Source organism: Eucyclogobius newberryi, unplaced genomic scaffold (genome assembly GCF_026437365.1).
Source record: "Eucyclogobius newberryi isolate DKJ021-1_F unplaced genomic scaffold, fEucNew1.0.hap1 SCAF_7, whole genome shotgun sequence".
NCBI classification, from domain to species: domain Eukaryota; kingdom Metazoa; phylum Chordata; class Actinopteri; order Gobiiformes; family Gobiidae; genus Eucyclogobius; species Eucyclogobius newberryi.
Genome location: NW_027316389.1, coordinates 17,300,185 through 17,444,363, shown reverse-complemented (window position 1 = coordinate 17,444,363; position 144,179 = coordinate 17,300,185). Strand labels below are relative to the sequence as shown.

The window sequence follows — 144,179 nt, the reverse complement described above, 5'->3', positions numbered from 1 at the left end:
CAACGTGCAAAACCTGACAAATACCAGCTTAATTCTACGATCGTCTTTCCCAGCGACCCATAAAACGAGGTGACTGACGGTCCAAACAAAGCACAATTACACAGTTTAATAGCACGCCTTTTATATGAGTCAACGTTACGGCCAGCTGGAGACGTGAAGCATGAGAAACGTGACACTTTCCACGCCGGTCTGTCCTATAAAACCAATTGGACAAGAACCGGCACACATTCTGACAAAAATATGCTTCAAATTATTCCATACACAGACCAACTCTTCTCATAATAGCCTTGCTGTTTTCACTCTGACGGATATAGATCTGGTGGCACTTGCTATAAGGAGCCGGTTGGGGTTATTCTTTGGCTTTCAGCATAATTTTAGTGTCATAGGAAATGGCTGGACTACTGTTCTCTACTGGGGAAGCGTCCAAGGTGCACCCGGTCCCCTCTCTCAGTCAAGGACGAATACATTAGCATCATTTTTCCAGATAGCTGTGGAATGATTGGATCTTCCTGAACCTCCTACAGGAGAATTCCGATGGCGAGGGAAGAAAAGCAAGAGGAGCTTTTGTTGGTGGTGAAATATTAGGGATTTAATATCAAGAAACAGTCAAAGAAATGCAATGAAGTAAAGGCAATTCAACAATACAATCCTGATCAAGAATATCTGATTTAGAAAGTGCAGTCATATATAGAAGTTGTAGATCAAATAATAATAATATTTTAAAAGAATATAGCCGCAAGCGGCAATGATCGGCCCTCGCCACGCCGCCGCCACACCGCCGCCACGCCGCAAGAGGAGGGGGCGCTAACGCGCCCCAATTGTCCTTTTATCACGCCTACTGCTGAATCTGTGACGCTGTCACATGTTCTGCCCTTTGTTTTACCATCAAAAAGCAATTTTATTTTGAATTCTTGGCAAAATGTGCGGCTTTGCCGCACAGACACCGTGACTCTTTGAATGAAAATGTGGATAACTTTTGATGGTCCTGAAGATGAGTCTCACCAAATTTCAGGTTAATAGGGCTGACGCCCTGGGAGGAGTTTGTGAAAGTCTAAAGTGTAAACATGTTCTGGCCCCATTGGAATAACATGGGAGGTTTCGGTCATCGTTACGGCAACGCCATAACAATTATGACATGGGTCTCATTGACTTTTTTGATGGGGATGCTAAAATTGAGTTGTGTGTCAAATTTCATATAATTTCGCAAAACTAAACATTTAACCTCCATATAAAATCTGTAGGGGGCGCTGTGGCGCCAAATGAATTTATTTCACTTCAAGTAGGTTTAGAGCAAAGAGTTTAACAACTGATTCTAATTTGACGCAATTCGGACTTTATCTGCGCAAACGGCAGAAATTTTAAATATGGGAGATTTCTGAAATTTTAGTTACAGTTTGCGGCTTCGCCGCACAGAGACCGTGACAGGTATCAATGTAATTTGGATAACTTTTGATGTCCCACTCCTCAGTAGCATTTTCACCAAATTTCAGCTTTTTAGGGCCAACGCCCTGGGAGGAGTTCGTAAAAGTACGACGTTTGGAAAAACTCCGAAGTCATGTTTAGCCATTTTTGAAGCAATATGGCCGACATTTGGTTCGGGGGACGGCGTTGCCGTAATAATATTTTTTACTTCTCTTGTCACCATCTACCTCTGCGCCAAATTTCATGATTCTACGATCAGATTTTTTTTGGGTCATTTCCCATCTCTCAATGCATTTTTGGTACATTTGGTGGCGCTGACGCGCCAATTTTTTTTATTTTAGAAAAGGGAAATAGCCAGAATGTAGAGAGGCACGATTTTTAGAGGTGTGCAAATTTTTGTGACTTTTCGTCAATGTTCACTGGGTGAAAAATAGGGGGGTTGGTCCCGAGAAGAAGAAGAAGAAGAAGAAAGAAAGAAAGAAAGAATAATATTCCGATGCGAAAACAATGTTTCCCATTTTTCAAATATCATAAACTATACATTTTCGGAAAGCGCTCGCGCTTTCCTACCTCATGGTGTGGGTCCCTGGTCACTGACGGGTACTTTCGATAATTTTGAGTGGGCTCCGCCCACTTTGTGTTTTTGGCCCTCTATACAGTAATAATGTTCAATTTTTGCATTACATGCTTATATGCACGGAACATGCAAGAGATGGGGAACGTATTCGTGAGCTACTTAGCGCAAATGAGTGCTTTATATGGGGATGACGACCGCGAAGCGGTCGTCATCCCAATGTAAAGTGCTCGTTTAGTGCGAACTTTTGCACGGGCTTCGCCCGTTTACAACGGTAATGTTCCATTTTCCTACAACTAATTAGTATGCACGGGGCGTGCATGAGTGGAGGAGTGCGTTAGTGAGTGTTTGGAAGTGGGCGAGCGCTTCGCGCTCGATTTCGTGCGCACTACGTGCGCACTTTCGCAGCCGTGCTTCGCACGGCCTTACGAGATTAATAGGCCTCTCGCCAGCTTGTGGCGCTCGGGCCTAATTATATTGCAAAGAGGCAAATTTAGACTATCAAGTACGGTATATTGGCCACAAAAGCTGCAATTTGGTAGAAAAAAAATCAAGTATTATTTCTGCACTCAATCTATTCCATTTTTGTGCAGCTTGAACCTTAAATAAGACCTATAATACGTTTGTCTTTCATATACTCCAGATGGATCATTATGTTGTTCAATATTGATCTTGACAAGTTAAAGCGGACAGAGGAATTTGTGCCAAAATGTCTATGCAATGCTGCCAAATCCTGTGTGTGTGTCACCGTTTTCAAAAAATAAACGGTGATACACAAATAAAATGTGGGGAGCGGTGAAGACCTGGACTGACGGAGCAATGCGGTCATGTCCACAGGAGAATAAAGATTACTCAACCGTGCATGAATCACTCGAAATACAACTTTGAGTGGTTTAACGACAAGGGGGAACAATTGTAACATGATTAAAAGCTCTTAAAAGTCACTTCTGCATAATAGTCATAAGACATTTACAGACATATTTAGCACATTTCTGATGGATAGTTTACTTTTTTATGTCAATATTGCCCACCGCTAGTTATAGAAAGATTGACTGCAAAGCTGCAAGCTGCAAAGGTCGGCTCTATGCAATATTAGCATAGCAGTCGGATTGGCTAATGAATCTAATTATGTATTTTTTATTCCTGCAGCTAACAGCAGAGGGTGCGCTAAAGGCTAAATACTGCATTGGAACTGAGGAGTAGCTTTTAAAATGTACTTTCCAACCGTATACAATAGTTTAAGACATATATATTATTAGATGTATTGTCATTGATGTGTGGGTGCAAAGAATGATGCTAATTGACAGTGAGAGTTTGACAGGGCGTCGGCTCGGGGAAAGACTGGGGTGTCGTGCAGAGCCTTTAAGGTGATATTGTAAGAATATACTGGTGGAATCAATCTAGCATAAAAAGATGTGTAGTTTAAACTTTGACTCTCTGAAGTTACCATACTGCACTTTCAGGATTTTGGAACTGCAGGAGTTTTGGCCAAATAAACACTTTGAACGGGATAACAAAAAGGACTGTCAGACTCTTCTTTTGCATCTTTGTTACAGGCAGTGAATGAAGCTTTGAGTTAAATCAAGTATTATTTGTACTCGCTTCAAAACCCCTGCCTAATCAGTTTTAACAATGCCACTTGCATACATTTGCACACTTCACATAGTTAAAAAGGACGACACTTTTCCATGACAAATGATCTGTTGCTGTTGATCTCGCTGAACTCATCTGCTCGGCCGATCCAAACATCAAAAAGCGTGGAACGGAGCCAAGTCTAATTGACATCAGTTTTTCCACCGCGGGGCTCGTTTTGGATCGCACTCTGCTTTTACAACTTAATCTCATTTGAATGCACAAATATTGAATGTTGGTTCGACGCTCTGGCATGGCTCCCACGCATTCTGAAAATCCAAACAAAACTGGAATTTAGATGGTAATTATCAAGAGTTTGGTTTATTAATAGGTTCACCTGTGTTCCCTTTTAATCTGTGGTTGTTTTTATTGGATTAAGCCTTCATTTTGAGTTGACTATAATATTTTTATAAACATGGTTTAGATCTGGTGTTTGTTTGTTTTTTTGTCTCATGAAGCATATTAGACATGTGTAAGCATGAAACACGATGAAGGAAGGGTGGAGACATTCAGCAAATTGTTGGAGCTGGGAATTGATCTCACTGCGCTGAGGCTGATAAAGACATGCACTGCAGCCTCGAACACTAGACTATCATGCAGCAGAGGTCAAATCTTGACCTCTGCTGGGGATCCTTATGTAGTGTAAAGGATGGAAGAATGCAGTTCGAGTGAAACATTCAATTTAAAAGAACTTTATTTATCCCTACAGGCAATTCAGAAGGCGTACAGAGCAGACACATAATGCTGCTGATCACAAATGTGCTAAATGCTAAAATAAGTTGAATAAGTTAACCAGTCCCTTGTGGAGGCAAATGTTTTGTTTATTTTTTAATCTATGAATCATCAGGTGTGTGGGCTGAGGGTGGGGAAGGTCAGGAAGGTGTAAGGATGCTTGTGAGTGGAGGTGGACAGCATGGTTTCAGGCCTCCGACATCAGTCTAACAATCTCAAAACTCAAAATTGATTCAGCATAATTTTGAAGCTTTAATGACCCATATGAGCCACATCACACCCACATTATAGTCCAAATCTAAACTAAATTTAAACAGGTGATTCTATTCCCAATCCCAATTCCCAATTCCTTAATTCAAGTTTGGATTTTCAGAATACGTGGGAGCTATGGCTAGGCAGTATGGAACAAATATTGATTTTACATCAGATTTTATTTGGTCTTTATTATAGTATACAGACTTTTAATCTGTGCCATCCAACACAAATAATGTTCAAATTTCTTCCTCCAAATCTGACCTCTGCTTTTACTGACAGAGGGTCCACCGTGGTCCTCTCAATTAAAAAAAAAAACTTACAAGATAACATTCTGTACACAAACTGCTGCACCTCCAGCCATAACTCTGTAAAACTGATCAAGTTTGCGGACGGCATCGACCTCATCAGGCTCATCTTGGATGAGGATGAGTCTGTCAGGAGGGAGGTGGACCGACTGGTGTCCTAGTGCAGTGGTAACAACCTGGAGTTCAATGCCCAGAAGACAGTGGATATGATCGTGGACTTCAGGAAAGTCACAGCAGGTGCTGAGAAGGTGATCGGCTGCAGACTTCCATCTCTGCAGGACCTGTACGTCTCCAGGGCTCTGGGACGAGCAGGTCGGATCACAGCTGACCCTTTTCACCCTGGACACGGACTATTCGAGCCACTCCCCTCAGACAGGAGGCCACTCCCCTCAGGCAGGAGGCCACTCCCCTCAGACAGGAGGCCACTCCCCTCAGGCAGGAGGCTACGGTCCATCCAGACCAGAATCTATCGCCATAAGAACAGTTTCTTTCCCTCCGCAGTTGGACTCATGAACACTTCACAGCTGCCACTTTAAACAGTTATTCAAACCAATAACCATTCATTGCTCATTTTTTGCACTGTTCTGACCAATTGTAAATTGTGCAGATATTCAGACCAAGCCTATTTGATTTTATTTGTAAATTCTATATTTAATGCATGCTCTTTTTGATATATTTTGCTACTATTATTATTTATTGTTGTATGTTGCACCTTAATGCCAAACCAAGCTCCTAGTTTGTGAATTCTGTTCACTGACATGGCAATAAACCCATTTTGATTTGTGCATTTGAATGAGAATACGTTGTAAAGCAAAGTGTGATCTAAAAGGAGCCCCGTGGTGGAAAAACTGATGTCAATTTGACTTGGCACAGCTCCACGCCTTCTGGTGATTGAATCAGCCGAGCATGAATGTGGAGATGAGTTCAGCGAGTCCAATCTCCACACTTCAGTCTGCAAACATACCAGGGTGTCTTCCAAAAGCCAGGCAAGTACAGTCAATGGTAACGGATCATCTGTCATATTAAAGAGACGTTGAATTCAAAGATAGCTGTGAGCTGATCTGACTGGGCAGCACTCCTTCCAAACATAGTGATGTTGTTAAGCAGATGTTAAGTATCATTCAATAACAAGGAAGAAAAGATTTGTTTTGGGTGTGGATCTGGATCACTGGAACCACTATTATGAATCAGAGTGGTACATGGCAGGCTTTGGCTAAAGGGGCAAGTTATTCAAAGCAGGCTTTAGTTTTTTTGGTGCCCCGGGCAAGGTTTCAAATAGCGCCCCTATAGTCTCATATTAGATTATATTGTCTTGCCTTTTAAATGTATAAAGCCATAACAAAAAGTATATCTGGACTGAATTCTAGCTAGTGATAATGGAGGGGTGCACTTTTGTGTTATGTTAAATGTAACTTGGGGGATGACTGTGCTAATATGTAGTTACACAGACCCTTTTCAATGTGCATAAAATACTCAAAACTACGCAAATATGAGATCTATGCCACACGGAATGCCTCTGTGGGTTTAAAACATTCCAAGTGTAAAGTCTTAATTCGGAGTCCTGGCTGCCTCACAGCACAGGGACTGGTGCTCCTGTGTCCCGCTCTGCCCTGTTGGCTGGTCATGAACAGGCTGAATTATGATAAGTTAGATGTTTGGAATAAGTAGGCTACATGAAGCCTACCTATTGTGCTCTTTTGTGCGCTCCTGCCGGCACCCCAAGGACATGCATCACGGCTGTAATGGAAAGTAATGACTGCAATTTGGCACCCTAGACGACCGCCTTGCCCTGGTGTGATTCAACATTGACCTCTTTTTCGTGTTCTTACAAGTTATAAAATTGGTCTTCGTCAGTAACATATAACTGGAGTTAAAGGTGTATTAACAAAAATAGTTTGTTGTGTTTGCATTATCCTAATGGCAATGATCAGACAAAATTATGTCAATCTATCAGAAAGGTGAAAAAACGTGCCTCTATAATGTCATGGGAATGTAAAAATATACATATTTTTAAATTTAAATTGAATTAAAGTAAAAATGTTTTGTCTGTGTTTATCTATGAAAGAACACTGAACGTGTTGCCCATTCAATACATTTGTAAGGTTGCTAAGATTGAAAACAAAAATTATTATCAACAAAAACACATGTAAATGTTTCCTGCGTTGTTTTAATGAAATGACTGCTCTGTCTAACTTACACACTTCTTTTCAGAGCACACAGCACGGTATAGTCCAGATCATTATTTGATCATTAAGCTAGTTGACTTTCAGCCTACAGTGTATATTTGGGTATAATAGAATTTACTGCGAATGATGTGCATAAAATTTTAAGGATTTGACTTAACAATTCTAGAATATGGAGCGCAGCGGCAATGTACTACTTCCCACTCAAAATCCAATTTCTATTTGATTGCAATTAATCTTGAAGCCCCACAGTTCATCACAGCTCATGCGACGAGTTCAGCTCAGGTCACTGTCATCCTTGATTACACAACGCCCAATACCGCGACTTCACAGGCTTTTCCTTAGCACTTAGCCCAGCACATAGACAGGGATTCAGGGGCTCGTCCAAAATAAATGAAAGATAAGTGTGTCTTTGTGAAGGCATGTCTGGGGGGCTTTGTTATCTGCCTGCAGCCCTGTCTGATTCATGGGCTCTTGTGGGGATGTTTTTGTTGGCCTAGAGACAGGTTCAAATCACAATCTCCACATAAATGCCCTCAAATAACTCTTTCCCTCTCACATGCACCTGACAGTTCATTCTCCTGGACATGTTGGCTATTCCAGGACGGCTCAAGAAGGAGGAAGAACCCAGGCGTTCCGTTAAATGCCAAGAGGTTGTCCATCATTTTAACTGACTAGGTTATCCCCGATGTCTACTGTAAGTGAGTGATAAAAACAAATAGCTTGAATTTATGACTGTGAATTGGTGGATAAAAAATAATGTCCATAACTGGAACACACGTCGTATATCAGAGGAGGCAGGAGAGAACTGGCAATAAATGGTTGAGGGAAGGTCATATGATCGATCAATATGGTATGTGGAGAGCCGTTTATTAAACTAAAATCACCTCTCAAGCTGTTGTCTTATTGTCTAAAAAAGGCGGCAAACGTTTTGTGTCATCTTTCAAAATTTGGGCATTTTTGGGGTTGATTTTACAGTCTATTACAATTGTTTGTGATATTTGAACATCAACTAATACATTTTAATATACTGGATATCATCATTGAGGTCATTAAAAAAGAATTAAAAGAAGCATATTGAGATATTTGTCAGATTTGCCTTACCTGTCGTATGAGCACTCTTTCTCTTCTGTCTCTACCGCAGCAGCAGAACCATCAGCCCCTTCAGCCTCTGCCTCGCCTTCCCTTCACCACCATCTGTGTCAAAGTAGATTAGTGAAGTGTATTAGTAATATTGTGAATTTTGCTTTGAAGTAGGAGTGTGCATACAGTTGTAGGACATGTACGTTCCAAAAGACCTTTAAAAGACATTATCTTTTCATAATTCAAAAACAACTGTGATACTGACTATTGCAGGTCAAAGCAAAAGGAATTGTGAACATCACATGACACAACAGTCCTCAGTTTTATGACCCCCCTTCTCCCTTTGGGTCAGCACCTTCGATAAAGAACACAGAGGACACCAAATGGTTCCGAGGACCTGACCCCTGAAGAGAAGTGGAATCGTCCACTGTAAGAAAATAGTCTTTGACTTAATGCTTACATGTGATCTAAACTCATAACTAAATCATGCTTTAGTTTAGTTTGCCATAAGAACTGTGTTCTTCGTGTACTTCCTCGATAACTGCTAATGATCTGTGTTCATTGGCAATGTTGCAGTATTTTGTTAGTATGGTTACAAGCCTCGAAATAACGGGCCGGACACGGTCAATGACCGGCGCAATAATCAGTTTTGACCGACTTCAAAATACAGGCTCCGGACACAATGACCGACGCACATTTTTCGCCGTAATAAATATTTTTAATAGGCAAAAACAGCGCGGTGAACATGCCCAAAGCGCTTCCTATGCACAAACTCGGGTGCGCTGTACTACAGTCCACGATTATTGCTGTAGTTCTACAGCGGAGGAAGGCAGCGGAGCGACCGTGCGCGGGCATTTCCATCGCTTAACCTTCGTTTTGACAGACATGCCACTTCACAGTCTTCTCTCTTCTCATTGGCCGAGCGGTGTCCGTGATCTAATGTCGATGAAAGCGGGCATCTGATTGGCCGCTGCGTTCGGTTGTACTCGGAAATGCCCGGTCTAATTTTGCGCCACAAGTGATATCGAGGTTGGCGGGCGTCAATCTCTCCTCAGTTCGCAATTCAGTCTTTTTAAAGTTGTTTGCAACAAAAGCTGTAATTTTGCACATTAGGGACAGTGTCAATGTGGAATTATCCAAGGGCCCCAAAGGCCCCGTCCCCTTTGGAGTTGTTAGCATCGGGGCAATGTATATATCTTAGTAGTTTATTTTGTAGGCTGTGATTTTATATAAGATCTCCTTGTGTCAAATGCTGTAAACAGTATTTATTTTGTATCTAAGAAACATTATTATATTAAATTAAACAGTATTAAACATGATCTCTGGTTTATAGGAATTCAGTATTTGTGCTCTTCATATCAAATAACAGATAAAAGTACTTTAAATTGTTTTACATGCTAATAACCAGGTTTAAAACAACGCATTTATCTTGTTCTTATGACGCAGCGATGCCGCGCGCGCTTGTGGGCCCCTGAAATTGCTGGGGGGCCCCAAACTTTTTTAGGTAGGGGCCCCCCTGGCCCCTAACTTTGAAAATCTATTTCTCAGCCTGTAAATCATAAAGAGACATGTTAATAAAAGTTCATTTTTTTATTAATTATGTTATTCCGTTTTCCTTTCCTTGTGACCGATTCAGAATTAGCCATGACAGGTACCAAATGATCGGTACCTGTCATATTTGACAGGGACGTAAAAATAATTATTTCAAGGCTTGATGGTTACATGTCATTTTGCTGGTTTAAGTTGAAATCGTACATATTAAAACAATAAGATTAAGGGGTAAGGCCAGTTTAAAAGTCACTCACACTCTAAGCCCCATCTCTGAGGTCAGATACAAAGACCACTGAGCCGCTCTCACTCGCTCTCTTGCTCGGGACACTTGGACACAGGACACATCAAGCAGAGGCTTGATCCACATCTGAGCCTTCCCTCGGACACATAGAGTGGCATTAAAGTGAGGTTCCCCTTAGATTATTCTAGAATTAATAATACTTCAATACCAGCGTTTCTTTTAACGAAGTTGAGCCCAGGCATAGCCTGTGTAACTTAATGTGTAGCTAATTTTTATTAAACCACACAAAATCATTCTGGTTCATAAAGACCCTTATTATTGATCTTTTTGAGATTTAATTGTCAGTCAATGAATCGAGTGCACCCCTTTCAGAAAATGAGACTGAGAAGGTACTTACCCAATAATGCTAATCCTAATAATACATGGTTTATTTAACTTGGATCTCAGGTTAATGAAGAAATGTGTTGAATATTATAGTGTGGTTTCAGACTAGATTAAGGCCTTTCTAAAACTATTTAGGAAAAAATTGATTTTATCAAAATGTTTTTTTGGGTTTGTGTTTTTTTTCAGTAAAGTAGGTAAAGTTTCAGCATCAATAATTAGAATCTGCATATAGATTTTTTTGACTACCACGGTCGACCTCTCTAGGTAAGTTGTGAGCGCTGCTTGTCTTTTGGCAGTGCTACAAAGCCATGTGTTTACAGCGTCTAGACTGGGGGCCTGGCAGCTATTGGCATCTCTGCAGAACAGCAACCACAGATAGTTCCCCACTGTCATTTAGCCCATAAATCAGTCCCATTCACATAAGCGGCATCTACACGTCTGCAGCTCACAGCCAATTCACAGCATCGTCTGGATGCAGCGCTTTAAGGCACAGGGAGAATGCCAGTGGAATCCTCTTAATGTGTACAAAGCTTGTTTCCTTAGACATGAAATTCTATACATCAGCTAACATTGGTATGGAAATTATACTTGTCACATTTTGACACACGGGATCTAAACAGAGCGTGATAGAATTGGCAGCGGTTCGAATGAGATGAATTGGTATGAAAAAAATGAAGAACCAATATAATGAGTAAGCGCTGTATTATGATTGCATTGTGTCTACTTGAGTTTAAAGGGCTGCAGTCTTTTGAGTAATCCATTGGGGGGGTTTCTCATGTGAATATGAGATTTTTACTCAATTTGACCCAGATTTAGGGCAAGTGAAGCCGTTTGAGGACATCTTCATGGAGTATATACGGATGAAATAAGTGAAGATAAAACTTGCCTGTTTTAACCTCTAAGACCACAAACATCTTACAGCGATGCTCTCTACATAAATGCAACTGCAAAATGTTTGAACTGTATACGACTCATCCACCACTGTGACAAGGCCTTCTTTGGGTGTCAGGAGGTTCACACACTGGATGTTATTAGTGTATAAGGTTATATGTAATGGTCCCGGTCCTCCCTGTGTGCCCTGGTGCAGAGAGTGGAGGGTCTTTATGCCCTGCACTCACGTCATACTTGTATGTTTGGCTTGTGTGCCTCACGTGTGTGAAAGCAATTTTTTTCCTGCGCTGTTTCTACAGATTAAAACTCTCTTCAGTCGGAGTAGAGGCTGCTAGAAATGGTCTCGATTAGCGGATTTCGCTTGAAAACAAAAACAGAGGGACTCAAAATTCAAATTATGGTCAGTGTTTTAAATGGTAGATTTTGTCATAATTTCTTAAAAGTATTTTAAATGTGTTTAATGGTTTAATATTTGTGAGCTGTTATACTTTCACTTTAGCCCAGATCCTTGGAAAAGAGGTCTTGATCTCTACAGGTTCTTACATGGTTAATAAAGGTTCATAAATAAATAAGATGTAAGGATGAAAGGAGTGTTTTCATCAAGAACACTACATTGTCTTTTTCATGTAATCGCTGCTCAATCTGAGTCATAAAACCTGAGAACAAAGCATGTTTTGGAGCCTATGTATTGACCAGTTAAAGATTATTTGATTACTGAATTAGTTCAGCTTATTTCAATTAACTTTTTGCACCCCGACTTTCCGTCTTTTGATGTCTTAACTAAATGTTGCTGCCATCAATCTTTTGTGTGTCCCAATCTTTTTTGTTTTGTATTCTGTTTGATGTCGATAATTTGTCCATTGAGGCATTGCTTTTATCTGGTAGCAATTTATGGCATTGAAGTGATTTTATCGTCTAACAAATGAAATAAGAACAGAGCTTGTTTAAATTATGAACAAGAACTATTATCCCAAAACTAGCCACGCAGAGCGACAGCCTGTACCTTCTTTGGTTTCTAACCAAAAGCCTGTGTTCAGCATGGCTCACGGGGCATGGAAATCTGTGCCGCGCATTGGATAATATTAATGCCAGCAGAGTCTTTGTGCTGACAGAGACCAGATATAATCCACAAACAAACTTAAAAGTGCTCCTACACCACAGGAATTTGTTCTTGCAAAAGATAATCTCTACCATTGACAGCGTGTTATTAAGAACCTTAACAAAACTGGATGCTATTGGAAATTGCTATTTATCTGACAATGCTCAAGTTAACCACTTTAATTTACAGACCTGTACGTTACAACTCCTCTAAATGCTTACTTTTGTTTTCTCTGATCGGTGTGTTTTCTAAATTCTACTCTCACCTGTGGTCCAGAGCTTTGGGTCATGAGCGAAAGGACAAGATCGCGGATACAAGCGGTGGAAGAGCATATCCTCCACGGGGTGTCTGGATCCTTTAGAGATAAGACGTGTAGCTCAGTCACACAGCAGGAGCTCGGAGTACGCTCTTCCACGGGAAAAGGAGCCAGGAGTGTTCCGGGCAAGTCCCACCGGGAGAAGGCCCTGGGGAAGATCCAGGACACAGGAGGAAATGTCATCATCTTGTGATCCTCCAGGAAGAGCTGCAGGAAGTGTTTGGCCTCCCTGCTCGATGGTTTTCTTGTGTAAGCAGACTTTTAGGGTTTAGGGCCATATGTGGTTCCATTGCATTAAAAGGAAGTGCTTCAATTCAATTTATGCTCTTGGGCAAGACACCTCACACTTCTCGCCACATTGCTGTAATGCCAGGTGCCCCGGGGGGCGGCAGTGCACACACATGCCTCCAGTGTCCAAGTATGCTGGCGTATGAAAGAGAGCGTGTCTGTGAGAGTGAAATTAGCCCATGGCAGCAACCCGGCATGTTTACAGCATCATGTGTTTATTATGCACTGTCCCCATCAAATAAACTGTAATATTATACGTAGTAATAATAATAATATTGTGCTAGCCTATTTTGACAGCTAATAGAAATAAATGCAGATAACTGGGTGTGCAGCTGTGCATTTAACTAATGTAATTTAGGGCTGTGCAATCAATAACATTTGAATTCAGATCAATGATATCCTTGAGTCTGTGGTTTTGTTCAAACTTAGATGAAGAAATTTGACTACTTTAGTTTTAAATGGCACTGTTTTAATATGCTCTATGGTTTATAGTTAGGAAAGCAATATTCAAAAATATTTTATTTGTGACCGTTCAAAATTAGACAGAAAAACCATGCTCAATTTGTTTATCACGTAGCCCTGATGTGATGTAGTATTGTACTGCAGCTGCGGCTATGATGCGCACGGGTTATATCCAGTGTCTTGGACCCAGGACTGAGACAAACTGTTTCGTGGAGCTGGGATGTTAGTGTTATGAGCTCAAAAGTTTGGGGTGGTCCACATAAACACTGATATGATTAAAGTGAAACAGACAAGAGTCACAAACACAACTAAACAGATAAAAATGCACCTGCACCTGAGATTAATCGTTCAGCCCTTGTAAATAAAACAAAGCCAAGGAATTCGATTTTTGCTTCACTTTAACAATGTCCATCCATCCATCCATCCATCTTCTGCCGCTTTATCCGGGGCCGGGTCGCGGGGGCAGCAGTCTGAGCAGGGACTCCCAGACTTCCTTCTCCCCAGACACTTCCTCTAACTCCTCCGGGGGGATCCCGAGGCGTTCCCAGGCCAGCCGAGAGACAGTCTCTCCAGCGTGTCCTGGGTCTTCCCCGGGGCCTCTTCCCGGTGGGACATGCCTGAAACACCTCCCGAGGGAGGCGCCCAGGAGGCATCCGGAACAGATGCCCGAGCCACCTCAGCTGGCTCCTCTCGACGTGGAGGAGCAGCGGCTCTACTCCGAGCTCCCCCCGTGTGGCCGAGCTCCTCACCTTATCTCTAAGGGAGCGCCCAGCCACCCGGCGGAGGAAACTCATTTCGACCGCTTGTATCCGCGATCTTGTTCTTTCGGTCACTACCCAAAGCTCATGACCATAGGTGAGGTCAGAGCGTAGACCGACCGGTAAATAGAGAGCTTTGCCTTTCGGCTCAGCTCCCTCTTTACCACAACGGTCCGATGCAGCGACTGCATCACTGCAGCCGCTGCACCGATCCGCCTGTCGATCTCACGCTCCATCCTTCCCTCACTCGTGAACAAGACCCCGAGATACTTGAACTCCTCCACTTGGGGCAAGGACTCCCCACCCACCTGGAGAGGGCAAGCCACCTTTTTCCGGTCGAGAACCATGGCCTCAGATTTGGAGGTGCTGATTCTCATCCCAGCCGCTTCACACTCAGCTGCAAACCGTCCCAGTGCATGTTGCAGGTCCGGGTTTGATGGAGCCATCAGGACAACATCGTCTGCAAACAGCAGAGATGAGATCCTGTGGTCCCCAAACCGGACCCCCTCCGACCCCTGACTGCGCCTAGAAATTCTGTCCATAAAAATTATGAACAGAACCGGTGACACAGGGCAGCCCTGGCGGAGTCCAACATGCACTGGGAACAGGTCTGACTTACTGCCGGCAATGCGAACACAGCTCCTGCTCCGGTCATACAGGGACCGGACAGCCCTGAGCAAAGGGCCCCGGACCCCGTACTCCCGGAGCACCCCCCAAAGGACACCCCGAGGGACACGGTCGAAAGCCTTCTCCAGATCCACAAAGCACATGTGGACTGGTTGGGCAAACTCCCATGAACCCTCGAGCACCCGATGGAGGGTATAGAGCTGGTCCAGTGTTCCATGACCAGGACGAAAACCACTCTGCTTCTCCTGAATCCGAGGTTCGACTATCGGTCGGATTCTCCTCTCCAGTACCTTGGAATAGACCTTACCCGGGAGGCTGAGGAGTGTGATCCCTCTGTAGTTGGAACACACCCTCCGGTCCCCCTTCTTGAACAGAGGGACCACCACCCCGGTCTGCCAGTCCAGAGGCACGGTCCCCGAACGCCACGCGATGTTGCAGAGACGTGTCAACCAAGACAGTCCTACAACATCCAGATACTTTAGGTACTCAGGGCGGATCTCATCCACCCCCGGAGCCCTGCCACCGAGGAGTTTGCGAACAACCTCAGTGACTTCAGCTTGGGTGATGGATGAGCCAGCCTCCGAGTCCCCGGTCTCTACTTCCTCTTCAGAAGACGTGACTGAGGGATTAAGGAGATCCTCAAAGTATTCCTTCCACCGTCCGACGACATCCCCAGTCGAGGTCAGCAGGCCTCCACCCGCACCGTAAACGGTGTTTTAACAATGTCTTTAAAAAAAAGTTCCCCCTTTTAGTTTGGATTGACCGTGGAGATTGTACAGTAGGGGTGCAGCAAACAATCATTTTTTGATTAGTCAACCAGTCAAGCGCTTATTTCTTTTGAAGATAAAAGATTTTTTAAACAATTTCAACCAAATAAAGGTTGAAATATGCCGACTGAAGGCTTCTACATCGAGAATATTTACGTGTATTATTGATGTCTTGGTTATTAAAGGTATTTTTGAATTTGTTTAAGACGCTGCATGGTCCAGATAATGTTGTATTGTCGACAAGTCATGATTAGATCATTAAATGTAGCAGCCCAGTTGCAAAGATAACTGAGGCTTTTTATAGATTGTGAATCATCGAGACACAAAGGTTTGCAGATACTGGCCTTACATGGATTAATATCTGTGCACATAAAACACAGCAAGTCAAGCTTATACAGCACTGTCCAAACACACTCAAGTTCAAACCTGGCCCAAGACGAGTGGGACAGCGTTAATCCTGCACAGAAGATGCTAATCCTTACATACTCTACAACCCTCCTAAGAAAACAGCAGGTTAACTTTACTGTATGTGAGACGGCGTGGAGACAGCACCAAAGCAGCTACCCAAACAAACAGACCTATTCTCCGTTAGCGCTCAGCCGCGTCGCGCGCAGAGAGAGGCACGTGCGCGCGGACAGACATGACGAGCGCACAAAGAAAAGACACGTGCACGGACGCAAACAGGGCAATCAGAGAGAGGATGCAGCACTGAAAGCAGGAAGTGCTCCCAGCCCTGGCAGCACAGCCCATAAATCATGCCATTAGTGAGCTAGTGACCCATTTAAAGAGGATAGGCCAGTGACCACACGGAAGCACGGAGGGAGTTAAGTAACATATTGTGAAACTGTTTCCTTAAAATATGCCTGTGGAGTTCACAGACAGGTTTACTCTAGGAGAAAAGAGTAGTTGTAGTTGCAGTGTGCCATGATCTACAGTATTTTGGCAATCTTATCAGAAATGTACTCAAATGTATGAGTTGAGTTTTTGAATTTGAAAGGATAGAGCTGAAGTCAACAAAAGATATTTTTGATCAACTCAAAGGGGTGTGGCGCTGGAAAAAGCTCTCAAAACTGTAAAGGTTTTCTATAATCTGACCCAACCTGCACTCGTAAAATCACACGCTCACAGAACTTCATCAAAAAATAACAATGGAAATACACTTTGTATTTACATAAACTCCCAAATCCGTATAAGCCCATTTTAATAATTAGTTGACAGATAAAGGTTTTGGTCGAATAAGACATCATCCATTTATTAATCTACTGACCTAAAGAATTACCCACAAAAGTGCAGAAATGTCATTTGTTTGAAAGATAACACAAATGTGTTGTCTAATCAGCTCTTTTGGCTCTATAACACAGCATACTTTGATATCAAATACTACTTTTCGTGTGTCCTTCGGCCGGACACTTCACCCATGTTACTCCAGGTCACTCTATGTCAGGGGTGGGCAATTATTTTCCTCCTAGGGCCATATTCGAATCCAGGCAAGTAGCGGAGGGCTGGCCCGCGATCATTGGTGTGAAAAAAAAAAAAACATTTGGTGTAAAATTGTATTTACAACATGAGGACGCAAATAAATATAAAATATTATTATACTGTATTAAGACATTTTGACAACACTACCAACTGATAAGTTCAACATTGCTTCAAACGCTTCTATTTATGTAATTTACACATTACCAGTATACAATTCATACAATTTAAACATTACCTTATTAGTTCCTTTTCATCCCACCCTTCATCCGGGATTCATAGAACCATAGTTACAATCGTAACTCTCGTTATTAGTATAAAAGTAGACATGTAATTGTAATGGAAGAGAGTGTGCTTAGTTCTGGATGTAAATGATACACAATACATGCATAATACATAATACTATAATCCATCTTTTTGAAAGTAGATTGTGGTTTGTTTTCTGCCCAAAAGGTGGCTGCCAGAAGAATGAAAATGAGCCATTATCTGATCTCTTTTTATAATACAGTGTGTTGTAACTTGTGCTCTTGTGTGAGTAGAAATGTAAACACGTAGGATTTCCTCACATCATTACAATCTATTAAGCATTTAGTTGTAATTTGTCAAAGAGGGTCTCGTTATCTGGCAATAATTTAGAGATTGTGGAGATGCAAACAGCTGGAAGGTCACATTACTGCACAATTTACAGAGTCAAGTGGTCAGCAAGTGTTTCCACATAATGGACTTCCACATACAAACCTCTACAATAACAGCTGCTATATTGATCCAGCTGGAGGCCTAACTAAAGCTTATGGCCACTAGAACACTGCCCTCCAGTGGACAACAGGATCATCACACTTCACTACAAGAACACAAGTATTTACTATAAATGTTGTGATTAAGTATTTTCCACAATCTCATTCAGTGTGGCAGAAGTAATTGTACCACCATATATTTTACTTCTATGAGTAATGTATTGAGGAATCACAGTTTAAAACTATCCACATCATAAACCTACATATCTCAAACACAAATTATCAAAAATGTCAAAATTTACAGCCATTCAGTACTTGAGTTTTTCCTCAAAATACTTCTTACTTTAGCTTGGCTAAGATTATTTGAATGATACTACTATTCCACCCCTGCTACTGCATTTTCAACCCCCAACTCCAGTATTAACTTATTTGAAGAAACTGTGCTCTGTGAGTAAATCTACAAGTAAAAAAACTTTATTGATGAAAGATTGAACATTTGTGTTTCTTGCGCCGCTCCTTAAGATATTATTTTTATGTTTTTGTTTATCTAGCCTTTTAAGATACCAGATTGTGAGCATTATTTATCATTTTGTCACTCAAATTACATAATGCTTATTGCCATAAAGGCCAAAAAGCAAAAAGCAAAAAGTCTGTTTGAAGAGTCAGCAGCTCTAAAGCAAAATTAAATCAGAAGAATCAGAAGAGAATCAGAATCACACTGTTGCACAATGATTGCACTCAACCAACCGCTTCCACTAAAACAAACAAATACTGAATGGGAATAGAACTGTAATCGTTTGTTTCCTTGTGGGGGGCTTTTGTCTTTCTGATGAAGCTTCTGGAAATCACTGGTTTATAATTGATCATCTGTGTCAATATAAACAGCAAAAAAACAATTAATCAGACTCATTATAAACAAGTCCTGCTATCAGAACAATGACTTATCAGAGATTGCAGCTGAGATGATCCCAGTCCAACTCAGAAAACAACACACAAGAACATATGGAAGAGATTGTAGGCAATTTGACTACAGTAGTTCAAACACTTGTATAGGCCATGCAATATGTACACTGGGAAAACCGCAGTGTGGACTTGGCTCGGGGAGGGGGAAGGCGGCTTGGCACAGACTGAGCCCTTTGGTACTGCCGCCTCTCTGTGCCCAAGATGGAATCAATTCGATTTTGAGATGGGAGGCACGTGAGAAGTCGGAAATGGAGTGCAATAAAACATAAGAGCGCTTCTGAAGACAGTTAGTGCAAAGTGCAAACCTTGTGGGCAGATAAATAATGCAAAACAAAAAGGGAAATAAACAATGAAATGTAATAAAATGTCAATTGAATGCCTCATAGCAAGAAGGTCCTTGTTTTGTCATCATAATTTGAGGCTCGATCATGGCACAAGAGCTGGAGAACGGCACTGGACAGCTGTTGAACAATGGGGCAAAAGACACATTTCCTGTCTTTTCAAAAGTATGACAAAATCACTGATGCATTTAACACTGATGACACATGGACAAGACACTAGTTAGCATGAAATTCTGATAAAAATGGCAAAAAGACCATCTGGAATTTATGTTTTATTTTTTTCAACCAAAGTTTTGACCAGGATTACATAATTTATACTGACTCACAATGGAAAAATAGGGGGCAAACACACACACACAATTAAGGGCAGATTTGTCAAGACAAAAGAGTGGGAGACTGCATGGTTTAAATGTGAATAAGAGGTGAGCAATATTGTTAAGGAGATAAGCAAAATGTGAATATTGATTTTATTGTCTATAGTAAAAATGCTTCAAAAGAGCTGAGGGTAAAAAAAGGTTTTGTTGAAAAACTTTCAAAAAAGGGCATAAGGCAAATTGATATGCATTTGTGAATAATTTTACAGACATTTCACCTTTATTCTGTGAAATTAAACCTCAACCAATACATTTAAAGACTATATAATATAATATCGACTGAATATCTTTATCAGGATACTCCCCCCCCCCCAAAAACTTAAATAACTGCCCCCCTCTACGTGTACATGGATGGATATTGGATGTATTTTTATTGTGTTTGTTGATCTGTCTGGAGACGGAAACTTGCTTTGTGTAAATCGGGTGTAAAACATCTCTTCTTTTATGAGATGATTGTGTACACATGTAAGAATATACATTTCCAACCACTGCACAGACTAAACACTATAACAGAGATCCAAATACTCTAGCTTCACGGTGCTTGAGTCTTGGCCCCTTCACCACTGACGCCTCTGGCCTGCCCCACAGGAGAGATGAGGCACACCAGCAGTTTGTGTGTTATTTGATCAGATGCAGCCCATCGAAGGACGTGGAAAACTGTGGCCAGACTGTTATTGTAATTTCACAACTACCCGCAGCTGTTTAAGCCATTTCCCCACATGACCATGTATGGGCATGCACTACCTGTGACTAAGACTGGCAGCCTAATCTGTTTTTATGCTACATTACAGGTCAGCTTTCATCACACAGCCACAACTGTTGAACCACGAGCAAAAGGCGAAATGTTGTCCCCTCGAGCTACATTAAATAATTCTTTATTATCAGCTTTCAAAGTATGGCCCGATATCAGTAGCGCACATGTTACAAGGGTCAAAGTTAAACATCTAACAAAGAGGTTAGCTTTGTTCTGCTTTAAAAGAAGAGAGGCGTGTGTGTGTGTGTGTGTGTGTGTGTGTGTGTGTGTGTGTGCGCAGATGAATAAAGACAGTAAAGTGCAATACAAGCATACAGTTTGGCATTATTAACTATCAAACTGCTTGTGATATTGTGATATAATCAATAAAACTATCAGTTGCAAGTGAAGGCAGACAGAGATTGGGATTAAGTGACTAACTAAGATTAAGTGACTTTGAAGAAACTGAATTTAAATCGATAAGAAGTGAAGAGTAGAACTTTTAGCTTAGGTATATATCGTTAATTACATCGTTATTGCAAGTTTTCTTTTTTATACCATGAGAAAACTTAAGGCTATATTGGCCTTCCCCTCATTACAACCGTCAACTAGTGACCAAGTGGGGCTCCAATTAATGTTGGTAGTATTGACGCCAAAGCTTACAAGTCCCCAACCCCATAGGTGTGAGGGGCCATTTTCCAAAACAAAAAGAAGAAGAAAACACTGAACAAGCACAATTACTGCTGCTTAAGAATGAATTGTCCTTTAGCATAAAATGAATAATGGGAACTTTAATGATTCCTAGTGTAGCGCAGGAGAATAGGGGCCCAGATTGTTTATACTCCTCTTCCCAGCAGGCCTTGAGCGGCTTGTGTCCCTTTGACAGATGGCTCCACACAAGCACCCTCAGACCATGCATGACCCACGCTCCATGTACATGTGGGGCCCCTCGCTCTGACATGTGGCAGCAATCAGCGCTCGCAGATGAAATTAGATAGAGAACTCATATCGGGACGGATCAGTAATGACCAGGATTTAATGTCTAATCAAAATAAATTCACTTCAAACGGCCAGCCACTTCAAATGACTATTCACGTGACGCTTAGGGCCCCTGAACCATATAATACATCTCACATAGAGAATCAACTCAACGACTGCTCTTATTCTCGTGCCCTTCACCTATATTGGCACCTTTGATTATTTTTTCAATTCCACTCAGCTTTATTCATGACTCTGGTAAAATAGACTAATACAGTGACTGTAAAAATAAAGAGTTTTGATGTAAATTGGGGCCTTTTTATCTCAAGAATCAACTACTGCAGATCCCTTGTTATTCATGCAGATTCCTGGACACTGGAACGACCCCTGGAGATACATGTTTTATTCAAGGTTAATTTAGAATTAATCTAGTTTATTTACATTGGAAAAATAGGGCTGTCAAACCAAGCCTGAATGTGATTGATAATATTTGACAAAATGTTGCATCATTATGAATAAACGCAAAAGATCTGCATGATCACGCTGGGAGGTTTCCCTGGCAGGAGAAGCACGGCGCTCAGGACCTGCACTAATATGTTAAATTTGCACATAAACTCCATCAGATCTCACAAGAGCAGATGATGTTTTGGAGCATGAAAATAAGAAGAGCTGTATGCGTTTGTACCACAAGTCACGATGGTGATGATGAGTTGAAGACAGTGAAGAAACTGGGTGCTACGGGCCAAATATTTCACCAAACGAGGCCAGGCAACTTAGCAACTTGTCTGAACATGTACATTTACCTCAAACATGTGTCCAAAATAATTATGTCATGAATGTCAAGACATTAATTACATCTATTACTATTCTATACATTTTTGACCTAATTTAACATAGAAATAATTGCTTGACAAGTCACCTAATCAACAAAACAAGAAAGCAGCTGAAACGCTCACCTGTGTAAACAGCCAAAGCAGTTGAGCTCAGGGTCAGTGGAGTCTTTGCAAAGAGGCCAATGAGAGGACCTATGAATCAACAGACAGATTTTAATTTCACAGTATTATTAAGATAAGCCTTTATTTGTCCACACAATAGGGAAATTAAATGGGGAATTATCATAACCAAAAATTCACGTCTAATTTAAATTGTACATTTGCTGTGTTTGAACTTAAAGTAATGAAACCTGACTCACAGATTGATCTGTGACTCACTCTGAATTGAGTTCTTCACGACAGCAGTCGGGACATTAAAAATCGGTCGAAGCGTCACAACAGCAAAAGAAGCAGAAAAATCTAAATTGTGTTAAATCCAGTGTTCAGAAAAGAATGGGATGTTTTGGGATGTTTTGACCTCCGCCCAAATCACAATACTGTGATTGGCTCCAGTCCCACCTGTGGGCCCTAAATGCCATGTGATTGGCCCGTTAAACCAATGGTGCGGAATGCAAACAGATCAGAGGGAGCCTAACAAGATGGATTCGCAAGAGTTTTGAACTCTTGAACTAGAGTTTTTGAATTGTGAGAATTCATCTTGCCTGCCAGGTTAAAAGTAATGGGGATGGCTGGCACACAAAAGGCTAGATTGGCAGTTGTATATTGGTTTTGATTTGGTTTAATTCTGGTTTAGCTCTACTAGTCTTGGTTCCAGTCCTTGCATGAGGTAATTATTCATGTTTTATTATTCCAATAAAAGTATGTTTTTGTCCCAGTAATACTGCCAAACTTTATTTATAGATATAAAAATGCATTTGAGGTAATTTTATGCCCAGCTTTCACCAGTCTAAACTTCCACAAAAATGAAACCAAATCAGAATCGAAGGAGAAATTGGTGCATATTTCAAAGTGCTTCAAAGAGAACTATAAAACACAGCTATAAAGACGAGAATATGTTTGGCTAGCTCATGCGCACTGCGAGAAATAACACGCTGTAAGGAACACAACAGGAAATGTTATGCGTGTGACCACTACAACGTGTGTGAATGAGTTTGCGTTGTAAGCGGACTCCTGGAGCAGCTGATCATGTGACCAGAGCGCGTCCAGATGTTTCTGAATGAGTCCTAATGAAGTGTGCCGCTCACTTCCCTCTCCCTTTCTTTACTCCGCCTGCCACTAAGAAACATCTTCATAATTGAGGAGAAGTTGCAGTTGATAATATTTTCATAGTCAGACTCAGCAATTGTATTTTTAATTTGTTTTAGAGTCTGTGTTGTCCAGATAGAAAGCACTGGTCTAATTGCGTCTACCTCTTCTCTCTCCTTGACCATCACCTCTTCACTCCTCTCTTCTGCGCCTGACAGTCCTGACCATTACAAATGTGGCTCTGCATTAGCATTAGCATGTCTGTGTTGACTGTTGGGCCTTCGTTACCGTGTAGTGTACATATGCACACTCACAGGCCCTGGACAGACTCACGCACCTCCTCATATGCAGCACCCATCCTCTTTAACATGAGTGGAGAAGTCTTCAGATGTTGGATCTCATGACGTTGCTAAGCTCGCTAAGCTACGGGGTTTGAAATTAAAGGCAGCAAATATCAGGAAATCATCATAGTACGTGATTAAACTTTATGTTTGGGACGTCACCGCATTACTGCCCGGACAGATCATTTACCAGAAATACGACAAAGATGTTTATCGTGGCAACTGTTGCTGCTATGGTTTGACAATAGCATTGGGCAGGCAAGTTCTCTAATGGTGAAGGCAAGGCAACCACATTTAAGCCTATTTTAGAAGAAACTAATCATGTATTTTATGTATTTCGGTACGAGCCAACATTTGTTTGGATTTTGTTGCGCGCAATTAGCCTGGCAAACTCAGCACTATTAAACTGAGCGGAGAGAAGTTCTGTACTCATGGATATTTGAGCGGAAATGTCTCCTTACATTTGAGACGCAACAATAAATTGATGTGACTGATTCATCACAACTTGTGGGAAAAGGGATTTGTTCTGTGCAAGGTTCAGTTCCAGACGCAACATTCGAACAGAAAGTAGTCACATACTCTGCATTTCTAATTGAGCCCCACACATTCAAGGGTAACAAACAGCTGCATGACGACTTTGTTTGGCCTCATGTCCCTGCAATCAAGTTGAGTGAGGATGCCATGAAGAATTGTCCTCATCATGAATAGCTTTTTGTTCGCCACTGATTGCACAGACTTCGTCACAGATGCCTTGTTCCAGTGGTACACACATTTTTGTTTGGAGAATACTGAGGCTCTGCAGGCTTGTTTTGGGTGGTACTTGGGCAGCTTTTGCGATATAGAGCACACACATTTAGGGCTTCTAGAAGTCGATGTATAGTATATCAGTTCAAGCTCAATATTTGTGGTTTAGATTTACTAGACCAAGTCCCAGTCCTGTCCTGTAGTTCTATCATTTGCACTGTGCCTCGTTTAGACTAGGAATTGTCCCAAAATAACCCTGGGCTCTTATAAGCTTGGTATCAGTAGATTTGGGTGATTTTATTCTATATTTTATCATAACTCTGGCCTACAACCCGGATTTCTCAGTTTCATCCTGTTTTAATTGAAAGTAAATCAGACAATAGAGCTGTAGTCGATCAAAGACACGATTGGTCGATTAAAGATATTCCCTGCATATTGATTAGTTGACTAAAGGGGCGTCGACTAATGCCTAGGGATGTCAAGATTATTATGGTCATTGATACGAAATATAATCGTAAGAACCAAAAAATAATAATCATGACACTGTTCGATGCAAAATTAAGCTTTTTTTCTTTTTTTAATATACAGCTCAAAAATACACCTAAATGTAAAGAATTTTAATTTATCTGGCTGTTTTTGTCACATTTAACTGTAATTTGTCTTTCAGTGAGTTCAGTTTTGTAAAGCTGGTCACAAACTTGAGGAATAATAACATGTAACATGTAACAAAGAAAATTCAAGACTTCACTGTTGTTTGGTCACAGTCTCAATAATTGTGAATAATCGTAGTAAAAAAAATATGAAGTATCTCATTAATCTGACCATGTATCCAACCTAAATTGACACACAGGCCACGCAATCACGCAATCACAAAGTTTAAAGAAAACTACTAGTAAACAGTGTCTTTATCTGTAAAAAGCCTGATTAAACTCGCTACCAAATCTCAAACAAATAACTAATCACTATAAAATAACTTGAACTTCGACAAATGCAAAATGTTGTTGACTAAAATACCATTGCCTTAACAATTAAAGGTCTATCCTCTATTTTAGGGGTTTCCAACCTTTTTAGGTACCAAATTACATTACTATTAAACTGTGAGTAACTATTTGATAAATGTGCATGTGTGGGGCATTTAACTGTATTCATCATGTAGTTTTGAATTTGAAAACCCAATCTTAATTCACATTTTTAAACCGGTGAGTGATAAGAACTGGTTAGACCTAGTTCAGTCCTGTGTGAGTCCTGGTTTGGGTTAGACCTGGTTCAGTCCTGTGTAAGTCCTGGTTTGGGTTAGACCTGGTTCAGTCCTGTGTGAGTCCTGGTTTGGGTTAGACCTGGTTCAGTCCTGTGTGAGTCCTGTTCTGGGTTAGACCTGGTTCAGTCCTGTGTGAGTCCTGGTTTGGGTTAGACCTGGTTCAGTCCTGTGTGAGTCCTGTTCTGGGTTAGACCTGGTTCAGTCCTGTGTAAGTCCTGGTTTGGGTTAGACCTGGTTCAGTCCTGTGTGAGTCCTGTTCTGGGTTAGACCTGGTTCAGTCCTGTGTGAGTCCTGTTCTGGGTTAGACCTGGTTCAGTCCTGTGTAAGTCCTGGTTTGGGTTAGACCTGGTTCAGTCCTGTGTGAGTCCTGGTTTGGGTTAGACCTGGTTCAGTCCTGTGTGAGTCCTGGTTTGGGTTAGACTTGTTAAAAACATGTTTAGATTGGATTTTGACCTGGGTGAGTCCAGATTTAAACTAAACATGAGTTAGACCTGGTTTAGTTCTGGGTTGGTCCTGGTCTGATAGTGGTACTGCTCTGCACTGACAGCTCCTCCTCTTCTATTACTCCTGACATTCTCAAAGTTGTTGTGCATTATCTGTGTCCCTTTTGCTTGTCTTTAAAGTAAAACATCACTGATATGATCTAAACATGTCTCCTCTTCCTCTCGAGGCGCCGCAGATCCAGTGCTGTCCATGCACACGTGTCATTGTAGCGGCTCCTAAAAGAACGTGATTACTTTGTGTATTCGGAAAAAATACAAAGTGACATGGAGCTGGTTATCATATCACGTCAGTTGCCGTCTCTACATGTCCTGCTCTCATATAAACAGGCCTTGCGCCGTTTTTGGCGAAACGTGAACACTTTGGCAGAGCTGTTAGAGCTGAGAGATGCCCAAACGGCGCCCAGGTGCCCGCGAGCGCCGCGTTGGTGACCTCTGCTCTATTTTCTCTGCACTGACTTCGTTTGCATCATGACAAAGGACTTACATTGCTAGATACAGCTCGAACCCTAACTGAACCCAGTCTCACATAAAAATGTTGTTTCTGATTTTAATGAGGATCTGCTTCGAATTCCCTGGGTGAGTCTTACTTTCTGTAGAACATGAAGGCGAATGAAAAGAATGAGGTGAGGAGCGGTGTAGGGCCTGGAGGTGCTGAGAAACAGACCAGTGTTGACAGCGACATCCGAGTCAATAACAGTCTCATCTCCCTGAAGTCTTTGATCATAAGCATGTACCATCACAAAACAGTCTGTTTAGTCAAAGCGCATTAGTCTACATCATAGTCTTGAGTCTTTCTCATAATGATGAACAAAACAAAGTTGGACATATTGAGCTAAAAAGCCCAGTATCAATATTGTAATTAGACATTTGGGCTGAAATTAGTAGCTTTGTCCCTATGTGTGAGTTATAGTTTTGAAATGCACCTGTGTTTGTAGTTAGCTTTAGCATCAACCACATTCAGTGCAGATAAAGTAACAGCACACTGTCCAACATCCTTCTTGTGGGTTTAAACCAATAATATAATAGATCCATGATTGAAGCTAATCAGAGCCTCATATTCTGTGATACAGTTTATAGACACTCAAACTAGAGCTTAACAATCAGCCAAAAGCCTAATAACATTCAACCAATATCACTATTCAGTCATTTAACTGCATTAAACCTAGAGAAGACAAGTCACTTAAAGGAGACATACTATGTTTTTTTCATGTACTATAACAATAAGTTATTGTGGATCATCATTTCACATTTTGACTCACTCAATGAAAGTATTGATACTTTGGTAATACAGGGCACATCCTGTTTCCAAAATGAATAAACCACTTGTCTTATAAATACATACATACATAAAGTGGTCATTTATACTTGGACAGAATGTGAGCTTAAAGGCTCAGCGCTGTCCTCTACAGTCTTGGCAGAATTGGCCAATCTTGGCCAGTTTTGACATGGAAATCAACTGAAATCCAGGCAATAATGCATCCTCATCAATATGCATGATGTCATCAAAATATTACAATAACAGTATCGCAATAAATAGGTGGATTGATTGATGAACACCCCTACGTCTTATTAATAGAAACATGTCCATGACTTCCTGTTCAAAACTACAGATCTGAAAAGCCCTCTCTTTATGGTGACAGTTCACCGTGACTAGCAGAAAATTGTCATTTACATGTTTTAATGTCATGTATTAAAGTGGATACATGGCATTTTAGAGCTCAATATGTATCCCTCAGATACAGGAATGTGGGCGGGGATAGGGGATAGGGGTTCTCAGTTACAGGATAATGGATTACTCAGACATGCACGAATCAATAAAAATACAATTTTGAGTTGTATATATAAGATAATGATGAGGAAACACTCTCGTAACGAGGGTAAAAGCTCATTAAGTTGATTTTGCATAATATGTCCCCTCAAAAAAAAGGCACCTGTTGACTGTAAATTCTTCCCTCTTTTTACAAAACAAGATTTATTTTATTACTATGATACACTTTTAATCAGAACAAGAAACACAAAAAATAGGCAAATTTATTTTTGACTTTTTCAAGTCAAAACTAGAGACAAGCAAAATTTGACAAAAAATAATATCTCAACCTCACCTGTCCTTGTCCCAAGTGGAGGAGTTCAAGTATCTCGGGGTCTTGTTCACGAGTGAGGGAAGGATGGAGTGTGAGATTGACAGGCGGATCGGTGCAGCGGCTGCAGTGATGCAGTCGCTGCATCGGACCGTTGTGGTAAAGAGGGAGCTGAGCCGAAAGGCAAAGCTCTCTATTTACCGGTCGGTCTACGTTCCTACCCTCACCTATGGTCATGAGCTTTGGGTAGTGACCGAAAGAACAAGATCGCGGATACAAGCGGTCGAAATGAGTTTCCTCCGGGGGGAGCTCGGAGTAGAGCCGCTGCTCCTCCACGTCGAGAGGAGCCAGCTGAGGTGGCTCGGGCATCTGTTTCGGATGCCTCCTGGGCGCCTCCCTCGGGAGGTGTTTCAGGCATGTCCCACCGGGAAGAGGCCCCGGGGAAGACCCAGGACACGCTGGAGAGACTATGTCTCTCGGCTGGCCTGGGAACGCGTCGGGATCCCCCCGGAGGAGTTAGAGGAAGTGTCTGGGGAGAGGAAGTCTGGGAGTCCATGCTCAGACTGCTGCCCCCGCGACCCGGCCCCGGATAAAGCGGCAGAAGATGGATGGATGGATGGATGGAATATCTCAAGAAAAAGATTTTGCACATTAAAACATGTCTATAAAACATATTAGTTGAGGTTTAATGTGAAGTGTCCGTAAAACTAACCACAAAAGAGCAGAAATATCCACATATACCCTTATTAATATCTGTTTACAACACTACTTTTAATCATCTCTTTTGTAATATATATTTTTTACTATAAACAATATACTCGTAATTACATTTTTGCATATCTTCAAAACAGCATTCACAATATTATCTACATTTCGATATATTGCTCATCTCTAGTCATAACTGTATTCCCAACCACATGCCACATGCTGGCAGAAGACAGGCTGTAGACCTCTCGATTGAAAAGTAGTAGTAACAAAAATACTATAGCTACTGTCACTGAAGTCATAATTAGCCATCCCTCAGTGCTTTATCACACATTCAGCAGTTGTTTTGAAATCCAGCACAAAGCGAGCGACCACACAATGTGCCGTCCAAGAAAACTGTTGGCAAAACAAACCCCAAACAGAGTGGACACTATCTCTGGACTGACCCGACAGGAACGACCAGAGCTCTCCTCCCTCTCCTTCTCCTTCCCTGGAAACGCAGAACTGTTTACTTTTTCAACAAGTGCATGCAGCTCTTTACGACACTTGATTGAGGCGTTAATGTTTGACTGTAAGCAGAAGAGTCGGTGCAATGCAGAGACAGACAGCGGTCTCCCAACTTGACTCTTTATGAGTACTTAACAAAAAGCTTATTCAAGTGTCAGTTCAACCAATCAGTCTAAAGAATAATGCGCCCATTTTTTCGTAACAAATCCATTATTCTCCACCTGCAGGGCTAGGGTTTATCCATTAAATTAACATATTGTTCTTTTGTCTGTGCGTGTTTACGGAGCAGGAGTAGTAATAGCATCTTTATTCTCAATGAAACTTTCACATGAGCTGAGGGGCATTTGCAAACACAGTATTCTCCCACGACAGAAGAGTTGGCCCCGGTTTACTTCACTAATGTGTCGGAAAACAAAAGAGCATTCTGTACTAACTGTGACACCAAAAATACATTCTGTGCTTCAAACATCCGGCCAAGAAATATGCTCAAGTGAAAAAGATATGAAAAAGGATGGTGCGTTTTAAAAAGCATTATGTAACTTTGCTGGAAACTCTTTTGATTATTCCTAACGTGCTCTTTTTAGGAATAATGCTAATGGCTGTGGGGGGGAAATAAAGGGGACTGGCGCCGGAGTTCTATGATGTTTCCAGACTAGACGAGTTGCCATGTGATCGAATGCTGCGTCTGCTAATTATATGTCTTTTGTCAATGCTATACTGCGGAACATTCCAGGCAAAGCTGTAACATCTTCATAGAGACGAGCAGGTGGCAAAACACGCCGCCTTTTTAATAAGAGTTCAAAATATTACAATAAGAAGTCATATTTGCACTACACACATACAAAAAGAGCAGTATAAAATAGTCAGTTGTGTTGTTAAGTCACAGTTAAGTCACAGCTCGGTTTTGATCTGATCATTTGCTGAATTTGCCACAAACAAATGAGAAAAGGCTTAAAACTGTGTTGTTGCTGGACAGTCGCAGATTTATTTAAAATATCATCTGTTTAACTGTCAAGACATTCCTCTCCATTGTTTCTTGTTAACTCTCCTACGTTGCTAAGACAGAAGCTCTGCGTCGACTGAAAACATTACAATGCATTGTGGGGGATGTACTTGGCTGCGTCTACATGGCTCCACACTTGCTTGAAGGGCGTAGAGAAGCCCGTAGTGAAGTGCAAATCAAAACATTTCTAAGAATTGAGACAACGTGCCTCCACTTCAGCGGTTCATCTTCAACGCGAATATGAAGTGCATCTTGTGGATTCATGGGTTGTAATGATTCCTTCCTGATTTGAAAGATTTGACATGGCAACAATCCTACATTGTACTTCTAATCAAAATATGATATGTTTTGAATAGGGAACGGTCCTCAGAAGATCCTTCAAATCGTGAAGGAATCGTTTGCCTGAAATCCATAAAGACAAAACAAATTCAAATTGCGCTGGAACATCAACCAAAGGGCAGCTGGATTAAACCTGGGTAAATACACTAACATTTACCATGTGTTTGTGGCAACAGGAAGGGCATCCAGCATAAAAAGGCATCGTGCAACTGACCTGTTTACAAGAAATGACATGCCCAATAAGTTGCCTAAAGGAGGGTGTGGCAGAAGCTATCAAAACTATTAAGTGTCTCCACGTATCTGACTCACTGCACACTAAAGACTAGAGCTGCACAGGAGCAAAGGAAATATGTATATACAAAAGTACTACCGTAGTAAAGACTGCATTTATATGTTAGAGACACATTAGCTAACTCACTGCTTATCTTCTCCATTTTGCTGTTGTCCCATAGAAACCCTTTTAATCTAAATAAAATAATGAATCGACTACCGTATTTTTCGGACTATAAGTCGCACCGAAGTATAAGTCGCCAAAAAATGTATAATAGAGGGGAAAAAAACATATATAAGTCACACTGGAGTATGAAATGCTGTTGCAAGTGTGACAATAACAAATAATATCACACATAAGTAGTAAGTATAAGTATATAAGATAATCCTTTATTGTCCCACATGGGGAAATTTCATTGGTGCAACACAGGTAGATACAGAGGCAGATACAGAAGAACAGAACAGATCACATCACTTACAGGAAGTCTGAAAAACACTTTCAGTAGAAGATCTCCTAAAAAACAAAAACTCCCATAGACAAATAAATAAATACATAAATACCATTGCATGTGATCACGACAGTAATTGCACATGAATATGTGTATAAATATAAGGATAAGTCGCACCCCGGCCAAAACTATGAAAAAAGGTGCGATTTATAGTCCGGAAAATACGGTAATAACACTGTTTGTCGACTGAGACACCAGCTACCAATTAATCGACCAAACAACTAAAAGGATTAGGAGACCTAATCTCCATGGAGACAAGGTGAATCTCAGGCTAAATTACAGGTCAGATCTGTGGAGAGGCAAGTCTGCTCACAGTTAAATTTCATGTTTTACGAGGAATTTTAGGAGTAGAATCACAGCCTGAAATTGAGTAAATACAAAACAGAAAATGTTAATGCCATTCTGTGGAAGATTTCAAAGCAATAACATTTCCGCAGACACAAGCCGAGAAAATTGAACTTTAAATAAGAACAAATTGAATGAATGAATAGAAATTAAGCTTTTGTGATTTCTGTCATGTCTTTGTGATTCTAATGCATTTTGTTGTGTGAAGCACTTTGAATCGCTTTGTGTACAAATTGTGCTCTACACGTAAACTTGCCTCGCCAAATTGATAAGATATTAGTACAAAAACACCTTCCTCTGTATCCTCGGAGTATAAAATTGCTGACATGAGCTACAAATGAATATTAACCAAAAACTCTACTAGGAATTCTGCTGCACTGCCCAAAAGGTTATTCACTTTCCTACCAGTCATCAATTAGCATTTGCTGCTAATTAAGTATGAAATGTGCAAACAGGCCACAGAGCCTTTTCATAAATCCTTCTTGTAAGTCACTCTGTCTAAAGTGGGCCTGCTCTGTCTAAAGTGGGCCTGCTCTGTCTAAAGTGGGCCTTCTCTGTGTAAAGTGGGCCTGCTCTGTCTAAAGTGGGCCTGCTCTGTCTAAAGTGGGCCTGCTCTGTCTAAAGTGGGCCTGCTCTGTCTAAAGTGGGCCTGCTCTGTCTAAAGTGGGCCTTCTCTGTGTAAAGTGGGCATGCTCTGTGTAAAGTGGGCATGCTCTGTCTAAAGTGGGCCTGCTCTGTGTAAAGTGGGCCTGCTCTGTCTAAAGTGGGCCTGCTCTGTGTAAAGTGGGCCTGCTCTGTGTAAAGTGGGCCTGCTCTGTCTAAAGTGGGCCTGCTCTGTGTAAAGTGGGCATGCTCTGTGTAAAGTGGGCATGCTCTGTCTAAAGTGGGCCTGCTCTGTCTAAAGTGGGCCTGCTCTGTGTAAAGTGGGACTGCTCTGTGTAAAGTGGGCATGCTCTGTGTAAAGTGGGCCTGCTCTGTGTAATGTGGGCCTGCTCTGTGTAAAGTGGGCCTGCTCTGTCTAAAGTGGGCCTGCTCTGTGTAAAGTGGGCCTGCTCTGTGTAAAGTGGGCATGCTCTGTGTAATGTGGGACTGCTCTGTGTAAAGTGGGCATGCTCTGTGTAAAGTGGGCATGCTCTGTGTTAAGTGGGCATGCTCTGTGTAAAGTGGGCCTGCTCTGTGTAAAGTGGGCCTGCTCTGTGTAAAGTGGGCCTGCTCTGTGTAAAGTGGGCATGCTCTGTGTAAAGTGGGCATGCTCTGTGTAATGTGGGCCTGCTCTGTGTAATGTGTAAAGTGGGCCTGCTCTGTCTAAAGTGGGCATGCTCTGTCTAAAGTGGGCATGCTCTGTCTAAAGTGGGCCCTGCTCTGTCTAAAGTGGGACTGCTCTGTGTAAAGTGGGCCTGCTCTGTGTAAAGTGGGCCTGCTCTGTCTAAAGTGGGCCTGCTCTGTCTAAAGTGGGCCTGCTCTGTCTAAAGTGGGCCTGCTCTGTGTAAAGTGGGCCTGCTCTGTCTAAAGTGGGCCTGCTCTGTGTAAAGTGGGCCTGCTCTGTGTAATGTGGGACTGCTCTGTGTAATGTGGGCCTGCTCTGTGTAATGTGGGACTGCTCTGTGTAAAGTGGGCCTGCTCTGTGTAATGTGGGCCTGCTCTGTGTAATGTGGGCCTGCTCTGTGTAATGTGGGACTGCTCTGTGTAAAGTGGGCCTGCTCTGTGTAAAGTGGGCATGCTCTGTGTAAAGTGGGCCTGCTCTGTGTAATGTGGGCCTTCTCTGTGTAAAGTGGGCCTGCTCTGTGTAAAGTGGGCATGCTCTGTGTAAAGTGGGCATGCTCTGTGTAAAGTGGGCATGCTCTGTGTAATGTGGGCCTGCTCTGTGTAATGTGTAAAGTGGGCCTGCTCTGTCTAAAGTGGGCATGCTCTGTCTAAAGTGGGCATGCTCTGTCTAAAGTGGGCCTGCTCTGTGTAAAGTGGGCCTGCTCTGTCTAAAGTGGGACTGCTCTGTGTAAAGTGGGACTGCTCTGTGTAAAGTGGGCCTGCTCTGTGTAAAGTGGGCATGCTCTGTGTAAAGTGGGCCTGCTCTGTGTAAAGTGGGCATGCTATGTGTAAAGTGGGCCTGCTCTGTGTAAAGTGGGCCTGCTCTGTCTAAAGTGGGCCTGCTCTGTGTAAAGTGGGCCTGCTCTGTGTAAAGTGGGCCTGCTCTGTGTAAAGTGGGCATGCTCTGTGTAAAGTGGGCCTGCTCTGTGTAATGTGTGCCTGCTCTGTGTAAAGTGGGCCTGCTCTGTGTAATGTGGGCCTGCTCTGTAAAGTGGGCCTGCTCTGTGTAAAGTGGGCCTGCTCTGTGTAAAGTGGGCCTGCTCTGTGTAAAGTGGGACTGCTCTGTGTAAAGTGGGACTGCTCTGTGTAAAGTGGGCCTGCTCTGTGTAAAGTGGGCCTGCTCTGTGTAATGTGGGACTGCTCTGTGTAAAGTGGGACTGCTCTGTGTAAAGTGGGCCTGCTCTGTGTAAAGTGGGCCTGCTCTGTGTAAAGTGGGCCTGCTCTGTGTAATGTGGGACTGCTCTGTGTAAAGTGGGACTGCTCTGTGTAAAGTGGGACTGCTCTGTGTAAAGTGGGCCTGCTCTGTGTAAAGTGGGCCTGCTCTGTGTAAAGTGGGCCTGCTCTGTGTAATGTGGGACTGCTCTGTGTAAAGTGGGACTGCTCTGTGTAAAGTGGGACTGCTCTGTGTAAAGTGGGCCTGCTCTGTGTAAAGTGGGCCTGCTCTGTGTAAAGTGGGCCTGCTCTGTGTAATGTGGGACTGCTCTGTGTAAAGTGGGACTGCTCTGTGTAAAGTGGGCATGCTCTGTGTAAAGTGGGCCTGCTCTGTGACTGGGGATGAGACATTTGCTGCATCCCGCCCTTCTGTAATATCTACAGAATTGCTTCATCATGAGAGATAGTGTCCTTGTTCACGGAAATAGAACAGAGATTTAAAGGGGATTTTCCACAGCTGTCTTATTATATTATATAGGCTTAAGTTTTTTGGTTGTTTTTGAAGGTGTTTACATCTTAATTGTTGTTTATGAGGCTTTGCTTTCGACCACAGAATTAGGAAAATGGGGTTTAAAACGGTATTTCAGCATTTAGTGTTTTACAAGCAGTCACCAGAGATTGACTTTGGAAGAGCATAAATGAGTAACACCATATTCACTATGGCACAGGCGGCACGGTGGCAGAGAGGTTAGCACTCTCGCCTCACAGCAAGGTCTGGACTCTCGGGCCAGACCGGGCATTACTGTGTGGAGTTTGTATGTTTCTCCCTGTGTCTGGGTGGGTTTCTTCCTGGTTTCTCCCATCAACCATAAACATACACAATACGTAAAATTCTCCAGCAAAGGTAGTCCTGACCAAGCCTAGCACAAAGATCTGGAGATGGTCCACGGGCGCTGCACGTTGTGATCACTGCTCCTGAGGAGATGCCAAGAAGCACTGAAGAATGGGTCAAATGCAGAGGACAAACTTCAATGAAGGCTAAATCTAATCTCATTTCAGAATAATGGACATTTCGTGTTTGTTTATAGCTGGCATTTTGTCCCTGTTGAACTAAACTAATAAAGTAAAAGTAAAAATGTTCAATGCAAGAAACAAAATGTGCCACGTGACTTTGATAATGAAACTAATACATTAAACAAATAGGACAAACACAGGCAAGTCCATACATTTCTGTCATTTTATTTATAAATGTGTAACATATTAGCATCTTTAGCCCGCTCGCTCGTGGCCAAACTTACCCTTTTGTCTGCAGACTTTTATGTCACTGCACTGTTGTAATTTGCAGTTATTCAAGCAGAAACAAATACTTCACTCCGGGTTTCCCACGTGACAATCGTTGCATCTGCAGGACACAATGGCTCGCGCCCCTCGTGTCAAAGCGGAGAGCAAATCAGTCCGCGTCAATCACGCACGCGACCCGATACAGAGCCAGCGCGTGTAAGCGTCATTACGTCATCACGTCACCCCTTTCCCCGTACGTAAAGGTACAGACAAACAGAGTGTGCCGCTTACCCGCTACGCCGCGGCTGGAGTCTGGCAAATCCGCTCCACGTGAAGTCCACAGCTCGTCAACAACATGATGTTCGGTAAAGTTGTTGACCAGGAAGTGATTTCGTTGCTGTTTGGTGGAGTTTGGTGGAGTTGCGCCCTCCTCTCCCTCTCCTCCTGTCTCGAGCGCTCGCATCTGGCGCACAAACTCATCGGAGGACCTCCCCATCCCCATCCCCGGCGCAGTTTCACCCCGGCTCTGCGCACCTTTTTTTTTTTTTTTCCCTTCTTCTTTTTTGGTTCACTTCCCACGCACGAGGGTTCAAAAGAGGATAGGGAGAGTTACGAGAATGAAAGGCTATACGCGTAAAATCACATCGATGAGCAGTGCAGTGACCATATGGATGCTGTCCCACTTGGTTTGGTCCTAATCCGTGGTGGGAGATGCAGGATACTCAGGAGCAGGGGAATTACTCAAGCAAAAGTTGGCTATTGCATATGACGATCTATTGGAGTAGTAAAAGTATTGAAGTGCCCCTTTGAAATGTACTTTTCAAGTAAGAAAGTAAAAGTAGTTCACCCTAGCAATTTGCAGAACTAAAGCATTAAATGTAGTCTGTATTCATTACTTTACATTTTTATATTATATTTTTTGGTCAAATTTATTTTTTGTCTCGTTTTGTCAGTTTTATTTTAGTTTGTGCAGAGCCGTAACTTGAACTCAAACTTTTGAGGCAGCGGCCCCCGGGAAGAACCGCGACCGCTCGACTGCGCCAATGGGGATTCACAATAAACATAACATAAAATAAATGTCACCACCGTGCTAACACTTCACGAAAAGCACTTTACTTTTCAGTCCAGTTAAAAAATAGAGTAGAAATATACATAGAAATATAAGTAAAAGTCAAAAGTAGCCGTTATATAAACTATACTAGCATTTTACTGATGTTCACATTTGTACTTGTACCACCACTGACCCAAATGCTTGCATAGATTGTATGATTACCATGATTATGCTTACGCCTACGAAATGTTGTGTTTATTGGTACTAATCATGTATTTTATTTATATAACGTCTACTGTTTTAAGGCGGTTGCACAGGTGAAGCACAAAAGTCTGGGCCCTGGATACAAACCGTGTCTACGCGTGGCCGCTCTCTCGATGTAAAATGCAGATCCTCCCTGCTGTGGGCCCTGGGTAAACAAATACCCTTCCACATTGATCTAACACGTTTTTATTTCTTATATATGCCATCAGATCGCCCCATAAGTCAGCATTTATGGCCCGCTTGAGGATTTGTCACGATTTCAAGTGTTTAAATCACTACGCAGCCGTTTCCATTTGCACTTACTTTCCAGGCTAATGGCAAGAACACTGGCGAGAGCAGACTACATCAACAGTCAAGGGCATTTACAGCTACAATTCCCTTCTTGGTCTGTGATTGGACTTGTTTTGAGGCTCTGCGGAGGACGAACGGGGGATTATTTTGATGTCTTGTGAAGGATGTGTGAAAGTGTTTTTGAAAGTTGCCAGGTGTGTTCTGGTTACATCACCAGTCCTTTCCTCTTGCATCTGCGAAGTGGAGCGCAGCGTGCAGCCCAGTGGACCTACTTCAAGGTTACATATTTGAATTATTCTGAGCGTACGTTTTGAGAGTAAAAACGTTCCACCGTTCAGCGCAGTGCTCCCCAATGATGGGTGGGAAGTGCGAGCGTTAAAGTGGGTCGTGGGGAGTTCGAATATATAAAGTTTTAAGGTTTTTTGTTTGAAGTCAAGACATAAAATATCCAGGCTCTAAAAGGAAATTCAACATTGGTTTTAACTCGTACTGTATGTGTGTGTGTACGTGTATTGGTGACTAGAGTGGGAAAGGCGGGAGGTTTGAACCACTGATCTGCAGGTCGTTGGGTGAATCCATCCTTATCGGCCTCCCAAAAACAGCAACAAAATAAATATTAAACTATTTGTACGTAATACTATTGTATGTAAGAATATGGCAAACGGTGAAACATAACTGCAATACCCTTTACTTTATTTTTAAAAAAAAAAGACAAAATCTGAAGAAACAAAATCAGACAAGACAGACCCAGAGGGAAGAAAGATGAAAGATATAAAAAAAAAAAAAAAAAAAAAAAAAAAAATAGGTTAGGTCAAACGTGCGTGTCCCATTCAGTCCATATATTTGTTATATTTGTCCATTTCTACGTCGAGTCCGCAAGGGATTTTTTGTCAGTTATGTCCAGTCCTTTATCTTTGGTGCGGTTTGTGTCATCCGTCTTTGTGCAGCGCAGTACAGTACCTTTTACACTTGCATTTTTGCTGCTGGCAGGAAAACAGTAGTCATAACACCTGACAAAAATAATGAACAAACCTTGGACAACTAACAGAGGTGTAAACTTCACGTCTTGGCTTTGCTTTTGCATTTTATGAAGTGTGTAAAGTGAGTTATGGTGCAGCTTTACCCAAAAACAAACTTCTGACTTCAGTACAGTACCAAGACAAACATGTAATCTACGTTTTTGACAACAGTGGCACGCTCACTCCCCGTTAGGCCCTATAAATCAGCTGCTGCCAAAATGATTTACGACAACTTCAGCATTTGGCATTCGTGGTGGTTTTTTGCCCCAACAAATAAAAGCTATAAAAGTTGAACTGTAATCTCACGTCAGTGCCCGGGTCCAACAAAAAAGAAAGAGACGTAGGCAGATTCCAGCGCGGATATCCAGTCATTTCACAAATACAACGAAATGCCGGCGAGAGACGCGAGGAATTCCGCCGTCTGTTCCCCGTCAATCACTCGACGTCTGCGCGCCTTCCAAACCATCTCATCTCTCCATCCGTCATTCATTGGCGTCTTCGGCGGGTTATCTCAGAGGCAAGCCGGAGAGAGGGCCCGTTGTTATGGCAACCACTCAACCCCTGGATGCGGCCCAATCTTGTAAAAGTAGAAAGCGAAACGGACGAGGATAGTGCATTCCTCCTCCAAGTTTAATGGAGGGGCTCGCTGGGGGGGCCAACATTTTGAACTCTGATGCGTCGCCGGTTTTAACGAGAAGATTATGATCATTTTACCATAAATTGCAGAGCGTGATCGCGTACGTGTTGTGCGTGTTAAAGTATAATAGGGGGAGACGGGGCTTAAGAAAGTTGGAGCCGTCGCAGACAGACTGAAAGGAAACAAAAAAGGAAGCAGCCAAGACGGTCAATGTTGTTTTATCAAGTTCATTTTGTCGTCTGGTTCGTTCCCCTTTCCAAAATACACTGACATCACACAAAGCTTGGGAAATTTCACTCGAGCTTATAAAGTTATTCTTATCTCTTATTTAGGTCTTCGGCTCATTAGCACATTTGCAAACACACTTGATATGCACTCTAGAGATCACAATAACTGTACACAACGGACTCGGTGAGATCTGATGAATCTCTTTATCCGATTGCTCTGCGAGAGAAAACCTTGTGTTGACCAGAAACATGTCCATTCAAATACTTTAAAATGAGCAAAACGTCAAAAAACAAAATATAAATTCCAGTTGTAACAAACAAATCTTTAGAAAAATAAACTGTCAAGGCAAAGAGAAAAGAAAAACTCAGAAAAGTGAAAAATCGTGTAACTGTAAAGCGGTTGTTAACAGGTTTTAACAATACAAATCTGGGCGACAAATACACGTTTTCCACTCACACAAACACACGAGAAAGAAAAAAAGATGGGCAATATATCAAATTGTTTATAATATTGTAAATGCTGTTTTGAAGAAAAGCCACCTTTTTATAGAAAACTGCTTCAAAAAAGGCTGATTAAACACAAAAAATGGAACAATCTCGCATTGTCATCGTCATGATTTTATAGTTCTTTCACATTATTCAACAGTCCAACCTCCTCTAGCACATTTAAAGACACATTTCTCCCGGATTGCTAAAGTATTTTCAGACTTTGCGTTTTCAGTACATAGAGATTTTCCTTTTTGCCAGCATCGCCCACCTCTCACCGCCCGTCACAGAGGCGTTCGGAGCGTGCGAACCCCTCCGTAAGGCTTTCGGGGTAAACCGCGGAGCCGAACTCGCTACTTCCCAGAGTTGAAGTAAACTAGCTAGTGACGCGATTAAGTGTCCGTTCTGGTGTCGACTCCACCAGAGAAACCACTCTTTCCTTAAGCATCATCGTCTTTTCTTAAGCATTAGTGTCAGGTCTTTTCCCCCTGACAATACCTGAATAACTCTTACTCGATCATTGTCCTCCAGTCATTTGAAACGCGGCAGCTTCTCGAACTACATTATTTAGACATCTACGAGTCCGTCGTTGCTCTTTTCAGGTAGCGACCGAGGCGACGATCTCCATTTTGACCTCTCCGTTCTCCCCTTGGATGGCTCCCTGGATGGCTTCTTTCACCTCCATGTCAGCGTGCAAGGCTAGTTCCGCTGCCTGGAAAAGATCAAAAATACGGTGTCAAGGTAAGGATGTCAAGGTTTTCCGCGCGTTATTGACAAGTGGGGGCTGAGGATTAGACGGCGGGTGAAGGGGAACGACAGGAGAAGGGGAACGACGTTCTTGAGGAGAAGAAACTTGACAGACAAAAGGAAAATCTTCAAACGGGCTGTAAATGCTTTTTGACAACGTCTGTGTCCGCTGTCAGCCGTATTACGTCTAAGAAAAGGCCTTTAAAAAGATCGGGATCACGCGTCAGGCTCGGGATGATGACCACAGAGCGTGAGTCACATCTTCCTTTAAAAGTTCACTCACTCGCACCTGCAGCGTTTAGGGCCCTGCATGCTGTCAGCGGGACAACAACAGCTCATTCAACAGCTGCGATGTAAACATGAGATGGAATAACACGATCAATCTCACCGGGGCGGAAAGATTAAACGCAATGGAATCAAAATAGCAAAGATGGGGTGTCAAATCAATACCCAGATTTGCAATTGATATTAAAACTGGTATCGAAACTAGATACTGGACAACCCTAATCCTATCGATACTGAAACATTTCCCATAAATAGGACATGATTGAACCTTTGAGAATGCCCTAGCTTAGACGTAGAATAGTCTTGGTTTAGACCTGCTTCGATCTAGTATCAAGACTACTAATTATTCGTGCAATATAATTTCCTCCTCAACGATCTATCGCATCTTTTCTATAAAACCTGCAGCAAGAACGTAGCAGTTCATATTTCATGTCTTCCCTCAAATGTTAAATGTTACTGGGTGTGCTTAAAAGGTGACACGGTGAAGCGTATGAATTTCCAATGGCAACTGAATATATTGCCAAAAATCATTCATCTGCATCACATTTCTTTGCGGGATTCTGTGAAATCCGAGCAGGCAAGCATGTATGATATCCGACCAAACTAATCATCGCCCAAACCCCCTTTTTGTAATGTTAGCTATGTAAATAACAGATGAACGCGGAGATAAATAAATAGTACAGCTGGAGTAATTTGTCAGAAATGTATAAGTGGTACCATCTGTTCAAAACCGGTTCTTTGATTAAGGGAAATAAAATCTAAAGAATTTACAGATAAGAGGATAATCATTCAACAACAATCACTCATAAAAAAAAGGTCCTCAAGAAGATCACTTTATACCCTTATTTGAAAGATTACAACATCATTTTTAATTGTCATTGCCTCTTTTTGTAGCACTGTTTACAATAAATGATGCACTCAATATTCAAATTTTGCATATCTTCAAAACACCATTCAATGTATTATCTCATATTTCAATATTTCGATATACTTATGTAAAAGGATGATAAACCTGTGACAGAGGAGCATAACATGAGTCATAACATTATGGACGCCATAACACATAAACCTATGGCTCTGCATCACCCACTGAATTCAGATTTTTACCAATCTGTTATTCATCCTCTGTGCAGATGACCTAATGAATCCAGCCTTCACTGACATTAAGTTGAATCCAAAATACCTCAGCTTTGTTGACATATGTCATGATCTGTGTACAATCAAACATTGGAACAAATGAGGCCTTTCAAATAAAAAGTTGAAGTGCTTTCTGCACTAAGCAACATACTGAACACATCAGGATTACAGTTCACGAGCTGGACTGGGCTAAAAGAAAATACAAGGAGTATTTTCCTGAGTCAAGCTTCATCGGTCTACCAATCTACACTTCCAAATACCTCATCAGGAAGCACCAAAGGTCTTCACCTAGACAACTATATAACAAATTGTCAACAAGAATCACTAAAAGACAAAAAAATCACTCAAAACATGGCTGGTCAGCACATTTCCTCAGAAGATCTTACAAAGGCAAATATGTTCAATCACAACAACATTCTCTAAGGAGATCTATATCAGAAAGGACTGTTACTTCACACAACCATAAATCATTTGAAGGCCATTTCTGTTTTCACTCACCACAAAGAACGTACTCACATGAGGATTGGCTTTAGCAGCAGGAGCAAAATGTGATATTATTCAACATTTGGGTGAAGGCAAAACCAGACACAACAATGGAGAAGAGTTGTTGTTTTATTTGGGAGTTCAAGTGACCACTTCAAAAGTCATGCATGCCATTCTCAATCCACATGTGGCCATTGTTCAACCAGCTCCATCATCAAGGAATTATCACTCATCACTTGCGTTAAACATACCAGTTTTCTGTTATTCAAAGAACGTGTAATTTGAAAAATAATGAAAGTAATCAGACAGTGACAGTGTTTGACTACTCAGTTAGGCGCAGTGCTGCTCTGAAATAACTGTGAGAGAGTATGTCTTACCTGCACAGCAGCGGCGTGCTCTGCCACCGGGGCGAGCTGGACGTACTGAACCTGGATGTCCGGAGGCAGGGCGGCTCCCTCGACCGCTGTGGCACTTCCATCAGCCGAAGCCACTGCGATGAGCTGAGCTCCACGCAGCACCTGGAGAAAAAGAGTCACGTAAACTTGAGACCGAAGGATATTACGGTCATGTTTCACAGAAATGTCTTTGGAAAATCAGCTCTGCATTCTCTTGTGTCTCAAAAGGATGTTGCCAGCACTCTAATGATTTACAGAGCAGGAAATGAGAACCGAATAAAGCCAAACAACTATTTCATGTGTTTGTGCTCATGTATTGTTGCAGTCATCGGGTGTATACCAAGTGTCAGAAACAGCAGAGTGGAGTTAAGACTTATGAGCCCTTATCTGAGAGATGTAAATAAAGATGGGATCATGTTGTTCCCACTTATTCTCACTGGGACCCTATTTATACATCAAGCAAATAACTTTGTGACTCATTAATTTAATAATACTTTAACGGTTGTTTTCTTAGACTCATTTGGGAGTGTATTTCCAATGCTCAGAGGAAACAAAAGAATGAACTATTCGTCTGAAACGCTGAAGAGAATCCTAATCTCCTCCAGCTCAGAATGAGTCAAGCGAAATTAGTTTTGGAGTTTTAACGTAGTAATTACAGAGCAGCTGTAGTGTTGTTGTTGTTCCTATAGATAGACCGTTAACCAGACACACTGGGGGACCCACTTAGCAGAGGCACAGACATGAATACACACTAATGCTCTGAGATTAGCACATTGTAGATGTGCATTTGCGGTAGCATAAGTCTTATGTGACATCAGACACACATCAACATACAATTATGTTGTCATCGCAGACAAGAGAACAAAACAAATGGTAGGAACCATTCACTTGCCAAGTGTCTAAGCACACTCTTTTTGATGAGAGGTCAAAGACCAGACAAGACAACGCTTTAAGTGTGGCACAGCGTTCTAACAATACTTCCCTGTGAATGGATTCTGAATTCAAAATTAGTGGTAACTTGCATAAAAGCAGGAGGAAACATTGACGCATAGACTTCCAATCTGTGAAAGTCACATCCCAACACCCAGTGACAACAGTATTATGGTAAATGGTTTGCTAAGGTCAATGCGGTGAATATACTTTTGTAACTGCCCTCATAGACAGAATATGATGTTGAGCAAAAATACTCTTCAACTGCATTGCATCAGTGTCTCCTAGCAGCATCCTCTGGATAGTGTGCTTCCATGTTACATTGAAGTGTGCTTTTCCACTTTAAACTCCTTACAGCTAGCCTTGGTAGAACCAGCTGGGACATGTATAAATGACCAAACTTTAAAGAGAATATGAAAGGCTGCGGAAAAGCCAAACCACAGAAACCCCAATGACACATCATGTTTGTTGCCCCTAAACCCTTTCCCAGCCGCTGGTATGACCCCGGCTTTTGAAGTGTTGAGCCTGGAGCCGTAAATTACCCCCAAAACATAGAGGAATTGCCCTGCGATGTCACGTGACTTTGCCAGATTGACGGCAACACGCATCACCGCAGTGTGCCAGAGACGCGCCGAGCCACTGATGGAAGTGATTAGCGCATGACTCACTCCATCAGACAAACGCCACGAAGCTTTGAGCGCAGATGCGAAATGAAGTTCAAGGCAGTAGACTGTTAAATCTGGATCAAATTAATCATTGTCTCATGATCCAGAACATTCCTGATCAATTTGCGCATTGCCCAGGAGATTCGCTGTAAACAATGAAGATGCACAACTTTTGAAAAGAAGTGTCTGCACAGCTGTTTCAAGATCTTAAAGCTGTAGTCGCCATGCGTATTCACATTTGACCAACTGGTGCATCGAAAGTTCAATGGTAAAGGTTTTAAAAGACTTAACACTTAGGGTTGTAAGCTCTCGTCTCACTCAATTTGATTATCAGGGTTCATTTGACAGATTTGCCATTAGCATTCTCAGCTGGGACGACGAGAGACTCACAGAAAATATTTACTGGCCTGGAACGTTGTGTGAGAGCTCCAGAAGATTAAACTAAAAAACTACTCCTCCGGTCGACATCCTGTCCCACAACTCCAACCAAGATAACTGACCACAATGTGTGGAACTGCCAAGCCCTGGAGTCAAAGCTGTCATATTTCTGGGAAAAACAGAGCTGGTAAGTGTGCATCTTCATCTAATTGTCACAAGAAGAATGTTGGAAACACAGCAGCTCAATAACGGATTACAACAATCAACATGTAAAACAGGAGTTTGAGTAAGAGTTATTACAATCAGCAAAACAAAACTCATTTAGCAATCAGAATAATCTGAAAGTTATGGCCTAACAATTATGCGTAGAGCCAATAACCTTTCTGTCTACGACTTCAAGCAGCTCTGCCAGAATTGTATCCTAATTAAAGGTGACCGTATGCTGCTCGTCTCCATGGAGATGTTATTGCTTCGCCTGGAATGCTCCACAGTATTAACAAAGCATAACAGTTTCAAAATATGGTGAAAATTTATGTGGTGTTTTTATAATACTGATGATGGTAACTTTGTAAAACGCACAATATATCTGTACAAAGTCTTGTGGTCTTAAAATCATTTACAAAGATCATGTGAATGGGAGTACAACGTATATACATATTTACTGAATTTATTACAAATACAATGCTGCTTCTCATCTCTTCTCCGGCCATGATAAGTTGAATAAAAAGTATCAGTAAGAAAAATGACGGATAAAATGTTAAATGTGGTGTGGCTGAGGTCCCCAGACTCACTGGAGGTCTTTATTATATTCAGCTGTGCCTTGGACGCTGCTCTCTGAGTCATCATCTCGCTTCCAGTACTTGTCTGTTTTAGCTTTTCTCGTAGCTCGGCTCAAAAAATTACTTAACAGCTTGGTTGGTTGTTTGACAATCTTTAAAGCACCATACGGTCTGTTTCAAAATGCTTGAAACAAGAATTGGGGGTGGTTAAGAACACAGCGGCAACAAGGCAGTGGCGACAACCACCACCACCTTATTTTGTGCAAAGAGCATTGCCTTAGAAATGCCTTGGAAACCAAGTCGATGGGATCAACCATACATATCCAAATCTTGTAGGTCTATCATGGCTTTATCTTTGCTATGCCCACGCAGTGTTGAATATATGTCATCCAAAAGAGGTGGACCTCAGGGCGCTGTACGGCAGCTGACCACTGCTCCCGACAGGTTACCCTAGCCAGATTGAAGGATGAGTCAAATGCTGAAGATGAAATTCCCCACTGGGAACAAGAAAGTATATCTTATAACCTCAAAACTATTGTTGATGATTTGCGTCTGGTTTTGGAACCATGTCTCACCAATTGGCTGCACAACAAAGATCATTGGTAATGCCCCCAAGAAATCCAACTCACTTCACTAATGTGTTGGTGTAGAAGAGCTATTAGTCATTAGCATTACAGTAAATTATATCTGGTTCACTTCTAAGTACATTGGTTACTGTGATTTTGTGAAAATAATTTTGAAAAGTCCATTCAAATCTACATCTGAGAACGATGCAGATAAAACATGAAAATAAGACTTTGGCAAGTCTTGAACTTTCTCTCAAGCTCAGAGCAGTCAACACCAATGGCTTTTGCCAGCCCTGGACAGATGTCCAAGACGAAACTTAATCCGAGAGGTTAAGAGGGAGACTTTAATTGCAACCAAGCAGTAAATTCCCATAGACACAGTGATTGGACTGTAGTAGTGCAGACTAGGAAAAATAGTAGCTAGAAACCAAGTTCTTCTCAGGAGTGATAATGTGCTTAAGCCTTTTATTCTACCCCCAAGTCTCATATCAGTTCAGCAACAGGACTGCAATGAAGCAACAGCCAATAAGTAGACATGCAAAACTACACCAACTAAAGGGTGTTGTGCCAAACTTTGTTTTATTGGTGAGAATTAAGATTTTGTTTGTCATTTGCTCAACTGGAAAGCTGAAATCTACTGTGGATTTCTCATTTGATGTTGTGTTATGTCGAGATTAGTAATACAAGATATTAATATTTATCTTGTATTAATATATACAAGAGGTTTCTGCCTTACTTTTGTTGAATGTCCCAATCACAATGGTAGGTCAAAAATAAACTGCCAATTGACTCCTCTTGTCTCTCTCTCGGCTCGGTGTCCTTTTTCTCCCATTATTCCCAGCTGAACCGTTACTGGACGCTATGCGTCGTCAGCCGACATCCAGAAGGGAATCGTTTAGAGCAAAATTCAGATGTTTCCTTTCCAAGCACAATGAGAGACCCGCATCCTCCACCAATTCTGTCGAAATTTAGTCTATACAGACTGCGAGAGGCAAAGATCGTTCTCAAAGTCTTTATTTGATGAAAACAGGGAAAAACAGGCAAAACAGTAGCATGTTGTTTGTCTTGCAGCTGAGATTCGACCCGTCACAAGCTTTAGCTGTGTTTTATATCGCTGTTGCTTGGGTCTGATAAAAAGGGCCTGACCTTCACTATGACGTCCGCTCTAAGATTGTTTAGAATAGTCCACAGATGATCAGAAAATACACAGAATAGTTAAAATACACAGAATAGTTCATTGTGACCCATATGCAGCAAGATCGTCTTGACTCATGATAAATAGGACACAGACATGACAATAATTTGAACAATATCCACAGTTACAAGATTGCGTTTCACATCTCGGTAGGCCATTCATGTTGGAGCGAGCACTTCCTATCCCCACCCACACTGTGACACTGTTTCCACGGCACCTGCATCCAATCAACCCCTCCCCGTCGGCCTTTTGCTCTTAACTCCCACCAGCGGACTGGGAGTTGGGTTGAAACAAGGCTCAAAGAAATTTTTATGACGAAACCATCTCAAATTCTAATCAAGAACCAGCAAAGCAAAAAAGGAACCGATGGCAAAAGACCAGCTATAATTTAGATCCAGGTCCCCACTCAAGGGTTCTAGGCCCGTCTAAGTGATAGGCATTTTTACTACGGCTGGAACTCAAAAGATTCAGAGTTATGCCTTTATCGTGCAGCCAATCAATCTGTTTGAATCATTAGAGATATAAGGGATGATACACACAGGTTGTAAATATGAGCTCCACATGACGCATGTTTTATTGAGTATTAAGTCATTTTTAACGATAAGTATAAATGCCAAGAGATAACTGAAGCAAATGTGTTTTCCTGACTCGGCTGCAACAACAATGGAATAGAGTTCAAGGAAATGAGGCTTGACACAGATAGTCCTTCTCCAAAACCAATAGTTAATGTCCAAAAACAGAAAAAGGCGCCACTTGGATTCAACTAAGCAAATGCAGTTAGTACGAGCCTCCTGTTGGATAATTGCTGCATGGGTGATGATCTTTCACACTATTTAAACCCAGTGGCTTCTCATTTCTGAAACGACCACGTGGAAAGACAAATCCCGTGGTCATGGAGAAGACGTCAGTGTGTTTGAAAAAGGGTCAAATCATTGGCATCGAGCAGAGCAAGGAGAAGTAGAAACTAATGTACTCCAGATCTGAACTCCGGTGAGAGTGTTTGAGCTGGAGAAGGCTTTGTGCAGTGGTCACTCTCTCACATCATCAATACAACATCTGTATGAAAAATAATGCAACACTGGATGAAAATAAATCATTTGATATTACAGAAGCTTATTGAAACTTTGAGATTAGAGCCCTTGTTTTTCTGTGGCTACTTTTTTTTGGACAGGCAGTGTATCTGCAAGTAACATGCTGGAGCCTGAGCCATTGACTTTGGGCCTTGGGTGGGACATTACACTATCAGGCCTGAAAAAGGGATGTGCAGAAAATAATTCCCTCTCAAAATATACAGGACTAGGGATGTAACACCTTATTAGATTGTTCAAGTATACATGACAAATTGCCTCCTGTGGCATTTATAAATACTTGTACAAATCCATTTTATGTTTTTAACACGTTGTTTCCGCTGGTTCAAATTTGTGGAAGGAGTTAACCTGCTTGGTTGATCAAAAATAATCAATAGTTCCAGCACCAACAAACAGTTATCTCTTGAATAGTCTTTGTAGCAGCCCCAATTGTCTTTATTTTGCCAGGAACTCCTTTTCATGATGGCACAACATCCAGATCCCAATTGTTTTACTAGAATATTATGTGTCACATTGTGTAATCTTCTTGGACCCATTTAACGGGTGATGGAACTACTGAAGCATGACTGTTCAGGACCAACGTGGATCACGAGTAACTGGCACTTCTTATCCACCCAAAAATCATCTCTGTCCGACAAAAGAAATTAGCAGTTGGGGATGGACTCCTCCGCACTCCTGAATCATAAACCCCTGAGAATTTGTCATGTCAGGATTCCCCTTTTCTGTTGACAAGTCTGTATGATCATCCCACGACGACACTAAACAGACCAGCCCTCCTTTGAAACCTGATGCACCACATTAAATCTCTGAATGCTTATGTTCATCCCACTTACACTAAACATTGTCCATAAAACATCTTGGTTGTATCTTTTCATCTCCTCCTTCCTCCCTCTGCCCTCTCCCTGTCCGCAGTAAATCACAACTTACTTCTGCATACCACACGAGCCAAAATGTGAGCAATGAACAGCAGCAAAACTGTGGATTGAACCGTGGATGGAGCAAGCATCTGTTACTAGTTAAATTATTGGAATAAAATGTACACTATTCTCAAAAATCCAGAATGACTATTGCAAGGTATAGACCCCTTTACATGATGACCTACTTCCCAGGAAACGTTTTAGTGTTCGTATAGTCCAGACAACTACCGGTAGTCATGATTATTCATTCAGAGTAAACGTTGAGCCCTAGTATTTTGGATAGTAAAAACTACAAAAATTATATTGTGGTATAACATTTTTTAGCCTTGGTGTCAAGATTCAAGCCTAGTTACCTTGTAGTTGTGTCTTTTTAAAACAGTCTAGTGAGATAACATGGCAAAAGAGCAATGAAACTTGAGGAGGCTGTATCATATGACATACAACTAAATATATTATACCCAGATATTATACTAATATGTTAAAATTAACAAAGTGAATTTGTAAACCTTTTTTCAATTTGTAAGCCTCACTAAAGATTTTAATTCCTGTGTATATATGCTGAACAACAAAACAATTATTGGATCACCATGAATATACTGTTACCTTCAACTATATCTAAAGGGCAAACTGGCACTGATCAATAAATTGTTCTTTTGTGTGTCAATTCACATGGTTCAGAAATACCCAAACAGTCTGTTCTCAATTTCTCCACCTGCACATCATCATTCACTGCTTTCATCTTGCCATCATCCATTTGGTCTGAATCAGAGCAGGCAGAGATCAGAGCCGAGGGGCACAAGATAAGACGACATGACAGACAAGGAGAGCAGTAAAACATCCGTCCCTCCATTGGCTCCGAATTCCCTTCCTTCAGCACCGAAGTTTTATTTATTTTTTACAAGGTACATATTCTGTGGATGGATCCAGTTTTGAGTAGATCTGTCACGATAACACATTTTGAAGTGTGATATATTGCTACAGAGAATATCATGGCAAACGATAATACTGAGACTACTTTATGACACTGACACAATCGTTCTAAAAGCAGAAAAGTGACATATACACCCCTCTACAGCTTAAATATATTAAACCCCCACTCGTGCAAAGAAAATGTACGCACAATAAATACTGATCCCCAAAAATATTGTTCCAGTAATAATTTTTTGAACAACACCTCCAAGTAATTATGTCGAGAGGCCTAGTTTTGAGTTTGTATTTCAAATGCATAAATCTTAAGAAGTAGCAAGAAGCAGCAACATAATTCCCAGACAACGCCTTTTACAAGGCTTGGCACCTTTAACTATAATAAAGTCCCATTCCAATAACAATAGTTGAAGGAATTTAGCAAAATGTATCAAAGATTAACAGTTTTTCAGACAGATATTATAGGAAATACAGAAAGATTACACTTTGCCTTGGTATAGTAAGTGACATATGTCTGTGGGATGCCAACCTAGGATAAAAATGTTACGATAGAGACCAAATTTTTATATTTGACCAATTTTATATTTCAAACCAGTTTGATCCTTACTAAATTTGTATAGTTAATTTTAAAACCGTCTGTAAATTTACCTACTATATAATAAATCATATAATCAAATGATTGTGATTAGAGATGCACTGATAAATATACTGAGATCGGATATCAGCGCAAATATTGAAACATTTTCTGGATTGGGTATTGATTCCATGATGTATCTGATAATACGGTTAGGCCAATAATTGGATTAACAAATTTTGGCCTAGAACAGGGCTGTCAAAACTTTTTCATTATATTGAAACACAAACTAAGTGGAGGGCCGATTGAGGGTCATAAACTGGTGGTCAATAAGTCAGTAATTCAAGTATGTGCATTTAGACATCTTTACCAGACCTGTATTAGGCTTAGATCCTCATTAGGACACAATAAATGTTTGATATTTGGTTTGTAAAAAGGTAGATTTGTTTGTAATTTGGGCCATATCACCTAGCTGTGTTTTAAGGAAGTAAATTATGTTCTGTGACCCTGGTATCAGTTAATATTAGCAGCAGATACTTAAACCTAAAGTATCAATACCAGAACTGAAAACGCTGGCAGAGCATTTCTAAAGGCGGCTCATTTTGAAAGCATTAGAGGTGATGGACATTGCAGCGACTGTTTTTGAGATTTGCAAAATTAGAATGTTGAGCATATAAGCCATTTCTGCACATTTGTGGTTCATATTACAGACAATTTGTGTTGGGTGCAATACTTGAACCTCAAATAAGACATTCACATTTTAGCACATTTTTGATGGATTCACCCTTACTATACATCTGCATAAAGCATAACGCTATATTTGAAACCTATTTTTCACATTTTGTCCTGGCTTTGTTACCAAACTGAAGCCTTCGAAACACATGTTTTGTCAATCTTGACTGACAGGCATCATGTGAGCTTTAGCATTGTTTAGCTTTAAAACCACATTATGGAAGAAAACTGCATAGAAGTACATTCCACCGACTGTTTTTCTACTCGGGGTAAAACCAGGTTGATTCTACAAACTGACAACCTGAGCTAACCTTTTAACAGCATGACATCATGACCTCGAGACTGTGTATACGAGATATGGATAAGGAACCGTAAAGTAGTACCAAACAAGATAAACAATTCCACTGAGGATAACTGCAATAAATCTCACTGACCATTATATATGCAATGGAGCTTTAAAGTACGACTTCCGCTTGTTTATTGACTTAAGTCTAAACGGAGCTAAATCCAATGTATAAAACCTGACAGTTAATAAGACCTTTGTGTTTTGACAGAACATGACGCAACCACGATAAAAATTGAAGTTAGCGAAGGTGAAAACAAATGCCTCGTAGACAGGTTGGATCAGATTAAACTAAGGTGGGCGAAAAACACAAGTCATTTGCAGCTATAATTGGAGCCAAGTTAGAAAATTATTTAGGTAAGCAAGAAGCCATTATTATTACAAATGATATGCTCTTATCTCACAGTCTTAACAATCTGTGGTCCAAAATCTACACCACATAGTAGATGAATGCCGCTTTCATGTAAGTATATCTAGTCATTAGGATTTATCTCTCCAAATATTACCAAATATTATCATGCTTTTTTCCCCTTTGGGTCTCCTTTGCCATTTTTGGCATATCCCAGACTTGACCCAATGAACTGGACAACTTTGTGCGTGTGAAATGCATGACCTGTGCCATTTTCTTATACTTGGGTTTCAAGTGATGTAAACTTTGCACTGTTGCCATAGCAAACAATTCAAAACAAAGCGGTTCTATGTTTTAAATAGTCTAGGCTAAGGTCCTCAGAATGGCATTCTAAAAGGGCTGCTTGTGTCTCATTTCTTTTCATAAAGCAGTCACTAACTTGTCCCAAAGCCCTAACCATAACCAAATTAACTGTTCCTAAACCTAACACCACCCCAATTGTAACATTGTAATTGTAAAATAAGAATCTTTCAGGTCAAACTGAATAGAGCCATGCAAACAGATGGTTTATAATATGTACAACAAAATCAGTCTTGTTTAGCCCTTTACTCATTTCATTCCGCAGACATCTGTGGACCATGATGTTTTTCATTCCCGTGTAATTTCCCCCTGCCCTCATATGCAGTCATGTTTGTATTGATATGCTCGGGCCACACGTGTCCCTGATTGGCTGCAAATTAGTCACAAGAAGCCTTAAGTACATGACATCAGTGACCTTTTGGGTGGCGATGTATTTGTTAGTACTGTACCAGTCACATAAATAAATCAAATCTGAACTTGGAGATGAAAACGGTGCTCAGACTACGCGACGGGCTGTTCGATCATGAGAAAAAGCATCACGATTATTTAGGTCATAACTGAAATCTCACTTCTTTTGGGACTGGCGCAATACTTGTAATTATAAAGTGTGAGCATTAAAAAACATTAAAAAGGAATACAAAAATCAACTTTTTATCCTCGTAAAAATTCCACCGCGGAGTTCTTGGCAGAGCTGATCATGTTGGACCAAAACAACTGCCCCACCTGGTAACGTGTTTACAGATCGATGTAACGCTTGTCAAATGTTGCGGATAATGTGGTGAAAATCCCCAGGGAGAATGAGAGAAGTGGGCCGGGTCATCTGAGTACACGGCTTCACATGTGTCGGAGCGGAAGAGCAGACGCACTCACGCACAGTCTTTCTAAACGAGCAATAAAACGATGCCAAAAAACAAAAATACGGCTCTCGTATGAAGCCGGGACTAAACACATGGCGAATGTTCAGCTGATTTACATCCTCGAACCACACCTTCTCCCAGTGTGCGGCCCGGGCCATGTTCCCGACATTAAAGCCTTCCGTTAACAACATAACACAATTTAATGAACGTTTATGTGCGTTAGGGGTTTGCTACCATTACTGCCACATTTCCGAGCATTATAATTTCAAACGCATAGGTCAGTGTGTGCAAACCTTTCCCTCTAAATATGACCCTCTGCTGTTCGGATCCAGCTGCTGATTAGACAAATATATAGGTTGCTACTTGCATTGAATTCTTAGGCCTCTTCAGTCACTTCCTTGGCAGAACCGATAGACAAAAGCCTTCAGCTCCTGCCAGAATATCTAAGTCATGAGAGCACCGACATGAGCCAAGAATATGTCATAAACACTGTATTTAATGAGCAGGACTCAATTTCCGATTTTTCACTACAAAGCTCGAAAGTGGAAACTAACAACCAACTTTTATAACGCAGACTTTTTGAGTTAGAATTTTACGGACTTTGCACAATAAAGGTTTCAGCTTTTAATGGCATTTTAAAGATCTGTCAGATACCATGCTGATTTTACCACCAGAACGGTCAGGGATCATTTGATGTTATTTAATTTTTACACGACATTTAGATTCACTGGCTATAATTAGTAACAGACGGGTGTATTTGGCCAATATTAGGTCGATGCCTTTACTTCAATAACTGCAAGCTGCCACCTGACAATAGGACAAATATGTGAGGCTCTATTTGAGGGTTTTAGTGCAACATTTGCTTCAATCCCAAGTATTAAAGGTATATAAAACCTACATTAGGCATTAGACGTTTTATCACAAAGACTGCAGCATTACTAAATCAAATTGGCTAAGACTAATCAACAAAAAATCAGTGGCAGCTCTGACAGACGGTGATGAAAAGTCAGTACTGTGTGAAATAAACTGGGATTTTATAGCAATAGATCAGTCTTCATTCCATAATATATTGCAATTTTGGTTAAAAACTGAATGACTCGCCACGTGCTTAATCCTAACCTTAAGGGTCATGGCTGCAAAAGTCTCTCCCTGTTTGCCATGAACAGTTGGCACTTAACGAAAGGCCCATTTAGAGTCTCAGTCGCTGATCATATGGATGTCTTGCAGGTTGAGAGGAAACCGTAGTCCCAGGATACAGAATGCATACATCACTTTTAATGAATGACAGACAAGGATGTAAGCGCTACTTGCCAAATGTACAACGCACTGAAGTGGGACTGCAATACAATAGAGTGTACATACATCTGTGATCAATTGTCATGCACAACCTGACGTCTGCCAGAGCAGTTGGCCCAGAAAACCATCAAGTGTAACGTCCTTCCCCAAAGTCTCAGTTTGAGACGACCCCGATGAAATCATGGATGTGAAACAATGTGTTGGTTCAGGAGTCCATATGTGGCATGTGCTGGTCAAACGGGGACGCCTCACTTTGATCCAGACTCACTTGGATTTCAGAGGAAAGAACAGAGAAACAGGAAGAGCCTATGGTCCAAAACATCAGACGCCCAAGCAGTGGGGGACACGCATGAGTTCGGGGATTCAAAAACATCCAAGGGTGCATGTATTTTATTCTTAAACACATGGAGGTTAATCAGATGCAGTTTGATATTTCATGTTTTATGGGATCACAATTTTTTTTAATAGCTTTTGGGCTGAAAGTATGCCCACATTTAAATTGGTCTTAAGACGCAGAATTTTTTTCCACAACACATAACACCGATTATGTAAACCATGGAAATGTTTTTGCGTAACCATTTAACTTAGTAGATAAGGGAAGGTTTATATTTATGCCAGATGCCCATCTTCCTGTTACAATCAGGCATATCCAGTGCAACGTCACTTGAATGTAGTTGCTGAATTAGTTCGAGCCTAGTACAGACGGCTGTGTGAGGTCTGCATTAAATTATAAAGTCTGTTATTGTCCGAGAATCAGAAAGTGTGCTGTTGGCATGCTAGTTTTAGTTAGCATCACTACGACTGCAAAACTGGCTAGGAAAGTTTTAAATAGGGTTGTCAAACGTTACAAAAAAATCAGATTAAATCGATACTAAAACTAGTATCAAAACTAAATACACATGTGAATAACTATCAATACTAATAAAATGATACTGAGCTTAATCAGAACTAGAATAAGACAGCAATGTTTGATAAAGAAAGTACCATTTGTGTTGAGAATGTTTAAACCCTTGGCCTAAAAAGAGCATCTACCCTCTATAATCTTTTTGGTATCGAGGTTCGAGTACATTTCTAAGCATCGAAATAGAGTTTGACATTTTAGTATCCAGTATAATATTTTTTGGAGAAGTGTGCGAGTCTGTGTTCCCATGTGTCATTGTCAGTTTGTTCACACTGCAGGTCAAATCGGATTTTTTTGCCCAAACGTGACAAAGATCATATTTTTTTACCCAAATCAGATTTTTTCAAATGTGGCCCAGGCCACTTTGACATGTGATACTAAATCTGATTCTGATCTAATATTTTGCAAAGTGACTGCAACTGATCACACATTTATCTTGGCCTCTGCGATGGAATAAAACAAATGCCACTTTTTTAATCTGAAAAGATGGTAATTAAACAGATACATCTTTCAAATACCTGCCAGAAAACAGCAGCAAAGGTAGAACATTTTACACCAAAATGGTTTTCAAAGTGTGACAAAGAAAATATCACATGAAGATGACTATAGGTTGAGTGGATAGTGCTTCCCTCTTTATATCTGTCTCATAATGTGACAAAAGAGGGTTCTCTGGTTTTGTCCAACTGCTGGTCCACATCACACACTTTAGGGCTGTTGCATTCTCACATGAAAACTGATTTGAGTCACATTGTATTTGCCTCCAAAAATATCTGATTGTTGAACAAATGTGAATTGATCGTCAAGACCTGCAGCGTGAACGTAGCCAGAGATGTCTTTTTAAAACAGACTTATACCGTATTTTCCTATATGACTATAAGTTGCACCTTTTTCATAGTTTTGGCCGGGGTGCAACTTATAGTTATATTTATACTTATATACTTATACTCCGGAGCGACTTGTAATATGTGATATTATTTGTTATTTTCACACTCACGCAACAACATTTCCTACACCAGTGCCACTCATATTATGATTTTTTCTTCTCTATTATGCATTTTCTGGCTGGTGCGACTTATTGTCCGGAAAATACGTTAAGTGAAAATGATGATATTTTTGTTATCTTGTAGGCCTTGTCATGTATTTTAAAACCCAAACAGTAGTATTGGCAAATTCCGGTTATCGGCCAGTGCTGCAAGCCAAAAACCCCTTATTGCACTTTCCCTACTAGAAATGCATTAGGAAAGCGAGGAGTAAGCTTGGGCCGCGGCAAACCTTTTTCAAGATCACTCAAGACCAAGAAAGTATGTGGCTTAAAAGAGCTGTTGCTGAATAAACTACACTTGATCGTAAAAGCGCGTCTGTTTTTTCTACTTCACACATTGTTCAGACTCATTTTGGTGAGTGGGAATGAGGCACAGGTCTTTGTTTCAACAGTCACACACGGCGCACAGTTGGAGCTCAGAAAATAACTTCCTTCTGACATGCTGTGGGAAAGACATGCCTAAAACCAATCACTTACCTTACTATAAGAGACATTGCATGGGATTTACAGATGACTCTAAATGCTGCTTCTCCACTATCGATACCTTTCACATTATCTCATCAATATTAGCCGAGAGTGTGAAGCTAACGAGAGTCATTCAGTCTGAAGTCTCGTTACTCGAGTTAGACTTTAATCTAAGCTTTGTTTTAAAGTACATTTTCAGGAGTCAGTGATGAATAAGAGCGTTCATGGCCCTGTTTAGTTGTTTGATTGTGTTAAATACATTTTTCAGAGCATCTAAGAACCTTTTTGGCTGTTTGCTAATGTGTCCTTGTGGTAATGGTAGAACTATCCTCTCTATAAATACATGCAGTTCACCCTCAGCGTGAGGTCGATGCAAAGTATACATTTTTACTGTAGTTTCTTACCTGTCCATCCTGACCCACGTGAACTTGGTGAATCTGTAGATTTCCCTGAAAAAAACAAAAGCCAACAGTTATGCTATATGTAGAGATGGGATGAACGCAGCTGTATTAGAACGCACCGATATCGATACTGTGAAGATTGACAAAGCCCGTTTATTTCACAGGGTCAGTGAAAAAAGAAGCACAGCCTCGAGTTCATGAAGGGATTATTTTTGGTCCTGCCATAAATAATGTAAATAAATGAACACGAGGGAATAGTCAGACATCTTTTTCAATCCCTAAATGAATGCTCAAGTTTATAGACCTAATGACGTTTTTGACCACACTTGCCTTGCCGTATTATTACCACATTATTATCACATTTACATTTGCCTCTTACATCTTACCATTTATGCCAGAAAACAAACAACAAAGACATTTTTTGTAATTGTCCTTTCTCTACCATGAAGTCACATTATTAACATCTGTGTCCTTAAAATTTAGCCGGGAGAGTTGATTAGTCATTGCTGGCTCTCTCTGATCAGATAAGGCTTCTGTAAAAACAATGGGAAAACGCTGGCACTCGCTCAAGTCATAATTACCATGTAAACTCTGCAATATTAGCTAAACCACAACGGAGCGTACTGTACATTAAGCCTTTGTAACCCTCAGCTGTTTCCTCTCACTAATTCCTGTATAGCTCAAGTGCCGGCGCTGCCATATGGCCACAGACCAGTGTAATCTATGCAGCAGCTCATTTCCTTTTCAAGCACTAGTGTCTTTGATGAGAGGGCCTTTTGTTAATGAAAACATATTCTGTGAGTGGCAGACTGGGGGAAGAGGGATTTTGTTGCTAAGCTTTGAACTTTAGAAAACAAACAATTTGATGGAATAGAAACAGGAGAGGAAAGTGGAGGAAAACTTGGGCCGAAACACAAAGAACAGGAAAAGGCAGCGGAGTGGTTCGGCCCCCACTTCGGCGCGTCACTCTCACTCGGGCCCTCGTTTCTTCATCGAAACTCTTTACCCGACAGGAAATGAGAAAAACACTTGCGCAAGGTGTCAATTACTTTAACCCAAATGCGGAGCGGTCTTGCATATGCGCCGCGGATCATATTCAGTGTGCGATTACACGTGTGTGTGTACACTGACATAAATCACTGTCCCGCCTGCACTGAAAACCATTAGGTATGATGCTGGTGTGGACATTCCTCTCCGGCAGACGTTGCGGTTTCGAAGAGAAATTCTGATTTCAACCGAGCGCGTTCAGAGCTCAGGGAGGTTTTTGATGTTTGCGTTGGAAAATGAATGACATGAGCTCAGTTTATAAGCAAAAACAGTGCATTTTATGATTTTCTACTGGTGGAACCCCAAAAATTCAAACCTCCAGATATTGACAAATAAAATAAATCAAGATGCAGGACTTTCTTCACTTATATTCAAAATCAAATCATTCAAACTTAATATGAAAGTTGACCGATGAGGTGTTTGACTCACCTCACTGTCTTGTGTGATCTGCACTTCTTCTCCTTGTGGCACTTGTGCAATATGTAGCTGTCCTTGAGGAATCTGAGAAATGAGATAACACCGTTCAATAAGTGAAATCATGTATGAACACTTTTGTTTAGTTTAACCTAGAGTACATTGTTCGAGAGGTTATTTTAGTCCGGAGCAGCAGTCATTAGCAGCAGCAGTAAACAGTAAAACCAAGTGTACTGGGTTTTACATGTTGTTTTAGCAGTGACCATAAATTGTGGGTTCAAAATTTAATGACGTGCACAAGGCCAAACAGGAAAATAAAATAAAAGAACACTTTTAACTATTGCCTACGTCCAACTTCCAAACAGCTCCTTCTTGTGAGTGACAGGGATCATTAGAAGTGCAAATCATGTTGCAGTTTTAATGCTTTGAGAGTCAACAATTATAGCTAAGACTTTGTAACAAAATAAATTGTGTAGACCTTTTATAAAAGGACATCAGAAATTATTTTCTTAATTGGCTTTAAAGCTTTGCAGCATTTCCATTTGCATTCATGCATGTCAAAAGTGAATCAAGCTTTGATTAAAGTAAACGGTTCTGTGCAGCTTGTGTCCATCTGTCACCAACAGCAGTTTTCTAGAATACTATTACTGATCATTTCCAGTTGCTTTAATGTTACATGTCTCTGGCTTTAAAAGGTCGACCAGCGGATCCTTTTACTGTGGAACAGTTTCTGAAAAGTAGTGTTTACATAATACACCTTATAAAAATACTCACCACCTGAACTTGTCCATCCTCACCAATCCGGTGGAACTGAACCTGCTGGTTGGCCAGAGTGTAATGCAGCGTCTGCTGAGTGGCTGTTTCTATCTGCGCTGTTTCCGTCTCTGAGGAAAAAAAACAACTCTTAGTCTATACAGGACACCTACAGTGCACTCGTGTAAAGCTGAGGGTCATTCCAATCCGACGCACACATTGTTGTAATTTAATCAGTTACAAAGCATCTGCTGAATAGCAGCATGAAACACACTTATTTAAACTACAACACACAACCATAGAATGCACTCTGGCTCCACTCTCTTCACACACAATCTGAGACTAAAGAGAATGACCCCAGATGTTGCTAAACAATGTCAAACACACAGTTAAATTCACTACACAAATAAAAATACAGGACTTAGACGTGAAACACAACTTTACAAAGTGTTTTCACGTCTCTGCTTTATGTTCTTATGCTTTGAAACACGGCACTATGTCGTCTCTTTCATCACTGCTGCGATAGAGTTCAAATACATTTCTATTCCGAATGCCTGGAACCCATGTGGCTTGAGGGACATCATAGTAAGCTCCATCAATTAACACACATCATCATTTTATACTGTATACGCAGGCTATAAGTTTATCATTGAATTGACATAGCAGTTGTTTTGCTGTGTGGCCCGAGTTAGAGCCCACAGGATATTTGGTTTCCTCGGCAGTTGAACTTTCCCTGGTCAGAGGTGACGGCACACAGGAACACCAGGACAGTGAACATTGTGCACAGATTACAAACATCTGTCCAAGGCCATCACAGTTAAGAGCCTAAAATAGCAGAAACCCCATTGAACAACCTGTGACAACAAGTCACACATTCACACCATCGCCAGATGTTATTTTATTAGCAACAATAACGGGTTGAAAATGGTCGTAGGGAATTTCTTTGGGCTAATATGGAAGCACATTCATCCAAGCGTGCATTTTTATTGGGATATAATCTTCATGAAACTCCATATGTAAAGCTGTATTATAAATGCAATATATTTAGTTGCACTGGCAATTCAGAGTACGCTCTTGAGCCAATGTTTAACAAATCTTATGTTGCATTAAATTGTGGGACTACTGTATATGCCCTACTTTCTTTGCCCAAACATTTCATTTGACAGAATAACTTTTTTGTTGACCTTACTACTTCACATTCGTCCGTTGTTTGATCAAAAATAAATCTCCGAAACATAGCAACATTATCTCCCAAAGATAAATGATGGGTTTGGAGCCAGACAGGTACCAGTTACATCTGACCATAAACACGCAGCTCACTCCCCAACCACTTTACCAAACACATCAGACGACAGCCGGTATGAAGGAAACCTTTTGGCTGCTCTCTCTCTGCACTTCGCTTTTGAAAGTGCCGTAAACATTCATCCACACTGAAATGGCCTTTACCGGAGACCGAGGAGCGAGGCGTACGTTTGGAGAAGCTCTTCACAGCCAGACTTTGGCCGCGCTGTTTGCGTCTCCAGGCCGTGCGACACTTCGAATCGATGCTTTGCTTGATGCGGTACCAATCTGACTCCGAGATGCCGAATTTGTAGAATAAGTGGCCTGGGAACATAAAATAAGATAAATAACATAGAAATATAACATTAACAACACAGCACATCTTAAAGTAGATATTGAAAACTCTAGCTCTCACAAACCCTTTGGCGCATTGTTAATATCTTAGAACCTTAGAACCGTTGTTATTTTCAGACGGCAAAGTGAAACTCAGAGTGCTGCTTTCAAATCTTACTTCTGGGTTGAAACCACTGCACACAGACAGCGTGCAGTGGTCTCATTTTGTCACAAAGTGCTGTTTTTACACTGTACTCTATAAGGGAAACTCAAGCTTCAATAGTTTGAATAAACATAAATATATTAGGTAGGAAATGGTTCTGTGAACGTAAATCCAAATATTTTAAATGGTCACAATTACCAAATGTTAAATGTCTCTAAGTGTGTAAATGTTTTTATGATTTGTGTGCCGATTCTTTTTCAAGTTGCCCCAGGTCAACCTTGAGGTTTCAATCTCAATGGGTTTTATTTGGTTAAATAAAGGTTAATAATGATAAATAACTCAACAAAAATGTAGTCTGTAGGGAGGATGTAGTAATAAACCTTCAGTGTTGATGCTCCTTGACACGCTTAGAATGTGAACTGAATGTTGGTCAAATAAAATAAACAGCTATTCACATTTACTTAAAACATTTTTTTTTTTTAAAAATCACATTTTCAAAGTCGCTCAGCTTAAGAAGGAAAGTCTGTCCCCCAAAACAACTACATCTGTACATACCTTGACTGCATAGCATGTAACAAATAGCGGTACATAAGATAAAAGAAATGTGGCTTCTCATCTGCAGAGAATCCGGGTTCCAAAGATTAGATCTAAATGTTTGACAGCGGCTTTTATAAATCAGTATTGTTTGGGCAAAGAGTAAGCATGCTTAATTAACGATGCACAGCGCTCGCCTGGAACGTAAAACTAATAGAAAAGGACACGGCTGCGTAGACCTCATCCCCTCGCCCTTTGTCAACACTAGCCTCGCATCCTTCGACCGACTGTGTATATAAAAAGGGAGTGAGCGCCTTGACAGCTCATTTCTACATAAATTAAGAGTGAAGCTACAGCCCGGGGCCACAGGATGAGATGTGGGCGGCTGTCTATGTGGATAATCAGTTGGCAGGTACAGCACCTCGTGGATCATGTATAGGCAAGCCGGACAGGTGCTGTGCCATTTTCTTTTTCCAAATAGAATGAGTCACTCAAAAGTCAATTCACACCTTCCACAGAGCAGTTGGGAGGCAAAAGTGCATGGAAAAATATAAGGCAACACCGCCAATATTGTTCATGGGAAACCTCGAAACAATACTCTCTGAAGACTTTTAAGAATATATTTTTTTCACTTTATCATCAATTGTGACTTTTGTGGGGATAATGTGTAGCTGCCGGTGGAATTTCAGTCTCCGAGTTTCTATGGCAACAGAGAAATCAGCCAAAATGTTTTTTTTTTTTTTTTTTTTTTAAATTGAAATGAATTAAGAAACTCACCAAATTGTGTCAAATATTATGGTCATTGTTTTGTTATTTTATGTCTTTTAGTTATGAAACGTATCGCTGTGAACTAGTTATGTGACTGGAAGTTATGATTTGTTCATGAGAAGGTTTTTTAAAGTAACAAAATGTACATGAAGCTCACACAAGTCGGCAAAAGAACTGGTGAACTCGGGTCAAAAGCTGATGCCCGACTTCAATACCTGGCGTCACCTGATGTGTTCATTTGTCTTAAACATTTGAGCTCTTTGACTAAACATAGTACACTTAGCGGTTTACTGTCAGATGAGAGCAACAAACTGTGTGCAAAAAGACCCGTCACACCTGTGAAGATGTAACAGCTAGTTAAAGCAAAAATAGTAGGATGTTTGCCAAGACAAATAACTAGCTGATGTTTAGCTTTGGGGAAAAACAGCAACAAAACTTACTGGTTAGATCTATTAAACACTGTTAAAGAGCGGACTTTACAGGTCACATCAAAATCCTGACTTTCCGAGATAAAAAGTACATGAAAGCGAAAGTCAGAACCTTGACTTCTCATGAACACAGAATTGTACGGGAGAGAGAAGAGCAAATGATGGCAAAGAGAAAGACTGGCAAAATGCAAAGAAAGATGAACGTATGCTACTCAAGCACCTCTGGTGATATAATGACAAACACGACTAAAATAAAAAAAAAAAAACTGTGTATTGTGTGGTGTCCTTTTATGGAGGTTAAACCAGGGTAGCGCAATAATGTTACTATATTAAGACTGATTTCATAACATTCATTTTGATACATAGTAAAAAGAACATCCCTTTAGTACTAACAGTGTGGTGTCATCAGATGTAAGTCAATTATAAACTAGTGAACTAAACGTAATATGTGGCATTGTAAATCATTTTGAAGACTCACAGCGAACGCCGTAGATCATGAGAGGGTCCAGCTGCTTTTTGCCATGTTTTCCTTGACCCGACAGGTTGGACATGGCTTGGACTTCTCGGTGAAACAGATAATCCAGTAGTGTCAGGGCCATTTTCTCTGCTGTGCGACAGTTTGTGGAGATGTGAAGCATATCGGCGGGCGACACTGGGCATCGAACCCTCATCTCAGGGTTGTTTTCATCGCCCAGCCAAGTGCCATTTGGATAATCCTCTGAGAAAGGGAAACGGGTGACATTTAAAGTAGGAATTCAACTGAGGAGTGGTACTGTAAAATAACCCAATAGCACCCCTGTGTGGCCGTTATGCAAAAGTACAACTTCATTTCTACACTATTATCATGTTGTGGTATTGAGAGTATTCAAAAATGTATGTTTTTCATCTGTTTAAGGAGGATTTGAAATAACAACTGGGCTGCCACGATAAATTAGAATATTCGACAAACAAAAGAAAATGGAATTATTGCATAAAACAATTCCAAAATATCATTAAGACGTATCATAAAATATGAATAAACAGCCATTATTTTTAACATTCATATGGTTGAAATATATTTTAAAATCCCAAATTTCCTATAGTAATAATCGTTTCACTAACCGCTTAATAGAAATAATTGTAAATTCACTGACTACCATAATAATTGTTAGTTGCAGCCTCAAGCGTCAAGCCTAAAATGGTTGTGTAACTTCACCTTCTGAATTGAGAGTGATGAGCGTGACATTTTGGCTGCTTTGCGCACAGCCATTAGAAACAGAGTCGCTGGCTTCTGAGCCACTCTCCTGCTCATCTTGGCTTTCATCAGGACCTGGTACTTTTACCAGGATGGTGTTTTGTCGCTTTTTAGCAACAGTACTGAAAGATAGAGAAATGACACTTAAGAAATAAAAACACCCGTTTGTAGCTTTGTTAATAAAATATAACTGTAACTAACTTGCTAAGTAGATTTTCCAGTGGAGTGTCTTCTGGGTTTAAACCTTTTGTTGGTTCACTGCTTACTATGACATTAGTTTGAGGAACAACACTAAACAAAGAAATAATGATTAAATGCTAGCTTTGCATTACATCTCAGAAAGTCCCATTTTGCTCATGTTCACCTTACCAACGAACTTTGTTCCAAGTTTGAGTGGCCCCTTGAGGCGATCCTGCAACCATGGGGACTTGAATAGGGCTTTTGGAACCAGGCACCAGGAAGTCCAGCTTGCGTCCCAGAGCTTTACATGTGGCATCTAGTGCCAGTAGTTTAGATTCGATTCCCTCTAGTCGCTGGTTGACTGATGAAGTAAATGAGATCAAATAATTCTGAAAAGATAATGAAACATTTGTGTGAGACATGAGTATGTTCCTTTCTGTTTTCACGCAGTTTCAAACACAGTTAGTACCTTCAGAAAACTAATGTCTGAATTTTCCTGGCCACTGCTGAATTTTTTCTTTTTCCTCTGAGGCCTTTCATCTTCATCTTCATCTTCATTTTCCAGTAGACCTGTCATTCACCCAAAACAGTCATAAAACTCAATTAATACAATATTTACTGTATGAAAGATCCATCATGTCAAGCCAATTTAGGCTTTGATAAAATAATAATTTAAAAAATCAGTTGAACGTATAGACCATAACTCTTACCTGCACGGCCATCAAAATCCTCCACGGTTATTTGAACTATCTGGTCCAACTCTTGCCCCGACATCGTTTGTACCTAAGGAAGTAAAGATTATTCGGTTAATCATTATCATGATCATTCAGGTCACAATAAATACATAATAATCACAAAAAAAATAATTGTGACTATTTTAGTAACAATCTTTTTAATTCAACCCGTAGTACTAAAATATATCTAAATGCAAAGAACCCTTTTATCTGTCTGTTTTTGTCACATGAACTTGATATTTTTATTCAGAAATTCCAATTTCCGAAAAGGTGCTCATAAATTTGAGGAATAGTTAGACAATGGGAATTAAATAAAATTAAAGATTTCTGTTATTTGGTCATGATTCCTGTAATTCTCCAATGGATACTAGTCCAATTTTATTTATAAAGCCACTTGGCATTTCAATAACATTTCATTTCTACTCTCTCTGCGGTCATTGCCTAACAGTTTTTCCTTGTAATGAGCAAACATGTGGGTAAAGATCACAATGTGTTTTTTGTTGGTTTTGGGGGAAATCAAGCTTGGGATTGGATGCTTTAAATGTTGTTTGTGGATAGACAAATGTAGAAATGCATTATTACAGAAAAATGTGAAGAAGTAAACTAGAGAGCAATGGCAGAGCCTGAGTATGATACATTAAGCAAACTTTAGTATTATCATATATCATTATTATTATTATATATTATACTATTGTGTAAAGTGTTAACATTAGACAACCTCATGGATTTATATTAAATGCAGCATTTGAGGACCCCCCCTTCAAATGATTTTATTTTATTATTGCTATGAAAACAGTCCCAAGCGGTCATCATTCTGAAACCCATGATTTGGCTACATATTTGAGAAAGGTACAATACAAAGTAACATAAATAGACATCTGCTCCCTACATTAATGAATTTACATTGTAGGCCATTTATTTCACTTTTTTGTTCACTTTTGACTAAATAATGAATGAAACCCCAGGGACAATATTGATTCGTGTTTATGCTTAATACTTCAGGAGGATAAGAGGTAAGAGGACCCTTTACGTTGAACATCTGAATCACACTGGGTCTGAGGTCACGTGATTGCTCATGATTATAGTCTTCATTACATCATCATTGATTAATCAAAGGACATACACAACTAAAGTGATTGTGACGGGTTTAGGCAAAAAGGCAATGCAAGACCTGCAGATACTTCTACGTCACTCATAATTCTACAACAAATGATCAGATAGTCTGGATTTGGCTAGAGTCACTCTAGTCACCAATCCTGACTCGCAATAGTTGATGTTGCTAAAACTTATAATAGTTTGCACATTAGCTTAGCCGTCGCCCTGGGTGTGCATGTGACTGTTCTATACATATACGTAAGGTAAATGTCTGCTTAGGCTTTGGCACAACCTCTGGACGTGTACAATTCACTCATATGCATCTGCTTTTAGTCAGATAAACATAAATAGTCACCAGTGTTGTGTGCCAGTGCTAGCTGTTAGCTATTAGCTGTTAGCTCTGACTGAACACATCAGCAAAGACTAGAGTCTGGCTAACGAATTGATTAGCCTGAAGCTAAGAGGCCTAAAGGCCGCCAAAAGTGAAGCAAAAACGAGGCATGGCCATTGTGGAATAAAACACGAGTCGAATAGCCAGAGGTCTTCTCGCTGGCACACAAGCCGCGCGCAGTGTAGATTGGGTTATATTACCGTGTGAATGATGAATTCTCGTGTTGTTTGAACAAATTCCGATAACGGCGTCGATCCTCGCGAGAGATGAGCACGGGCTGAGCTCGGGCCGCTCGCGCTCCTCTGCTTCTTCTTCTTGTGCTGTTCTCAACCATCTGCAGCCAAAGGCTGTCTGCTGCCGCCACTGGTGAATGACGAGTATTACACTACATAAATGTGCATGATTTGTACTCGCAGACATTGACACGTGGATATACAACCGGTGAATTAACTCTAAGAGACGACTTGTTTTTAGATTTGTGTGAAAGCCTGAGCTACTCAGTTGTTCCACTTAGTTGTTGTCCTCGGTGTGACGTCAGTCTTGTTGCAGTGTTGCTCCTGTGGAGGCGGTGCAGACCTGGTGCAACAGCCAAACTCCAGACGAAGAAGTGACGCATCATGAACCCGGAAAAGCGCTAACAAACAGGATCATATTTTTCGTGTTATTGAAAAGACGTTTTAAAACTGTCTTGAATCATTCTCGTCGCGAGATGGAAGGTACCATACGTTTTCCGATTGAAACCGTACACCATGTAATGTTTAGGATTAGGAATGATGTATTTATTTACAGTTGATGCTAAGAATAGCCCTATTTCTTGAAAAACTAGTTGCTTTACCATCAGCTAAAGGAAAATGTATACAATCAACACACTTAATACGAGAAAAAATGACATATTTAATGTGCAGTTATAAGTATTTCCGTTTTGATAAACATATGATATGAAATCAGACGATTCGTACCCGGAAGTCAGACTTAACCTTTATCTTCGTGTATTTTGCATCGATGCTTATTTATTCACGTATCTATAAATATAGTTACACAAGACACTCTAATGCGTTTTACTAAATGGAATTTATGTTGTCTCCCTTTTTCCATAGATACACTTTTCCAGTTAAAAGTAAGTATTTCTAAATCTGCCTTTACTAATTGAAGGTTATTGATCTGTATTGTAATTGTATTTGTCTTTGACAGTTCACATCAAAGCAACTCGAGCGACTGGCCAAAAAAGCAGAGAAAGAGTCTGATAAAGAACAAGCCAAAGTCAAGAAGGTTTGTATAGTGGCAATTTTAAGGTGTGACTGAAAGTGGCGAGTGGTAATGGATTATTAAAGACCTAACACATCCACACATTCGAAGTTGGTGTCTTGTCCTCGCGCTAAGATGATATTCTATTGCCATGCCATGTTTAAAATCAAACCACCAACCATAAAACTAAAAATGTTGAAGTTAAAACTAGGGGAAATACAAACATTCCAGGTATAAACTGTAAATAGTTGACAGGGCAGCCAAATGCCTGCACACAGGACATCAGCCCCCTTAGAAGGTTTAGGCGACTGTGCCCTACCTTCCTGTGTTGTGTAAATTATTTTTATGTTCCAGGCTCTGCAACAGAAAAATGTGGAGTGTGCCAGAGTGTATGCAGAGAATGCAATCCGCAAAAAGAATGAAGGCATTAACTGGCTGCGGATGGCATCTCGGGTGGATGCAGTGGCTTCCAAAGTTCAGACTGCTGTCACTATGAAGGGGGTCTGTGCTCCTTGCTATTTTCTTTTATTCTGTATGAACTATTGTGTTATGTATCCTCTCAATTATCTGTTTTAACTTTTAGGTCACAAAAAACATGGGACAAGTAACAAAAGCTCTGGACAAAGCTTTAAATACTATGGACCTCCAAAAGGTGTCTGCTGTCATGGATAAATTTGAAACCCAAGTGCAGAACCTGGATGTTCACACCTCGGTCAGTAGTGCTCAAATGTACAGTTACCTAGAAGTAATAATGTAGAACTTTTTTAGATTTTAATGCATTTCTTGACCTTCATCAAATTCTTGAATTATGCCATATTAGCTAGAAATGTAAATAAATGATCAATGTGCAGACTAGACATGAGATTTTATAGTTCACCCTTATTACCTTTGGAGTAGAGAATTTGGCAAACATTTCAATAAATTCTATGAAGTTGTAAAATATGACTTGTGTACCTGAACAAATCACCTATAAACAAAATTATATGTGACATTTTACTATATTTTCTATTTACGCTCAAAATAATTGAAGTCATATGAACTCCATAACCTTTTGTCCAGCTCTCATTCGGCCACAAGCTACTTGAGGTTTTGTAGAACCACTAAATCATTCTTGTGTTTAGGTCATGGATGACGCCATGAGCTCAGCAACCACACTGTCCACACCACTAAACCAGGTGGATGACCTCATCCAGAGAATTGCTGAGGAAAGTGGCCTGGAGGTGATGGACCAGCTGAGCCAGGTGCCTGCAGGGTCCTCCACTCTGGGGGCTGACAGTGTGCGCAGCCAGGAGGACAACCTATCTCGAAGGTAAGGCCAAGATAATATGTTCGAAACAATTATTAATCAACTATCATCATTTTAGCTAACCTGGAGAGAAAAACATTGTTCAGAATTTATTTTGAAGTAGAATGTTACATTTCCATAGTGACGGGTTGATTAACACTTTAAATTGAATGGAAACTTGTTTCTGAAAGAAATTCTGACAGTTTATCTTATTACTTCTTAATACCACTCAAGCCCTTGATTCTTTAAACATAGGAACATGTGTGATGTCAATGAATGTGTGAGTGTACTTATTAAGTGTTTGTCCTGAGTGCAGGCTGGCTTCTCTGAGGAACTGACCACTGGAGGGAGGAGACAGTAAGGAAGTGAGCAGGAGGTGTTTGGATCCACAGAATTTTATAACACTGTCATCCTGCTTTGTAAATACACTGCTTAAATTCCCTCAAACTAGCATGTCTCTTCCCATTTGTGTGTATTTTTTTTCCATAATCATCTGAGACATACAAAAATTTAACTGAAATGAATACATTGTGCAGTGAATGGATACTGGCAGCCATGGAACTGAGGTTCAGAGCAGTCAAGGTCTATATATAATATAACACGTGTAACTATATACAAATATATAAATATATCTTTCAAATGTTTGAAGCCCATGAGCAGCACCAAAGCACTGTGTTTCCTGGGTTTGGGAACATCTGGGTTATTTTCTTAATATATATTTTTTGTAACAACCTCTTGCAGTAACACCTAAGGCAAATCATATACAAAAAAGGCAAAACATGCATTCATTTACATTTTTTGTGTTTCTTCAATCTTTTTTTTTCCCTGAGTGAATTTTAATGTTGACATAGTTTACAGAACAATCACAAAGTCTGGACAAGCAATCTGTTAACACTAATGAGAAGAGTGCTGCTCCAGTTCACAGGGCAGTGGGGCCTTATTTATTACGCTGGAATATCCTCAAAACAAGTGCTGAATCTAGTATCAGAGATTACAGACATAAACCTTTCAGTAACAGTACCGAGACTAGGGATGAAGTGAGTCTTATCTCCTGTCATTTACTTTGATTTCTGCTGATGTTTACGTTGCCTTTCTATTTCCTTTTTGTTGCTTTTGGGGCCTTATTTTTGATGCAGCTTATTTGTTGTCCAGCCATAACAGTCATTTCAGGCTAATCTGCGCTGTATGGTTTTACACAGCTCTCCTCATACATTGAGCCTATAGAGTTTAGTTTGAATCCAATGCCATCTTCAGTGTAATCTAGTGAACACTATAGATCTGTTCTTCCTTCATTTTTTGTTATCGGTACTGTCTCATACATTTTAATTGCTTTCTAGAGAAGAAAGGACTCTGGATGCTTTGGTGTAATATATAAAACTGTTCATATTGACTACAGAAGCAAATGGGATGGACAAATTAAATGTCATGTGTTGGAATGGAGTTTTCATTTGTTAATGTCCTGGTTTCACCATGAATGTACAGTATGTTTATGAATGTGCTCCATTAAAGCTTTGTTAATTTTCAAATGATATGGCTATTTTTTCTGCAATTTTAACATATTTAATTCAAAACAAATGCAACAGTCTACTCCTTATCTCTGTCTTAAGATACATTATATATATTATATAAAATGACAATGCAATAATGTGTGTAATGGTGCAATAATTATTATGAATATTAAACATAGTCAATTAGACCTGTTAAACAGTTGTGTGTTTCGTTGTTGGCTCTTCAAGATCCTATAAAATGTGATTTAAAGACAACTGAAGAATTGTAAACTGAGAAAAAGTCTCTGACCTGAAAATAGGTAAAAAAATTGCCATATCTGACATTTTTGCAAGCTGTAGGTGCCCTGCCTGCTGAACAGTACCAATACACTCGCCACTGGGTAGCGCTAACGACATGTTGAGGCTAGCAATACCATATCCAGATAATATAGTAGATCCATAGTACATAGTGCTTCCTGGAGGATGGGCTGAAATGGGAGCCTGCTCATTGATCTGGATATCATCTGTCACTCACCAGGATGGCTCATGTACATTTATTTGTAACTTTGAACTCCGATGAATCAGAAATTATTCTATAAATTAAGGAATGTATTCATTTATTTATTGTTTTCTTTAATTATAATTATTAATACTATTACTGTTAACAACTTCGACAATCATTAATTATTTTGTGCTGCCTGCGTCAAACACAGTCATATACAGTTAATGATCAAACACTGGATCAATGATCAAACACTCGGGCAATGATCAAACACTGGATCAATGGTAGAAAAAGCTTCAGTTGTAGTCATCTGGACTCAGTTAGAAAAAATAGACGTTTCGACTCTCATCCAAGAGTCATTGTCAATAAAAGAATTTAGATCGAGAACTCCGATATTAATACTGTTCTGTGGTAAGACCCGCCCATTGGGCGGAGCCTTCCTGAAGTAGAAAGAGTTGTTTGTTTCAACAGAAACTACCCCCTTGTATCTACCGAGCTAGCCTATTCAGAATTTTAATGGGCTATTAGAATCCTCTTTGTCTTTGTGAGACCCTGGCTCAACCACCCTGAGTACCTGATTAGCATTTAAATGTCCTGGTCCTGGTCCTCTACCTTTCCAGGGGGTCAGTATACCATTATAGATACCAGGAAGATTGAATCTTAACCCTCCATTTCTGTTTAAAGAAGCTTTTTTAACAAAAATAGCTTCCTTAACTCCTCTTTCAAACCATCTTTTCTCCCTGCTTAAAACCTTCACCTCACCGTCTTCAAACGAGTGATTAGAGGCTTCAAGATGGAGATGCACGGCACTCTGAGGTCCTGAACTTGTATTTCTTCTGTGCTGATAAAGCCTCTTGTGTAGAGGCTGTTTCGTCTCACCTATGTACCGTTCTTTACAGCTTTCTTCACTGCATTGGATCGAATAAACTACATTGCTCTGTTTTTGAGTCGGCAACTTGTCCTTAGGGTGAACCAGTTTTTGTCTTAAAATGTTTCCTGGTTTAAAATAAACAGGGACTTCGTGTTGTCTAAAAATTCTCTGCAGTTTTTCCGACAGGCCAGACACATAAGGGATAGAAACACCCTTCCTTCTCTGTTCAGTTTCCCTTTTGTCCTGCTTCTTGGTTCTCTTCACTCTGTTGAGAGCCCAAGCGGGGTAACCACAGGCTGAGAGGGCATTTCGGACATGTTTTTCCTCTTTCTTCTTGCCCTCTGAGCTGGTGGGCACACCTTGAGCTCTGTGTTGTAAGGTTCTGATCACACCCAGCTTGTGCTGTAGTGGGTGGTTGGAACCAAAGAGCAGATACTGGTCTGGATATAGTTGTTAAATGCTTGGCCACATTGTAAGTGATGGAATCTGTGCTGCACACTATGGGTCTGAGTGGAACATCCTTTTTGTGTATTTTTGGAAGGCCATAAATGCCAGGATACAGTCTGTAATACAGAGGCCGGTCTATCACTTCCTCTTTTTCCAGCCTTTGTAAACAGTCTATCACTTTCTTCTTGTAGCCACTGGTCGGATCTCTTTTCAAGCGTTCGTATGTGGTCGTGTCCTCAAGGAGGGTGTGGACTTTGGCTTCGTAATCAGCTGCGTTGAGAATCACAGTGCAACGTCCCTTGTCTGCTGGGAGGATGTTGATGCTATGATCTTTTTCTAGTGCTGAAAGTGCTTTTCTCTCTTCAGATGTGATATTTGAAGGAGGTGGTTTGGCACTCTTCAGAGTCGCTGTGACCAGGGCCCAGCCTATAAGCGAACTAAGTTCCTGTTCTGTCTTTCAATTTATCAATTCTGACGTTGTTTTCCTGGATCCTTTCACTGAGCATCTGCAAAAGGCTCCTTCTCCAAATCTTCTCTGCTCTGTGTCCTCTGACCGGTGATTTGATCTGCAGGCTCTTCGGGATCATGTTGTTCTGTCTGCATCTAAGATTGAACCTCAAGTGATTCCTGTTGTCTGCTAGTTTCCTGGCTACAGATTCGAGTTCCCAAACTAAATCCAAGGTTTTAGGCCCAAAATTCTTGGAAATATGTCGGTGTAATCCCTCATTCGTCCAGGCGTGTTCCATAGTAGAAAAAGCTTCAGTTGTAGTCATCTGGACTCAGTTAGAAAAGAGAGAAGAGAGAAAAGCACTTTCAGCACTAGAAAAAGATCATAGCATATCCTGGTGAAGCCAGGATACAGCATTTATGGCCTTCCAAAAATACACAAAAAGGAGGTTCCACTCAGACCCATAGTGTGCAGCACAGATTCCATCACTTACAATGTGGCCAAGCATTTAACAACTATATTGGCTCCGCTTGTGGGGAATTCGGAACATCATGTGGAAAACACGCACAACTTTGTGGATAAAGTGAAACATCTCCAACTGGACCCAGATGACCTCATGGTTTCATATGATGTGGTGTCCCTGTTCACCTGCATCCCGACCTCTGAGGCAGTAGCAGCAGTGAGGATCAGACTGCAGGAAGACACCACCCTACAGGAAAGGACCAAACTGACACCTGAACACATATGTAAACTGTTGGACATCTGTCTGAACACCACTTACTTTCAATTCCGGGGACAATTTTACAGACAGATTCATGGCTGTGCCATGGGCTCGCCCGTCTCTCCCATAGTGGCCAACCTGTACATGGAGCATTTTGAGAAGAAGGCACTGTCCTCATTCTCAGGCATAGCTCCAAAACTGTGGCTCCGCTATGTCGATGATACTTTTGTAACAATCAAGAAACAAGAGCTGGAAACCTTCTCTGATCACATCAATGCTGTGGACCCACATATCAGGTTTACAAGAGAAGACGCTAAGGAGAATCGCTTGGCCTTTCTTGATTGTTCCACGATCAGAGGAGAGGACGGGAAACTCCAAATAGAAGTATATAGGAAACCTACACACACAGACCAGTATCTGCTCTTTGGTTCCAACCACCCACTACAGCACAAGCTGGGTGTGATCAGAACCTTACAACACAGAGCTCAAGGTGTGCCCACCAGCTCAGAGGGCAAGAAGAAAGAGGAAAAACATGTCCGAAATGCCCTCTCAGCCTGTGGTTACCCCGCTTGGGCTCTCAACAGAGTGAAGAGAACCAAGAAGCAGGACAAAAGGGAAACTGAACAGAGAAGGAAGGGTGTTTCTATCCCTTATGTGTCTGGCCTGTCGGAAAAAACTTCAGAGATTTCTTAGACAACACGAAGTCCCTGTTTATTTTAAACCAGGAAACACTTTAAGACAAAAACTGGTTCACCCTAAGGACAAGTTGCCGACTCAAAAACAGAGCAATGTAGTTTATTCGATCCAATGCAGTGAAGAAAGCTGTAAAGAACGGTACAAAGGTGAGACTAAACAGCCTCTACACAAGAGGCTTTATCAGCACAGAAGAAATACAAGTTCAGGACCTCAGAGTGCCGTGCATCTCCATCTTGAAGCCTCTAATCACTCGTTTGAAGACGGTGGGGTGAAGGTTTTAAGCAGGGAGAAAAGATGGTTTGAAAGAGGAGTTAAGGAAGCTATTTTTGTTAAAAAAGCTTCTTTAAACAGAAATGGAGGGTTAAGATTCAATCTTCCTGTTATCTATAATGGTATACTGAACCCCTGGAAAGGTAGAGGACCAGGACCAGGACATTTAAATGCTAATCAGGTACTCAGGGTGGTTGAGCCAGGGTCTCACAAAGACAAAGAGGATTCTAATAGCCCATTAAAATTCTGAATAGGCTAGCCCGGTAGATACAAGGGGGTAGTTTCTGTTGAAACAAACAACTCTTTCTACTTCAGGAAGGCTTACCACAGAACAGTATTAATATCGGAGTTCTCGATCTAAATTCTTTTATTGACAATGACTCTTGGATGAGAGTCGAAACGTCTATTTTTTCTAACTGAGTCCAGATGACTACAACTGAAGCTTTTTCTACTATGGAACACGCCTGGACGAATGAGGGATTACACCGACACTGGATCAATGATCAAACACTGGATCAATGATCAAACACTGGGGCAATGATTTGATTAAACGTATATATTCACAACAACACGCAAACACACACACAATTTAATAGCTCATCTTTTATTTATTTTATCTATTCGGAGCCCCATTATCTTCCACAAGTGGTTGCTAGTCTTCCTGGGGTCCATTCGGCATCAAATTTCCATTTTCATAAAACATTGAGCCTTTTACAATATATGACAAGAAAGTTTTGTTTTAAAAGCCTTTTTAAAAGAATATCTGTTACTAATTTGCCTTACACTCATAGACAACATATTGCAAGCTGCTGAGGATCTGAAAAATACGTATGCATGTAGCACAGAAGACTTATCTTAAATGTGTCCTGTACCTTCAGCCATAATAGAGTGGTGTGCTTCTCATTCACAATGGTCCTATAAGAGTAACTAAGAGCGACCCTAGCTGCTCTTTTCTGAGCGACCTGTAGTTTATTCTAGTGTTCCTGCCTAGCACTGGACCAAATGACTAAACAATACTCCAGAGGTGACAAGACCAAACACCTGTTCTCATGACCAAGGGTGGACAATATGGCACACACCTCTGTGATAAAGCAATGCCTCTGCCCATCCTGGACACAATATGATATATTTGATCAGTTCATAACAGCTAATTGTCTAACTTGACACCCAAGAGTTTAAATTTTGTCACCTGCTCTACCAAAGTTCATAAAGGTCACAAGGTTCCATCTACAGATATTTGGTACCAAAAACAATACATTTGGTTTTGGAAATATTTAGAACTTATTTATTCAACTTCACCCAAGTGGTAATTGTTATAATATTATATATAAAATATACTGTATTTAGCCTATTTTGAAGGTTCAAGCTTAGATTGTTGATTGAAAGAGATGCACAGAATGACGTTGCATCATCTGCATAAAGTACAACTTTTGCATTTCTAACAACATGGGACAAATTATTTACAAAAATGTAAAATAAAGTGAACCTAAACAGCTGTTTATCATCTTGTAGATTACCACATGATAAAAACTACCAGCTGAGTTGTAAATGTCAGAACTCAGAGAGATTTATTGTCCATTCTGTTTTGTAACTTTATTGTCAGCCTACAATAAAATGCTTTATCCATATCACATTTGGATTTGAAGGCCACTTCTTTGGCATTGTCCCTTTGCCTCATGAGGGACATTGACTCATCGTCTAACCAGGGAACGCTATTACTTTTCATGGACCTCTTCTGCAGTGGAGCATTCTTCGCAAAATATCTCTCCTAATGTATCAATAAACATTTTCAGAGAAGTATTTACATCCTCCTCCTGAAGAGCTGCAGACCAATGTGAACTTCCTCTCTCTATTTAGTTATTTAGTTAAACTTATCATGCTCACCCCTTTGGGCCCTTGTTTCTGTCACACTTTTTAGAGAATGACCCACTTTTTAAAAATTGATGCCACATGAATTGTATAATAGTGATATTTACATAGAAAACATTATCATATTTTTGGGTGTACTGACTTTCTGGATTGTTGGATTTGATTCCATTTACAAAGAGAAAATAATGATGGACTATGTAAATAAGAAAAGTAATTAAGTTAAAGAGATGCAAACCACAAGAGAGTACTGCAAAATTGAATGGTTTGTTGTGGTTTATTATTTTAATGATTAGTGAAAGGAGCAGGACATTTAAAATGTATCTTCTTACTGTTCCTTTTGTTCATGCCAGTAATAATGATGAATGTTTTCTTTGTCGAGTTTGTATTACTGCTGTTGGTGTTGGTGCTGGCATGACGAATGGCATGAACAAATAAAAAGAATAAACGAAATAAAATATAAATGTGTATGTTGGCATCTCACGGTGTTATTGCACTTGTTAGCCTAAATGTCCACATCCAGTCCCCTCATGTTTCACCCATGGATGTATTCTTTTCACCACATTCAACAACGTTCCCCTCTTTTTCTCGCAAAAGTGAGGCGCTTTATTTTGACATTCCACAACCGGAAATCGCAACAGCACTGATGCGTGTTGTTGACGCTACAGTACAAAGACAGCTCATCATCATCAAACGGGAAACTCACAAAAGGAAGCGACTCCTCGGAGGTTCGAGACAACCTGGCCGTGTCTTTTTCCCCTCTGCCTCTTGTCTGTTGTTTTATTGTTTATTGTGCGTAGAAAGGCAGACCTGTGCGAGTGTGGGCTGGTCTTCATGACAGAAAAGCTGCGGAGGGGGCTTTAGCGTGTCGCTACATGACAGCAGCAGCGCAGGGCGGGCTTATGTGGAGGTTCCGGGGACTTAAAGCAGCAGCAGCAGCAGAGGCAGCGGCCACGAAATGGGGAACTAAACCAAGCACGGACGCCGGCTACTAACGCCGCGTTTCGCACCCCCCCGCGCGCAATGAAGACGAGCTGTTTTCTCCGGGCGGTGGTGTAAGAGACCGCGCGAGGTGGCTGCAGACGAGGGGACACCGTCGGGCCCCTCCGTCCACCGCCGCGCCTCACGATGGGGACGCGGCTCGTTACACTGTGTTGTCTTATGTTGCTCGCCCACGGAGCGAGGCGGGCGTGGGCCAACAACATCTGGACCGTGGGCAACAGCTACGAGCGGCAGAGCGCGGACAACAGCAGCCGGTGGGCCCCGTTTCAGTCCTGTATTTGTGATGCTCGGCTCTGTTTAGCTATCAACAAATGGAAAGACGCGGATTTGTTGCGTGCATGTTGTTTTTAAGATGGGGCGTCTCGGTGTTTGTCAGGGGGTTTCCCGTGTTTCCTGCTTCATGCGTGATGATGCCGGGGTTTGACAGACTCGCATGTCATTTAGCTCAGTTCAATTACACCGTTACATGTCATGTCAAGATGGTTGATTTGATGTAGCCTGAATATTTTAGCTTTAGGTATATATTTATATATTATGTATTATATATACATATTCTATATTACTATATGTTTTAGGTTATGTGTTTTAGTTATGTAAGTAGCCTATTTTTTCTTGTTTTGTAACCCTATTGTCTCCTGTAGCTGGCGAACGAAGGAGCCCTGGAGCCAGACAAACCTGAATGTGGAGAGAAACAACCTAAAGGCAGACGAGGCCTTCATCGCAATTGGAGATGGCTCCTCTCTGGAGTTTGACTTTCCTGAAAACTCCAAAGGTGTAATTGTGATCTCCACCAGATTCTCAAACAGCAGTGTCAGGCGCCAGGACAACTGGAAGCAGACTTTAAGAGTGCAGTCATTGGATTCTGAGGTGCTGTCCATCCTGAATGTATCCCAGAGCAGAGTGTCTGTGGATGCACAGAGCTACATCATCAGTATCCGCTCAGGCTTCCCTGGCCGTGTTCAGCTGCACATCCAACTTTTGGGACAGGAGCAGGGCTCTACACCTGTGCTGATCGCAGAGAGGACTGATTACTACATTAAAGTAGTGCAATGGAATGACGACCCTGCCACTCGCCTCATTCGTTCTGGGGGTCTTTCCCATTTTTCTGAGCACCCTGTCCTGTTTGCCTTGCTGCCTGTCATCTTTATAAACAAGTGTGCCTTTGGCTGTAAGGTGGAAGGGGAAGTTTTGCGGAGGCTGCTGCGAAGGCCCGTCCCGCTGCTCCTCGGTGCTGTGGGACAGTTCCTGGTTATGCCACTGTATGGCTACTGTGTGTCACAGTTGGCCCGCTTGCCTAAGGCCCTGGCCCTGGGGCTGGTCATCACCTGTTCAGCTCCTGGTGGTGGAGGCGGTTACCTGTACAGCCTTCTGCTGGGGGGTGACGTCACCCTTGCCATCTCCATGACTCTAGTGTCCACAGTGGTGGCGGTGGGAGCCATGCCCCTGTCCTCTGCTGTGTATGGGCGGTTGTTGGGGGTCCACGCTGCTCTTCATGTCCCCTTTATTAAGATCCTTGGCACCCTTCTGTTTATTGCTATCCCCATTTCTCTGGGTGTTCTAATCAAGCTGCGTTTGCCTGGTCTCACACGCCTCCTGCTGATGCTTATCCGGCCCCTGAGTGTGCTGCTCATGATTGGAGGGATCTTTATGGCTTATCAGATGGGAGCGTCCATCCTGGCCAATGTGTACCCGCACATTGTGATTGTGGGAGTCACAGTGCCAGTGCTGGGGTTGGGAGTGGGTGCCCTGCTGGCCCGGTTGGCCGGGCTTGACCCTCCGCAGAGGAAGACTGTGAGTATTGAGGTGGGCGTTCAAAACAGTCTGTTGGCCCTGGCTGTCATGCAGCTGTCCTTCCGCAGAACAGAGGCAGACTTTGCGTCCCAGGCTCCGTTCATTGTGGCCCTGAGCAGTACCTCCGAAATGCTGCTGCTGGTGCTGATTCATCTGGTCCGAAATCACCTGTGCCCCCCGGCCAATCAGTGTGACGCGTGAGTGCGGCTTCAGCTCTCCTTCTGTGCCACAGACTTGTGCCGTCTTTACTGTTGAATGCAGAGCTGTTTACTTTGCTCCTGTGTTGTTTGACAATTTTCATGAAACCAAAGGCCTTTAAATTTCCAAGACCTTTTGTGATGGTTTTACATGTAATTTTAAAAAGGATTCTTTAGAGGACCTTGGGTAAACATTCAGCTACTTCTAAGAGATATTTTTCTACCAAATTACTTTTGTATCAGTGTTTTGTACCATGTTTACGGCAATCAACGTGTCTTATACTGGGCGGATTGTAAGTGGACAGTGGTGTAATTGCTGTGTTGTGCATCCTTGTACTTGAACATGAGTCTGGAGGATTACATGAATCATAAAAGCTTGTGACATCAGATTGTGTCAGTATCTTCATTTTATGTTATTGGTTGGTGTTTGTTTAGAGTTATCCTTGAGTGTTCACTGCTTTAAATAAATATCTCTTGGCCATGTATTTTCACTTTCCCAGTGTCGCTGATAACATTGTGTGTCACCTAGTGGTATGTGGACACACCCCGTAACCTTATGCCATTTAACCGCCCTGTCTAACAAAGGCAGTAGCACTAATCCTAAACTCAGTTTTCACTTCTCACACTTGCCCTCGTTTCACTTGTTTTAACCTGATATTTTATTTTTTTGTGTTTTTTTTTCTGAAATGGAAACTCCACATGGTCCCATATTATGTTTGGATGTTGCTCAATGTCTTTGTTAGATAAAGAGTGCAGAGTCTCAGTTGAGTAACTATGAAGATTGTATTTCCAGTTTCTATCATGTGGTTATGGGCCTGGTTCATTGGAAGACATTTGAAGGAAATAAAACAAACAATATTGTGTGTGTAATATATTGTACTTTGTGTTTTTTTTTTTTTTTTGTAATGTAATAACCTTAAGGGTTTTACCCAAACTAGTGTGTTTAAAGGGAGTTAACTGACCTCTGGCTTATGTTTGCTTTGTAAAAACAGGGTTATGTCTTGCTCTAAACCTGACTGCTATTTTTCTTCTTTGACTTTGGAGTTTAACTTGCCTTTATGACATGAGGATAACATGACTTGGAGTACACCTAGACACTCTTTTTCACTCTGCCCCAAGCATCTTCATATTTTTCCAGTCATCTAATTAACAATGTTTTGAGTGTTTTACGGCATGAATTGTTTATATTTGATGCCTAGACTTATTTATTTACATTTGAACTCCAAAAAGTCAAACTGGAAATGTCAGCAATATTTTACGCAAATAGGTTTCTCTGTCTACAACCCCTATTGTATTTATTTTCTACTTGCCTATTATTGTAGTATCATATTTCAACAAAATTAACCAAGAATTTTACACATGACTCAAACCATTATTCAGATGTATGTAGAAGAAATAGCCTACATGTAAGTTTATGAATTTTAGTTTTTGATGAAAACCCTTTTACTATTTATGCCAGTGATCTACAGAAAACATGCCAAAACGTTTCAATTTGATGTGTGTGGCCTCAAGCGGATTTTTAAAAGCAGTAAAATTCAATAGCGTTTGAGTGTAAATGTTGTACATTTTTTCTTGTCGGAAGGTTTTAGATGTCAAATAACATTAAAAGAAGGAAATATAAAAGGAATAATTCACAATAACAGATTTATTTGCCTAAAGAATCTTCTATACGCAAGTTAGGGGTACTCCAGATAATTAAAAAAAAAAAAAGTATCTATAAAAGATTTTATATGTGTGTATATTCCACTTAAACAATGTGAACATGATTATTCTTTATTTTATATTTTTAGTACAAAAAGGCCTATTTTTCTTCAGTTTTGGTGACATTTATTGTTGCTTCCTTGTTGGACATGAGCAGCAGATGTGACAACTGTTACCTAGCAACCATGTCAACCACGGCCTAAAATCCGTATAAATTACACAATAGTCATGATTTGACAAATAGTAATGACACCTTTATGTTGGTAAATTATTGTTTAATAAAATGAAAATGAGTCAGTCACGTTTAAATTTTCCTTGAATATTGAGTGAAATGTCGCTTATAGATGCACTTGCACTTGACTGGTGCAAAACTAGAATGAATACTTACCACAGGCACAATCCCATCAAACTAAGTAATAATTAGAAAAACACTAGAACCTGCAATATACTTTTAAGTGTCACTCCCTGGTGTTCAAATGGACAAGCGTGTTTTTGGTTATTTTCAGAGCATCAGAATCAATGTACTTTGGTCCTATTAGTTATTTTTTAATTTTACTTTGATATATGGTTCAAACTTGGGGGTCCATGAAGTGAAGTATTACTCCTTTTTCCACCATTTAAACAGGTTTTTTCTGACTTTACCGCAACAAAACTGCAGGGGGCAGTAATGCGCATTTTAACCCGGTTGCAAAATTCTACGAAGAAGAAAATTGCAATGAGCCCGCCAGGAACAGCAGAAGAAAACATGAGAAATGTCACTTTTGCACTAATAAAATAACATAACATTTCGTCCCGTGTCGCTATGGCGTTGACGCCCAGCGCCTCGTGCAGTTTGATGTCGCAGAAGAGACCCGCGTCCAGTTTATTCGGTGAGTTATTGCCAGTGTTGACAGAAGCGATCAGGTGAGTCAAATATATCAAACTATTTATGTTACAGTGATGCACAAGACTGACATTCAATACGGAGTTTAAGTGGGGCAACAACGACCACTCTGATTGCATAATGACAAGATGTAATTAACTTGTAATACTGCTTTCAAGGTTCTGAGATGAAGTGGGACTGTATTGACTAAAGATATTAAGACATTTTATCATTATTAATTTAATAAAAGGGGACGTGACACTGGAAAAAGTTCTCTGATTTTTTTGAATCTTGTGCAAAAACTATAAATACACAGAAGTATTAGTAAACAGCAACACTCTCCATTTATTCTCCTTTCTGGTGTTGTGTTTATAAATGCTTATAATCTAAACGACCAACTGAACAGGCTTGAGTAGTAGGATCTATATATACAGTATAAAAGCAGTATATCTCTATCTGTAGCTCTGCAATAATAATAATAATGACATTTCTTTTGACACACAACCACTGTCTTATTTGGTAGAAACAGTTCAACAATTGTGGTGTCCTGATTTATTTATTTATCTTTATTTTTTCATTTTATTTAATTTTTTGTCTCGAGTACTTTCTAAATTTTGTTCCCCCCGAAGGGGAATAAATCTGTTTATTATAGTGGTATATCGTCAATTATTACGTTATTGTCTTATTTTACTAATATTGATGTCGATAGTCCTCAAAAACATGATTCAAATGTAAACAAAAATATTTCAAAAAAGATATTTTGTTCAAATACTATTCCCTTTCACCTTTTTCAACTAGGAATTGTTACAGGCAAAAGCTGTCTTTTTGTAAAGTAAAATATTAATATTAAAACAGTTTGGTGTCTTGATTTTGTATTATCCGACAGCTCTATAATATATAATAACCACCTGTTGCATACTTACACACAGTTGTAAATGACTTAAAAGTGATCTTTTGTCTTGTTTGCAGCGGGTCGTGCGGTGAAGAGGCCAAAGTGTGGGCCGCCTCTGCAGGAAGCGGCTCTCAAACTTCTACTGCAGCACCAGAGCGTGGACGACCTGCTCACAGAGGTCTCATTAAACGTAATATGTTTTTAAATACTGCACATACCTGCTCATCTTGTAGTGTTTGCACTTTGTTTATACCTGCGTTGAACTCGTTTTACAGAACTTAGACACAACGAGCAGCACTACTGAAGCTCATGTCATTCCATCGGCTGTGTCTGCCTCTCTTTTAAGTAAGTGCTCTTTGACAAAAACATGTGATACCAGTGGTGTCCTTGCATGTTCAAGGTAACCCGTCCTTGTGTAGAACAATCTTTTGATATTATGACGTACAATGCTTTGACTGAAAATAACTCATAAACAATAAATTATCATATAGAAAGGTTAAATAAAAAACAAATCTCTTGTTTTTAGTTTGTTACTTTATTGTTCCCGCTGGGAAATATGTCTTCTCAGTTGTACCATTTCACAGAACACACATGAAACATGACATACCAACATACAGGTGTTGTGATACGACAGGGAGGTTTTCAGTTTGTGTTCAGTGTGTTAATGGCTGCAGGGAAGAGACTGTGTTTTAATCTTTCTCTATTGCATCTGATAGTCCTGTGTCAGCGTCCGGAGCAGCAGCAGCAGTGTGAAATACTGCTAACGTTAAAGGTGCAGGAGATGAGTGTGGTCCTGTGTTATTGTCTGTGCAATGCTTGTTATGGCTTTGTTGTTTAGTTATGGGAGATTGGGAGTAGGTATTCCAGTGAGTTTTGTTGCTATACTGGTTATTTTCGTGAAGATTTTTCGGGGAATATTTCGTGTTTTTGAGTGTGTCTACATGACTACATGATGTGTGTCCACGTCACACCTATTCTAAGCATCATTTGCTCCCTGTTTTGTATTGTGTTCACTTCCTGTGTTTTGACCTATTGAGTCCTACACAGGCAGGCTCTCGGGTACATACTGTTCACCGCTGACCTGATCAAACCCTATTGCTTGACCCGGAGGCTCAGGTCCTCTGGGCAGAATCTGCTGACGGTCCCTCATGTGTTTTAAAACTCGAGGAGACTGGCCTTTTAAAGCTGTCATGCCCCGACCCTGGAATTAACTGCATCTAAAGACTTATTTCTTCAAACAATTATAAAATTGACAGTATTTCTGTTGTTTACTGTATATTGAAATGTCTTTTATTTTAGTTTGAAGCACTTTGTGACCATATGTCTGGGAAAAGTGCTATACAAATAACATTTACTTCATCCCATCCTTAGCTATTATTGTGTTATAAATAATATATATTTTTTGTGTTTGCAGTAGGTGAGCTGAAGCGTGAGGCTGAGCACCGCAATGTTTCTCTGACGACAGTGACAGCGGCTGTGCTTGTGCAAAGACTAAAGGAGCTAACCAACACTAAAGAGGAAATACTGCCAGATAGTTGTAGGGTGAGTGTCATGCACTGTGCATCGATTAGGCAACTAAAAGTGGCATTGTGCAGGCAAAAGCTCTCAAATTATGTATGACGTCACGTGACCATGTATCTGTCCCCACAGTGCACTGACGTCAATGTGATATTACAGGAGATCATGCAATTGCAAATTATAATTTTTGCAGAAAAGTTTTAATAAATAATGATTTATTCTATGTTCAAGCAGCTTACACTCACAGTCCATGACCAAATCTGAAAATAATTTGTCTAATAAACATTTTGGTTGACCAAGACAACTGACCGATTTATCTACTAAACTACTAAAAGTCTACAGCCCTAGCAATTTTTTATATTTTCAGAAAAAGTCGAGCGATGATTTAGTTTGACCTGGTTTAGACCTGGTGTGACATTTCGCATGTGTCAGACTTGCTGAGTGGCCTCATTCGCACACTGCTGTGACCACATACTTCACAGATGTTAGTGTACTGTATACTCTGAGCACATACAATATAAAGCCATCTTAAAGTTATGAAGGTAAATATATATATATATATGGTGTATCTGGTTTAGGCCCAGCTCTGTGTCCTGCTGGGGTCCAGTCGTGGGCTGCTGTCCCAGGGGGCACTATGTCCCAAACTGCTCTGGAATGAACTCACCAGAGGAGAGGTTAGTACCAGTCATTTGCAAGAAAATAAACAGCTTATTCTGCAAGTCATTTTCACCCAATAAACCTTTAAAAATTATATTTTAAAAAACATCATGTGGTTGATTTTTTTGTGTGTTTACAGAAATTCCCAAAGTTGGAAGTGGCATTTCATCTTCATTCTTATAACATCATCTCTTTCCAGTACATTTTAGAAAGGTGTGGCTTTTCTATTTTCCGATAATTATCAGAATGTCATTTTTTTTCGTCCATATTTCTTTCGTCCATATATTTACTATTACTATATTTACAGGCAAAATCTGATTATTTTCTGATTTCTGCACTTAAAAGTTTATTTAAATAAAATGCAAACCACAAACTCTGATGTGAGTTATAAGAGGAACCATAATCGTAAAGAAATCGGATGCATTTAATGTTTACATACACTATTGACTATACCAATATAATAATTTTCTTATGATTATGCTCCAGGAAGTACCCCTTTTTGTTTTTAAAGTCAAAAATATCCCTAATAACACAGTAAGTTATAATACTGTAAAATATAATTGTATAATTTAATAACATAATCGCACACAGTTTTTTCTCTATTCTGATTCATGGGTTTTGTAACATTTAAATGTAAACATTGATCTGGTCTGCTGACGTCATGCTTTTCATTTCAGTCATGGAGTCAGGCCGTGGCTTGTGTCAGAGCTGAAGGCCCTTTGCAGCTGGAGTCCTGGCGAAGTCGAGACCAAACGGGTCCAACGGCGAGTCCTGACCTGTGCGTGCTTCCTCTTCACGTCTTTAGCCACTAACACGGATTTATGATCGAAAGAAACGGTTTTGATAAAGATTTAGGTACCGGTCCTTCAAATTGGGATTATTTGTCACTGGCTATGTTTGCACACACACCAACTGTTGGATCTGATGAATGAAATGTCATGTTAACAGTTGCATCTGGTGTGTGAGTAATCAGATTTCTCTCTGATTGTTCACATGTGCAGGTTTTGGCAAGAAAAAGTATGCGGCAAAGAGAAAATGTTAAAGATGAAAAGAGTTAATTGTACTTTGTCTTCCAGTTACTCTAAAATCCATTGGTTAACACATTTTGTTTCTTTTGGGCATGTAAACACACTCTAACACTCAGATCAAATTATTGGTGTGTGTTAGGAATGTCAAGATTATTCGGTTAATCGATGATTATGATTATTCAGGTCACAATACCTATAATTATGACATTTTAGAAGCAATTTCAAGTATTTTAAAATCAATTTATAGTCCATAAAATACACCTAGAAGTAATGTACCTTTTACCTGGCTGTTTATGCCGCGTTACCTTTAGTTAATTATTCAGAAAGTTTGATTTCATGACGCTGATCACAAACTGGAGAAATAGTAACGCGTTAGACCATGTCAATTTGCTGTTAAACCGTGTTGTTTCCTCTCACAATAATTGTGACATCTCCAGTGTTATGTGTTTCAGTGGTGCTCCAGGTCCTGGTGGGGGCTGGTTTTGATGTTGGTCAGGAAAGTGTACCCCTGAACAAGAGGCTGTCTGGACTCTGCTGCTCAGCCCTGGACCACATGCTCTTCTGTGAGTCTCCCACGCAAAAACACACCCTGACATTTAAAGCAACGTGAGCTCATAGAAGACTCAGGCCCATCACAATAACCACTACAGCCACTTATTGTTCAGTTTTATTTTGGTGCTTAACATTTATTGTGTGTACATTTTCTTTGTACCTTTTTCGTAATATACAAGATTTGATTTCTATTACTCATTATAGTTATAAACAATACACTTACGCTGTTCATTCTGCTGTTTATTTTTGTGGTGCTCATGTTTTTTTATATATCCTATACATTTCGAAAAGGTTTCACCTGTTGTTTTTGTATCTTTGTTTCAATATTGTTTATGAGGATATTTTTTCTGTTCCAATAGCTGACACTCACTCAAAAATGTAAAATTGTGAAGGCCTAAAAATACTTTCTTTTTTTTCCAGGGCTTCTGGAGGCGGTTGAGGAAAATGAGACCACGTTACCTGCAGCAACAGGAGCACAGACATGGTTCAAGCACATGTTATATAAATACTTATACAGAATATCTATGGCTATGTGTGGGCATATTTAGGGATTGTAGTTTAGAATTCAAACTAAAATATTTAATTAAAAGGTGTTTCACAAAGGAAAAAAGCATGTCTAGTTTGTTATCTTGAGTGAATAGTGAGTTTAATCTGAATCAAGAAGGTATTTTGTCAACTACAGCCATAAAAAGTATCATATTTTACTGTATATGGTTTCACTTAGCCCAGGATTAAGCAAACTTTATCCTAAATTAATTTAAATACACAGGTACATCACATGACTTAATGATCGGCCAAATAGCTTGTATCTGAAGTGCTGCTGAAAACTGGCACAACTTGTTGCAATATTTAACCTTGACCTGATTTTGATTCTATATATTCCTCCAGGATCGAGTTGTTTGACACGGCTCTGTGTGGAACGCTGGTGTCCGCGGACGCACTTCAGCGTTTCTTCACGCACTGCCTCACAAAGACTCTCACCCATCAGCCTCGTCTCACAGGTAACCACCATGTCACGCTCGCATCCGCACAAACGCATGTTGTCTTCACGTTTGGTCACATTTCTCCAGTGTCCTCTACCATCACGCTGCAGAACGAGTGGACCTTTGTCAAAGCCAGCCCCCTCCTCACAAAGCTGTTTTGTCAGGTAATGTCACCGGCTGTGTGTTTACTATTAACTGTTCTGTTTGTTTAGTTCATTAACCGTGAAAGCTTTTAGTACAGTCAACTGCTTCTTGCCTTTTCTTTGCATATCTTTGCACACTGAAATATAGGGCTGTGCGGCTAATCAGATTTTAATCTAATCGAAAACCAATTGCTTCAAATTGTCAATGATAAACTTTTAAAATTGAGAGATCTTCAAGTAATCCTCTGTCGGTAAAAGCATGTGGTTTAGTAGAGCTGGGTTGGAAAAAATCGATTTTCCGATTTTTAATCGATTCGCATATTAATGACCGATTATCGATTCGTACGTCCAAAGATAGATTTTTTTTTTTAAATAAAAAAATTAAAATTATTATTATTATTATTTTTTTTAAATGAAAAATGCTCAACGTTTACATTTTATACTTCCAGTTTCAGTACTGGCAGTGTGTGAGCAGTTTTAAAATAAAAATGCTTTTGGTAGCAACCGCTTTTGGGTGAATTCTTAATTATTTTCAAGCATAATAATAATGCACTGGTTAGTTACCCAGTAGAATCCACTGTTGCAGATGTAGTCACCTCATTTATTGTCCTGAATTATCTTTCTTGAAGGTAGATTGACCCTTAACCTTTTCATCAGTCCTCCAGCCATCAGTAACTACCAATACTTGTAAGATTTGCTGTTTAATATTGATATAATACTAGTTTTAATATGTTGCTTCTCTACACAGTCATGAAGTGAAGGAAACGGTTCAAATACATTTTTAATAACATTAACCCCCGGATCAAATCGAAATCGGATCGAATTGGAAATCAGATCGAAATCGGATCGAATCGGATGGAATCTGAGAAAATTGGAAAAAAACGATTTTGCAACGTAAAATCAAATCGATTCTTGAAATTTGAATCAAAACCCAGCTCTATGGTTTAGAGTTCATATCTTTGTGTTAAATTGCACTGATTTAACCTCTATCCTGTTTTTGTTAATCAAATTCAGCTTTCAGCCTTGTTTAAAGCCCTTTTGTAATTTTACCTAACTTTAGTGAAACGTAAATGTTCTTTCACAAATATATATTTCTTGTTGTTTAAGTTATTACATTAACCTTCATGTTGCCCCTCTGTATATTTAGTTCCAAGTCCCTTACAATAAAAGCTTAGAAAATATGATCCAGCATCAGTTATTTACAGTATTTCCATATAATTTGCGATTGCTCTCCATCCGTTTCGTGCAGCTGACTGTGGTGTTCAGCATGGAGCAGCTGTTTTCTGACCTGCAGCAGATTTTGTCCACGCACGAAGTCAACTGGAGACACGTGCTGAGCTTTCTCTCCACCGTTCTGGTCTGCAACCCCTCAGCCCAGACCACTCTCACCGGTGAGCCGCAAGCAACGCCTGTTTGACTTGACTGTTTGATTTGAGGATTAGACATTATCAGCACTGTCACACAACTGTCTGTGTTTCCGTCAGAGCTCTTGGATGTTTTGCTGAAGGCGGCTTTTCAAAGTTATGATCTTGAGAGTGTCATAACTGCATTTTTGCTGGCACGCCAAGGTGCGCTAGAAGGACCTGCTGTCTTCCCCTCCTACAGCGACTGGTTCAAGGTTATTAATACAGTACAAATATGTTTTACAGGAGCACTATGTAACTAAGGGTTGCAAGATTGTCAGAAAGCAAAATAACCAGGCCTTAGAAAAAAAGCCCAAAACAAGCAACCCCAGGCCTACCGATATTGTTTTTTGAAGAGCTAGTTAAACATGTATTTGTATTAACATATTTTACATCAATAACAACTTTATACCATTAATTAACAGTTAACAGCTTTATTTCTGCCATTACAATTGTGAAACAGACGTGAAAAAGGCTAAATATGACCTCGATTTTGCAATTTTATTATATATTTTGAAAAATGCAGGAGCGAGCAAGGAAAAATGCTCACACTTTATCCCACGTAAATGCAGTATTACTAATGTTACGTGTGGGCTGTTCTTTTTAGAGGTGTTTTGGGGGGAGCAGTAGCCCTCACGCTGCCAGTAAGAAAGCTCTGGTGTTTCTGCTGAAGTTCTTATCGGACCTGGTGCCATTTGAACCCCCTCAGTACCTCAAGGTGACACCCGTCCAACTGTGTGCAATGTATTGATTCATCCGTGTGTGTTTTTTGTTGATGAAGTGCATATTTTGAGTTGCAGTGTTGTAAGTTTAGGTATAAGCTCTGTGTTCTGGTCCTGATTGCCCCATGTGATGTTGACTGCGCAGGTTCACATACTCCATCCTCCTTTTGTTCCCATGAAGCACCGCAGTCTGCTCTTGGAGTACGTGTCCTTGGCCAAGACCAGGCTGGCCGATCTCAAAGTAAACATTTTCAACTATTTACCAGCATCAAGATGATAAAAAAAATGTAAGAAAGCTCAACTGTCCCATTGAAAGTCCCATAAATGTTTCCCATAGACTTAGAAAGCTCATCATGTGGTAACTAATGAAAATGAGACACAACTGAATTTACAATACATTTATGGAACTTGTATGTATATAGAAGTGGACGGTGTATCTCAATATTTCTTCGATAATGATATTCAGACGATATTTTAACAATGCATCAGGAATGTGCGAATATGTGTCTATGGATGTCTTAGTTTGAGGTTCAAGTCAAGCACAAAATGTGAATGACCGGGGAGAAAACAAACCACAAACACATGACTTTATCCTCTTAAATTACACTAGAAGGTTCTGTCTCTTTTTAGATTATTTAATACTTTTAATTATAGATGATACGCTTCAAATTTTGCTTATCTCCAAAACAATTGCGATATTATACATTTTATGATTGAATTCTACTAGTTACCACGTAGCTGTTAGCGTCTGTCGTGCCTTTGAACTGTCTTTAATATTTGAATTTTTTTAACAGTTCGAAAATGTTTACTTCTGGAACCTCGGCAGACTTTAAATGTTTTTGAGCTCATTACTCTTTTAGAAAATAGTTCGCACACTAAACTACTATTTACAATTCAAAGTAGTTATATAATCCACAGTGTATTGTCAGATAACTACTTTGAATTGTAAATTGCGCCCTGGTTTTGCCGTCTGCAGGAGTCACTGGAGGACATGGGCCTGTATGAGCATGTGTCTGCAGCATCAGCTGAACAGGTTCGACTGGAATTATTTTAACCTACAAAAAACTAACATTTACCCTGCGTTGCTGCTGGGGTTAAAGCAGTTTTTAATGTGGATCAGAATGGTTTTACTTGGAAGCACATGTTTGTTTGTGCAGACTCAGTGTCAGGAGGTGCAGGATGTGGAGAAAGCTGTTTCTCTGTTTGAGAGCACAGGGAGGATCTCAGCAACAGTTATGGAAGCCAGGTAAATCCACCAAAACCTCTAAATACAGTGTATTAATATCTCAAACCAGAGCAGACAGTGGTTGTATTTGTTTGCAATGCAAGTACTACTGAAATTAGTAAAAATATAAAATGCAATATTAGTTTATTCTTGTTTACTCTACAGTATCTTCAGGCGGCCATATTTCTTGACCCGATTCCTCCCTGCTCTGCTGGCTCCAAGAGTGGTCAGTACACGGTTTGTTTACATTCAATTATGAACATGAGGCTGCATTACTACTAACATTGTTAAAAACTAATTCATTTACACATTATGTAAATTAATTCGTTTTTAACAATGTTCTAAATGTGTCCCCTCATCATCAGTTCACGCAAAGTTTTATTTTGATTGATTTGTGCATGTTTAAGGAATCCTGTATGTCCTGCATTCAAGCCTTGAGTCCTACAAAAATTCAAAAAATTCAGTTTTCACCTACCCCCTATCTCCGCCCTTTGCTCTGTTTAAACAATAAAAACGTGTAAATGAAAATACTACTTGTTACGGTGAAATGTCACTATGAAGAGTTCTGCTCACATTGACAATATTATCTACATTTTCATATATTGCCCACCTCTAACATATGTCTTCTTTAAATAACTCACTTTTCATTTTAAATAACAGGTTTTGGATGTTTTCACTGTATTGTTCAGCACAAATTTGAGGTAAAACATTTGATTTACTTTGTTGTTACAGCTTCCTGCCAAAGCCGATGCGCGTATGAAATTCATAGAAGCCCTGAAAAAGTAATTTAACATACGGTATTTGTTTTCACCATGAAACTGTAGGTCTTGTAAAATTGGTCTGTAATGTTTTCCTCTCTCTTTAGAGCTGAGAAGATCCCTCCAGTTCAGTTCTCTTCGTATGTGGCGTCTTGTCAAAAGGATAGGCAGAAAGACAGAGGTATAATAAGATCTCATTCATCCGTTTGTGTAGGAGCTGTGACATGACGTGTTGCTGTAGTTTCAGACTCACACAATAGTCCTGTGGATGTCCTGAGAGGTCAGCTGAACTCTATCAGAGACCTGGCTCTATCTGGGGACCAAAGTGGTAAGACAACTTTCATCAGACACTGATAAAGACAGAGCCAGTGAGTGCTGCTTTGGGGCTACAAATAAATCACATGCAGGAGCTCATCAAGCACAGAAAAACTTTACTTACAAAAATCAGACGCTGTTGGACTTGAGCAAGGACTAAAAGAAGTCCTCAATTCATGAAGTGAATTAGATCAAACGCATATTAAAGAATAGTTTTGGGAACGTACACTTCAGGTTTATTATATAAATATGTATTTCTACTCCAAAAAGTATGTTGCATGTACTATAATTGGTTTCAGTACAAGCCAATAGAAACATACTATAAACAAGACATTGAGCTGATGAACTTATATTGTCCTCAGAGCTGCCGGCGCAGATTTCCAAAATGTCCCACACTCTGAGCGTCCTCTGTCCTGCACTGTCCAATCAGACTGATGCTGTCCAGCTGCACGCAGACGGCCCGCCCCCTGACCTGCATGTACAGGTCTGTATGTAGAACATGGTCTCATTATAAATACTGTATTTAAATAATGCTTACTTTGATTTTAAGGTGGTGAATATGGTTCTGAGGAGCTTCTGCCAGTGTGTTTTGGACACATCTAAAGAGGATCCACACACAAAGTAGGAAGTGCATCAACATTAACATTGGGACAAGCCGAAACATAACTTAAATACTAAATTAGATATGCTGCCTTTAACTGTTGCCAAGTATTATTATTGGATCATATATACAATTCCCAAAATCTGGTCCTCAAGCAACATTTAATACAGCTCTTAAATACTATAATAGCTACACAAATGTGTAATTAAGATTTTATCCAGAGGATTACTGTGTGGATTTTTCTGACAACCTAAAAACAGATTTGGAACCTGTCTGAAAAATGCATAATAACAGCAGAAAATCCCCCCCACCAAAGACAAAATTATAAAAATACTATTTTCCAGTAATAAAATATATAGTAATAACGAGTAATATCTCAGTTTCCTATATTGTTAATTCAAATTCAAAGTATTGTATATGATTATATGAGACATGGATGCATACTAAACTCTTGGTTCCAGACATATTTCTTGGGCCTTCAGATTTGTGTTGGCACTGACTGAAAACAGAGCTGTGTTTTCCTGCCTTGTGCACAGGCTGTGGGACCTCCTTCATAACCAGGTTTGAATCACACGTCTTATTACTGCTGTTATGCTGGACACTAGATATAAACTTGCATGTGTGACCAGGTGTCCTCCCTCGGTGCTGCACATGTTTTGGGGCTCGCGGTCCTCTTGGTGCACCTCCACTCCTGCTCCAGTCACTGCCCCCTGGTGGAGCTTGAGCCAACTGCACCCAGTCCCGTGTGTGTGACCGAGGCTCTGTGCTCCGGGCTGCGATGTGACACTCACGCACACATGCTGTTCAGCCTCAGGTCTGTTCACTCTGCCTCACACGGAGGGCATAATGTGCTGTGGCTGTGAATGTCATGGTTCTCTTTCTTTCCCAGGTTTTGTCTTGTGGCGGTTTGCTACGGCATGTGCCGAGGAGAAGCAGGTCTGGACCAGATCATTCCCAGCAGTGTGTATAAGAAGGTGCTTTTATGTACTGCTTTTGACAATATTTACAATTGCAAGATTACTAAAGTGGGGCTAAATTGGGAGTCAAATCTGGGCTAGACATTATTTAACCTAGATCTAGAATAAGACGAACCAACATCACAAAGATGGATGACACAAACTGAACCAACGATCAAGGACTGGACTGAAATTATAACTGACATTTGTGAAATGGAAAGATTGACATGAGACTTTAATTTGAAAATGGAGTTGTTTAACGAACGTTGGACTAAATGGGACGCAAAGTTGGGATAATTTATGCTGTGACTCTTTTTATTTATTTACTTTTAATCTCTCCCTCTCTATTTCTGTTCACATGTTCTGTGTTTTATGGTTTTTATTTCGAAAACTTAAACTGAAAAAACTGAAAAAAATAAAAATGGGATCAATCAAGGCTACAGAAAAGATAAAACCATGATTATTTGTTTTTATTACGTAAAGCCATTTTCTTATGTCAAAAGGTTATAGATTTTGGTAGTAAGAATACAATAATATTCTGTCAACTGGGCAAAAGTTTTCAAAGCGAACAAGCGCCGTCTCCTTCAGAGCAGAATTTTAAAAATGTGCTCAGTCTGTCAATCATTCAATTCATTAACTTTGTCAGTTCAAGCACAGCGATCACTTTTCTCTTTGTAAATGCCTTGATTTTGTTCTCAGCTTGTGTACCTTGTTCCACGGCTGCTGCCTCACGCTCGAATGTCTGTCTGCGATGAGTCCATGGGTGAACATCCTGTCCCTTGGACACGAGCCACAGAGGATGGCGAGTCCTGGAGGAAGTCTGCTCTGAGTCTATGGAGGGACGCTGCCTTTCAGTCCCTCCAGCTCAAACCGCAGTTCCAGGTAACTGCCAAAAATATGTGTGCAGAATATCAATGATGAGGATAAGATCAGTGGTTCTGGACAATGTACCATATGTAATACGGGAGTGTCTGCAGAGCCGCGGCGAGCGGCCGAAACTGTTATTTTTGTGCCTGCCGCGCCGCGGCTCCTGAACTGCGCCGCTATTTGACCGCGTTTTAGCGCCGTTTTAGACCGCGCCGGGTTAAGGTTAGGGTTAAGGTTAAGGTTAGGGTTAGCCATGAGGCTATAAGGGAAATGCCGCGGTCCCTGAAACTGCGTGGCTATTTGACCGCACCGCGGCTCTCCAGCCACGGCCATGTAATAAATGTAAAGTTTTTTTTCCTTTTTTTAGCTAACGTTTTCAGAATGGCTACATAATGAACTCCAAGTTTGTAGAGGTGAAGATGCCTTGTCTGATCCTGAACGGTAAGTACAAATCTTGACTTGTTCATAACTGATACTACGTAATATGAGCTTGGACAGACATCTTGTGTGTCCAAAGGCAGGAGTACCATGAGTGGGTCTTCATGGAACTGTTCCTACCGCGGCCGGAGCAGGACGGGGGCTTTGGAGGAGAAGTGACGACTCTCTGCTGCAAACTCATCAATTCCGTACTAGATAAGTCAGTGCTCTCTTTTTGACTAAAGTGCAATCCGAACTAAACTTTGCTTGTTATGTTATGTAATATGTGAATTGTCAATTAAAGTTGTTTTGTTGTATGATGTTGTACAGTGAGGTGAACAATGGCCTAAATCGCAAAGGAACAGAGTTAGACATCTTCTCCAGGTTACAGGTGTGTGTTACTTTTTGGCTCCTCTATCTAAAGTCCTCTTTTAGTCGCTCCAGTGGGTGGATTGGTTTCTTTAAAATAAATGATCTTGTGAACAACTGTGTCCCCAGGCGTGCATGTATGAGATCTGGCTGTCTGGACACTCTGACAGCCCTTCACACAGACCCCAGGTTGGTCGCCTCGTCTTTGAGCTGCTTTCCCAGAGACTGTCCTCTGTTCATTCAGCTTCTCCCAGCACCAGCTCAGAGCTCCTCCTACACCGCACTATGCAATCATGGAACAGGTCAGACAATCATCATGTTTCTACTATCACGCTACTGTTTTACAAGACGTAACGTTGATGTTTTTGCAGAATGTTGCTGGCCCTTCCTGCTACATTGTTCTTACATGATACAGAGGAAGGAGACAGGTCTGCTCTGGAGTGTGACCTCTTCATAAAACACATCAACCAGCACCAGGTTTGCCCTTTCCCCTCTGTTCCTACAGTTTACTATGTCTCACTGTATTCTCACACACATTCATTTTTTCTTCTTAGAGAATGGTGTGTGGTGCTGACAACTTGCTGGCCTGCCATACAACTACACACTTTATTAAAGTAAGAGGGCGATGCCGGGACAGTTGAAGTTAATTCATGGATCGTTCGTTACCTCATAATACTGAAGAATATAAACATTCAGCAGAGACTGGCTATTGCTACAACTCCAAAAATGACATAAATGTTATGTATAGATAATAAACATTTAGTTTGCCAGTTTATTAATTGATTAATGTGTGCATACATTAAATAAGAAGTGGATTATATGCTGTACGCTTTAACTACTGTCTGTTTCACAGGGACTGTTGTGTGCAGGCACACGATGTCGGGAGGAGCAGAAATTAGAAAGATTCAACAAAGCCTGGTCTAGAATCAGCTGTCAGTGCCCTCTGCTCATCGTCTCCACTGTGGTACTGCTTTTTAAAAACTAAAATGTATGTTAAAGTCATTTAACCTTTTGAAGGAACTCTATGGAAGAGTAATATATCAGTTGCTCATTAGAAATGCAGTTAATCACATACATGCACAACACATGCCTTGAGAATTTGGTGTACTATTACTGTTTTGTCACCATTACTGTAAAGATGCATTGAACAATTACTTTAACTGCCTCAAGCATACACAACTGAGCTGCTGTGTGCGTGTTGTGTGCGTGTTGTGTGTGCAGTACTGGTGGGAGCACATGTCTGCCACTCTGTGCTCCATGTGGAGACGTTACCCTCAGCAGTTTGTGTTGTTGTCTCAATGCCACCAATGGGCTCACAAGTGAGTGTTGTCATTACCGATAATAGTTTGCTCTGCTCTTGTGGTGACCACATGTGTCTCTGTCAGGGTTCTGTGTGGACAAGAAGAAAACACTCCCTCGGCTCCATCTTTGCAGCTGGCTGCATGTCTGTACCGGGCCCTACACGACTGTGAGCTGCCCAATAATGTCTACATTTCAGTGCTGCAACAGGAGCAGCAAACTGAGGTGGGTCAATTGCATGTTCATAACATGCACATCGACTTGAATATAAAGTTAAGTTATTATTACTAGACTTCCTGTTGCGTTAGAATAGAAGACTGGTCATTTGACATAGAATTGTTCATACAATGAATGTTCACTCGTCATGTTTACTTTGTTGTTTCATTCAGATTTTGGTGTTCCTACTTTCTCTGTGTGTCAGTCGCTATCTGTCATCTCTGCTGTATCCTGAGGTAATGCATAAAGGAGCACAAAAACACTTAATGATGTGATCAAATTAATTAGTTGTACTAAAGAATAATGGCATTCTATATACAGTACAAAACCTTTTGAACATAAATCTTGTTACTGGTTAGAACGACTTCAGCATTAGTCCAAATGGCATTTAATGGGACATTCTTAATGATTTTGGATAATGTCTCCTCAGAAAAAAAGTGAGCGCACAGCTGGGACTTGCACTGCTCTGCTCAGTGAGCTGGTGGGCACTTCTGATTGGCTGAGCATCTTTAAATCTGGCGGTACCACATCATTCTACAATATACATTCTACAGTACAATATATTCTGTTTGTAGTCATAAGTGTCTTTTCTCTCATGACCAGAGCGAGGAGTTTATCAGCCTGTTTCCATGTTGGTGTCAGATGATATGAGTCGACTCATGCCATGGGCTTTTTACAGGTATGTTAAGCATCTTATTACTCACTATGAACATGAAGAGAATGAATAGACGGTTCTAAAGTGTCTGTTCTTCTGCAGCCTGTTGTGTCAGCAGAGCTCAGAGTTCTTGCACAAAGCCGTGCGTTGTCCGGGCTTCGTCTACACTGCTGTGCTGTGTTACATAAGCCTTCTGCGCCTCTTCATAGATGGACACACTCCCAAACTGACCTCCAACCAGGTTATTACCCCTACAATCTGACTATTTTACAAGTAAGCGGCAAACTAAACAATGCATTTCTCTATCAGGTGGAGCCTTCACAAGTTGTGGTCCAAAGTAAGAAGCTGTTGCTCAGATGTTTATCACAGATGTCTGGTTCAGCACTGTCCTCCTCCCAGTGCAGACAGGTAACACGTTATAGTGGAAAATAAAACATTCTCAGCCCTGCTCTTCTCACATTGACCTGCCCTCAGCTCCAAGACCTCTGCGCCGAGCTGGACCCTGAAGTCACAGCCGCCCTCAGTTTCCAGCACAACCTGAGCCTCAGCCCTGAGATGGACTTCCTCTGAACAAGCCAAAGACTGAAGTTAAAAACTTTTATTTACAGCAAATGTCCATTACAAATGAAAAATAAATAACTTAATAAAATAAGTCTAAAATGACAAGTGTACTTATTATCTGCTAACATTCAGGTAAAAATGCATAGTTTACTGCAGTTCTGTTTAGAGGCAAAGGCTGACAAAAAGTCACTGACATTTGCATGCTTAAGCTGCAAGATCTCATTATTCAGACTTTAAAACCCAAATGTCAGTGATAAAAAGTGTATAATGTGAATAATCTCAATGTAACTATTTTGGCAACATTCTCCAGTCCCTGCATTCTTTGTGAACACATTGGAGTCGGTTCAAACGTGGGGCACCATCACCAACAGTCCTGTGGGTGAGCATTCCAAAGGGTCTCGTGTAAAGGACTCCTGCAATCATCTGTCCTGTCTGTGTGGAACCACCTCTCCGCTCGGGATGATAGTGTTCAGGTCAGAGTAGGGGGATTGCTGCTGGCCTCTGGGCTCCGGCTGGGTCAGCGGGTGCACCATGGACATGTGCACGTTGAGGTTGTGAGCCTTCTCAAAGCGTTTCTCACAGATCACACAGGCAAACTCCAGCTCTGCCTCCGCTTTGTGTTTGGTCATGTGGTATTTGAGTGAAGCGCGTTGACGACACTGAAACCCACACACCTCACACCTGACAAAAGAAAACGGTTATTAAAATTAAGCTTTTCCATTTTTAGCATTTTAAAGGTTTGTGAAACGTGCAAACATAAAGCCTTAGCCTTCATTTAGTGAGTCACACAGCACTCCCACATACTATAAGTTTCAAATCCCTTTGTGTGTAATATTTATGACTCAAGAGGGTTTTAAAACAGGAACTGAACTGAACAGGGACTGAACACTTAAAACAGTGTCTACAGAGCTGCGGCGCGCGGCCGAAACTGCCATGTTATTTTGTGCCGCGGCTCCTGAAACTGCTGCGCTATTTAGGGTTAGGGTTAGGCTTAAGGTTAAGGTTAGCCATGAGGCTATATGGCAGTGCCGCGGTTCCTGAAACTGCTGGGCCATTTGACCGCGCCGCGGCTCTGCAGCCACGGCCTTTAAAACATGATTCTAGATCAGGGGTGGGCAATTATTTTCCTCCGAGGGCCATATTCGAATCCAGGCAAGTAGCGGAGGGCCGGCCCGCCATCATTGGTGTGATGAAAAAAAAATCTAAAAAATTGAATATCAAATAAAATCTCTTTTCTGTAAAATATAGGCTATTGAATCCATCCATCCATCCATTTTCTGCCACTTATCCGGGGCCGGGTCGCGGGGGCAGCAGTCTGAGCAGGGACTCCCAGACTTCCTTCTCCCCAGACACTTCCTCTAACTCCTCCGGGGGGATCCCGAGGCGTTCCCAGGCCAGCCGAGAGACAGTCTCTCCAGCGTGTCCTGGGTCTTCCCCGGGGCCTCTTCCCGGTGGGACATGCCTGAATCACCTCCCGAGGGAGGAGCCCAGGAGGCATCTGGAACAGATGCCCGAGCCACCTCAGCTGGCTCCTCTCGACGTGGAGGAGCAGCGGCTCTACTCCGAGCTCCCCCCGTGTGGCCGAGCTCCTCACCTTATCTCTAAGGGAGCGCCCAGCCACACGCCGGAGGAAACTCATTTCGACGGCTTGTATCCGCGATCTTGTTCTTTCGGTCACTACCCAAAGCTCATGACCATAGGTGAGGTCAGAGCGTAGACCGACCGGTAAATAGAGAGCTTTGCCTTTCGGCTCAGCTCCCTCTTTACCACAACGGTCCGATGCAGCGACTGCATCACTGCAGCCGCTGCACCGATCCGCCTGTCAATCTCGCACTCCATCCTTCCCTCACTCGTGAACAAGACCCCGAGATACTTGAACTCCTCCACTTGGGGCAAGGACACCCCACCCACCTGAAGAGGGCAAGCCACCTTTTTCCGGTCGAGAACCATGGCCTCGGATTTGGAGGTGCTGATTCTCATCCCAGCCGCTTCACACTCAGCTGCAAACCGTCCCAGTGCATGTTGCAGGTCCGGGTTTGATGGAGCCATCAGGAAAACATCGTCTGCAAACAGCAGAGATGAGATCCTGTAGTCCCCAAACCGGACACCCTCCGACCCCTGACTGCGCCTAGAAATTCTGTCCATAAAAATTATGAACAGAACCGGTGACAAAGGGCAGCCCTGGCGGAGTCCAACATGCACTGGGAAGAGGTCTGACTTACTGCTCAATGCGAACACAGCTCCTGCTCCGGTCATACCGGGACCGGACAGCCCTGAGCAAAGGGCCCCGGACCCCGTACTCCCGGAGCACCCCCCAAAGGACACCCGAGGGACACGGTCGAAAGCCTTCTCCAGATCCACAAAGCACATGTGGACTGGTTGGGCAAACTCCCATGAACCCTCGAGCACCCGATGGAGGGTATAGAGCTGGTCCAGTGTTCCATGACCAGGACGAAAACCACTCTGCTCCTCCTGAATCCGAGGTTCGACTATCGGTCGGATTCTCCTCTCCAGTACCTTGGAATAGACCTTACCCGGGAGGCTGAGAAGTGTGATCCCTCTGTAGTTGGAACACACCCTCCGGTCCCCCTTCTTAAACAGAGGGACCACCACCCCGGTCTGCCAGTCCAGAGGCACGGTCCCCGAACGCCACGCGATGTTGCAGAGACGTGTCAACCAAGACAGTCCTACAACATCCAGATACTTTAGGTACTCAGGGTGGATCTCGTCTACCCCCGGAGCCCTGCCACCGAGGAGTTTGCGAACAACCTCAGTGACTTCAGCTTGGGTGATGGATGAGCCAGCCTCCGAGTCCCCGGTCTCTACTTCCTCTTCGGAAGACATGACTGAGGGATTAAGGAGATCCTCAAAGTATTCCTTCCACCGTCCGACGACATCCCCGGTCGAGGTCAGCAGGCCTCCACCCGCACCGTAAACGGTGTTGGTGAGACACTGCTTCCCCCTCCTGAGGCGCCGGACGGTTTGCCAGAATTTCTTTGGTGCCGACCGATAGTCCTCCTCCATGGCCTCCCTGAACTCCTCCCAGGCCCGGGTTTTTGCCTCTGCGACAGCACGAGCCGCGGCTCGCTTGGCCTGCCGATACCTGACGCTATTTAATCTATTATCTAATTAATTTCACGTCATATTTATTAAGGATACAAGTGCAGACAGATGCCTGAGGGCAAAAAAGGGGGGGAATAAAAAAATGTTTGGCGGGCCGGATTATAAAGACAAACGATGACACCACATGTAGTTTGCCCACCTCTGTTCTAGATGTATCATTGTGGTACTCACTGTAGTGGTTTTGCCCCTGAATGTCTCATCTGGTGAACTGACAGATGCTTCCTCTGTTTGAACGTCTGCCCACACTCATCACAAATGTAGTTTCTTTCCTCTTTTGAAATAATTAAAATCAATTAACTTATACAAACATTATAACTGAATGGATAAGACGATAATGAACACACCGGTGTGGATCAGTTTGATGTGGCGCTGCAGGTAACGGTCGATCATGAACACCTTGTTGCAGCCTGGATGGGGACAGGGCCGCTCCTTCACCTCCTCGTGATGCTCCCGGATATGTTTCTGCACAACATCACATTTCACATCGACTCTCACTGGGCTTGTGTTTAAACCAATGCACAGGAGGTCATGGCTCACCTTAAGTCCATCAGGGCCTCTGTAGACGGCAGTACAACCCAGATAGGGGCACTTGAACATACTGGGCAGCTCCTCCCTGGTAAAACAAATGTATTAAAAGAAAAGCACTCAAACACACTTTTCAACTTCAGGAGAGATGGTCTGCAGGGTACAATTGTGTAGAGTCAGACAACACAAAAGACGAAACAAAACCTTGAGTACCACAGATTTGGAACAGATACTGAAACACCAAAGGACTTTTTGGGACTGCACCACTACCACTACTATTATTATTAAATACTGGACTGAGCTTAATGAGGCACTGCAGACCGTCTTCAACGCCGACTCTGATAGACTTTAAAACAGAATCCTTATATATTCAAAACTCGGACAATGGAAACGATAGATGAATACTTGTGGAATGTAGTTTTGGTTGCAGCAAAAAAAGCAATAACAATATGGGTGATGGGGACGGAGCCGACAGCCATGGACTGGACTGTAACAGCACAGGACATTTATAAAAAAGGAAAGAATAACTATTGCAGTGAATTTGAAAATGGGACAAACGTGACCGACACAACGTGGGACACATGCCAGACTGACTTTCTAAAAACTATTCTTTCTTTCTGCCTTTGCACTCTCTTTTTGTTTGTAATGTATGAAAAAATAAACCAAAGTATGCATAATGATGTTGAAGTACCCTTTGATTTTGAACTTGTTTTTCCAGCCGGGTTTTGGACCTGGTTTGTTTCTGACCGGAGGCCCATCTGTTGAATTCGGACTTGGTTTCTTCTTTCTTGAGACTCTGTGGGTTTTAGACAGAAATATTCATTTCCATTCCAATCCTCCAGTCGTTTTTGTCATAGAAAACACAGGTTTCCGTGTGGTGCCCACTTCTTGCTGGGGTAAGGCTTGAACAGCTCATCGTCCGGGCCCAGTGCGCTCTCCTCAGCTTCACCTCCGGCCACCATTCTGGACAATCGCACAAACAAGCTTCAGTGCACCGGCAGAAGGCGCAAGAGATGACGATTGTGTGTTCGGACCGACTCACCTGTCACAGAGCTCTTCGACATCTGCCCCTTCAGCCAGGGGCAACGAAAAGGGCGGGGCTTCCTCAGGTTCTGACAGATCGGCTTCAGCTAAAGGAAACACAAACGATCTCTCACTTTACAGACACCAAGTTTTATTTGCCACTTTATAAATCTACAACTGAATTTGTGAGGTGAATTGTGATCAGGGCTGTGTAATTAATCATTTCTAATCGTCATTGATCAACTTGGCTCTTTTTAAATCGAGCCAATCCTGGCTCCAATTTTTTAGATGTATAATTTCATCCACAAATAACTAAATTGTGAGGCAGCACCTCGCTATAACTCCTCACAAACTGCGCTGGTGCGATGCAAATTATGTGTCGCTCTCCCTCTTTGTATAACAAATAAAACACCCTGACAATGTGCTCTGTACTTCCATATTCTAGATAATGTATGAAATGTATGTCTGAAATGTGTTTTAGACTCGCAGATCTATAACAAACCCGCAGTAAAAGTTCACTCTGTGAGGCAAACAATACTTGTGCCTCCCAGCAGGAGGCGCTCCTGAGCCCGTGGACAGGGGCTTTAACTTATTTGTTTCTTCTAGTTCATTATGTGTTTAGAATCCGGCTTATCAACATGGCTGATCGCATTTCCAAGTTACAACGTTTCGCAAAACTGGATTTCCAATCAAAGCAAGAGGTTCTAACAAAAGGAAGACCGACCCCGGAGTTGAACGGGCTGCTTCAGAGGACGGGAAAGAACGTCACGCGCTATTTCCAAAGAGAGTGGTACGCTCGGAAGACGTGGCTGTGCGGATGTCCCACGAGAAACCGCCTTTTCTGCTTTCCCTGTCTGTTATTCTCACGCGGTGACAGCGCGTGGACTCACACCGGCTATTGTGACATGAAGAACCTGCACAGGAACATGACCAGGCACGAACAATCCTCCGCGCACATCCACAGCGAGATCGCGCCGAAAACTTTCGGCGTTTCACAGACGGACCCGGCTTTGGACGAGCAGCGGACACGCGACATCGGCCTGCACACCGCGACGGTCAAGGACAACCGCGACGTTTTAAAACACTTCATCGACGCGACGTGTTTCCTCGCAAAACAACAGCTGGAGTTCCGTGACGGCGACGCGAGCGCGGGCGCAGGTAACCGTGGCAACCGTAGCAACTTCAAGGAGCTGCTACACGTGTTCGCCGAGAAAGACGAACGGCTCGCGAAACATTTAACGACGTCCACCGTGTTTTCTGGCTCGTCGAATTCAAATAGAATACAAGATGATCTGATCGAAGCCGTCTGCGATGTCGTCAGAAGTGATGTTGAACGTGAAATTGTTGCGGCAAAGACAGTCTGCAAAGACTGGAGAGTTCTGTGACGTGAAGGAGGCGTGTTTGGGGTTTGACGACGTGAGTGAAGCAGCAACAACAACAACAGTAGCGGAGTATGTGCTGAACGTGTTGCAGAAATACAGCTGTGTGGAGAAGCTCGTGGCGCAGACGTACGACGGGGCTTCTGTGAGGGCATCCGAGCTTAACGTGGTGCGGGATAAAGTGAAGGAGAAGGTGCCCGGGGCTATGTTCACGCACAACTTGAACCCTGTGCTAATGCACTCTGCAAAGTGCATACCGGCCTGTCGAGTCTTTTTTAAAACCGCCGAGGGGCTCGGGGCGTTTTTCAGGCAGCGCGCTCACGTCATGGATGAGGTGAAGATACGTTTACCCAAAGCAGCCAGATGGAACTCTAATTCTATGTTGATTCAGACAATCAGCATGTACCAGAATCATCTGCGAGCTTTATTCCACATCATAGAGGGAAATCCTGACAACTGGGATCATGAGACTTTAATGATGGCATCAGGATATGCTGAGTGGCTGACAAAGGCATCAACATGCTTCTTACTCATGACATATGAGGACATTTTCTGTGAAACAGATGCACTTTTTAGAGGGCTACAAAACAAAGTGTTTGATATCCAATATTGTTTAGCGCGCATCCATGACACACGTCATGTTCTAGAACTAATAAGACAGGATTTTGATAGTTTTTATGACCGATTTGAGCAGAAATGCAGCACACTTGGCCTGACAGACACAACACGTCCAGCATCAGTCAGAGATGAACGGAGGCAATTGTTCTTTAACATTTTTGACAACATTAGTTATCAGATGAAAGCCAGGTTTGATCATTTTGGTGAGCTAGCTTTCCTTGGTTTAGTGGATTGCACAAAATTTTATGAAATGTCTCAAAATTTTGATGAGACAAAATTGCAGCGCTTGTCAAAATATGCAAGGTTGTTTGACTTTGTGAGACTAAGGGCGGATCTAGTGGGACTGTATAGCTCACAAACGGTGAGGGATGAATGCAAGTCTCCTGCACAGCTTCTCCTCTTTCTGGTCCAGAAAGACCTCACCCAGACTGTCCCTGAGGCAACTAAGTTACTCCAGTTAGTGCTCACAATACCAGCATCTGCAGAGAGGTCCTTATCAGCATTAAAAAAAAATCAAAACGTACAGTCGGGACAGGACTGGTCAAGGACGACTTTCCTCCCTGGCAATGATCTCCATTGAGTCGGAGAGACTTAAAACTGAAGGACAAGGAGGACTTCTGCAAAAGAGTCACAGACATTTTTGCCCAGAAGGATCGTCGCGTGGATTTCATGTACAAGTAAAGGTAAGACCATACACTTTTATTTATTTGGTTTGAAATGGGCTCAATTGAAATTCATTTTGACCTTAAATAGAATGCGTCACAAGTTGTCAATCAAATTATGTTTAAGGTGCTCTTTTGGGGTCATTCGCATTTGTAAATCTGACACTGGTCAATTGACATATTTCAGTCTTTTTGTCAGTCCTGAACTTTTAACAGAATCTGATTATTAAAACACAAATTGCAATCCTTGTCAGATATTTCCCCCAAATGGTTGAGCTGTAATGCCGGTAGAAACAGTGTTGTGAAAGCATACAAACCCTCGTTGTTGCTGGAGCAGTTGTTCGGACCCAAGTTCTCTAGATGATCTTCTGGATACTGATGACTATTCTCCTCCGCAGTGTCACATTCTTCTTCTGGCTCCGGTTCTGGACAGGAGAAGTACGTGTCCATCTCGTAACTGTGTCCGTCCCCGCAGCCCCACAAGGCCCTGACCGAGCCCCTGCACTGGGTCTCCAGCACCTCCATCAGGGCAGGACAGGAGCTACAGGCCCCGGCGTGGTGATGGGCCCAGGACACCAGACTGTGGAGACACTGGTGGTCTGACGTGAAGCACCAGGGCACTGCAACGCAACAAGTGTAGTGTTTAGTAAAGCATGTACCGTGAGCTGCTATTAAACATGTTGAAATCTCTTTTGGGGAGTTCTTGGTTGGTTGGTTCTAAACTAAAGAAGGTATTTAATTACCCCAAAATGAAACAGGATATGTATATTTGGCATTTGTAATAAAAAATAAATGTTTCATTCACTGTCTATTTGATTCCAAACAACTAATCAATTAATCAAACAAATTGTACATTGCCACCCTAGATTAGAGCACATCTTTAGTCTGATTTCTTAAGCAAAAAACCTGAAAAATGCTACTCCTGTGCTTCTGTTTTTGAAGGACAAAACCACAGCAGCTGGCAGATCACCCATATTGTGTTTTGCCACGCTACTAGATCTGCAAGAAAAATACAAACTGCCTCCAAAAATAGCACAAATAAATTGACTATTATATAGCTTATTGTATATCTTAATAATAAACTAGACTGATTTATATCTTATTAAACAATTGTAAGGGTTAAATATACATTTGACATACTTTCACGCTGTTCAAGTGGCTCTGCAGTTTTGGTTTTCTTTCTGAAAAAAATAGAATGTAAACTTTTTATATACATTTCAAATATATAAATGTTGTTTTTTTGTAAAGAAGGAAAGAAAGGCCCACCGTCGTTTCTCCTCACCCATGGGTGGGAGGTTGACCCTTTGGAGGAACCTGAGGAGGACGCTATGGCACTTGTAGAACTTGGAGTGACACGTTTTGCAGATGAACTTTGACAAACGGGGGTCCTGGTTGAGCTTTACCCCCACCAGCCGCTGGAAATCCGAGTGAAACACCACTGACTTTTCCTCTTCGGAGTCCACGGAGTCCCGGGAAGAGCGGCTGAAAGCATCACGCAGGCTGCGGGACGAGAACTTCCGGTGACAGAGGCGGCATAAGGCAGACGGCATTCGACCTGATGGACATGATCACGCGATAATTACATGAACAAAGGGGGGGAAGCCATTAAGAAAAATAACAATGAAATAAAATGAAAAAATGCCAGCACTTTCAGAGTAGGGGTGGGCAAAATGTATTGAAGTATGCCGATAACAACAGTCAGACAAAACTATGCCAACAGGTCTTTAAACTTATTAGATGAGGTTTAATTATCAGATAATTAAACCTTCTTTTACTATAAACGTAATAGTTTATACTCGATATTCAAATGTTGCATAATTGCCCACATCTATTTCAGAGTATGAAAACCCAGTGTGGTCTTGCTGTGATTGCTGAAGATACTTAATATTCTGCTCTACAGTAATGCAATTTCCTTCAAAAGATGTTATTGTGACAGGCCTAATAATAGTGGTCCTAACATGTTTACAACCATTGCCACAAATAGACCGTTTACAGAAAAGCGTTGTGTCCTGCGCTCACCGAGGGTCTCTGCAGCGGGCGTCGTGAAGCTCCGGTCCTCATTGTCTGAGGCCGGACTCGGGCTCCTGTAAAGCGGTTTAGTGGCCTCACGCGACCTCTTTTGCCTGCTCCTCTTCTTCATGGTCCTCGCCGACACACTTCTAGTTACAGCCAAAATAACAACACAGGAATAATGTTTTAATTGGATCATATTTAGTTTACACATCAGGGACAGGAAAGCGGTCTTTTGCTTTTAAAGTCTGCATAAATTTAATAAGATACTGCAATGATTTCATTTTAGTAGTCAACTAATAGTCGGTGAATGTTTTAATTTTTTTGTCAAACAACTAATTATATTGTGTATATGCATGTTTTAGAGTTTGTATGGTTCGGTTAACGATTAGTCTACTACGGTTATTTTAATAGCCAACTAGTCACAATTATTCCGATTAATCGTTGCAACCCTACTTTAAATCACAGATGTGCATATATTATTTGAATCATTTTGCATGGTTGGTATGTAAATGTGTCCCCTGTTGTAGGGCAGTACTCTAGCTCCCATTGCCTCAGTCTCTACCACTGTATGAATAACAGTTAAAGTAAGAAAGCTCTAGGCCTATAATGATAATAATAATAATAATTCAAAATGTTAATCTATTTTTAGCCTCTTTTCCTGGAGGATTCTTAGACTTATCAGTTAACTGAAAGTGTTGCTTGTGCAATAATGGCATTGTTAGGAAGTTAGCAGAATGACACTAACACACTATTGCACTGTTGTAAAGAGGTTTTTGTCCTTGCTCTTCTATTTCTAGTTGAGTCTGTCCTGAAGGTTAGCTCCTGAGCTGCAGGAGCTGCAGGAGCTGTAATGTGCAGCAGATGTGCAGTAAACATGGATCTTACCCTTTAAACTTATGCAGATGCGCTCATGTTTCGATTGTCCGGGGCAAACGCGTGTTGTTTACGTTATCTTGAGTCTCCAATGAAGAGGAAAAAATAATAACCTGCGCTTTTGTTATGAATCGTCGTGAACATTCTGAAACCCGGAAGTGCTAGCGGAAGCCACAGTGCCACAGTCCCTTAGCGCACAGCGCCCCCTGCTGCTGGTAGAAAGAACGTGCAGGCATTCAGGAGTCTACAGCGGCAAGCAACATTTTAACAGTTTAACTGCCAAAAAATATAAATATCTTCTGTAAGAGGTTCAGTCAATTTGATATCTTACGTAATAGGCAACTGAAACATGATTTTTTTTAAAATAGCCTTTTTGTTGTCTTTAAGTCGCTGTCCCTTGTCCCTCTTATCTAAATAATGTCCCACTTTTTCGTTTCCTTAAGGTTTTGTTGCCATAGGCTTTATTAGACATGAAAGGAATGAAATGGGGGATGAGACTGAAGGGAGGACATTCAGTAAATTTGGAGTTGGGATTCAAACTCATGCCACGTATTTATTCATGCATGTATTTATTCTTTTTGAAGAGAGTTTTTGTGTGACATGTTGCCACCTCTGCTTTCCCAGTTTCCTCTTTTATGATTGATAAAACTGAAACTCATACAATGTTATTGCAGTAATTGTCTATGATTGATAGATAATATTTACAATATCAAGAGTTGCATTCTCTGCCTTACAATTGTTTAATGAAACACAATGAGAATTTTAAATCATATAACATTTTACTTTTACAAGTTGCATGTTGTTTCGAAATGTCTCCATGTTTCCAAAAATCAGATGCTTTAAGAGCTGTAAAACCATTCAATTTGTTATTAACTTATTTTCTTCTATTAAGACTTTTTAACTGTTACTTTCTCATTAGAAGACAATGCAAGTTCACTGTAAAACCTGATTTAAACCTATAAATTAAACCAGACCCTAAATATAGACCCTGCCAATGGGCTCATGTGCAGATCATAATTAATATATCAGCAATAAGGTAATAGAATAAGCCAGGCCATAAGTCAACACTATAACATTTGTATAGCACTGTATTGTTCAGCCAGGTTACAAATTATAGCTTTATTGAATGCATTTGGAACTTCAAACATATTCATTAATGGCAAAAAAATAATAATAATTACATAAAACCACTTAATGACACTGTGTTCTTTTCAAACAGAGGATAGACGAGGCTTACAGTGAATCCACAGGTAAAACATAAGCTACAAAACGATGCAAAACAAGCTACAATACATTTAGGAAACATTAGTGACGAAATGAACAATATCCTGTATGAGAATTAGTGTAAAGCTCAAGATTACGAGACAACGTTTATACAATGTGTAAGAAAGTGCTCCAGTGGTTTCAATACATGAGCTGGTGTCATAAATAAGGCATTGATTTATACTTACAATATTACATAAGCATATGGCTGTTTTCCCAGTGTGCTTTGATTTCTATGAACGGAGCGGGGAAGGTTTTAGCGCAACAATTTCTCAAATTCTGACCAGTCTTTTTGTCTTAAACCATCGTTAAAAAGTGACTACACACATAAATGCAAGCGACATGTCCAGCTATAGCAAGAGCATTTTGTCCAGTTATCCAGTGTCTGTTGACAATACAGTATTATTACTATTACTTTTCTTATTATTATTCTTATTATTATTATTATTATTACATGACAAAATGAAAATCAGTGTTATTCTGTGTGTGTTTCCAGTGATGAGCCACAGTCCAGTGTCAAAAAGTATTCCAGTGCGACCGCATTTACAGCGTCCTCCACTAATATGAGCTAGTAGTAGTAGAAATAGGAGCTCTTCTGGCCCCAAGACTCAACTAACGTATTTTCCAGACTATAAGTCACACTTTTTTTTCATAGTTTTGGCCGGGGTGCGACTTATACTAATATTTATACTTATATACTTATACTCATACTCCAGAGCGACTTATATGTGATATTATTTGCTATTTTCACACTGGCAACCGCATTTCATACTCCAGTGCGACTTATGTTTTTTCTTCTCTATTATGCATTTTTTGGCTGGTGCGACTTATACTTCAGTGAGACTTATTGTCCGGAAAATACGGTTACTTCAGTTTTCAGTTTTCAATTCAGTGTTCACAGAGCATTTGGACACGACGGACATGTGTTCTATTCAGGGCTAATACAGATAAAAAAATTTAAAATGTTGGAAAAGTCAGAACAGTTTTCGTTTGATCACTTTCAATGTGCCCAATTTTTGATGGAGCGTCCGCTACCCACATACTTCCATGGTTTCCCCTGTGCCTGGAATGTTCCACAGTATGGCATTTATCTAATCTATCTTTTTATTGCAAAAAAAAGTAAGAAAATGGCAGTCTAAATGTGAGCTGTTCCGTAGATCTGAGCTGTAACTTGTTAACTGATTGTCTCTACGGAGATACTGTAGATCAGGGGTGTCCAAAAAAAAATGTCACAGAGGGCTGCATCTTGAAACTTGAATGGAGCAGAGGGCCACAGACAACCCAAAAATCAAGTGAAATAAGTGAAAATTTTGCATTTGACATAGTTTCGATGCACCTCCACACCTTTAATAAGACTTGGAACATTAATATCAGGTTGGTATGACATCAAATTTACGTTAAAAAGTACTAGTTTTTGTTGTTTGGGTCAAGCCTGAGGGCCAACAAAAACTGTCCACAGTTTGGACACCCCTGCAGTAGATAATTCAAATCCCATGCTCCGGAACATTTCACACAGAGTCGAGCTTAGTTTCCGTGACTTCAAACAAAACCAATATTTGTGTGTGTCACATTTTAGACTGTGATTGCGCGTACGTGTTACTTTTTAGCCTGCATTTGTCGAGCATTAGTTGAGGACGCTGTACGGCCAGTGTTTTTCTTGTTCTCTTTGGCTCACGACACACACACATATTTATGCACAGTGCTCAGTTTGTACAGCACAAAGCCTCTCTGTGAGCCTCCGTTTACCAGTGTACACGACTGAGGTATAGAGTATGTTCAATATGACTGCCCTCATTCAGCTGAGCCCTCCGCTTTTGTCGAACAACACCAATACTCACTGTCTCTGGAAATTCAAAGATACATTTTCAGCATGGCTCGGCTTGTGTAATTAGTACGGTCGCAACAGTATCAAAAGTCATATTTTCGTGGACTTTTGGGAAATATAAAAGTGGTTTGAGTTCACGGTTTTGTTGTAGTGAAAGGGCAACAGCGTAACCATTGCTCTGTTTAACTGCAGCTGACGTGAAGGATTCATTATTGTTATTAAGTACTTTTGGTTTTAATATTTGGAGAATTAATTTGCAAAGACAGATATCTCCATTTTGAACTTTATTTTGTTTTCTTTTGGAGGTTTTTGATACTGTCTTCTACATATATTGTTAATAACTGTATTGTTAAGGGGATTTGCTCAAGAAGGATTAATATACACTTTTTGCTCTAAATAGATTTGGCTTTTGAAAACACTGCTAGACAAAAAGTAAATTCAAAGTCTCATAAGTTCAAATGGCACTTCTCTGTTTTTGCAAATGAACTCTTCAGTTTGAAATAATGATTGCAAAAGGTTTGTCTTGTCACGGCATTTTAAGAGAATATGTAGCATTTAAACAATATACCATGAGCACACTCTAAATAAATATCATGCCAAGGGGGTTTCATTTTCCTGTTTATAGGTGCTATTTGTGTGGATTTTCATAGATTTTTTTGCCTGAAAGCCATGGATACAGTGAGATCTGGACATTTGACGTACGAGACAATATCAAACCTTGGTGCTGAGAATATGCAAAATAGATAACTAGATTTTGATAATGATCCAGGGCTTACAGAAGTCGGACATGATTAAATGTACAAGTACACAAAATAAAATAAAACATTTGAGTGGGACTTTGTGTATGTACAAGAGCGCTGTCCCTCGGGTCAGCACAAAACCACTCCTCAGGCAGAGCTGCTCCGGAGACGGAAATAGTAATCTGTGGAAGTGCTCTGCGCGTCAGCCGAGCAGCTAACTTCACCCTGTGTGAAAGCAAACACGATGTATATTTGTTTTCGACTGGAATATAACAAAGCATAAACCTCCAGTTCCACTCACAGACACAGAGGCTCGGAGGTGAAGCGTGGCACCCCAGTATCGCAGGGGCACTGACAGCAGGTGGTGGGGGCCCTAAAAGAACACATGCAATGATTTAAACCATCTTACAAGTCAATTCATGTTCTAGTGATTCAGATCTAACCTAACCCCAGTATACATAATATTGATATTATGCTAAATCATGGCTTCCACCCATCTGCAATCTGCAAAATGAGGTGGACAGTTTGGTGGACTGTTTTTGACATCGCCAGCCCACATGATTTCAGAACCACGCATTTGGGCCTCAAAACTCCTGCCATGGACACAATCAATGGACACTGTACTGTACTTGGAGCAGCAGGGACAAATGCCCTCACAGGAAAACGGATGACACAAATTATACTGATGATCAAGGATTGGAATGGACAATAAACTGCATTTGGACTAATAGGGACAGATATGCCTGATTTTAACTTAGATTTAGGACTTTAAATGGATTTTGAGATGGAAAAAGCGTGTTACTTCTCTGTGTCATGGTCTTTGTTTGGTCTATATTTAATACAAACTGAGAGAGAAAACAGAAATAGGATTCTAACAAAAAATCAGACATTCCTTACTCCTGTATCAGTGAACTATAGCGGAACGGTGATTATTTATGGAGGAAGTGTTTTATGTGTTAGTCTAGTGTTTTCTATAGCTGTCCTTTGTGTATTTTTCTGCGTGGGAGCCTGTGTGTTCAAGACAAATATCCTTCGAGATAAAATAAAGTATGACAATCTTAAATCTTGAAACATGACAAAACAGCCTTTGTCTAAACAGCCATTGGATTTGAGGTTGCGCGAACTGATATCTATGTTTTTATTCTCTTAAATGTCTCTTAAACGTCTCTTAAATGTCTCTTAAATGTGTAAATCTCTTGTGTGCTGTTATATTTTCACCAATAATTGAAAAGGAGGTCTCAATCTCAATGGGTTCTCACTGGTGAAATAAAGATTCATAAATAAAACATAAATAAGTTAGGCTTTTCGCAGTGCACCAGTGTGATACCTTTGTCCCACTGCTCTGTCCACCGTCCACAGGCTGAGTGTGTCCTCTGTCCTGTCCACACTGACGCAGCCACACACTTCCCCCGAATCTGCAGCACACACGGCGTCACTGAAAGTCTGTTTGTTTAACGTGTCTAATGTGTTGTGCGCGCGTCTGACAAACTCACCTCATGTTTAATGTGAATTTGGAAATGGACAGGGTTTTGCCTCCAGTCAGAGACACAGTGTAGCTGCAAACATAGAGTTAGTTATTAAATAAATCAGACAAATGATCAATCTTATACAGTATAAACCTTTTCTCGACGGTAACTATAATGTGTGATGCGTTATTGAATAAGTAATTTACACTCTGTCTATGGTAAGCCGCATATTGATGATGGAAAAATGACTTTTTAAATGTTTTGGTCTGGAACACAATGGCAGTTTGCGCTCGGCTGAGGTTTGTGGTCAGCAGCCAAATGGTTACCCACGGCACCACCACAACAACAACAGCAATTGACAAGGAGATGGATTTGATATGGGTTAGGATTATTTCTGCGACTCAATACTTGAAATGTCCTTCTTACTGAACGCAAACATGAACTTCTTTAATCAGTGTTTTCTTTCCCCCGAACAATTTTAATACTTGATTATTTATAACGTGCATCTTATATACATTTGCAGATGGCTGAAATCTTAATATTTTTGTATATAGACAACTGAATCCTAATTGGACCCCAGGAAGTCTGAGCCCATTAATAAACACACACACAAACAACAAACAAACAAACAAAGATGTGCTGGACTTACATGCAGTTGTCAGCCGTCAGACACTTTGTCACGGCGACTGTTTGGTTTGTTTCTGGGATGTGCACGGAGATCAGTGAGGGCCGTCTTGCTCCTAAAGAAGAGACATGACAGAATGACTAAAACGCTCATACGCATAGTGCAGTGCAGCCGACTCACCACTGGGGGGGACACTGCGCTGCCGCCTCGTGCCCGGCTGCTGGCCCTGGGGCAGGTGGTTGGCCCCTGCTCCCTGTTGGTCGGGGCTCTTTTTGGACTTGGGGAAGTAGAGTGGAGGCGAGGTGTGACTGAGGCGGTTTCTGTGGCCGTCTTTGTCCATGGGCCTGGACTTGGCTTTCTTCACGATGGTGCTCTGTGTGGGCAGCAGACTGTCCAGCTCTGTTCAAATCAACAACAGCAAAGTTACCTCAATAAACGTGGCAGAAAAAGAAGAAACGGTGCATCTTCAGGGCGGAAGTAACATTTTGGGTGAAATTAAGCATGATTGCATGAATTATAACAGTGTCAGATTGTGTTCTCGCAGCATACATGGTCAGACGATGTGTACAAAAAAAAATCCTGAATGGTGAATAATGTTTATATCGTTTATAGTAAAAGTGCTACAAAAACAGCTAATCAGAAATGAACATGAAAAGGTTTGAAGTAAACTTTCAAGGTGATTTTAGCACTCTTGTGAATAATATTAGAAACATTTCACATTTGTCTGACAATAAAGCTTCAACTTATACATTTGAAGACATGTTTTAACACTTTTCTGTTGGATTGACATTGTCTATATCTAAAAAATACTGAGATATACATTCTTGTCCACATCGCCTTCCCCTCGACAGGATCAATAAGTTAAATACGTTCCAACTACTACAACTATAACTACTTCCTACTCCTTTTCAAACATGTAAAGTGTCTTATTTAAATGTTTTATGTAAAAGTAATCAATCAATCAATCAATCAATCTGTGTACAGAAAAAAGTTATCTCTTTACTATTGACATTTTACTAGACTTTTCAGTGCAATAAGTACATGAATATAATCTACTCAGAAAGTACATTGATTGTTTGAAAAAATAAAGTATTACGTTTCTTTACAAATGTATTTATTTTATTATTTTTATGAACTTTTTTAAAACCAGGTAAAATCCATTCAAAATCTCTTTTGCGACCTAGGCCAAAAGTGGACTGCAGCACTAAACTAAACTAAAATAAACTAAAATGAAATTAAATGAAATAAAATAAATACATTTAAAAGCATAGACATTCCTTTTTAATAGAGCAAAACTTTATAAAGAAAACAGCTCACACAGCAAATAAAAATAAGTAACAATTAGTAACTTACCTGTTGTTGACTGGTTTGTGCCTGATAATATAACTGTGGATGTTTCATTTGTAATAGATGATGCTGAAAACGAAGCGGTAGGAACAGAATTATTAGCTTGCATAAGTAAAAGGTGTTATTTAAACTTATGTAAAGAGAATGTAACACCGACCTGGTGCAGGAGTAGTCGACGTAGGAGCAAAAGTACTTTTACGGAAGATTCCCAGTGCAGATTTGGTCCTGAGCAGAGAACAAGATTAGCTATGTCTGACAACAATTGTATTCTCCAATGTTACAAACAAAAACATCCAACAATTAAAAAGAAGGTTTGGTGAAAATGAAGGGACAAAGTTGAAGAGAAGCTGCAGAAATCCTACCAAGGACAGACAGGCGGACAGAAATGCACAGTGGCAGCGAAGAATGGCGTCCGAGACATGAAAACAACGCAGGAAGGAACGAGACTGAAGAAGCAGATAGAGTTTATCATTCAGGAGAGACAGGACAACGACACGGCACGGAGGAATCATTATATTTACGACAGAGACATACCCATCTCGCTCTGTGACGTCTCCTCTGTGGTGGAGGGTCAGGACGTACAGAACGGACATGGATATTACACTGGAGGGATCGAAAAGAGACGTAAAATCAGGAACAACTCTCAAAATGAAACTACAACAAACAGTTCAGTGGGTCGGTGGAGTAATGCTATGCTATGATCGCCATTGTGTCCTCAGGCAAGACACTTCATCCGCTTCGAGTGTGTGCGTTCTCTGACTGAATGGCTGACTGTTTAGAGAGTGATTGAGTGAAAGTTTCCCTAAGTGAAGTGCTCCAGAGAAGAGCCATTAAAGTGTGTCAGTTTCTCACCTGAAAGCCATCACCACCACCAGAGCCAAAATAGTCCCCTGCATGAACTTCTGACTGATGCAGCCCTGGTCTGCAGCTGGGCTCTGTAAAGGAGGGGAAATGTGTGTGGGTTTATTTTTCAAGCCAGTTTCTAGAAGTCACAGTTGGTAAGTGGTCCCTGCTCACCTCCAGCTTATTGTTTTATTAAAGGAAACACATGATGCAAAACAGACTTTTATGAGCTTTGGGTTTGTCCATGTTGTAACTGAATGATCCTGTATTCAAGGCTTTTCTGTTGTCACCTGCCTCCTATCTCTGACCACTTCTCTTATCTTACTTTAGTCCAATCCAGTCCACTTTATTTGTATAGCACATTTTATTAAAATAAATACTAAGTGCTGCACATGTGTATGCATCAGCCACAAGCATTTTGTAACTATGTATGACTGCATTGTCTCTGCCAAATAAATTAATACATTAATTTGAATAAATAATACTGAATAAAATCAGAGTAAATACATGAATTAATGAATAAATAAATATAAGTATAAATATAAATATTAAAATAAAATAAAATAAAATAATACATTGGCATAATTAGCCTAACCACACAACTCACGCTGTGTTTTAAGCCAGAGGGTAAAAGTGGGTCTAATTTTTTTTTTTAAATGTAAATGAAAATATACAATGTTGAAATTCTAATCAGAAGGAGCAGACCCAATACTTTCTTCATTAGTTTATTCATCTATTTATTCATTTATTTATTTTTACTTCTTTCAACGTTACTTTAAATGCATATTATATTCTGTGAACTTCTCTCTTGTTTTACATTGTGTATTTTTGTTAAATTTGTGTTATGAATGCAGAACAGACCTTAGACCCAGGTTTGGTGCTTTTCTTCCTGAGAGGGCCGCTCCCCGACCGGCTGAAGTAACTCCCAGCTTGACTGCAAACAAACATGGACACAATGTTATAGTTACAGTGTTTCCTTTGTGTTTTCTCCCTCTTCAGAAGCCTCACCTGGCAGTTCCTCCGCTCACGGTGCTCTTCATGCTGTCGAGCCGCCTCAGCTTGGCCAGTTTGCGGCTCCAGCGCTCCAGCTCGTCGATGCGTGTCTCCAGGTTGTCTGTGAGTTTGCACAGCTCCTTCACCGCGCCCACGTTCTCCATGAAGATGCGATCCTGCGGACAAGCACACGCGGGATCACTTCTTCTTTCTCATGTGTTCATTGAGAAGCCAATATGGAGAGTATGTCGACTCGTGTGAACATTTTGATTCATTTTTATCAGAAAAGATCAAAACATATGTAATATCACAAAACTATATACCGCATTTTCCGGACTATAAGTCGCTTTTTTCATAGTTTTGGCCGGGGTGCAGCTTATACTTATATACTTATACTCCGGAGCGACTTATATGTGATATTATTTGTTATTTTTACACTTGCAACCGCATTTCATACTCCAGTACTCCAGTATATATGTTTTTTTCTTCTCTATTGTGCATTTTTTGGCTGGTGCGAGCATTAAAAAATACACACACAAAAATAAAAATCCTTGTGATCTATTCCTCAGTTTTCGAATAGGAATAAATGTCTTCCATATTTGCTGCATAAGGGCATCTTAAATAGCAGCACTGAAAATTAGAACTTAAGTAAATGTACAGTTTTATTGCTAAAAAAGTACTCCTGCTAACATTGTACATTAATAAAACTACAAAGTATGCTTAAAAAACCCTCACTACTACAAGTTTTAATGACTGGTTGAGCAATTTGTATAACATTTTAGATAAATCTTTTATGTAAAACGTGATATTTTTAACCGTTTAAAGCTGACTTAAGATGTTTAAACCATAATCTGCTTATTCTCTGCGCTCTGACCAATCAGAGAAGGCGATACAGTGCTGTTATGTGTGTACTCAATAACTCCTAAATGTAGAGAAGTACAAATCTTGGCTAGAATTACAAGTAAAATCACCTGAAAAATCTTTTTATTAATAGAAGTGTAAGTATTTGTAATTTGTTACTTTCCACCCCTGATACATAGGTTACGTAAAACTGCTCCTCTTGATACAAACACAAAATTGACTATTTGGTTTTACCTTGTTGACGACTAACAGCTTTGGAATTGTCTCCCCGTTGGCACACACCACGTCTCCGCCCTCCTTCACGGCTTCAGGTAGAATCTTCTGAACCTCCTGAGCGATCACTCCTGACAGTAAAAAGTGGACATAAGTTCACCTGTCGCGCGCCGTGACGTGAAAGTAATAGTGACGATCAAACACGCTTCATTACCAGTGTCTGCCGTGTTGTCAATGCCCACGGTGGCAGCAAACTCGGGCTTGTACTGGTAATGGACCAGCCTCATCTGTGATATCCGCTTTAAATTATCCGTAGTGTCCACCTGCAAAGTGACGCAGTGATGCTTTTACTGATGATCACAAGACTAGGAATATAATGTCAGTTTAGATTATAGGGCATTGTCATGATTTAATTGAATGTAGCGGCATGGTGTAAAAGTAGAACACAGAAGTACCAAGAAAATAACTTTCTAATCACTACATTGTCAATAGCCTTATATTTAAGCACGAACAAAGACGTTAACGTTTTATAAATGATGATTCAGGCTAAGTAACGTAATTACTTAAATAAGGAGTTAGGGTTAGTAGTTGGGTTATTAATTAACTGTTACTAAACCTAAAGAAATCGTAATTTACTGTTTGTTCATAATGAATTAAGTCTTTGTCTTTACTTTATTAAGGTTATTTAAAGTGTACTTATTATAAATCCTTACCTGACCAAGAGCCTTTATAGTATTCAGCCAACATAAGCAAATGAATGACGATTTCAATGCTTTAAGATACCATACTTTGACTCCTCCTTGGTTAGTCTTCCTCGTGAGTGAGTTTGCACTTGTACAAACACTTGTTTGTGTTAGTTTGAGCCCAGTTTAATTCTGATGGTCCTGTTCTAGGCCTGATTTAGTCCAGATTTAGGCCGAGGCGTTGTCCCAGTTTAACCTGGTATTTGTGCAAGTGTGAACGCTCCCTAAAGCCGGCTTCTACGATTAATGCATGTCAAAGAAAGTACAGGACATTTTGCAACAATTATTTGTCTTCCACTCGCGTTGGAGCCGTGATGAAATGAAAATGGTTGCACTAAATCTGTGTTGCTTTGATATTTTCTACATTTTAAGAGCACTGAGCAACAGAGCCTGGCAATGTGTGGTATCTAATGTTATAACCTGACAATTCGTAAGTCGCACTGACCTCACAGATATGAGGAATGCCACGACAACTAACCACAATCATTTTGTGCAGTTACTCTTACTTTACTTGGAGTTTCTCTTTTTAGTTTTCTCTTTTTTTCTTGGACCACTACATCTACTTGAGTAATACTGTGTAATTGTGTAACTGTGTGAGTAATACTTTGAAGAAACAATACTTTTATTTGAGTACATTTTCTGCACCTCTCTCCACCCCACGTTATGAGGTCGAATGAGCCTGGACACTCACCTCCTGGACGTTCTCTTTGGCGCGGAGGTCAGACGGATGCACCACTGACCCCATGACCTTCATGTTTCCGTGGATGACCAGGGCTTCGTCGGGCCGGTCCGTGTTGATGCCCACTCTGCCATGATGGTACACAGAGTCCGGCACCTGCCCGCGCTGCCACAGCACGTCCGAGTCGCTCTCAAACTGACCCGGGTTCGACGCCTGCACAAACACAAGACTCTCGTTTGAAGTGGACAGTGATTGGAGGACAAGAAGTAAATGACAAAACAGAAATGTGTCACTCATACAATACGATATATTTATGGGGGAAAAAATCACACACTGTATCCATTTACTGTTTCACTCGCTGACATGTGTAAATTATTATTTATTTAATGATGATCAATAAAAGTATGAATAAATACAGATTTATATCGCAAAAATATAATGCTAACATTGCAAATATCACAGTATGCTACACTAGAATATGACGTTTAAAAAAGGAATTAAAAAATAATATGTTATTTAGTAAATGATAGTCCTTCATATTTACATAGAAACATGATGTTACCCTGACGATGATCCTCTCTGACACTTGAGCCGCCACAGTGTAGCTCTGAGAGAGGGCCTGGGCGTGCAGCGCCACCACCAGCATGAAGAACCTGCAGCACACACAGTATACAATATAAGTACTACACTCCAGCATGAAGTACCTGCAGCACATACACTATACAATATAAGTACTACACTCCAGCGTGAAGTACCTGCAGCACACAGAGTATACAATATAAGTACTACACTCCAGCATGAAGTACCTGCAGCACACAGAGTATACAATATAAGTATATACAATATAAGTACTACACTCCAGCATGAAACAGTAGCAGTTCTGAAGGACAGGTTCTGTGTTGTGCAAAAGTATCACAGGCCTATTTAGCAGAATACAATTTAAAGAAGGTGGCAAAAAATAATAATAATGCAATTGTAAGTATGAAATACTTAATAATCCTAAATTACTACTAGTTACTTTTTTCTTACACATTTTTAATAGGATTTTTGTCCTGACATTACAAAAAACTTGATTAAATAAACAATTTAAACCTGAATTAAATAGTTTTAAAGCACTATGCACATATTCTCTGAGCTCTGGCCAATCACAGCAGGCGATGCAGTGATGTTGTGTGTTTGAAGATGCAGAAAGGAGCAGAGACAATACTGGGACAGGCGTGCTTTGGGACAGTTGGGACTTTTGCTGTGCTCAATAACTAAATGTAACTTACTGCAAATACATAGCAATTAAACTCAATTACAAGAACAAGCACCTGTTTTATTAAAAATCAATTTTAAAAAGTACAATTACTCAAAACATTACAATTACATGATTATTGTATTTAGTAACTTTCCACCACTAGTAGTAACTTTGGATGTTGTTGGGGTTGTACTAAGTAATAATATTACAGTCAATTACCTCTGGTCGGGGTTGGGTTTGCCCTTCTTCCTCATGTTGTTGGCTGTGGTCTCACTGAAGTGGAGTCGACCCACCGTTACCTTGGTAACCTGTTCTGGAGGCAGTGTGACCCTGAGAAGAAACATGTCACTGTCCAGGACTTTAGGCGCTGCAAGGAAACCTACAAGTACTATAGATGCAATACAATAAACTACAGTAAATAGAGCATAACTGTTTGCTGGTTTTATGTTTTTATAATAATGTTTTATAATCACTAATTTACTATTACCTATCAATAAGAGGTCTGGTTCAATTACAAACTATATCAGTATACCTCCAACCTTTCACAACAAATACCAACTAAGATAATATTTGTCTTTTCGAGTAGTGACAGATCCAAACCCACATTCAATCAGGGATGTTAAGATTATTAGATCAATAATCATGATCCTATAGGTCACAATATAATCCTAAGAACTAAAGATAACAATAATAAGCAAAATTGATCTATAGTTAAAAAAAAAAAAAATGTAAAGTGCTTTTTTTTATCAGGCTTTTTTTTGGACACATTCCGGCAGTTCAATTTCATAAAGCTGGTCAAAAACCTGAGAAAAAGTAACATGATATTCAATGGAAACAAAAGAAAATGTAAGATTTCTCTGATGTTTAGTCATATTTTTGTGAATTGTGAGTAATTGTTAAATCGTGATTTCCCCCCCTCCCCACAATAATCGTAACACTAAAAATGTATATCACGACATCCCGGACTATATCAAGCATAAATACAGAGCTAAACATCAACAATCAGACTAAACCATAGATACGTTCGTTATCAATGATAGTTGGGATGAGGACAATGAAATGAGAAATATAAAAATAAAAATAAAACAAATACTAAAAATGCCACCAACAGCGTAACATAAACTATGACATATATAGGGATCTTGGGTGGTTTGTAATAATCTGACTTTGTGACTGACTTTGTAACAAAAAATGATTTGAGCACTCACAGCACTGGTTTGAAGGGTCTTTTGCTGCGATCAGACTGTGACTGCTCCACACTGATGGACTGGTTCATGGCCTCCACCTGAACACATGTAAACTTTAACACACTTCGCGCACGCATCACGCTCGCAATCGGTGGAATCCCTAACTCACCTTGACACCATTCAGTTTGAGGTAGAAGCACTCGATGGGCTGCAGCCCCTCCTGCGTTTTGATGTACTTGGGATCCCCCAGCATGCCCACGTACACGGTCACCTGAAAGTGGTTCTTCTTTTGACACACGAACGCGTCGTCAGAGAGGGAGAAGTTGAAGCCCTTGTCTGCATCCACACGATAAGTCGGCATTGGACTGGAACAAAGAACAACAACACGTTTTCTATATCAATTTCAGTCATCACAGGACAATTTGTACCATGTGTAAAACCTGTATAATGATCATCAGAGGTTTGTAAATGTACCACTGAGAGCATTTTGTCCTCCTTTTAGTTAGTCCTGGTTTAAAACAACTGTAGCATTGATGTATTCCTATTTACGAACTAGTTTAAGACCTGGAATCATCTTGTTACAGACCTAATTTAGATCTGGCTAGACTCAAAAGGCCGAATAGTTTCTTAGGTGGTACTTGATATGAAGCAACCCACTGGTATGCACGCTATATGAAAACAATTCCGTTAAAGCTTAAACAAAGAACTTGAGACATTACTTTTGAGATTTATGCAATGCCGTGTGATAAACAGATGGGGCCCGATAAGAGTCCTGTGAGTTCAGGCTAACCTCCCTCCCTCGTTTCTTCTCGACTTTGGCATCTGAAGAGCCCAAGGTGCGCACTAACTTTTACCCCTGCTACTCCCCGTTCTGAGCCGAAACCCTGCACTCCCACGCGCCTCTCACTCCTCTGGAATGTGCACAGCTCTCCATCTGCCCTGCCCTCACCACGCACCAGCTATACCCTGCCTGCTGGGCTTTTAGGGCTGGCTATAAAGTGCACTTCGAATCAAATGTACAGGCCCCAATTGATGTATAGAGCTCCGGATCGGTTGTCATTGGGCAAATCTGCCATCGATCTCGCAAGCAGGAGCATCTCAATGGAGCAATAACATTAGTAAAAACAAAGGGATCAAGTCTATCACATGTTCCACTGTTGATTATATATGTATTATAACAACTTTACGTTCATAATATGTTTGAGTGAAAGCTAACATGGAATAGTTTAAAAGGAGACGTATTGTGCAAAATTGACTTTGACATTGATGCAGGGCGGTGTATACTGATACTCTCAAATCATCTGAATTGATTAATAATTGCCAAGTTATACATTCAAATACCTGGTGACTAGTGCATTAAGGCTGCTTCACTTCCACAAATTCCAATGCATTTTGTTATTCACCCAAATGAACAACATACATTTAGCCAACTGTTAAGACATCTTTTTATGTGCAGTATGTTTGCATCGAGATGTCAATGTCAACGTTGTCAACTTTATTTCTATAGCACATTTACAAAAACATGCTCAATTCATGGTAATTGGTGGATTTTGTGGCTCGAGTAAGTGTGTGTTTTATGTATTTGTTAATTTTATTGATTGTTTTATTGGCATTGGGTTTTCACTGTATAAATAAAATGAACTAAATAAAGAAATACGTCAGCACAAATAGGCTTAAAACTGTCACATAGCCATTCATCAAAAACTAACACGTTTAAATGAAAATAAAAATTCTTTGAAATGCCACTATGAGAGGGTGGGAACTCTCAGGTCTGCAATTTTGAACAAGGAGTAAATTGGCCTGTTTCCATGATCAAGCTGTTTTAGATCAATATTGCAGTTTGCAATTTAACACACTATACACAAATGATCTATGTATATTATATTAAGCATTGGTAAGAATGTGTTGAAAATGCATTTAGTTACGAAATGCTGTATTTTGCATCATTTTCTGTACATGGTATTCAAGTAGTGCATTCTGAATATTTAGATTACTTTCACATTGCATTTTACTATAAGTTTGTGATGCATTTATTTATCACTGATCACCTGCAACAAGAGTGGTGTGTTTCTCTCCAATAAAGTGCAGTTTGAAGCCTAAATTGAATGATCAAATGTACTCTGAATACCACCAAATGAAAGTTACTGTTACTCAAAATTAGCAATTATGAATATGTATTTTCAGTACATGTATTTAGTTACGCTTCCCAACACTAATTATATCTTATTACTCCTTGAAAAAAGTGTGTCTTGTCTCTTGAATTGGTATTATTCTTGGATTGGCATTAGTTGAGGTGTGCCGACACAATCCCAATGTCTATTCTAGGTGACAATGAAATACACCCACAGTTCTTTGCAGTCAGCGTCGTAAAGAGGACTCCACTTGTTCTGCTGGTGCGGCTGCCACTTTATGCACTGATAGTTGGGGTCCAAGTAGGCGCTGTCCGAGTCTTGCATCAAGCCTGGCGTGGACAAAGACAAAACAATACACAACTGTAAAGAGAAGTGTGACCAGCGTTGAGAAAAAAGTGTGTTGGTAAGACGTGGCACTGCATGGACATTCTGACAGGCCAGTGAGCAGCAGAGAGGACAGAGCCTACCTGGTTCCTGTTTGATGATACCTGTGAGGAGATTGGAATTCATGGTGCTGTTGGGAGAGTCCGAGTGCTTCCTCTTCTTGGCCTGATGAGCAGGAATCACACTGGACGACAAAAGAAATCATTCTTATTGATCGTTTTTCATCCAAGCTTGATTTCACCTCATTTTACACACTTATAATTAGGGATGATGTATCGGTTATCTGCGATTTCCCACAGATATCGGTCCAATATTGTCTGTACGTGCCCATGTGTCATTCCACGTTTGTCTTTTTGAACAGACTCACGAGTAAAAATGGAAGAAGAAAAGTGATTGGGCCTAACTATGTCTGTATCTTTACACAATCATGCACCAAATTGTTTCATGTCCCAGATAAATGCATTTTGCTGTCATTTTTACAAAGGCAAAAAGTTATTTGTGAACTTTACTATACCTAACCTAATTTGTGGGCCTTTGACCGCCTTGCTATGGAATGGAAAATCTTAATTTTGATATCGCTAAATATTAGTATCACACAACAAACACAACAAATATTGGATATCAGTATCAGCTCAAACAATTCATAATGGACCCTCGCTACTTATCGTTTGTGGATTTTACGTCTTTACATAACACACATCGTTATTCTGTGGTGAAATCGTAATGAAATTTATTACATTTTATCATAGAGATGGTAAAGGGCTCCGAGTCGAATCCATAGCTTGACGATTCAGATATTATTTGTATTTACTTGAGAAACGTGGACACATGGTGGACATTCAAATGTGAGTGAAATTGTGTATGAACTCTGTTTTTGCTGGTGTATGGGATTAGAGTTAGTGTATTGATTTATAAAATTACTCAGATACTACAGATACTATATTAAGGTACTACCAAGAAGATTTATGTACAGGTCCTATTCAATTCCATCTTAAATCTAAAATCAATTACAAGTGCCCCCTTGAAAACAAAAATATAAAAATTGTGATTTTTCTTATAAATATTGAAATTCCGATTTTGTTTTAATAGACTGAAATGGATTCAAATTTGAATGGATAAACTAATACAAGAATCACATTTCAGAACATGTTTGTTGAGTAAGATTTTATACATAATAAGTTGTTGTTTGCAAGGACTTAAATAATTGCAGTTTTTGTGATTTGCCATTGCAACCATTCAGATGTGATTTTTAATTCACCTGCATTATGTACATATCTTGCATCCCTAATGAAAGTGAAAGATTGTTAAGTGACAGTGCCTAGAAATACATACTGTTCTTATTCATCTAATTCTGCCTTGTTCAATTTTGCCCTCAGATTTGCACTTCTGTTGTTTTGGCATTTCCACTTAAGTGAAGGAAAAGTGTTGATATGATGAAAAGAAAATGATATAAAGTAGATTGATTCATGATATTTACACCAATAGCCCTGCAGGATGTTATTTGGCAAAACCCAACGCCTTTTAGACAACATTTGTGAACAATGTTCATCCAGATCCAGTCAGTATCATCGTCAGACTCACTCCTGTCCATGTGGATGGTGCATGATGTGGTGCAGCATGTGGCCCTGGCCCATGTCTCCTGCGCTGGTGGTGGGGCCCATGGAGTACTGGGAGATCATGGGCTCCGGCTTCAGGAACATGTCCCGTTGCATGCTGGGATAGTGACCGGGTGGGAGGGGTGGGGTCGGGGTCATATGACACATGTTCTCCGGGGTCATCGTCCTGATCATGTGAGGATCTGAAAGATATTTAGAAGAAAGGAATAGTTGGGGCGGTGGTGGCTTTAGTTTCTCTGGGCACGACACTTCTCACACCTTGAATGTGGTGTGTGAGCGACTGTGAGCATCGGGAAAAGCACTATAAAAGATTCATAATATTTAAGGCCGGAAGAAAGCTGATTACAGGGATCAGAGGTGCAAATTAAAGGGCCAACAAAATGTTGTTGTTTTTATATTTTTAGCTTGCTTAATGTTTTAATTATCATCGTCTTTTTTCGTTTTTTATTTGATAGGGAATAGGGACATTTAAATATGCCAGATTTGCTTTTGTTTTGTTCAGTTTCATTTTTCCTTGGCAGGAAACATAAAGTATAAAACAACCCAAAGTAAAAATGACATAAACGTTTAAAGACTGAAAGGCAAAAGTGCTCACGGACTTCTCTTATTAACAAAGGGAAAACTTATCCAAAACATTCCTGGAGATATGCTTACTGCACTTCTCTAGAGTTCAAAACACTGTTCTACCTGCTGATGTCATGAGGTGCCGTACAATCACACTTTGAAAATGAAGATGACTGGAAGCTTAAAGAGCTTGCATAGTATTGTAGAACATTTCTCGGGGTAATTACTCATAATAATATAATGCAGAACTCACCATTCACCTGCTGAGGAGAGTATGGTTCTGAGCTTGAGTCTGGAGGAGACTCTGGCAGTGTCCTAAAACTCACAAGAAATACGACACGTTACAATACTATAACGGCTCATTGTAAACGGAAACAACACAACGGCATAGTCCTAATTCAGTTTGTTGAAAGCTTGATATGGTGTTTACTCAAGATAGTGCACGAGGAATGTGTGTAAGCCCACTTTAGTGTTTAATGATTACAGCGACACAGTCTTTCTCTTTACCGCTCTGGTCTAAAATAAAACAAACTTCAAAAATGGAAACGCCAACAGTTTAAATTATTTTGCATATTTCATTTTAAAACATAGAAGTCGGGCTATTACTAACAATTATTTGATTAGTTGACTAGTCAGCAATGACTTTTCTCATTACAAAGGTTGAAAATTATGGATATATATATATATATAATAATAACTTTCTTTGTTACAGAAAGGTCTTTTCATACACGTTTTAGCAGTTTTAGAGTCTGCAGTCCAGATATATAGTCGACTAGTCACAATTATTTCAATTAATCTTTGAAGCCCTTTAGCGGAGCAAAACAATTACTCAAACGTTTCATATTTTTGTCTTCACCAGAACACCTCTAAATAGCTGATATATTACACTTTCTTGCCCGGCTTAGTTGATTATATTATTGGATTGCATTATTCAGACGTGCAAGTACTTTTAAGAACTAATCCCCAATCTGAATTAAACGTTTTCAATCTGTTTATAGGTCTCAACTGAATAAGGCAGTGATTTTCTCCCCCTGCCTGTAAAAGTACTAGATGTCTCTGTATCTCGGGCCCCTGGGGTTACTGAAGTGCTCACCCTGGGGCGTAAGGTCCCCTGTGCTCTGACTTGACCGGAGCCTGCTGTGGTCCCAGGCCGGGGCACGGGTAGTTTTGCCGGTGCACGGCTGGAGGAGCGGGGTAATTCTGACAGCTGTTGGGTCCGGACAGAGCTGTCACGTGTCGGAGAGGGACAGGGGGGCTCACCGCACACAGCAGCCCCCCAGAGGACACTCCTGCCTGGGGAGAGGGATACTGCACTACAGGGCCGCTGTGCACCTCTGTGAAACAGCTGTGAGGGGCAAGAACAAAAGCAACATTCTTATAGTCACACTGCATAATAACTACATTCAATCAGGGTTAGAAGCACAAAATACAAGAGGATTTCAAGTCAGGACAGTGCACTGTGTTCAATTGCAGCGGTTCGCAAACATTTCCATCTCAGAAAAAAAATGGCTGTTCCAAATGCCACTAGATTTAAACTAGGTCTTAACCAGTTCACTACCTGCTCTTTTTTATGGAGATGTTTTTGGCATTAACTGTAATGTTCCACAGTATAGCATTAAACGTATCCCCGTGAAGGCAAGTGGGTAATGCCACGGGCCTAGTTACAGGTCAGCTCCGTGGAGAGGCGAGCCCACTCACAATAAGAATGTTTCAGAAGATGATTTTACGCAATAAAAACACACGTAGTTGAATGAATGCCAGACGTTTAATGCCATACTTTGGAAAATACAAAACAAGACATCTCAGATCCTTCACCAAAAAAAGTTACACGGTACATATACAAATATAAAATAGGGGAGAGAGCAGGATGAGACATTCAGCACTGTGTCCTAACTCCTAGGCCTTCAGGCAGCATTATTGGATCAGTTTTTGCTTTTTGAGTATCTGATGTGTTTAAAAAGTCACTGGTGTAATTACTTTAATATCAAATGAGGGTAAAGAGAGTACTTTACTTTTCCTACACCATTGACAGAAACGTTTAGTCGAGAAAAAAGTAAAACAACTCTCAAAACAATTCAACAAAAATGTATAAAAGCCTAAACAATTTTAAAAAATAGATAAATATCCTGAATTCAACTGTAATCTAAACATTTTGCGGTGCCAAATGAAAGGAGCGTGCCGGCCGTACTGACATGTCTGAGCAGTCGTCCTCTTTGCTGATGTACTCTTCCAGGATGCTGGTGTCGATGTTGGTTGGCTCCAGAGAGCTGCTAATATCATGACCTGTGGGAGGCAGAGGCAACACATCTGCTTCAGTCAGAGCCATCCTTCAGCAGGCAGTTTCAACATGGACCACGTAACACTTGTCTCTCCTGAACCCTTCACTCCCACACATGTTTATCTAAGAACATATGAACTCTAAATGAATGGGGCTTTTTCGTGTTTCTACCTTCTGTCATCTTTCTGATGCAGTTCAATCAATCTATCAATCATCATTTTATTTTGAGCTTGGTTATCATTTTCAGTTTGCACAACTTATCTTATGACAGTCAACATAAACTTCACAAAGGAAAACTTTCTGTACCATTTGTGCATTTACAATGAAAAATAGTCTCAAAAGGGAGTGGGAAGAAGTAACACTTTTTTACTCCAACCCCCAGTTCATGAACTCTCGTGTAGTTGATTTGATATAATTACCAGCACATTTCTACATGTTATTTTCTAGATATACAAAATAAGCGTCCAAGGAGAAAATCTGTGTGTATGTCCCCTGAAGCACTGCATTATAAATATCTTAAAAAGCCTGAAAGCTATTATTTGGAATGAAGAAATGTGTTGTAGATTAAATCAACTAAATTAGCATGACATTTGCGTTGACTAAAACCAGACTAAAGACTTATTTTACTCAATAACATAAATTCTGAATAAATTTAGCAAAAAATCTTTAGACTAAAATTGGTGAAATGACTGAAATGACAGGGGAAAAAAACATTCAGCAAATTGTCAAAAGTCATGAATCAAACTTACAACGCTGCAGCAGCACCGCACTACTGTTTCAACTACTGTTTCCACCACAGAACCATCCATCTCCTCCTCTTTACACCAACCAATGTTTATCCAACTGACAGAGCTATTTTATCATGTGTCCCCATCATATTCAAAGTTTATCGCTTCAATAAACTTTACACCTTTTATTTTACTTTTTAGCTATGGCTCAATGGCCTCACTTACATTCCTTTAGTTCAACTCCAATAGTTCTTTCTATGAATCAAGTTGGAAAAGAAACACACTGTTAGGAGGATGTTCCAGTGACCAAAAATCACAATCATGGCCCGAAATAATTTATCCTGGTCACGAATATTCAGAATGCAGTATATTAATGCACAATACTCAACATTAACAACCCTTGCCCAGTCCAAAACAATGGGGTACGGTTTGCAGTTAGGTAAACCCCTAAACTCCCCCTTCTCCCCACAGGCCCCTCCTCTCCCCTTTACACAGATAGATTAGGCGGACACTTAGTCAGTTGGGAATGCAAAGAATTCACTAAGTATTAGGAAAGTTCTCATTTTGGCTTTATTTCATTATTTAAATGTTGGCGTCTAATTAACCAATCAGCCAAGTCTCCAATGCTGTCTTATGGCAGACAATGGGAGAGTCACTTATCAACATCACCAATGCATGTCCAGTGTGCAAAAAAACACTGCTTTTTAATGACTTGGCTGAGACGCAGATGGATAATGTCTCCTCACACACGTCAGTTATACAGGGGAATGTGCCGGCCACCCCCAAAACCAGAGCCAGATGTGCTCCCCTCCCAAGTGCACTAAATCAGGACTGGCACCACTGATAAGAGACATGGATGAGTGGATGTGGACAACCAGAGGCGGACAGAAGTCTATGGATGAAACTATTGTAATAATAAAATAATATAGGGTCCATCTGAGATCCATCACATTCTCAAGTGTTTCTTGTAATGATACAGGACTCTGGGTTAGAATCATTTAAATTCTTGCCTGGACCTTCTGATGTTACGCATAATCCCAGAAGCAAATCATGTTTCTCCTCATGTTTCACTGTGTTATTGTGGTTCCACTGGCCTTGTGAGCGAGCTGCTCCGAGTGAAACACGAGAACATCATTGCCTCAAATAACTTACACTGTTAATTATTGCATTAACAAAGGTCTAGCGCCTTTGTTAATACATATTTACACAGAAAACCGAAGGAACTGGGCAAAGTCCATACAAGAGGAAAAATAAACCACACCCATCAAGTCATTTACTAGAAATTGTAATTCACTCGTATCTGAGTGAGTGAAGCTGACTCAGCTCATACCCCATTTTTAATTTTTCAGTCTTTACTTCATTGCAGCAACATGTCTCAGAATTGTTTAGGTATATATTCGATATGAAATTAAGCTAAAACCAACTTTCACCTGTCTGCACTCATCTGCCTTGCACAAACCCAGTGAAGCAGAACCCTTAGCCACCTCAAACTTTCCACCTCCTCCTCTTCACCACTGTCAAACCCCAATGCTGATGTTGCAGAATTCAATACAGAATCACGAGTCTATCCCACACTACGTCACAGGCCCTGGAAACCAGAGCATCAGTGATGGAAGAACAGTCAGTGACATTTCATAAAACCCTAAAGCCTGTGACACATCTCCAAAAGAGGAGACATAGGAAAGAGAGGACAGCAGAGGGGGACAATATGGGACAGAGCGGAGAGAGAAGAAGGCACAGAGGAGGACAGCAGGACAAGGAGGCGACAGGAAGAGTACCTGCACGTAGCCAGAGCATGATGAGATCCTCCCGATGATTTCACTTAGAAATGAAACAAATTATTCCTGTGTTTTAGCCATGTTTGGCCGATCTGAAGTCTTTCTATAGAGCAGAGCTGTTGGGACCGCGGTGTGTTCTTGCGTGTGTGTGAGAGTTGTAATGAGGATTATTTCTCGGTCATGAGAAAGGGCTGTACCAGGCTGCCACACACAGCCGTGTCACACACTGGTCGCTCCGGCACATCAGGATTACACCGGGCTCAGGGCGCTGAAGTGAGGTAAGGCCAGAGCCGCAAGGTGGAAAAACACTGTTGTAAACCAGCAGAGAGGGGTCAGGAGAAAGAGTACAGAAACCAGAACCTCCCACTTCTATAAAGTCTAAATCAAACGTTTGCTCCAAAAAAAACACCCGGGCCTCACTATGGCAGATTGGAGATTTAGAAACTTCATATCAGTCTCCACAGGAAAGTCTATTGCAGTACTGAATGGAAAATGTGTATAGTCAAACATCAGATTCAGGTGAAACGGCTCTGTCAATTATTCCATTATTCTAGGGACAAGTTCTTCTCTTGGTGGTGGGTGTTCTGTGAGCATGTGACACAAGGCCCTTTGCATAAGGCTTTCTGGCACATGTCACCAGAGGAGGAGCTACATCAGACCTGCCGTTGGACTCTACAAACAAGAGGAGATACAGAGCAGGGATCTTCAGTGGCAAACCTAGGACACGGTTAGATGACTATAAAACATAAATGATTATACATTTAGTGCACAAAGTTAGACGAAATGAATCTAATTCAAATGAATCAGCATCATGTGTGTAATGCCTAATGCTTTGGGGAGCTATGGAAGGGATTTACAGGTTGGAGACTCCTGACAGAGAGAGAGGGACAGATGTTGCGAGTCAAGGCAGCCAATTTGCACCATCAGCTCATCCAACCACCACTCTCTGTAGGTGTCTTGCGTAAGGACATAACAACCAATATGTGTGGTCTTCTTTATAGTCTTTGTTGCAGAACCTTTGAAACGTGTGTTTATATAATGTGCTGAATAAAAATGTTGTTTTACATGATCTATTTTGTTCTTATTTGCTTATGCACCATTACCACCTCTGCAGCTGGTCATACGCTGGAGAAAAAAGAGGTGTGATGTCCCGGTCTCCTTGTGTGATGGCAGTGAGCAGGAGTGATGTGGTCTGGTGCTTTGAAACAAATACATTCTCCTGAGGTGAGTTCACTGTCAGTTTGTAAATCACAGCTAGGACCTGGACCCATGGTTAAGCCCTGGTTGATTCTGGTTTAGTTCAAGTTTTTTCTTCCTCTATGTTGGAAAAAATCACAAAGGCAAGACATTTTGGACCTTTCCTAAATGCCAGATATACTATAAGACCACAAAAATAGATATTATTATGTGTTGAAAACTAAATATTTGTTTGTTATTAATGTGGCATCAAAATCAGGAGAAATCAAGTTATAATTTTAGCATTGTGACAAATTTAGTAGCTCTTTATAAGGTTTAATTTGATATCTATAGATTTTAAATGAGGGTGTGGTCTGTGGACTTGTTTCTTGGGTGCGTCAGAAGGTCATGTTTTTGTGATGTTTTTGAGGAGAGGGGCAGCGGGGCCTGCTCTGTGTCAGCCCCAGTCTGCTCCCTGTCACAGTAATGGACTCTGTGTAATGGCTTTTGAGTGAGCCGCTGCTGAGGACACCCCCGGAATGTGCGGATCATTACTGAATATGTAAACACATTCACAACTTCATTTGGAGATTCTCTGAGACAAGAATGTGATGATGTCACACTAAGATGAGGGGGGGACATAATATTTCTGTTTTGATCATAAGTAGGGCTTTACAGACCAAATGCAGCTTGATTGAAAAGTAACACATACAGATCAACTAAAGTAATGTTGTATCTGAATATTGCTAGTGATACCTGACAACCGTTCCAATTCTTATAAGTGTCCTCTTCTAAACCTCTACAACAAAGCACATACAAGGTTGGGAGGACTCTAAAGCTCATTTACACCAAAGGTGACAATAAGTAAGAATTGCAGTTTCTCTAACTATTTTTAAAGCCACATTTGAAAATGTATTTATTAGTATATCTTCAGAGGTGTGAAGCTCAGCTCAAAGCAACTTCAAGTTAAAAGTCAGATTTTATGGTTTACAAGTACAAGTAGTCACTGCTCTCAAAGCTGACAACAATGATCTTGTATTTCATATATTTTACAGTTAGATAGCAGTCCTTATTCAAGTTCATGATGCTTAAGTCATGTCACAAATCCCCAAATTCAATCCCATGAAAGCACATTGTCACTCTTTAAATATACTAGACAAATAAATAACTAAATGTTACTAGGATGTGTCTTGAATATAGCAGAACATGTCATAATAAAAGCAACTGCCCTCTGTTAAAAGGACATTTTATTACAATAAAGAGAAGTACAGTTTTGTGGAAATCCTAATGAAGTTCTGTGGATTAAGCTAAAACATTGACTGAGTGGTTAATGTCCTGACACTTCTGGAACTCCCGGAGCAGGAATGTAAACTGAGCTTTGGTTCAGACAGCAGCACATCTAAGAACAGCAACAGCATCAATATCTCCACTCTGTACTGTATTTACTTCTGCTGTGATGGCTGAGTGCTGCTTCACAGTTTTGCCGAAGTATCACTAAGTACACTTCTAAATTACAGTTCTCCTAGGCCTTTCTGTGCCTTTCCTCTGACCATCTTTAATCTCATAGAGTCCTCAAGTTGTCTCCTTCATGTTAGGCGCATAGTGTCTTATGAAATCCTTTTGAAGAAATTTCAACGCAAACTTTACTTTGAGTGAACTGTTGTGCCACATTAATATACACGGTCAAGAAGGTTAAGAAGGGTTTGATGTCAGAAATCTGTAATTTCCCTGCTCTGTGGGCAAATGGTGTGAATTGGAATTAGGCTTTGAATATATTCTCTGTCAGATGGGAACATAAACTGAGGGTCCGCAAACTGCTTGTCTCTGTGGAGATGTTACTCTGCATGTTCCACCATTAACTCCCAAGCAGGTGATGCCACCACGCCAAGTTACAGCTCAGGTCTATTTGGGTCCTTTATACAAACATTTTAATACATAACATGTATTCATGTGAAACATTCAGGCAGAAAAAAAAATCTCCATAGAGACCGGCAGGTGTCAAGCCCCTGCCAAAAGTGCACTTTTAAATAAATAGCCATGCATTTCACAGAATTCTGCTGCAACATAAGGGATGGAGTTTTTGTAATATTATTTCATATTCGCAGAATGAAACATGTTGCCCATTAAATCACTTTTCCATCATTGCTGCTTGTTTTTTCATAGTGATAGATAGTGCTTGAGCAATATTTTCATATGTTATTCCTCCAGCCTAAAAAAACCCTCAAAGTGGATCACTTTTCTTATTTTAATAGCATAAAAAATAATAGTTGAACCATTTAGAGATCCAGTTACAAACAAAAAACAACAGCTTGTCAATGTGAAATCAACATTGGTGCAACCAGATAATAAAACTCACTATGTCCATATAATAACATATGAAATACAAAATATGTCAGCAGTAATCTTTTTTGATTGTTTGTGGGTTTTTTTAGTTTAGTTTAGTGAAAATACAAGCTCACCTGAGAAAATGCCTATTGAAGAGCTATGTCCTTCTGGGCCAAGGCATCTGCATACTAAAATTATTAGCATGCACCAGACAAAAAAACAAAAGTGAATATTGTGAGGATCTTGGATTGTCCTGATACCTGCACGTGCCCCTGCATCCTGTCACTCAGGCCTGTCCCAAAAGCACCTCTGCTCACCTCATGTGGAGCGCATCAGCTTCACTGCGCCCTTCACTGCGGACACGGGACGCCTTCACTGTTCTGCACGCGCTAAGGCTAATTACCAAGACCTGAGATCCCAACTCCAAAGACAAACTCGATCTGACGGATCACAGGTGTAAGGCCAGACATGAGAAGCCTTCACAGGCCTAAGATTGTTTAAATTGATAATTATTATTTTCTGAGCCTTCTTACACAGAATATTGTTGCATATAAAATCATATATTCTGATTTATAAAATCCTGAGACAGGTTATGCCCAATGAGAAACTCCAATGAATTTGAAATACAAATCTGAAGTTGTTTCAAGTATACGTTTAAACAATGCAGTCTGGCAGTAGCCAATAACAGGAAAGCCCACAACGTATCCAATAGAAGATAGTGACACCTTTCATTGGTTTAAACCCAAGTTAAATTAAAATAGATTTGCGGCATTTGCACGTGCTCGCGTTTTGAAGGTTCTTACCTTCAAAAAACCTCTGTAGCGCCTCTGTCTCATCTACCACGTCCATCCTAGCGGATCCCACATAAAAACTCCATCAAGGTTCCTCTGTCTGTCCAAGTGAGATGACTGAGGAATGGATGAATATCCTTTAGGCCGACATAAAGTTCCACTCCAGGCGCTTCTGTCCGATCCCATCCACCGCGCGCGCTCTGTGTCTTCAATTATGGATGAGCGTCAACCTGGAAAACTGTTCAGGCATGAAATTCCACAAAACTTCTAAATGAGAAAACATACATCCATGAAGACGACATTGCATAAAAGTAATTAGAGAGGCCTAAACGCGTGTCTTGGTTCGTCCTCGGTGTTTGCGCTCTGTGGCCGCTCACTGCTGCGCTCTGTGCGCACAGCCGCAGCTCTGGCGCAGGTGAGATGTGCAAGGGACAGAGCGAGAGCTAATGGGAGAAAACAGCACAGTCAAGACGATCTTTCTAAGTCTTTAACAGATCAATTAACAAGAAGAGCATTTCAAAAGATCATATTGCTGATGTTGATATGTTATGTCAATGGGATAATTCAATAAACGTGAAGGTTAATATTCTGATGCGTTTAAAATACGGACGGGCTATTTATTTAAAATCCCTTTATTTAATTAAAAGACAACCTTATAGGATAATAGTTGACGTGAGTAAACGTGTAACTGATAAGCATTAATAACTCAATGTTAAGTCTTGACGGGAAGAAATAGGCTAATTGATGCTCCACTTTTATCCTGAAGTCATAACATCAGCCTGCTGACATATAATAAAACAGTATTACTCAAGTGTTAAGTAGGGATATTGATAATTACTGAAGTAGCTTATGAATACAATAGCAGTAGTAAAAAATAATGAAGCATGCAACTGAGACCCCTTTTGGACATGATTTATACTTAGTGCTGCTATGTCAAACAATGTTATTCAAGTTGTAAAAAGCACTTAGATGTTGAATTTATTCAAAAGGTTTCTCACAATGCCTCGTGACAACAAACAAGTACTATTGTGACAGCACGATAGACAGAATAATACGAATAACAGGTCTGGAGGGGTTTTTGCTTCTTGCCTGGAGATTTAAAGCACGCTCCATGACAGGGCTTCTTGCTGGGGGAGCATGAGTGATCAATCTCTCCTTATCAGACCTTATTCTAGCACAAACTCCCTCACAGTGAATGAATAACAATACTGCTGTGTCCCCCCCAGGCCCCACACCCCCCATAAGAGTGAGGTGTTGTTGGCCCACAGCTGGAGCCCCTCCCTGGTCATGCAGAGGGGCCGCACAAGGCCCTGTTCACTGCTCCACACTGCAGAGATTGTCCCCAAGAACAAGGGAGTAACAGAGGCAGCTAGACAATCCAACAGCTGCCTTTCAATATATCTGGACACCAATTTCAACTTGGCCATAAACGTACAGTAATATGTCAATGAACACATGCAGGGGAATTGCATCTTAAATCCTTCAGTAGATCACAAATGTTGGTTTGAGAATACATTCAGTTCAATAGGGGTGACTTCTTTTACACATAAAATATAGCCTATACAGTTACAGTTGTTGTATATAACACACTCAAGCGCCAATGTACAAATACAACTGCTCAGGTGCATCCTCTCCTCCTCTGGCCTGTGCCATCAGGGAGAAGAGTACATAAACATTATGCGATTTTAACTTATTTAATATGAAGCATCACACAACACAGTCCAAACTAATCGAACCGTTTTCTGAAAGGTGTAGCCTATAGAACAACATTTCAATTGGTTTTGTTATTATTTTTTGGTTCGCTAAAATATGCAGATTTAGTAGGCTCTGATCAGATTCACAGTGTACAAATATTTCTTTTGTAGGCCTACTATCGGGTGCCCTTGGGGATGGTTGTAGCTCAGTTTGTACAGCATTTGCCCACTGACCCGTGTCGTTAGTTTGATCCCTGCTCCATCCAGTGCACTTCTATTGTGTCGTTTCCAATTTACTGATGTCACAATAAGATGTTAAGATTTGTAAACTCCATGATGGATCACTGGGAGTTTATGTAGCCTGCCAATGTATTGTTGTTGCACTCTTTTGTCAGTAGATGGCGACAAACCCCCTACTAATTCAGCTCTGAATCAAGTGGTGTTCAAAATGGCGACGCACGGAAGAGGTGAGTGACGCGTTGCTATGGTTGCTGTGGATAAACTGTGCACAGATATCAGGCTTTGAGTTTATTTTTCACCAATATCGCCTGTGCATTTTATTGTTCTTGCCTCTGTTTCTTTCTTTTAGTGAGATCAACGACTGATGTATCCTTTTTTGTTTCGTAAACGTTTGAGAAATGTCACGATTCTCCAAACCTTGCCTTAACTTTTGCGCGCACTCCAGCTCTCTTTAGCGTGCTTCCAGCTCGTTTTACGGCTGACTGTGGCGTACTTTGTCTTCTACTTCCTGTTCACTCTAGGATTGCTCATCAGAAAAAGTAAGTCTAGCTCATTGACTTCTTCTGAGTGCTGGAGCTGCTGCTTGACCCTGTGCGTCTTTCTTTCTTCCAGGCCTGGAGCTGTCTTATCCCACGGATGCACTCAATTTGGATGTGGCCCTGCTCTTTCTGCTGGCGCTTCTGGAGGTTTCTCTTTTCTTCTGTGGTGAGACCTCTGCTTTTACACCTTTATTCAGGGAGAGGGAATACCATTAGAACTATAGACATTGCTTAATAAAGCCTCAGAAGAAAGATGTTTTGGCTCGATCTGTCTGAAGGATCTTCTACTGTATTGACCAACAGTCCCTGAATGGCCCTTTGCTTCATCTGTATTTCGATATGAAGCCCCTAGTGGGGAAAAAAGGTTTGGACATCCCTGCTCTATTTAGAAGACTTTGTATAATTTTTTATGGGGTGTCCAAACATTTTGCACCGAGGGCCATTTATTGACACACATTTGAAGCGGAGGTTTACCAGAGGTTTGGATTGTGCTTTCACACCTTTTATCAGGCTGAAAACCTGTTTTTTTATTACGTTACTGATGACTGGTGATCAAAAGTACTTCTCATGGCTATCTGGGCCATTTCATCAGGAAGAAAAATGTATGCAAGGGCTTGATTTTGGCCCCTGGACCGTAGATTTGACACACAATTAAACATATGGATCCATTAAGTATTAATCAGTAACTTGTTTGACATTAGCCATTATATTCATACTCATTTATGCCACAGATGCATATTATCTTAGTTAGACAGCCCCCATCTCAACTAAACTCTAGGGTCCATGAATGTCTCGCTTGACCCCCTTGATTGTTTATGTACACTTGAGAAGAACCTGGTAAGACGATCCCTGACCATTTGTAACTTACTGTAACCAAGGAGCTATTTAGGGCTCGCCAGGTTAAAAGCCACAAAAAAAAAAAAAAAAAAAAAAAAAAAGGGAAGGTGGTAGTAAAACATATAAAGTTTTTGTGCCTAGAGGGTAGTATTTTCTGATTATTCTCATCAGGACTCACCAACAATATTGAGATAATAATTTTGTAAATATTGCCTGACAAAAGCTACAGTTTTTCTTCACAAATATGATAATTAACGGTATTTGAACATTATAATTTTGCGTTTCTGAATACTGCTTAAGAAACAAAAAAGTATGCCAAATAAGCTTCTGCTGGACGTCCCCAGAGCCAGACTCCAACACTGGAGTGATGGACCGTTCTCTGTCTCTGGTCCCAGACTCTTGAACAAACATCCGCACCACCACAGACTTTAACCTTTTTAAGTCTAGGCTCAAAACGTATATATTCAAACTGGCTTTTAACACTCAGTAATGTAGTGACACTTTATTGTGTGCAGTTTGTTTTTACAGTTTTATGCTGTAAATGTTTTATATGTGAAGCCCTTTCGTCACGGTCAGTGTCGTAAAGGGCTCTGTAAATAAAGGTTTATTGATTGATTAATTAATTAACTTCCTATAAGTGATCTGTTCTTTTCTTCTGTATCTACCTCTGTATCTACCTGTGTTGCATCAATGAAATTTCCCCATGTGGGACAATAAAGGAATATCTTATCTTATCTTATCTTAATTGAATCACAAAATAGTTTACATTTACAATAGTTTTACCCAGGCCTAGCTCTAGTTGATTCTGGTGAAACCTAAAATTGTAGCCAAGCCTTTTCTCTCTCTGTTATCGGTTTTCCCGCAGGGGTGAAGGGCAGTCTGACAGAATCAGAGCCTTACTGTCTGGTTCACCTCCTGCTCACCGGGGGCAGCATCGTGTTGGTCGTGTACTTCTTGTGGTGGCAGACGTACGTGGTGTGGGCCGATCTCATGCTGAGCTCCGTGTTGCTGATCTTGTATGGACTCAGTGGAGTTCTGGCCTGCGGAGGATTAGCCCGACTAGCCAAGTACTCCCATTACTTCAGATGACCGCAGCGCAGTGCCCTCAACAACACAAAGCCAAGAAGGTGGACAGCATGAGGGGCGGAGTGTGTACTTCAGGACAACAGATGTGTCATTTGCCAAGACATTTCACTGCACTGTCTTTGTACACTGGATTTGTGTGAATGGATGATTTGCTTTTGAGTGTGGCCTTGTTATATCTTCAGGTTTATCCCGTATTCAACCTCCAAACAGAACGTCAAACAAGTCACTGCACAAGGAAAACAAAATCATGAATGAGTTTCTCCGTGAATTTGACCTTATGATTTGTTTATCCTTTGTTATTATGTATTTGCACCTATCACAATAAAAAAAAAATTAAAAAAGAGATAATCTATAGAAATAAAACTAATTTCACAGGTGGACATTCTCAATACAATGGAAATGTTGTATGGTTGGACAGGCTACTTCGAGTAAAACATGAAGGTAGAGGAGCACTATAGGAATGATGAAAGAAAGAACATAATGGGATAAAAGGACAAACTTGGTGTTATAAGTAAAACTGTAAATAGGGTCGGTGTCTTTTCTCAACACGCTGTCAGGAAAACTGTTGGTTTGACCTTGAGAAAGTCTCCAAACTAAGGTTCGTGCATCATCATTACTCAGACACCAATAATTTTGGATTGCATTGTGTTGTGACCTTTACTATTGTGTAATTGTATTTTATTTATTCATGAGACTGATGTGACAAAACTGTAATAAAACTGAACTATTTAAAAAAAGGTTATGTCTAAATGTTTCTTACTTGAAACTACTATTCCTACATGTGAGAGTATTTTATCTACCAAATGTAATGAGCTTCAAACAAATGTGTTTAATTAAAAGGGATGAAGGGCAAACAGAGTCTTTGTGCCTCTTAGAATGAAGATACAAAGTCCTACGCACATGTCACATGTGTATGTTTGGGGCCATTTCAAATTTAGTTTAAATATTGTCAAGTAAATAAACATGTGATTATCATGCACAGAGTGAACTGACATTCCTGACTGGCCAGACATTTTTCAGTCTGAGCTCAAGTTAATGTTCAAACTCACCCTGGTTTCTCACAAACGCAAACATCTGGGTCACACAATTCAGGATGACATACAATAAAACTCACCTTTATACTGTTGTGCAGTGGCTTTATCCAGGTCTTTGAGGGACACAATCACATCAGTAGTGAGAAGAGACCATCTGCACTGCAAGCCATCCGAGGGCGGGAAGAAACATACGAATCAAAGAATAAAGTCTAAAGTAATAGAATATGGCGGTAAATGCCCCTTTGCAGTTGGCTGCCAGCCGCCATTAAAAACGACAACAACAACAACAACAACAAATAACCCTGCCTTTTAAATATGAGTTTGCTATAGAATTATTAGTCAACGTTTGCTATAATAAGCCAATTTATTTGACCAAACTGTTAAATTGGATGCAACATTATGCATTACATTACAAGAGATCACTGCATGGGCGAGTTTAGAATAATTAGTGTCCTCCAATTCTACAATATTTAACCTTCTCGTTTCCCTCCAGACTCACACTCGCTGGGAGTGGCGCTTGTTATGGTGTAAACATATCGTCCATTATTACGCACGCAGTCACACCTCCCCCGGGGCCAAAACACGGGGGCCCCTGAGGCCGCGGCCCCGGCACAGACACAGCACCGGAGCGTCCGTGGAGCCCCGCCTCTCCTCTAGAGTTACCGGTACCTGCACACATCGGACAGACGCGCCTCTCACGCCCAGAAACGCGCGCGCTGCTCTTTTTCTGCTGAACCAACGCAAGTGCGCGTGCGCGGCTCCGGTTCTGGCCCCGAGCGCAGACGTGAGGGAGAGGACAGACTGAAACCGACGCGCTCCCGGGGACTCGTCTTCAAGTTGTGGATTGCATGATGGGAGGCTGACGGTGAACGCGCTTTTCTTTTTCTTTTTTTTAGTCTAAACTTTAGACTTGAGGATCCCGCGAGAAAGTAAAACAGTGAGTATATAAGACGCATCTGACAGTGCTTGACGTTGTAACCTGTCCCGACTGCATCTCGCGAGTTCCTGGTAACCTGGGCTGTTTACAAACACGTGGGCGAATAATGCCACGACGTGCAATGGATCCTTTAATGCTCGTGAATGTTTAATGCCTAATAACGAGTTTTCTCTGTTTGCCGGCACCAGCTGGACAGAGGGCAGGGGGGAGGCGCCAGTTTAAATGACCTTCAACTTAAATGATGAATCATTGTCAGAAAAACGTGCATCCACTGAGACAAATCATGTTTTAAGTTTAAACTGAAAACTGCTGTCAGATCCATTACGCTACAAAAAACACACAATTATGGAGTTCTACTGAGGCCAAAACAAGTGGAAGTTAAAGTGTGCAATAAGACAGTTTAAATAACTAATTACTTCTTTTTTATTACGGTTTGAGTATAAATATGTCAATATTTTGTACAAAACATGATTAAACAAACAGTTTAAAGCTGAATTGAGTTGTTCCACACCACAATCCACAGTGCTGTTGTGTTTGATGCACTAGAAAGAGAGACAGAGGAAGACAACTGTGTGTCAATTAGGAAGAGTATATATAGGACTTCAACTGTACTTGTTTTAAATGTAATTAATTACAATTACTTGGCTAGAAGTATAGTCAAGTACAAAATCGTGAGTATTTGTAACTAGTCACTTTTATACAGTTACATTTATATGACTGTTTGATTGCATAAATAAAAACGCTGCATCTTATCAAGACCTACGCACAAACATCTCACTTAAGAGCAGCAAAGGGCAAAGCCTTTTTTACTGTTGTCAGAAATGACCAGGCCATATTTGTAAATGCAAATTGGCTCTCAAACATTTGACCTTTTACCATAATAAAATCAAATCCGAATCACACTCCTCATTTCTCTTTTTAAAATAGATGCTTAGATTTTTACTAAAGGCCCTCAATTATGTAATATGATGTGATTTCACCATTGTTGCCAGCAGCGTGTGTGAACATGCTGACTCCATAATGCTCAGTGAAGGTGTAACTCTTAAGAGGTCATATGGACAAAAGTGACTGTTTTAGATTATTCCAACAATAATATCAATATAATTATGTTTGCAATTCAACAGAAATGTGCTGAAAGGGGCATGTAAATGTTGAGGTGTAATTATGGCACCTTTTTCTCATCTTATCTTATCTTATCTTAGCATATATTCAAAACAATTTCTATAGTTCCTCTCGGTATATCACCCATCTTACGCTGACCTACCATTGTCACTGCATTGCATTATGTATTGAATCAAAGCCTGGGACATACAGGAGACTTGACACACTGAAAGAGCTGGACAGCGCTGCATAGTTATGTCGTATTAGGGATTCACACAAAAAAAATCAATTTGTTTATAGCAAGTGTTCAGATTGCTGAGATCTATATTTTCAGGACCAGCGTTCAGTTCATTCTGTGCACATTTCATACTGTAAATCCAGGAGTGTTGACAGACAATTGAAAAAGGACCTGCTAAATCAATACAAGAACCCCATGCATGTTTG

General features: G+C 40.7%; 8 protein-coding genes across 17 annotated transcripts in view; 5 read left to right on the top strand and 3 right to left on the bottom strand.

Moving 5' to 3' along the window:
- Positions 1–39,051: 39,051 nt before the first annotated feature.
- Positions 39,052–67,300, bottom strand: banp (BTG3 associated nuclear protein). Of its 2 annotated transcripts, none has more exons than XM_072434643.1 (13): positions 66,927–67,300; positions 65,217–65,289; positions 64,976–65,076; positions 64,696–64,895; positions 64,528–64,617; positions 64,288–64,448; positions 63,571–63,810; positions 61,056–61,190; positions 59,607–59,716; positions 58,848–58,919; positions 57,375–57,419; positions 42,592–42,732; positions 39,052–40,274 (listed from the first exon to the last, which is right to left on the bottom strand). In XM_072434643.1, exons 2-13 carry the CDS (start codon positions 65,278–65,280, stop codon positions 40,161–40,163), a joined length of 1,473 nt encoding a protein of 490 aa, XP_072290744.1. In that variant the 5' UTR covers positions 65,281–65,289; positions 66,927–67,300; the 3' UTR covers positions 39,052–40,160. The 2 variants fall into 2 exon arrangements, with proteins under 2 accessions (XP_072290744.1, XP_072290743.1); XM_072434642.1 differs by having other exon boundaries at positions 61,032–61,190; positions 66,927–67,299.
- A 9-nt stretch (positions 67,301–67,309) lies between these two features.
- chmp1a (charged multivesicular body protein 1A) lies at positions 67,310–70,782 on the top strand. Its single transcript, XM_072434644.1, has 7 exons — positions 67,310–67,442; positions 67,824–67,843; positions 67,918–67,995; positions 68,326–68,472; positions 68,555–68,683; positions 69,093–69,280; positions 69,573–70,782. Exons 1-7 carry the CDS (start codon positions 67,436–67,438, stop codon positions 69,592–69,594), a joined length of 591 nt encoding a protein of 196 aa, XP_072290745.1. The 5' UTR covers positions 67,310–67,435; the 3' UTR covers positions 69,595–70,782.
- A 6,540-nt stretch (positions 70,783–77,322) lies between these two features.
- On the top strand, positions 77,323–79,941 carry slc10a3 (solute carrier family 10 member 3). The gene is made up of 2 exons (XM_072434655.1): positions 77,323–77,820; positions 78,208–79,941. The coding sequence occupies exons 1-2, from the start codon at positions 77,693–77,695 to the stop codon at positions 79,556–79,558; spliced, it is 1,479 nt and encodes a 492-aa protein (XP_072290756.1). The 5' UTR covers positions 77,323–77,692; the 3' UTR covers positions 79,559–79,941.
- A 2,028-nt stretch (positions 79,942–81,969) lies between these two features.
- LOC140348724 (Fanconi anemia group A protein-like) lies at positions 81,970–98,359 on the top strand. The gene is made up of 42 exons (XM_072434782.1): positions 81,970–82,124; positions 83,087–83,199; positions 83,285–83,354; positions 84,424–84,551; positions 85,106–85,201; positions 85,324–85,397; positions 85,862–85,962; positions 86,665–86,775; positions 87,185–87,248; positions 87,653–87,765; positions 87,835–87,911; positions 89,140–89,281; positions 89,375–89,508; positions 89,901–90,011; positions 90,161–90,256; positions 90,992–91,048; positions 91,173–91,261; positions 91,406–91,466; positions 91,973–92,022; positions 92,106–92,179; positions 92,240–92,326; positions 92,676–92,797; positions 92,864–92,934; positions 93,376–93,475; positions 93,544–93,728; positions 93,804–93,888; positions 94,570–94,752; positions 95,105–95,178; positions 95,255–95,374; positions 95,485–95,545; positions 95,653–95,825; positions 95,895–96,000; positions 96,078–96,137; positions 96,377–96,487; positions 96,745–96,842; positions 96,909–97,047; positions 97,212–97,274; positions 97,469–97,559; positions 97,642–97,717; positions 97,796–97,934; positions 98,003–98,101; positions 98,168–98,359. The coding sequence occupies exons 1-42, from the start codon at positions 82,058–82,060 to the stop codon at positions 98,261–98,263; spliced, it is 4,167 nt and encodes a 1,388-aa protein (XP_072290883.1). The 5' UTR covers positions 81,970–82,057; the 3' UTR covers positions 98,264–98,359.
- Positions 98,277–108,649, bottom strand: znf276 (zinc finger protein 276). Its single transcript, XM_072434781.1, has 12 exons — positions 108,483–108,649; positions 107,604–107,743; positions 106,851–107,139; positions 106,725–106,765; positions 105,902–106,204; positions 102,945–103,032; positions 102,788–102,865; positions 102,594–102,698; positions 101,915–101,990; positions 101,722–101,839; positions 101,549–101,648; positions 98,277–98,935 (listed from the first exon to the last, which is right to left on the bottom strand). Exons 2-12 carry the CDS (start codon positions 107,722–107,724, stop codon positions 98,674–98,676), a joined length of 1,581 nt encoding a protein of 526 aa, XP_072290882.1. The 5' UTR covers positions 107,725–107,743; positions 108,483–108,649; the 3' UTR covers positions 98,277–98,673.
- A 2,790-nt stretch (positions 108,650–111,439) lies between these two features.
- Positions 111,440–136,666, bottom strand: myrf (myelin regulatory factor). 9 transcript variants are annotated; one of them, XM_072434835.1, is made up of 27 exons: positions 136,280–136,666; positions 129,384–129,474; positions 128,285–128,536; positions 127,445–127,506; positions 126,593–126,809; positions 125,095–125,195; positions 124,842–124,956; positions 122,665–122,860; positions 122,517–122,593; positions 121,528–121,656; positions 120,613–120,721; positions 120,081–120,281; positions 118,861–118,969; positions 118,668–118,777; positions 117,588–117,748; positions 117,441–117,513; positions 116,589–116,671; positions 116,271–116,339; positions 116,099–116,182; positions 115,894–115,961; positions 115,743–115,805; positions 114,570–114,788; positions 114,414–114,504; positions 113,792–113,854; positions 113,626–113,713; positions 112,600–112,671; positions 111,440–112,523 (listed from the first exon to the last, which is right to left on the bottom strand). In XM_072434835.1, exons 1-27 carry the CDS (start codon positions 136,323–136,325, stop codon positions 112,446–112,448), a joined length of 3,027 nt encoding a protein of 1,008 aa, XP_072290936.1. In that variant the 5' UTR covers positions 136,326–136,666; the 3' UTR covers positions 111,440–112,445. The 9 variants fall into 9 exon arrangements, with proteins under 9 accessions (XP_072290936.1, XP_072290938.1, XP_072290937.1 ...); XM_072434837.1 differs by having other exon boundaries at positions 120,631–120,721; XM_072434836.1 differs by having other exon boundaries at positions 121,528–121,638.
- On the top strand, positions 136,392–141,327 carry LOC140349362 (uncharacterized). The gene is made up of 6 exons (XM_072435665.1): positions 136,392–136,513; positions 137,494–137,698; positions 138,463–138,567; positions 138,647–138,740; positions 138,814–138,906; positions 140,443–141,327. Exons 1-6 carry the CDS (start codon positions 136,392–136,394, stop codon positions 140,664–140,666), a joined length of 843 nt encoding a protein of 280 aa, XP_072291766.1. The 3' UTR covers positions 140,667–141,327.
- A 1,209-nt stretch (positions 141,328–142,536) lies between these two features.
- The window catches only part of eps8l2 (EPS8 signaling adaptor L2), a 28,082-nt gene continuing 26,439 nt past the window's right edge, over positions 142,537–144,179 (top strand). The window contains exon 1 of the mRNA XM_072435199.1: positions 142,537–142,634. The gene's annotated coding sequence lies outside the window, so the exon portion shown is untranslated. The remainder of the gene's footprint in view (positions 142,635–144,179) is intronic.

Bases quoted from the DNA above. Each gene is read 5' to 3' on its own strand.
- banp (XM_072434642.1), bottom strand. From the start codon at position 65,280: ATGTCGGGGCAAGAGTTGGACCAGATAGTTCAAATAACCGTGGAGGAT. The intron at 65,077-65,216 runs GTAAGAGTTATG...GGTGAATGACAG, and splicing joins GGATTTTGATGGCCGTGCAG to GTCTACTGGAAAATGAAGAT. The intron at 59,717-61,031 runs GTAAAGGCCATT...TTTTTTCCTCAG, and splicing joins GCCTCGCTCCTCGGTCTCCG to AGACGGAAACAGCGCAGATA.
- LOC140348724 (XM_072434782.1), top strand. From the start codon at position 82,058: ATGGCGTTGACGCCCAGCGCCTCGTGCAGTTTGATGTCGCAGAAGAGA. The intron at 90,012-90,160 runs GTGACACCCGTC...TTGACTGCGCAG, and splicing joins AACCCCCTCAGTACCTCAAG to GTTCACATACTCCATCCTCC. The intron at 94,753-95,104 runs GTAACTGCCAAA...TCCTTTTTTTAG, and splicing joins AGCTCAAACCGCAGTTCCAG to CTAACGTTTTCAGAATGGCT.
- myrf (XM_072434835.1), bottom strand. From the start codon at position 136,325: ATGGACGTGGTAGATGAGACAGAGGCGCTACAGAGGTTTTTTGAAG. The intron at 124,957-125,094 runs GTAGGCTCTGTC...TGTCCACGCCAG, and splicing joins TATCATCAAACAGGAACCAG to GCTTGATGCAAGACTCGGAC. The intron at 120,282-120,612 runs GTAAATATGAAG...GTGTTTGTGCAG, and splicing joins GGGTAACATCATGTTTCTAT to GCGTCGAACCCGGGTCAGTT.
- znf276 (XM_072434781.1), bottom strand. From the start codon at position 107,724: ATGAAGAAGAGGAGCAGGCAAAAGAGGTCGCGTGAGGCCACTAAACCG. The intron at 101,991-102,593 runs GTACTTCAACAT...TTGTTTTACCAG, and splicing joins AACAAGTTCAAAATCAAAGG to GGAGGAGCTGCCCAGTATGT. The intron at 101,840-101,914 runs GTGAGCCATGAC...GATGTTGTGCAG, and splicing joins GAGGCCCTGATGGACTTAAG to AAACATATCCGGGAGCATCA.
- chmp1a (XM_072434644.1), top strand. The intron at 68,684-69,092 runs GTCAGTAGTGCT...TCTTGTGTTTAG, and splicing joins ACCTGGATGTTCACACCTCG to GTCATGGATGACGCCATGAG. The intron at 69,281-69,572 runs GTAAGGCCAAGA...TCCTGAGTGCAG, and splicing joins GAGGACAACCTATCTCGAAG to GCTGGCTTCTCTGAGGAACT.
- LOC140349362 (XM_072435665.1), top strand. From the start codon at position 136,392: ATGGATGAATATCCTTTAGGCCGACATAAAGTTCCACTCCAGGCGCTT. The intron at 137,699-138,462 runs GTACAGTAATAT...TGCTGTGGATAA, and splicing joins ATTTCAACTTGGCCATAAAC to ACTGTGCACAGATATCAGGC. The intron at 138,741-138,813 runs GTAAGTCTAGCT...TCTTTCTTCCAG, and splicing joins AGGATTGCTCATCAGAAAAA to GCCTGGAGCTGTCTTATCCC.
- slc10a3 (XM_072434655.1), top strand. From the start codon at position 77,693: ATGGGGACGCGGCTCGTTACACTGTGTTGTCTTATGTTGCTCGCCCAC. The intron at 77,821-78,207 runs GTGGGCCCCGTT...TGTCTCCTGTAG, and splicing joins AGCGCGGACAACAGCAGCCG to CTGGCGAACGAAGGAGCCCT.